The 142,911-nt window shown below is 44.9% G+C and overlaps 4 protein-coding genes and 1 pseudogene across 7 annotated transcripts; 2 read left to right on the top strand and 3 right to left on the bottom strand.

Moving 5' to 3' along the window:
* Positions 1-13,119: 13,119 nt before the first annotated feature.
* Positions 13,120-43,605, bottom strand: SESN2 (sestrin 2). 3 transcript variants are annotated; one of them, XM_060309091.1, is made up of 12 exons: positions 41,140-43,605; positions 40,811-40,942; positions 30,442-31,232; positions 23,675-23,734; positions 21,637-21,834; positions 21,069-21,251; positions 20,745-20,957; positions 20,012-20,162; positions 19,595-19,713; positions 19,048-19,238; positions 15,731-15,875; positions 13,120-14,949 (listed from the first exon to the last, which is right to left on the bottom strand). In XM_060309091.1, exons 3-12 carry the CDS (start codon positions 30,502-30,504, stop codon positions 14,863-14,865), a joined length of 1,410 nt encoding a protein of 469 aa, XP_060165074.1. In that variant the 5' UTR covers positions 30,505-31,232; positions 40,811-40,942; positions 41,140-43,605; the 3' UTR covers positions 13,120-14,862. The 3 variants fall into 3 exon arrangements, with proteins under 3 accessions (XP_060165074.1, XP_060165069.1, XP_030728357.1); XM_060309086.1 differs by having other exon boundaries at positions 23,675-23,737; XM_030872497.2 differs by having other exon boundaries at positions 23,675-23,740.
* Positions 43,606-43,745: 140 nt separating this feature from the next.
* ATP5IF1 (ATP synthase inhibitory factor subunit 1) lies at positions 43,746-45,843 on the bottom strand. The gene is made up of 3 exons (XM_030872542.2): positions 45,685-45,843; positions 45,499-45,590; positions 43,746-44,017 (listed from the first exon to the last, which is right to left on the bottom strand). Exons 1-3 carry the CDS (start codon positions 45,769-45,771, stop codon positions 43,873-43,875), a joined length of 324 nt encoding a protein of 107 aa, XP_030728402.1. The 5' UTR covers positions 45,772-45,843; the 3' UTR covers positions 43,746-43,872.
* A 929-nt stretch (positions 45,844-46,772) lies between these two features.
* DNAJC8 (DnaJ heat shock protein family (Hsp40) member C8) lies at positions 46,773-68,980 on the top strand. The gene is made up of 9 exons (XM_030872518.2): positions 46,773-46,887; positions 49,206-49,307; positions 58,404-58,460; positions 61,087-61,153; positions 61,672-61,766; positions 63,327-63,398; positions 66,078-66,169; positions 67,042-67,117; positions 68,160-68,980. The coding sequence occupies exons 1-9, from the start codon at positions 46,810-46,812 to the stop codon at positions 68,280-68,282; spliced, it is 762 nt and encodes a 253-aa protein (XP_030728378.1). The 5' UTR covers positions 46,773-46,809; the 3' UTR covers positions 68,283-68,980.
* Positions 68,981-74,015: 5,035 nt separating this feature from the next.
* PTAFR (platelet activating factor receptor) lies at positions 74,016-112,532 on the top strand. 2 transcript variants are annotated; one of them, XM_030872559.3, is made up of 2 exons: positions 74,016-74,107; positions 107,101-112,532. In XM_030872559.3, the coding sequence occupies exon 2, from the start codon at positions 107,117-107,119 to the stop codon at positions 108,173-108,175; it is 1,059 nt and encodes a 352-aa protein (XP_030728419.1). In that variant the 5' UTR covers positions 74,016-74,107; positions 107,101-107,116; the 3' UTR covers positions 108,176-112,532. The 2 variants fall into 2 exon arrangements, with proteins under 2 accessions (XP_030728419.1, XP_030728427.1); XM_030872567.3 differs by lacking the exon at positions 74,016-74,107 and adding an exon at positions 87,407-87,527.
* Positions 112,533-127,833: 15,301 nt separating this feature from the next.
* LOC115866966 (translationally-controlled tumor protein pseudogene) lies at positions 127,834-128,742 on the bottom strand (annotated as a pseudogene).
* Positions 128,743-142,911: the final 14,169 nt, after the last annotated feature.

A 142,911-nucleotide genomic window follows, 5' to 3' on the forward strand; every position in this document is an offset into this window, starting at 1 on the left:
TGTGCCCACGTCTGGAGATATAAAGGTGGGGTTGGGCCTACCAGAACTATACAGAATCAGAGTAGGATAAGTGAATCTCTAAAGCATAATAGGAGTGTGCAGTTTCCAAAAAGTATAAAGGAGGCTGGGTAGGTAAATGTGGACATCCTTTCCAGGATATTTAGCATGGTACTCAGTTTGTCCCCAACAGTGTGGCCATGGGGGCTGGTTACAACTCAGTATCCATGCTGATCAGCTGATGCCATGCACTTCCAGTTTTTAACTATTTTGAACATACCGCTGTCCATTTCCATCAAACAAGCAGTCTTGCCCCAATTTATTAATGTTCTCAGCCAGACCATCTGTTCCTGCTCCCAAAGGCACACATCCTGTGGCCCAACCCAGTAGTTATACATCTCAGGACCTCACTCTGAAGGAAGAGTCTGGCTGTCTACTTTTAAGCTTACTCATCTTCAAAGAACATCGACTCAGTTACCATTTCCTCCATGAAGTCTTCCTGATTGCCCCCACCTGGAATTGACCTCCGCCCTGCCCTACCCCACCTGAATGCTCTTTATTAGCACTTCTCTTATCGTCTCTTTGCTTGGAATTAGACTTTTACCTGTCTTTACCTCCCTATGAGACTCTAAGCTTCTTGAAGAAAAGGACTGCATCTTATTCCTCTTTCTATTTCCTGAAAGTCTGTCACAGCAATCCCCTGCCACTTAATCAGTCCTGAGACATTAGGAAAAGCCCTTCCCCTCTTTGAGCTTTGATTTATTCTTTTGTAAAATAGGGATGATGGTGGTCCTTACCTCACAGCTTTTTGTGAGACCTGAAATACTCTTACATAATTTACTGAACATATACTATGTGTGTCATGATGTGCCTTATGAAGTGCAAATACCTAGTGCTAGCAGATCTGGGACTCAAATGTGCTTTTCTAAATCGGCTATGCTCCTAACCACTATTCCAAACAGCGTCCCATACTGGAGAAAGACGGTGCCTGGCACACAGTAGGAATACAGTGAACATTGCTAAATGCTTGGCTGTGTTGAATTGAATCAAATTCTGCTTTGGCCCCGCTTTCCCCTGGACTGTGGTTTGCCCCTCTTCAGTTTATCCTACGTGTGTAATCAGACACGTGACACCTCCCTGGTGGGGGGTGCCCCACTTAATTTCTGCTGACCTGGAATGTGTCTTCCCAGCACTCCTGCAAACTGGGAGGAGCCCATGGGCTGTAAATTCTGGATCTGGGACATCCCAGAGGTCTTTGCACCAACCCAGACAGCAGCTGGAACTCCAACCGAGGGAGACGCTGCCTGGTGGGGGAGGGGAAACGTGTGCACCATCTCTTCCTTCCCCCCAGCAGAGGAGTCCAATGTCCAAGGCCTCCGGTGTCCTGTCTTGGACGTATTCCTCACCTTTTGGTTTCTGGGGAATTTGTGGAGATAACACCACTTCATCGTGAAACTCCTCACTTCGTAGCAACTTTGTGGCTAGATATTTGGGAAAAGGACCATGGGGAATCTGGATCTGCCAAGTTCATATTCCTGTTCCTGGAAACATATTTTCCCCAAAGTTATTTGTTTTTCATTTACTGAGCAGTTGATATGTGCCAAGTGTTGAATTGAACACGTTATGTACATTATTTAATTCAGGATTTCTCAATCATGGGACTATTGATTTTCTGGATTGGATAATTCTTTGTTGTAAAGGACTGTCCTGTGCCTTGTAGGGCAGCATCCCTGGCCTCTATCCACCAGATGCTAGTAGCACCTGCCCACTTGTGACAACTGAAACATGTCTCCAGACTTTGCCAGATGCCCGGGGGGTGGCGGGGGGAGCGGCAAAGTCATTCCAGGGTGAGAACCACTGATTTAATGGAACAGACTCCACAATATACTGCGGAGGGGGGAAACAGATTGTAAAACAGACTGTTTACTATGTTGCCATTTTGTTAGCATATTTCGACATAGAAGGAAGATCTAGAAGATAAATTCTACAAAAGAATAACAGTAGTACTCTCTAGGGGTGGATTTTTTAAAAATAAAATTATTTATTTATTTATTATTTTTGGCTGAGTTGGGTCTTCGTTGCTGGGTGCGGGCTTTCTCTAGTTGTGGCGAGCAGGGGCTACTGTTCATTGTGGTGCACGGGCTTCTCATTGCAGTGGCTTCCCTTGTTGCAGAGCACGGGCTCTAGGCACGCGGACTTCAGTACTTGTGGCACGTGGGCTCAGTAGTTGTGTCTCGTGGGCTCTAGAGCGCAGGCTCAGTAGTTGTGGTGCACGGGCTTCGTTGCTCTGCGACATGTGGGATCTTCCCCAACCAGGGCTCGAACCTGTGTGCCCTGCATTGGCAGGCGGATTCTTAACCACTGTGCCACCAGGGAAGCCCCAGAAATTTCTTATAAAATTAAATATACAGTGACTTCCCTGGTGGTGCAGTGGATAGGACTCCATGCTCCCAATGCAGGGGGCCTGGGTTCAATCCCTGGTCAGGGAAATAGGTCCCACGTGCATGCAGCAACTAAGAATTTCGCATGCCACAACTAGGGGCCCGCCTGCTGCAGCTAAGACATGGCGCAACCAAATAAATAAATATATTTTTTAAAAAGGCACTTCCATACTGTTCTCTATAGCGGCTATTACCATTAAAAATAAATGAATAAATAAATATACATTTACCACATGTCCCAACAATTTCATGCCTATGGTTTTACCTAAGAGAAATAAAAATCTATGGCCACACAAATAGTAGCTTTATTCATAATAGCCAAAACTACAAACAAATCAAATATCCATTAACTGGTGAATAGGTAAACAAATTGTGATGTATTCATGCAATAATATTGTATTTGGCAATAAAAAGGAATAAACTACTGATACACACAACAGCACGATGAATCTCAAAAGCATTATGCTAACTGAAAGAAGCCGGCCACAAAAGCTTACATCATGAATACTTCCTTTTATATGAAATTCTAGAAAAATCAAAAGTATAGTGGCAAAGCAAAACCAGTGGTTCTTAGGGGATGGGACTGGGGGAAGGGACTGATATTAAAAGAACTCAAGGAACTTTAGAGGGGAGATTAAAATATTCCATATCATGATGTTGGTGATGGTTAGGTGACTGTATACCTTGGTCAAAACTCAATGAGCTGTATATTTAAAATGGGTAAATTTTATTGTATGCAAACTCTACCTCAGTGTGGCTCACTGTAAAAGTTTTGATGCCATGACAGACCTATTAGAATGACTAAAATGAAAAAGACCAAATTATACCAAGTGTTAAAGTAGATGTGGAGCAACACGTGCTCTTGAACACTGTTGGTGAGAGTGTGAAACAGTACAAACTCTTTAGAAAACAGTTGGGCAGTTTTTTGTGAAGTTAAACATCCATTTGTCATACAACCCAGCAATTCCACTTCTAGGTATTTACCCAAGAGGAATGCAAATTTATGTCCACAAAAGGACTTATAACTGAATATTCATAGCAGATTAATATAAGTCGCTCCAAACTGAAAATAAGCCAAATGTTCAACTGATAAACAGAGGAACGGCCTGGGGTATATTCATACAATGAAATAGCACTCAGCTATAAAAAGGAATGACTTCCCAATATAGAAAACTCATGAATAAACTTTAAAAACATTAGGCTGAACAAAAGAAACCATACACAAAAATATATATACTCTATAATTCCACTTATATGAAATTATAGAACAGGTACAACTAATCTGTACTTGAATGCAAAACTTTTTAAAAGGAATGGCAAAATAGGTCCATCAAAGATGTTCAAGTAGGAGAATTACATATACAAGGCTAGGTTTGAGGAGATGACTTAACCCCTGTTTGATGTGATTAGAACAATGAGAAGACAATTTGGTTTTCTTTCTTATGTAATTTGCTGATTTTTCACATTTTAAAAACTAAAAATAAAGGTGGTGTGATGAATTGGGCGATTGGGATTGACATGTATACACTGATGTGTATAAAATTGAACCTGCTGTATAAAAAAATAAATAAAATAAAATTAAAAAAAGCTAAAAAAAGAAAAGAGAGTTGCTGTATTACTCAGTCATAAAAAACAATGAAATAATGCCATTATTCAGCAATATGGATGGACCTAGAGATTATCATACTAAGTGAACACAGTCAGAGAAAGACAAATACCATATGATATCACTTATATGCGGAATCTAAAATATGACGCAAATGAACTTATCTACGAAACAGAAACAGACCCTCAGACATAGAGAACAGACTTGAGGTTGCCAAGGGGGAGGTGGGAGCGAGAGGGATGGACCGGGAGTTTGGGGTTAACAGATGCAAACTACTATATATAGAATGGATAAACAACAAGGTCCTGGGACTTCTTTGGTGGCGCAGTGGTTAAGAATCTGCCTGCCAATGCAAGGCACAAGGGTTGGAGCCCTGGTCCGAGAAGATCCCACATGCCGCGGGGCAACTAAGCCCGTGCGTCACAACTACTGAGCCTGCGCTCCAGAGCCCACAAGCCACAACTACTGAGCCTGTGTGCCACGACTACTGAAGCCCGCACGCCTAGAGCCCGTGCTCTGCAACAAGAGAAGCCACCACAATGAGAAGCCCACGTACCGCAAGGAAGAGTAGCCCCCCTCTACAAGGAAGAGTAGGCCCTGCTCGCTGCAACTAGAGAAAGCCCGCGAGTAGCAACGAAGACCCAACGCAGCCATAAATAAATAAATAAATAAATAAATAAACTTATGGGAAAAAAAGAGGTCCTACTGTATAGCACAGGGAACTATATTCAATATCCTGTGATAAACCGTAAAGGAAAAGAATATGAAAAAGAATGTATACATACATATAGGTATTTATGTATAACTGAATCACTTTGCTGTACAGCAGAAATTAACACAATGTTTTACATCAACTATACTTCAATAAAATAAATATACAAAAGTAAAAAATAAAAAAAGAGTTGCTGCCAGTTATGTGGTCATCCCTCCTCTGAGCCCCAATGTTCTGGGAACACCACTTTTTGCCTTTTGTCCTCCTAATTGAGAGGTTGTAACTTCTTTCTACAGTTTTTAGTCTCTGGGTTACCTCAGCATCTTTCTTTTTTCACCTTTATTCTCTTTTAGGATATAACTATGTATCTAATTCCCTGTACTAAATCTTATTTTATTTTGTTTATTTATTTACCTATTTATTTATTTGGCTGTGCTGGGTGTCAGTTGCGGCATGTGGGATCTTTAGTTGTGGCATGCAGGATCATTTAGTTGCGGCATGTGGGATCTAGTTCCCCGACCAGGGATAGAACCTGGACCCCCTGCATTGGGAGCACGGAGTCTTAGCCACTGGACCACCAGGGAAGTCCCTTAAATCTTTTTTTTCCTCTAACTGTGTGGCCTCTCCTGTTGCGTAGCACAGGCTCCGGACGCGCAGGCCCAGCAGCCATGGCTCACGGGCCCAGCCACTCCACGGCATGTGGGATCTTCCCAGACCGGGGCACGAACCCGTGTCCCCTGCAACGGCAGGCGGACTCTCAACCACTGTGCCACCAGGGAAGCCCATTATTTTTTTAAAAAAGGAGTTGCTGTAATTTAGCCCAATAAAATGGGCCAGGTATTGTTTCATCATTAACTGTCTTAAATTTAGAGCAGACACTTCTCCTGATGATTTACTCTTTCTTTGATATAATGATTTTCTTCTTATTCAACAAGAAGAGACCCTGAAACAAAACTTTATCATTTCCCTCATTTCTTCCTTTTTAAAAAAATAAATTTATTTATTTATTTTTATTTTTGGCTGTGTTGGGTCTTTGCTGCTCCACGTGGGCTTTCTCTAGTTGCAGTGAGTGGGGGCTACTCTTCGCTGTAGTGCACGGGCTTCTCGTGCACTACAGCGAAGAGTCGCGGTGGCTTCTTTTTTTTGCAGAGCACAAGCTCCAGGCACGCGAGCTTCAGTAGTTGTGGCACCCGAGCTCAGTAGTTGTGGCTCATGGGCTTAGTTGCTCTGCGACATGTGGATCTTCCCGGACCACGGCTCAAAGCCGTGTACCCTGAATTGGCAGGCAGATTCTTACCACTGCACAACCAGGGAAGTCCAATTCTTTTTTTAAAAATGTCTTTTCTTTAAAAATACTTAAACTAAATTTAAAATATTGCCTTACATGTAAGCCATCATCTCTCAAGAAGCAATCAAATTATCCACGTACCTCTTGTAACTTTGTAGGTATAGTTTTTTTGTTTTTTTGTTTTTTGTTTTTTGTTTTGCTGTACGCGGGCCTCTCCCATTGTGGCCTCTCCTGTTGCGGAGCACAGGCTCCGGACGCGCAGGCTCAGCGGCCATGGTTCACGGGCCCAGCCGCTCCGCGGCATGTGGGATCTTCCCGGACCGGGGCACGAACCCGTGTCCCCTGCATCGGCAGGCGGACTCTCAACAACTGCGTCACCAGGGAAGCCCTATTACTAATTCTTTTCTCCAGTTAGTTATTGTCAAATTATCTAATGACTACTATATTCATTAGCAAATGCCTAGAATGAAATATTGTCCTAAGCCTAGTGAAGTAATACATTTTGTTGCATTTATGTTTTTGTTCTAATTTTTGAATGCAAAACTTCGTGATTTACTAATAAAGAAATGAGTGATTAAGAACAACAACGACAAACTAACCTGTAGTGACAGAAAGCAGAGAGTAGGTGTCTGGGCGACACAAGATAGGGGATTGGGGGACTCACTGCAAAGCACCACAAGGGAATTTGATTTGGGTGGCAGTTACGTAGGTGTATACTTTTGTCAGAACTCATGGAACTGTGTGCATTTAGAAAGTATGCATTTTATTGCATGCAACTTATACTTTAATGAGTTTTATTTGAAAGGAAAAATAGAACAGGGTAAAGAAATGCACATTAGAGGAGAATACCAACCTCGAAGGGAAGAAAGTAAAACCCAGAGAGCCTGGAGGGTCCTGCTTTTGTTGGTCTATGACTTTGGCTCTGAGCTTTGTTTCCCCCAAATCTTCCCCAAATCTTACCTATCTTTAAGTCCTAGCTGAAATGCTGCCACTTCTAGGAAAGTGTGGGCTTCCGCAGCCCACAATGATTTATCTTTGAAGTCAATATTGATTCTGCATATTAAAACAAAAATCCTCCGTAAATGAGTACAGTGCTTTCAGTTTAAATGCTTTCAGCCCACTATTTCAGCTGATTCTCACCTTAACCACCAGTCAGGACAAGGATTATTCTACCCATTTTAGAGTTGGGAAGACTAAGGCTTAGGAAGGGAAGTAACTCACCTAAATATTACAGCCTCCAATTCCTAGGCCTCCAATGCTCCTTCCCCATTGGAGGAGTGGGTAGAAAGAGCACGGGTCGAAGAGTCTAGAACTCCTGCTAATTTGCTTGGCAGATTCCTGGGCAATATTAATATTGCTAGACCTCAGCTTCCACGGCTGTAAAATGGGTGAAATCCCTGCCTGCCTATGTCCCAGGGTTGTGGTTAGGATTGCCAAAAACAGTCCCTGGTTGGTGAATAAGTGATCAATAAGTATTTAATGCAATCAACACACATAAATTGAGCACTTAACTCTAACACGATGGCAGACAGTGGGGGTACAACAGCTAACAAGGAGACAGGCAAGAAGCAATAAAGATTATGAAAGGTGCTGAAGAGAAAAGGGGTGGAATTAGGTTGAAAAACAGGGGTCAGGTCAGAACTCTGACGAGATGATATGGAGGGTGAGGACTGAAGGTTTAGAAAGAGCTAGGCCCCACACAGGCCTGGGAGAGGAGCAGTCTAGGTAGTGGGAATTCTATATTATCTTGCATTTCACAACACCCATTTCACATATGAGGAAATTGAGGCTATTCATCTGAAATAATAACATTGACCCAATCCCTGTCTTCCGTTGAAGGGCGGAAGTAAATTAACTAAACAGGTACTCTATGAACATTTTCTCATTTGATCTTGACACTAATAATTTTTGATGGTAATGTTCCCATTTTATAGATGAGGAAATTAAAGAAAGTTATCAAAGGTCATATAGGTACTTGGTTCTGTTTACTTACGCTCTGCCTCATTCCAGATGGACTTGCACTCAGATTTGAGCCTTGTCTGACTCGTTCCAAAGTCCAAGCTCTCTCCCCGACACCAGATTGACGCTGAGAGTCTGAGAGCTGGCTATGGAACAGACAACTAGCCAGAGCAGAGGCTGAGTCCAAAACACGGGGAGGCTGTTATTTCTGTAGCACTGTTGCCCATATCCAGCACTAGACCAGGCCTCCTGGTGGATACGAACATATATTTCACACCTATTTTATTTATTCAGCCCCTACCACATGCCAGGTCCTGCTCTGGGCTCTGGAGATAAAGCAGTGAACATGCTAGACAAAAATCCTCTGCCTTCTTGGGGCTTGCAGTCGAGTGGGGAGATGAGTGAGCCCCACAATGGTTATAATATTAGACATAAAAAACGCCTTCCTAAAACAGAGGCGCTAGGTAAGCTTAGGTCAAAGGAGGAAGATGTATACTCAGGGTGGATTTGGGGAACCAGAGAAACATTTTTGGTTGAGGGGATATTTTTCCTTTTTAATAAATTTCTTTCTTTCTTTCTTTTTGGCTGCATTGGGTCTTCATTGCTGCGTGCAGGCTTTCTCTAGTTGCAGAGAGTGGGAGCCACTCCCTGCCGTGGTGCGAGGGCCTCGCACCACGGTGGCCTCTCAGTGTGGGGTGGGGGCCTCAGCAGTTGTGGCACACGGGCTCAGTAGTTATGGCTCGCGGGCTCAGTAGTTGTGACTCGTGGGCTCTAGAGCGCAGGCTCAGTAGCCATGGCACACAGGCCCAACCACCCCATGGCACGTGGGATCCTCCCTGACCAGGGCTCCAACTGTGTTGCCTGCATTGGCAGGCGGATTCCCAACCACTACACCACCAGGGAAGTCCGGTTGAGGGGATTTTTAGTCTCCATTCCATCATGTCCATCTGTAAAAGGGAGACAATACTAGGCTCTATAGGGCTGTTGTGAGGATGAAATGATGTCATGCTTGTGAATTACTTAGTGGAGGACCTGGCATGTAGGCAGTCCTAAATTAGTCTTACTACTTTCTTCACTCCTTCTTCTAATAAATGCTATCTATTGCCTTAGTTTGGGCCGCTATAACAAAAATATCTTAGACTGAGTGGCATAAACAACATTTATTTCTCACAGTTCTGGAGGCTGGGAAGTCCAAGATCAAGGTACCAGCCAGTTGGGTTCCTGATGAGAGCCCTCATCCTCGTTGTGTCCTCACATAGTGGAGTGAAAGTGAGAGAGAAAACAAGCTCTCTCCTGTCTCTTCTTAAAAGGGCACTAATCCCATCATGAGGGGTACACACTCATTACCTAATTACCTCCCAAAGGCCCCATCTTCAAATAACATCACACTGAGGATTAGGATTTCAACATATGAATTTGAGAAGGACATGAACATTCAGTCCACAACATCTGTTTTGTAATAAATAAAATCTCCTTTGAAGACTTCCCATTGCTAATAGGGTAAAGTCCAGAATTCTTAATATGCCAGATCTGCCCTAGGCTTTCTTCTTACCTCACCCTTCCTCATATTCTCTCTGCTCCCTCTGCCCTGCCAGGCTGCCTTCCTGCTTCGAATTTTCTCCCATGCTGTTTCCTCTGCCAGAAATCTTTTTTGCTCTGCACGCCTTTCTCCCCTCCCATCCTTGCCCGGTCCTCTCTCAACCTTCATGTCCGAGGTATTTCTCTGGGAAGGGTTCCTCTGCCGCACGCTCTCATGGCTTCCTGTGCTGTTTTTTCCCCTGTCCAGGACTCATCACAAGTATTTGTATGATGTTTGTCTTTAACATTGGATTTTAAAGTCCATGAGGGCCAGGACTGTATCTGTCTTATTCATTGCTGAACTGCTGGCATCCGGCAGTGTCTGTGACAAAGTAAACACTTGATAATTTTGGCATGAGCCAAGAAAAGGGGTTCCTCCCTGGAATGTGAGTTTACAAACTCGGAATTGGGGCAGAAGCTCAAGGCTTCCCTGAAGAGGAACCAACATTCAGGTCAGAGGTGATTCAGACAGGAGGGGAAAGAAATTCTTCTGCTATAACCAGCTGAGACATGGTTTTTCTCAGAACCATGACACGGGCTGACTTAAGAGAAGGTAAAGCATTCAGGCAGTGAGTGTACTTAACCTTCTCCCCAGAGATGGCAAGTGACTTGCCCAAGGTCTCCAGCCATGGGAGTGACGATGGGAGTGAGGACCTTTTCTGGCCTTTTCAGCATTGCAGCTGTCGCCTCCAACCTCAGGAAGAGAAAGTTGTGACCAGAAGTTGTAGGCCTCTGACACAGGGTGGTGACAAACTATGACGAGGATCTGAAGTTTCAGGCTTGTGAGACCACAAGCAAGAAATTTCTCCTCTCGGGTCTTTATTTTCACCATCTGTAATAAGAGTGTCTTAGGATCCTTGGTGAGCAGACTCAGATGGAAATTTGCATACGGGAGGTTTAGTGGGGATCAGTATCATAGGACAGTGAGAAGCAGGACTGGGCAGAAGTTGGGCTGCAATGCAGCTGCAACATTGGCCTCAGCTGATCATGAAGGGAGCAGTACAGCTGGGACAATCCTTGAGTTGTTTTGAATGGAAGCAAAGGGGTCAGGTCTTTGCATACTCCTCTCCCATCAACGAGTCACTGGAGGCGGACCAGAGTGCCTGGAGGGGCATAACCGTGAGCTTGGCTGCTCCCTTCAACTGGGCAGTTCCCAGAGAGCCACTCAGCTGAGATCCTTCAGCAACCAACACTCCCAGTGGAGTGGGGGTGTGGGAAGGAATGCGTGCTACAGTCTGGGTTGCACACGACAGAATCTGTTACAGAGGAATGTAGATTAGCAGTTTTCTAACTGTTCCATGGAGGCTTCAGGTTCCAAGAAGGTGCTTCAGTGGGTGGGAAACTGCTCTTCTTCGATGCGTTTTGGTTTCTGCAGAAGCCCAACGTATTTCTTTGGAAGAAAAGCCTCTGATGATGCTACATTGTAAATACTCTGACAGCACCTCACGTCTCTCCTTTGAGGTGCTGATCACAATTATAATTGCAATAATTAGTTGTATAATGATCTAATGTCTGACTCCTTTACTAGATAATAAATCCCAAGAAGGCAGGAGCCATGCCTGTCATGTTCACTGTTCTGTATTCAGGGCATTTACATATTAGGAGCACAACATCTGGTGTTAAATGGAAGAATGACCTTGGCATCAGAACAGCAGGGAAGCTGTTGAAGTTGCACATTTCTGAGCTCTACTCCTAAACACGGGTCCTCTAGGAGATTCTAAAGCACAAAAAGTTTGTGAGCAACTTCTCCGTTCCACTTGTCCTAGGGCTCTGGTGAATGTTCGAAACCTGATGGAGGAGACTCACTCACCCAGCTCCTGTTTCTACCCACTCTCAGCAGCCCTCAATCCAAGCATGGCTTCAAATGTCAAACCAACCAAGAATCAAGTCACCAGAAACTTCTACTAACTCCAACCTGGGTAGACATGCCCAGGTCCTGGATTGCAGGTTGCAGAAGTCTAAAACAGATTCACTGGATCCAAACTGGAGCCAAGAGTTTTTCAATTCCACATGCAAATCAGCTTGAACATGATTTTTAGAAATACAGACTGAGGGCATAGGGAGTTTGGGGACAAGAGTAATGCTCTGGATGGGACTTCCCTGGCAGTCCAGCAGTTAAGACTCTGTGCTTCCACTGCAGGGGGCATGGGTTCAATCCCTGGTTGGAGAACTAAGATCCCGCATCCTGTGCGGCATGTCCAAAAAAAAAAAAAAGAGTAATGCTCTGGAGTCAGACTAACAAGGATTCAAATTCTATCTCACTTTCATGATGTTGGGCAGATGTCTGAATACCGAATGGCTCACTAGTTCAAGGTACCTGAACTGTGCGAGGTGCTTTTCATGCATTATTTAATCCACACAACTCTCCTGTGACCCTAAGTATTAATTCTGTTGCATAGATAAGGAAATTGAGGAAGGAGAATTGAAGTAACTTGCTTACGGTCAAACATTAAATGTCAAAGTTGGAATTTGAACCTGGGTCTGTCTGTTATGTTAGTGTTCCCTAGACTCTCACTTGAGGTTCCTTTTCCACATCTGTAAAATGGGACCAACACGCTTTTCTCACAGGGTTGCTGTGAAGATGGAGAGATTACTTTTGAAAACATCTGGCAACAGTCACTCAATGATGCTACCTGGAAAAGAAAATGTTTTGCCCTCGTTTTTATTTTTGGCAAACTTGAGACACAGTGAAATTAATCAACCCTCCCCCTCCCAGGGATAATAAATGACTAAGTCAGGACCAGAATCTAAGGGGAAGGGTACAGGAGAGTCAATCAGGGGAGGCTTCCTGGAGGAGACCCAGTTTTCATTTTATGACGGCAGTACTTAGAGGAAGTGGGAAGCCAGCAGGAGAGGTCTTAGCTCTTAGTCATGATGTGGTTTTTCTGATAAGCTTGCTAGAGTTCCTAGTGCCCAGAGAAGCTAAGAAGCTTGACCAAGGTCACACAGCTACTAAATGGTACTGGAACCAACTTGGAGTCACATCTAACTCCTTATGCCTGGATCTGTCTCCTTGGTGCTGGGGAGGGAAGGATGAGAAGCAAGTAAGAGTAATGTGATGAGGCAGGAGAAACAAATGGTCCCCCAGAAATTCTCAAACATCCTCCCTCTGCCACAGGCCAAGGCCTCAGGATCAAGTTGACCCCAGTTGTAATCCTGGTTCCACCATGGACCACTGATGTGGCCTCAGCAATGTCACTTGGCCTCTGAGTCTCAATTCCCTTACAGGATTTTGCTGCGGATTCAGAGAAATGACTCCAAGTACCCAGCCCGGGGCCAGGCATAATGAGAAAAATAAGATGGCCATTATTATTCCACAATGCCAGGCCAGCCACAGATGAGTGGCAGGGCTGGACACCCAAGGGACAAAAGTAGACCTTTAGTGCCAACCACTCCCAACCCTACGGTCGTGGGCACAAGTGCTTAGCAGGGTAAGGGCTGGCAGGTCAGGTCCATGATGCAATCACAGCTCCCTGCTTATGCCAAGAGGTGAACTATGACCCTTAGGAAATGGGAAAAACAGCCCATTAACAAGAAATACAAAACAAAACCTCAGTGAACTTTTATTTCTCATCATACAGAACTGGTAGCAAAGGCAAAGATTTCTGCACTTGAACACTGAATACTCCTCCCCACCCACCCGGGGACACGTACAGTCATCTTGTCCCCTCTGGAATCCAAACCCCAATGCTGGGGCCTCTTCTCTCCTGCCCAGCTTCATTGCAGGGAGGGCTTTGAGGCCTGAAGGGGGTGCCAGCTGCTTGCCCATGCCTGCACGGGTATGAAATGTGGCACAATGACCAGGCTCCTCTCCTGCCCCACCCCAGAGGGGAGGGTCAGAAGCAGCAGCAGCTTGGCCCTTGCCTTTCTTCAGTCACCTCCCAACTGGTCAGAGGGGAGGCACATACTGCCGGAAGAAGGGCAAGGGAAGTCGTAATTCACAGCTCGTTTGCTACAGAAAGTGCCTGGGATCAGTCCTCGGCTGCTTCTGCCTTCAAGCAATCCACCTAAAACCGAGGAGAAGGGACAGAAATTGGGATGGGGGTGGGGAGGTCCTTGGTAGGTAGCCCCGAGAGACTGACTACAAGAGAGGGGGGCTCCCCAGAAGCCCTCAAGACCCTGCAAGGATTGCAGTTGGCTGCTGGCCTCAGAATCTGAGTGAAGGCTCAAATATCTCAGAAACTACCCCTCAGTCTGCAACTGTGGAAATGGAGGTCACCTGGCCAGTGCCAGGGGCCACACAAGAACCCTGGGGTCTCCTGCCTCTCCCCCTGAGCCATGTACCACCTAAACCACCTAGAAAGGCTTGCTTTTTTGGCAATGTTTGTGGCAGAGCCATGGGAGATAGCAAAGTGGGATGCCAGCTTCTGCAGGGCAGGTGCAGCTCTGGGGAGGACAGATTTTTCCCTGTCCTTCTCTCAGACACTGACTATGGCTCTAGGGTTGAGGCCCTGAAGAACCTCACCCATAAAAAACCGAAATACAGAGAATGTATAATATAATACTCCCTCTTCTAAAGGCAAAGTGACCAACAGAGAGTCCAGACTCTCTAGAGATAATCTGCTTGTTTGATGTGCTTGGTCTCTCTCCTGGGGCCTCATACCACCAGGTGTGGGAGAAAAGGGTAAAAGGGCAAACAAAGGAGGTCAAAGGAACTGAACTAGGACTGGGGCAACCAGGGGACGAGAGGCCTGCAGGCTGCCTAACACAACAGGCTTTTGGGGAGCCAGACGCACAAACCAGCTGTGACCCTGACTTTCACATTGATGGATGAATGGCAGGTGGGAGGTAATGAAGTCTGAGAATGAGGAAGCAGGAGGAAAGGCAAAGCCGCTTGGAGTGTCAGTCCCTGGAGGTGTTTGCCCCTCTCCCTTGGGGGCCAGCCAGGGACTTCCCAGGCCAGGAAGGTCAAAGTACTTGTGCTGCCCGGGCCCCTGCCTGCTGGCACACAAGTCTGAGCTCAGCCCATTTTCCTTCCTGTGCCCTTGGCCTCTGGGGGTAGGGGCAGGAAGAAGGGCCTTGGCGCCTGGAGATTTGCTAGTCCTCTTCCAGCTCCCAGGGGCAGAGCTGAGATCCCAGAGTCAGTGCAATGATCCTGTCCATTCCAGTGAGAAGGAGGGTGTGGCTCAGGGGCTGCACATCACACACAGGCCCACCACCAGAATAGGGTGGGTGGGCGTGGGACAGGCAGGCTTAGGGTCTGTCTCCAGACAGAGAAGTCCTTGCAGGGAGAAGGATGCCTCCAGGGTCAGCTGCTCCAGGCCCAGGTCCTGCACACGAGTCAGGTCATGTAGCGGGTGATGGCACGGAGGGCATAGAGCAGGGCGGCTTGCATGCGGGCCTCCAGAAGCAGCAAGTTCACGTGGACCTGGGGCGCAGAACAAGGGCTTGTTGGCAACTGATGTCACTCCTCGCCAGCCCCTTCCCTCCCAGACTGCCACTATCCCTGACCACTCATCCTTCCCCATTCTTTTTTTTTTTTTTTTTTTGGCCATGCTGTGTGGCATGCAGGATCTTAGTTCCCTGACCAGGGATTGAACCTGTGCCCCCTGCCTTGGGAGCACAGAGTCTTAACCAACTGACTGTCACGGAAGTCCCTCATCCTCCCCTTTCCTACAGAGATGCCTTGACCTTTCCTAAGGCTCTAAGCAACTTGGTGCAAGGACTGTGTTAGAATTTCAAGCACATTTATCCCTATCACGGCTAATCTCCTCATCCCCCGAAACTAAAAACAATAGCTACCCCTGACATCTATTTGGGATCAGAGGTTTACATTCATTTTCTTATTTCATCCTCCCAGCAACCTTGAAAGGCAGGCAGTTTTTATTCCTATTGTAAAGAAAACAAGCTCAGAGAGGCAAAATGACCTGCCCAAGGTCACATGACTACCAGGTAACAGGGTTATGATTTGAACCCAGGTCCTTCTGGCTGCCACTGAGGACCCTGGGAAGCACACTCCTACTTTACAGGTGAGTAAATGGAGTCTGAAACCACACAGTGGAGTAGGACATGAACCCAGGACAATACACCCAGGTGCCCCATCTGGCAGAACAGACTTAGTCTGGGGCACCTCACTGGGTCCCGACCCCTTGCCTCCTCCATGGGCCAGGCTGTCTGCTTCCGTCCTGCTCCTACCCTGAGAGCCTCACCTTCTCTGAGTGGCGGAAGTGCCTCCAGAAGTGGTTGTACATTCTTCGGGTGGTCTTCTCTGGATAGCAGGCCACTGTCTTGATATAGACCTTGAGGTTCCGCTCCAGGAGCTGGTTCACCTCTCCGTAGTCATAGTCATCATATCTGGATGGAAAGGCCCCAGTAGCATCACTTACCCTCTGCTCCCACAAGTATCTCCTCTCCCCAGTCCCACCCTGCAGAAGGAGGAACAGAGAGTGGCGAGAAAAGGCAGAAGGTAGGAAGCAACTAGAAACTTCATTCCTCTTAGAAAAACAGCTGATGTCATATTATCACAGCCCACTGGACTCGTAGGGGAATGCACAGAGGGTGAGCATGCTGTACTGACCATGTGAACATGTATTCATGGCATCCTCAAAACTACTGTACACTACTGTATACAAAACTATTGTATACAATTTATTGTATTTCATCAGCCTCAATTTTACAGATGAAACTGAGGTTCAGAGAAGTGAAGTCACCTAGGTCACACATCTGGGAATGGGATTCAAACTCAGCTCTGCCTGACTCCAAGGTCATAGTCACTACTTTACAGCTGAGGCCATGCATGGAAGATGGGGCAGGAGATCAATGCAAATATTTACCCTGGAGAAGGAAGAGGGAAAGAGAAAAAGGAGCCGGTAGTCATTTTACAGATGGGCAAACTAAGGCCTGGGGAAGGCAATTAGCTTGTTCAAAGTCAAAGAGCAAGTTGGTGACAAGTCTAGAAGCCACTTTGTCACTCCCTAGTCCAGTGAGCCAGTGAGTCATCACAGATCAATGTGGATGAGGAAGACTGGTTTAATTTTTCTTTACTTTTTTTTAAATTAAAAAAAAAATTTTTTTTTTTTGGCCACGCCACGCGGCACGTGGGCCCTTAGTTCCCCGACCAGGGATCGAACCCGTGCCCCCCGCGGTAGAAGCACAGTTTTAACTACTGGACCGCCAGGGAAGTCCCAGAAGACCAGTTTTAGACTAGAGGACAGATTTGGTAGACAAAGGTTTAGGAGTGAGGGCCATGTTGGAGAGTGGAGGAGCCTGGACCTGGCAGCTGGGCAGGAACTAGCCTGTGCCGCACACACCCTAAGATGCCCGTCCATCCTTGGCCTTCGCTGACTTAGAAACCTGCCAAGGAGGTTGGCCAGAAGGAGGCTGGCCAATTAAGCACAGCTCAACCCACTCAGTGAAATATGATTTACAGCTAGTAATGCACAGAAATGCACATTTTTCTACAAGGAACATGTACCTTTTTAAAACTTTGGGGATTTTTTTTTTTGATGCTTGGAATAATAGCTAAACTAGAAAAGCAAGAAAAAAAAATCACGTGTTCTCTAAAATATGCTCTCACTTGATTAAACTGAGTAAAATAAATACAGTAGACAAGAAAGTCTTTATTTTTGTAAAATTATATGTGTTTTGGTCATTTGTGCATGGAAAAAAGACAGGAAAGAAATATTTGACAATAATAAGAGCAGGTGGGATTATGGATGATTTTTAGTTTCTTCTTTTTGTTATCTGTTTCCTAAATTTACTAAAAATCTGGCTCTTTACAGACATCAAGCATATCTTTTAAAAAACGAAATAACAATTATAATTTCAACTATACAAAAGCAACTACATAAGAAAGAAAAAAAGCAATGGAGGAAAACACCTCAGAATGTGGATGTGGTTGTGGAGCAGTAGAATTTTGGGAAATTGTTTCTTTCTTTAATTCTTTAAATTTACCACAACATTATCAGAGTGAGGTTTGTAAAAATAAAAAAATTGTTCTGTGTATATATATATATATATTTTTTGCAGTACGCGGGCCTCTCACTGTTGTGGCCTCTCCCGTTGCGGAGCACAGGCTCCGGACGCGCAGGCTCAGCGGCCATGGCTCACAGGCCCAGCCGCTCCACGGCATGTGGGATCTTCCCGGACCGGGGCACGAACCCGTGTCCCCTGCATCGGCAGGCGGACTGTCAACCACTGCGCCACCAGGGAAGCCCCTGTGTATATTTTTGACAAGTAATTTCACATCTAGGGTTTACCTACAAGGACTTAGGTATAGGGCTTCCCTGGTGGCACAGTGGTTAAGAATCCGCCTGCCAATGCAGGGGACATGGGTTCGAGCCCTGGTCCAGGAAGATCCCACATGCCACGGAGCAACTAAGCCCGTGCGTCACAACTACTGAGCTTGAGCTCTAGAGCCCGCGAGCCCCAACTACTTAGCCCACATGCCGCAATTACTGAGCCCGTGTTCCGCAACAAGAGAAGCCACCACAGTGAGAAGCCAGCACATCGCAACAAAGAATGGCTCCCACTCGCTGCAACTAGAGAAAGCCGACGTGCAGCAACGAAGACCCAACGCAGCCAAAATAAATAAATTAATTAATTTTTTTTAAAAAAAGGACTTAGGTATAAAACTAGTCATTGCACATGGTATTTGTAATAGTGAAAAACTGCAAACCACCTAAATATCCAACAATAGGGAAATGGTTGGATAGTTACACTTCATCCACAACAACACTATACAGTGGCTAAAAAGCATGCAAGATCTATTCACACCAACAAGGAAGGTGGTTCACAATAGATTATTAGGTAAAAAAAGCAAGTTGCAGAATATATCAAGTATGATTCCATCAATTAAAAAAAAAACTTACTAAAAAAAGATCAGAAAATACTTAGGTAACAGAATGAAAATGTAATTCATCATATACTATACAGAGACAGCCATTATCAAATAACATTTTACGGTACAGCCTTCCACACATTTTCCATGCATGTACACGCTTTTAGTTTAAAGAAAAAAAAAAAGGAACAAAAAGAAGATTCTGGTTGCTAGCCAGCTTTCTTTTCTTTCAATACATTTTGACCATTTTCCCATGGCAATATAAATAAGCCATTATTATAATTTTTAATAGCTGCATAATATTTCACTGAATGGATAGGTCATTATTTAAAATCCCCTACTGTTGGCATTTCTGTTGTTTTATTTATTATGAGAAGAAATGCTACTTGGAATGAAAATACAAATATAACTCTCTCTCTCTCTCTCTCTCTCTATATATATATACACACACATACACATACACACACACACATATATAAAATCTCCCTAGTTATCTCTGGGGGTCGGATTAAAGAGTTTCAAAAGGTGAGCATGGCTATTATCTTTTATAATCAGCAAAGAAATACATTTGCTTTGAAAAACAATATAGGCAGGAAGAAAGGGAAAGAAAAACAAACAGAAAAAGGAAGCAATTGTGAGCTCAGATTGAGGGCTTGCAGTACACTCATGCCCTGGTCTTGCACTCACCTGATGCCAAAGACGCAGTGGATGTAATTCCAGATGGCCCTGCGGAGCATGGAGGTATCTACTCCGCTGTGCATGGCAATGGTGTTGTAGGTGAGGCTATAGGCTGCCTGGAACTTCTCATCCAGCAGCTGCCCACCCTCGGGGTAGAGCCGCTGGATCAGTGAATAGCCATGGTCCTCCCAGGTATAATCCTGAGGAACGTGGGAAGGGGTCAGTGCTGAGAATGTTTGGGGCCCAAGGCTAGCCGGAGAGACGCCATCCTCTGGAGCACACCTTGGCTCTCCATAATGTGTCTCTCCACCCCACAGATCTAACCCGCTGCTTGGTCTGGACCCGAGAAGCTGAGGAGGATGCAGCTTGGTGGTGACTTCCTCCTTGTGATCAGGACCCCCTGAGCTTAGGGCACAGGTGGGTCCCTTCACATCCAGGGTCTCCCACTTCCCTCGTGCGATCCTGAGGGAGAGAAGGTACCCAAATCTCTAACTACACAAACCACCCACCCCTGCTTGTTTGCAAAGCAATAGTAAGACCAGTGGGGAGAGCCTACCTGGGCGCGGAAGGTGGGGGGCGCCTGAGTCCCCCGCCGGGTGAAGTCCTCGTATCCGAAAGTGGGGTCTTCCACAAAGCACAGCATGTCTGAGTTTGGAGAGGGCTCCAGGATGTCCGCTGAGGACGTCAGAAAGAGGTCATGGTGAGGCCAAGGCATGGAGCACAGTGGCCTCCACTCCTGGTTAATCACCATTAGGGGGCTGGGAAATGCAGAGTAGGGGGCCAGAGAAAGCCCCTCACCACATCGAGTGGGACCAGGACTTCGGCAGGAGCCAGGCCTGGGGGAGGAGGTAAATCAGGCCTGTGGTGGCTGGGACGTGGCTGCAGAGGTGCAGCGCATGGAGGTACCTGCTTCCCAGCAGAGATGATGTAAGGAGGGGGCGGCCCCTGAACCTGGACACCTGTGACCCTGTACCTGAGGGGGTCACCAGCAGGCTCTCTGACTTCTCCAGCTCAAAGCGGCTCTCCATCTCCTCCTGGGAGGCCCCCTCATCCCGCAGCAGGCTCTCCTGCAGCTGCCTCATGCGCTCCATCAAAGCTTCCACGTCGCGGGCAGCCTCAAAGCCCTGCAGGAGAGACCTGGTGGTGGCCATCTACTCTTCCTCCCTGGGCCCCAGAAACCCCACACGTCTTTCCCACATGCCGGGCCTTCCTGAACGACCGTAAAGGCCCCGTGCCTCCTCTGTGACAGCCACTGCACTGGACAGCTCACATGGCCTGTGCTTCCCAAAGTGATGTTTAAGAGCTAGAGAATAGACACGGCTTCTCTGAGCATCAACGTCCCTCACAGAAAGGGCTTTTTAAAGTATCTGTATTTTTAAAATACAAACAAATAAGCCACTTTATAGAATGAGAGGCAAACTTCGTATTTTTAAAGTTCTAAAAGTCAGTGACTTTAAGCCCACGGGGCTCCATGCTGAGGCCAGTCACATGGTTATTTCATCTCATCCTCACAACCCTTTATGAAGTGCGAGTCTTTATCCTCATTTCCCAGATGAGGAAACTGGGTTTCAAAATCAAATAACTTTTCTAAGGCCTCTCAGCGTGCGATAGGGAAGCAGCTTCAGATAGGGAGGCGCTGTCTTCTACCCAAGGACCAGGGGCCATGCCAGCTTCCTCTCCCACCAAGACTGAAGCCCGTGACTTACCCCAGAGTGGTTCAGTGGGTCCCTGCTGGGGGGTGTGCTCTGCTCACTGGGGGGTGAAGGGGCCTGGGGGGCGGGGCTTCCCTCGGGGTCCCCCTCAGGGAGGATGCCACAGCCGAACACGAAGGAGGCTAGCGAGTGGCAGTGGGTGAGGAGGACCAGGGCCTGGATGAGCTCGGCCAGGGACCAGCTGTGCTCGCCTGTCTTCAGCAAGGCCTGGAGAGAAAAGGAAAGGCCAGACCTGCTCAGTGCCTGCCCTGGGCTGCCTGCCATGCCCCAGCCCGGCCCCCGTGCTCCCTCGGGGACCCGCCTCTCTGCCCACCGCACCTGGATGTGCTCCTTGGTGATGAGCCACGGCCGATGAGCCAGCAGCTTGTTGATCTCGCTGAGCTTGCGCAGCTTCTCGGGGGCACGGTGGAGGCCAAGCAGCCACTCAGGGTCACCGCCAGTCTGCAGAAACTCAGCCATGTGGGAGCCCACCAGGTAGGAGCACTGGTGGCGGGCGGCGGCCTGGAGGTGGTGGACAGAGCCCAGGTCACCCGCTTCTTTCTGTGCCCTGCTCGGTGGGTACCCCATGGAGGGAACATCACGAGCCTCACTGTCGCCTGAGAGGCAGGAAACTTAGGTTCTAACCCCAGCTTTGCCCCTGGCTTGTTGTCCTCCCTTGGGCAGGTCACCTGACTCCTATGTGCCTCAGTTTCCCCATCTGCAAAGCAGGCATTAAATAGGCCTCTCTTCAAAATCTAAAATTCGATGGATGGTCAGATAAAGCCAGGGCTTTGCTTTATGCTGCCTCTCCTCCTTGTTTGTGGAATCAAGCCCCCAGCAGAGAGATCTGAGCACCGAATCCCCCAATGTGTCCACCCCTACAAAAGTCAGGCTCAGACAGGCTCACCATGATGGCGATGTAGTGGCGCCAGGAATTGGCCAAGGGCCCATCCGTGTGCAGCAGCAGGTAGTGCAGGCGCCAAAAGCTGGTAAAGTAGTCGGGGTGCAGGCCCATCACCACTGCCAGGTTGTCCACCCTCCCGGAGGACATCAGCGCCTCCAGCCCCAGGTGTTGCTCGAGGCTCTCGGCTCCCTCCCGAAGGACCTGCCAAGCAGAGGTGAGGAAGGGATGGCTTCCCCTCCTGCCCTCCCCACCAAAGAGACCAACAGGTTCATTGCATCCATTGGGATTTTAATAGCAAGGAACTGAAGACAACCGCCATGTCCAAAAAAAGGAGAACAGGGGAGGAAAAGATATTGCATTAAATGATTAAACAAATACTTATTAGACACTTTATATAATACTGGTTGATACTTATATAATGCTCGCTAAGTGCCAAGCACTGTTCAAACACTTTACATATATTAACTCATTTACTGCTCACAACTATGAAATTAGAGACCTGTTTTCTCCAATTTTAGATAGGAGGCACAGAGATTAAAGTACGGCTTCTCCTGCTTTCGTAGAGCTTCTATTCTTTTTTTGGCTGTGCCGGGTGGCTTGCGGGCTCTTAGTTCCCCAACCAGGGATTGAACCCAGGCCCTCAGCAATGAAAGCGCAGGATCCTAACCACTGGACTGCCAGGGAATTCCCCACAGAGCTTCTATTCTAATAGTGCAAATCCATGCAGTCATTGGAGGTGGGTACAAAATAGTTCACATTTCCTGAGTGATCTCTCCGTGCCAGGTCTGAGTTAGGAGCATTCCCCGCCTGCATTATCTCACTGATTCTTCCCAGTTACCCTGTGAGGTGAATACTATTATTTTCCCCCACTGACACATGAGGGAATCAAGACCCAGAGAGATTTCATTCTGTGCTCAAGGTTACAGACCTGGTAAATGACAGAACCAGGATTCAATTCCTGATTAAGCCCAAAGCCTATTTCTTTCCTTTACTACAGAAGAGGAGTGGTTATTTATAAATGAAAAAATAAAAGATAAGAACAATATTTGAGCTTAAAATTCTGGGCTACGTAAATAATCAGCGGGTGGTTGTGTGTTTTCCACTTACAAAGGGTGGAAGGAACTGAAGGGTTTAGGCGTTTGTTAACAGCTCATTAACTGCTTGGCCTACACATTAGGAGAACAAGGAGAACAAGGAAACATTTGTCTTTGTTCACTGAAGGCCAAAGAAAAAGAAGGAAACTATTATTTTTTAATTTGCCTGTTCATGGGTTTTGAAGTTTCCCCCACCACCAGGCACACACTGGAGTGTCAGTTCCACGATGGCAAGGATTTTTGTCTGTCTTGTTCTCTGCTGTATCCCCAGCACCTAGAACAGTGCCTGACACACATTAATCATTCAATAGATATCTGTTAAATAAATGAATGGATGACCTGACTCAGTAGATGAAAGGTGTCTCTGTTGCATTAAGTGAAAAAATAAAACACAACAACCAAAAAAAACCACACCAGAAACCCAAATAAACAACAACAACAGAACCATGTTATAAACTATGACCTTGGCTCCGTATGAAAAAAAGTCTGGAAAACAGTGGCAAATGGTTAACAGCGATTATCTCTGTGGGAGTGGGATTGTAAGAGACTAAAGCTTTCTGAAACGTTGGAAATTTAAAAATAATGAACACATATTACTTTTGAAGTCGAAAAAAACTTTAATACACGCACAGTCAAGGATGAGAAGATAAACATGCGTAGTTCTATCTTCTTAAGGAAATGCAAGTCCTGTTCTGGGAATCACAAGTTTGCTCATTACCTGGCTGTGTTATTGTCACTTTATCTCTTTGAGCATGTTTCTTCCCAGCAAGATGGGGTTGACATGCTTGCCTCAAAGAGCTGTTTTGTGGATTAAATGGGTCAAGAACCTGAAGGGGTAGTTTCAAACCTGCAATTTCAAGAGACCAGCAAAGCCCCACACACACTCAATGCCCCATGTCCTTTCTTCCCAGGGACCCACAACAATTCCTAACCCCTTCCAAGCTTACCTCCTCCACTGGAATGAAGGCGCTGGGCCCTCGAGGGCCTCGCCGAACCCGGCTCTCCCTCTGCTCCTCGAAGGAAGCACATCATGGTTAGATGGAGGTAAAAGCGAGGACTAAGAAGATAGTTCTCTCTCCAGTTTTCTCCTCCTATCCGAGGGGTCACACTAAGTTTTTTTTTTTTTAGGCTGCACCATGCGAAATCCAGGATCTTAGCTCCTCAACCAGGGATCGAACCCGGGCCCCCTGCATTGGGGGCGCAGAGTCTTCACCACTGGACCACCAGAGAAGTCCCCCACACTGAGCTTTTAAAATCACCTTTCTGGCTCACCTTGCATGAAGCAGTCAGGTGGAAATATATACCAGTTTGGTGGGTGAAGAAAGGGTAAAGCGACCAAGAGAGCTTACCCCACAGGCTGAGTTCTTCAGGAACTGGGAAGGGACACAGGAGCCCACTATAGAGCCCCAAGGGAAATATACAGCCACCGTGTTGCACATTTCCAGGAGGCCACCTTCTCGGCAGCCCTGGAGAACCTATAGAAGAAGCCCCCTTGTTCGTACCCTGAAGCCAGGTTACCAAGTCCCCTAGACTCCTACGATGCAGCTTCAGCCCCTCTCAAACCCACAGCCTCACCGATGGTCTCCCTGCCTCCACAGCCCCGCCCTCTCCTATCCATCCTCTACCAAGTTAACAGAACGAATGAATAAATAAAACATTCTCCCCCAACCCCACCTCTGGGACCAGGAGCAGATCTAGTGAGTACATGACACTGGTGGTTTCTAAAGAGGGCAAACTTGCTGTAGCCAGAGTGAACTTCCTCAAGTGCAAATCTCATTACTGGCTTAAAACCCTGCCTCTGCCTCCTGTAGCCTCCCAGACCATTAGTGGCTCAGGCCCGCCGTGCTCACACTGGTCACACCTTTTGCAGAGCTAGCTCTGTCTTCCAGGGTCTAAGAACCTTTCTTCTGATCCTCATCTGTGACCCCCCAATTCCCAACGCTTTTGCTTCTGAAAACGTTGCCTTCTAATTGTCTGAGATAGGTCTCCCTACTACCAGATCACATTCTGTGGAGAACGGTACCAGGTAATTCACTCTAGTCTGTGAATGAAGAAAACAGAGAAAGCAGAGAGGCGTGGAGGGCAGGGCGGTACAACGCTGATGGCAGCAGCTATTCTGACGTGGCTGTATTGGAGCCTCTATGGAAACCACCAGTTTTATTTATCCATTTGTTTTGCTACCTGGGAGGGGGCTCTCAGCACTGGCCTTAGAAACAGTTTATCCAAACCAGAGTCATACCCTCACTGGACAGAGACGGTGTCCTCCTAACTCTCCCCTCCTCATTCGAATTTAGACTTACTGCTAATCCTCAAGTGTCCAGGGACTAAAGATTATAATTGAACCTTCCTTTTCACATAGCCAAAAACCCCCTGAGGGAGGCAGAGCTCTGGGGCTCTGAAAGACCACAAAGGAAGGAACAAGGGTACAAAAGTCCCAGGCATGAGTACCAATTCTGCTGCCACTAACTTGCTGTGTGACTCTGAGAAAGTAACCTAAACTCTCTGGGCCTTAATCTTGGACAAAGAAGGTAGCTGGGCTGACTGCTTAGGCCCCTTTCAGCCCATACTTCTGGGATCTACCAGGCCAGCCTGGTCCAAGTCCAGCATAGAAACCACCACAGTCCCCAAGCACTCCCGTTTCACCTTCCCTCCTCCCTCACCAAAGAGAAAAAAAACCTAACAGCTCTGTCTGGGAGATAAGGATTGCTGACTCCACAAACTGGGCCTCCCCCTCAGGGGACCTAAGGACGATAGAAAACCACAGCCAGGTGTGGTGGGGAAAGGCAGGAAGGAACTGGGGGAGTTGGGGGGTGTGGGACAGGGAGGGCCCACCAGGGTACTAGCGAGGGACAGTGAACAGCTTTGGGAATCCCTTCCCACTCTAAAATCTGCCCCAGGAGCTGTCAAGGGAAGAAACTGATGCCTGTGGGTCTCTAAATGATAGGTCTGGATCTACCAACATTATCAGCCCTGATGAAGAAGATGATGATGATGATAGAATACTGTTAAAAGATAGGGGCTCTTGACACAAGCTGCCTGGGCTCAGATGACAACTCCACCACCTATCATCTGCTAGCTCTGTGAGCCTCAGTTTCCTCACCAGATTACGGGGTAATAGTACCTACTGTCACTGGGTAGTCATGAGGACGTAATGAGGTACTGCCTGTATAGGCCTTAGCTCAGTACACCTGTCACAGCAAGCGCTTAACAAGTCAGAGATCCTTAACCTCATTGTTATTATTTCAAACAAGGGCCTCTCAACCCAAGCTGCACATTTAGAATCCCTTTGAGAAGCTTTTTAAAAAATACCAATGCCAAGGCCCAGCAGTTCTAATTTAATTGGGTGCGGCCCAGCACAATTTGCCGGGGAGGGAGGGCCATTGTTTCACACCACTTATTGATCACTTTCTCAATTATAAGGCACTGTGTTAAGTGCTTTCCAGGCGAAACCAGAATTAATCTGTTCACTCAACAAATATTTTTGATGACTACATGGCAGGTAGCAAGAGTACAGGAGTGAAAAGACAAAATCTTAGCTTTCCCAGAATTTACGATCTAAAGGAGAAAGACAATCAAACAAATGATGAATAGGATGTCAAATCATAGATTATATGGATGGGTGGGGGAGTGTGTGCAATATTTCAGTCCTAGTAGACAGGCAAAGCCACTGAGGAGACAACCTTTAAGTTGATATCTAAATATCAAATATCTAAATGAGTTGATGGGCCTGTAAAGGGCCTGTAAAGATCTAGGGAACCAGCATTCCAGTCAGATGTAACAGAAAGTGCAAAGCCCTGAAGGCAAGATCAAGCAGATTCTACTCCAGAGCTCCAGTACCCTGACGGCCTCCCCAACCTAGACACCCAAAACTTGAGAGGAAGCAGACGGGGCAGGGGCCCACCACCAAGAGATGACACCTCCGAATCAGCCCTCCCCTACTTCCTGGGGTAGGAAGGCAATAATAATAATGGTGGGTAACAACACTGATTACCATTGGCGAAGCATTTATTTCATGTGCACTTTAAGGGAGTTCTACTACCAGAGCTCCCATTTTACAGATGGGGAATAAGGTTCAGAGAGGTCAAGTCACTTCCGGTCACTCAGCCAGGAAGGAGGTAGCAGAGTTAGGATACAAATCAGGTTTCCTCAACTGCAGAAACTTCCTATTCTCTAAACTTCTCAGGGTCTCAGAAGCCCCAAGGCTTTGCCTCTGAGGTTCACCAGGAATGAGAAGCTCCTTCTCCGTCTACATTCCCAGGGGATCCACTGCCCCAGTCACAGCCCTTGTCATCCTGCCTTGTTTCTTACCTTGAAAGCACACACTGGATCTAGTTCTCTGTTGTTATCCCAGAGTTTAGCACAGTGAGTCCAATAAAACTTTGTGCTATGATGAAATATTCTTTATCTGCGCTGTCCAATAAATATGGTAGCCCCTAGCCACAGTGGCTGAGCATTTGAAGTATGACTAGTGCAACTGAAAAACTGAATTTTTAATTTTAAAAAATCTGATTTATCTACATTTCAATAGCCACATGTGGCTAAGGGCTACCATATAGGACAGTGCAGGTTCAGCACACCTGATAAAGGCAAGATCCCCGCCCTGACTATGTGGATAAAGAAAGGAAAACCAGAGGGGGCGGGTGACCTACCCAAGGCAACACAGCTAGGATGGGGCAGAGGGAAAACCAATGAGTTCCAACTGAGGGGACCACACAGGGCAGCAGGAACACTGAGGTCAGACAGCCGTCTGGGTGGCCACTCAACTGCGAGGGCTTCAGGCAAGTTGTAAAGAGAGGATAATCACCTCAGAGCTCAGTGCCTGGCTCTTGATTTAAGCGCTCACTAAAAGTTACCTTTCATATCAGCTTCCATATTACGTTTCACTAGCACACTGGTTGCATCTAATCTTCATCAGTTTGGGGGTGGGGGTGGGGGTCTCTTCTGCACACAAGGAAAGATTAAGGTTCCAAAGGTTAAGCACCAGCTGACAAGAGGCCAACCTGAGATTTGAATTCAGCTCAGTCTGGCTTGCAAGGGTCCTGTCCACCACCCAGATCAGCCTCTTGGAGTAGCCCCAGCCTTTATTCTTGGTATCCTATCCAGAGCCTGCAACCTCCAGGACTCAGCTACGGAGACCTTCGAAGCCACTCTGCCAGCTGGGAAGGGGCAGAGACTCCCCTCCCCGTGGGCTGCTGAACTCAAGATTCTTGCCTGGGTTTACACCTGAGAGGGAGACAGAGCCCAAGCAACCTCTGATCTCCAGCCTTGCAGGGAGGGGTGTGGGAGTGGTGCATATAAACTCATATGCCCACCATGATCTGGCCGATTTCTCACAACCACCTGGAGGGAAATACGTCTTCTTATCCCTTTTTCAGAGACAGCTCACTGAGGTTCTTTTGGAGCTCAGATCTGACTTCAAAGCTTGCACAGTTCACAAGGGTCAGCTAAGCCAACAAGGGGCAAATAGTTACGAGCACCTATTAGGTACTAAGAACAGTGCTGGGGGTGGGACCTACAGAGTGTTTCTAGTCTAGCAAAGGAGACAGACAAGAAATTCCTGATTACACAACTGTTATACTGTAATTGGGATAATAGCTCCTGCAATGGAGAAGGGGAACAGGAAGCAGGTATGCAGAGGGGAATTATCTGGTGGGGAAGGAAAGACTTCCCTGAGGCAGTGATGTTTCAGGAAGTGATTCTAGAGCCCAAGAGGGCTCTGAGAACATACCACCAGTACTAGAGTGAAGCATCTGAAGGCCTTGACCCGGTGAAAGCATGTGTGGCGAAGTGATGGGAGTTGAGGGGACTGTATATTCCTTGTTCATACTTGTCCAACTTCCCTTGGGCCTTGGGCACCCAGCTCTGTAAGTTCAGCACCCTACTGTCTTCTAAACATCCTGCTTAAAACAGAATTTTCCCAAGGTCCTCTTTTCTTGAGAGAGAATCTGTAGAAAGGGGTCAGATATCACCAGCTTCCCCCCACCCCCGCCTGCTGTTGACAGCTGGCTTCCACCTAAAGGCCACACCCTCAGAGCCTTCCCAGTCCACCAGGGGCACACTCTTCTCCCCAGGTCACTTCCCAGACACTGTCCCAAAGAGGGATGGACCAATTCTCACCTCAGGCAGGAGGGGTGGGCTCGGACACCCCCTTGTGAGACACTCTGGGGAAAGGGAGATGTGTGCTGTGGCCACAATCTAAAAATAGCCAGCGTGTTTGACACAGGCCGTAGCTGCTATGCTCTAGGCACTGTGCGCTGGCCTTTGCATGGATTCTCAGTGAATTCTCCCAACAGTCCTTTGGAAATATGTCCAAATCTCCACAGGAGGAAGTTGCTGATCACAGAAGTGATCACTTGGCCAAGGTCACACAGCAAGTAAGTGGGAAGGCTGCCACATGAACCCGGAGCATGCCTGCTCTAGTGCCCAGGTGCTCCAATAAATAAAATTATTTCCATAAAGAAGGAAACAGACAGAATAAGGTAGCTTGGTCAAAGTCACGCAACTGAGAAGTGGCAGGAGCAGTATTCGTCCCTCCACTTCGGGCTCCTAAACCACGATAGGGAAAGGTGACAAGCTAACAGAAAACCGGGGACCCCCGGAAACCGTGCTGCTCAGAGAAGTGCAGCTGTTTTTCCCAGGGTCACAGTTCAGGACTAGCACTTGTCTGACTCCCAACCCCAGTAAGACACTTGCGCCAGGCTCCATGTCTGTAAACTCAAGAAACAAGCAAAACTCTCCGTTGTGTGAAGCACACTTGGAAATCCTAGAGACACCCGAGCCAAAGAATGAGCTATTCTGCTGGGTTAGTGAAGGAAGCCTCTCTATAGCCCCTCCTGGGCGTCAATTTTCTCATCCCGTAGATTGGGGCTACTATTAATGGTATAGCTCATATTTTGCTAGTTTAATCCTGAGGACTCAGCGAAAAGGCAAAGCCGGAGCCTGGCATCCAGTAGGTGCGTAATAAATAAGATGGCCATTGTCCGTGGCGGTGGTAATGGGGGAGGGGGTGTCAGATTGGGTCCAGCCGTATTCCCAGCCTCACTGCAAAGACAGTCCCTCCAAAACAAACTTCTGGGACGTCAGACCACTTAGTAGGGCACAGCCAAATCGGCGCTTGGCTTCTGGTGTCGCGGCCAGGGTTTTCCCCCTCTCCCCCGTGCTTTGGCCGCGGCGTACCCGGCAGCCCGCCAAGGCCCCGAAGCGCCCACGCCCCCAATCCAAATCGGGGGTGCGGGTGGGGGCGGGGGACGAGGTCGACCTCCGTTGGCCAGCCCCAAGTGCTCCAATCCCCGAGCGGGGGCACTGCAGCGGGTACATATCCTACCTAGAAACAGTTCCTCTAGCCCCAGCCTAGAGGAAAGGATCTGCGGAAGGGGGCGGGGAGGAGGAGTGGTCGGGCCGCTGCGCCGGGATTTGCCTGGACTTGAAGACTCCCTCGACTAGGGCCCAAACCCAAGATAACGTCGAGAAGGCTCCCCTCTCGTTGGCCAGGAGTCCAAAGGAGCCTTGGAGGGCTCTACAGCCCCGGGGGTAGGGGCAGGAGGCGGAGGGAGCCGAGGCTGCCAGTTGATGCAACCCCACTCCGGCTTGCGCGCTCCACTCCCCCTCCCCGAGCCGGGTGGGGGTTGGCTCACAGACTCAGCTCGCGACAGCCCAAAGCTCGGACGCGGCTCTGGGTTCAAGGGAAGAGTGGCGTCGCTCGACCGCTGCTTACCTCTCCGGCCCCGGGTAGGTAGCCCTTCAGCTCGGCGCGGCACTCGGAGTCCGCAACGATCATGGTGTGCGCCAGGACCCAGCCGCGGCTCGCCGACCGCCCGTGCACCCGAGGGGCTTTCGGACCGACGCGCGCAGGAAGCCGGGACTGCGGGCCGCTGGGGAGGTTCTAGAGCCCCGCGGTGTCTCTCGGGGTTCCAGAAGGCTCTGAAAGCCCAGGATCCGGGAACGGCCGCCGCTGCGCTGGACTCCCCGCTCGTCTGGCTTCTGGATGGTGAATGGCCTCGGGAGCCTGGGATTGGCCGCGGCGCAGGGGTTTTCACGGCCCGGAGCGCCTCGGAAGTCCGCAGTGGCCACGGCTGCTCGCAAACCCAGCGCTCCTCAGCATCCCCACCGCGGAACTGCCAGCGCTCTCCGGGCTCTGACACCAGCAGCTCCGCTCTGCCCGCCGCGGTCCCTGGGGAAGGGCGGGGACACAAAAGCCCCGCGCCGCAGCCAATCAGATGCCTGTTTCCTGGGGAGGCGGGGCGACACCTCCCTCTGGAGCCTACGGCTCAGCCAATCGGCACCGGGAAGCGCCCGGGAACTCTGGGAGCTGTAGTCCGCCCCGGACGAATGCTGCAAACTTTTGCAAGAGGGTTTGGTCAGATTGCTGGCAATACCAGACGAGAGTGACATTCCGGAGAGTCATTAAAGCTGCATGACGAAAGGGGACTTCACCGGGCTGGGCCAGAGAGCCGGGTGTGAAATCCCTCTCAAGTATGTTCTTCAGCTTTTCAGTTCCTGGAGGGACTGGTTCGGGTTAGGAGAGGTAGTGCTAATTACAGAGCTGACCGCCAGATCTTTGGAGATCAGAGCACATAGCCCGGTTCCTCTGGCCTCCGGGAAGGCTCCATCTTAAAATGTACCAGACACAGGGAATCCAGCTTATTTGTGGAGTCTCTGGAAAAGCCTTCATTCATTGAAAGGTCCATGGCAACCTCTGGTCTAACCTCAGTCCCTATTGCTGCAGTTTCCCCTCTTCTGCTCCCTTGGGGCCTCCCACCCTGTCTTCCATACCCCTCTTCTAAAAACTTTGTAACAAGGTATTCTACTGTTGTTTTTTTTTTTCTCACCTCTCTCTGGCCACTCCTTCTCTGACTCCTCTTTCTCCTCCCCACTCCTGGAACGTGGGTGTTCCCCTAGTTACTGTTTTCATCTTTCCTCTCTCCAGGCACACTCTCCCTCCCTGATCTCATCCATTTCCTGGCCTTCAACTCTCCATTTGGAAGTAAGTCGCTTCTACCAGCACCTCAGCACCTCAAAGCTGAATTCGTCTTCTTCTTTTCCCTTCCCACAGCCTCTTCACAGTTTTTCTTCAGAGCTCCACTTTTTGTTTCAGTTTTAAAGTTACTGTTTACTTGGGACAGAGAATCCCGACAGGAGCAAAAGTGGACTGGATGACCTCCGACATCGCCTCTGAGGCTTCCTGGGTCTAGGCTTAGGATTCCAAAGACGACCCTCTGACTTGGTCTCCTGCCTCCAGTCTCTTGGGGGAAGTAAATTAATCTCACCCTCTGCTGAGCTCAGGCACTTGGGCTGGGGTTCTTTTATAACACTTATCACAGTCTACCTTGGGTTGTATTATTCTGTGTACATGTCTTATCTGACCCTTTTGATTATAAGCTTCTTGAGGACAGGGTCCACACCTTAACATCTTTGTCTTCTGCCCTATGCCACCTAGCACAATGTCCTGCCAATAACATGTTCTTGTTGACTAAATCTTCCTTTGAATTGAATTCCCCTTGAAATCACCCCCCACCCCAATATGTCAGATTCAGCTTTTATTTTCAAAATCTACTCTGTAATGTCAATGTTTAGATCAGCTTTACTGGTATTTCATCAGCTACAGAATAAAGGTCAAACTTGTAGATTGACATTCAATATCTGCCAAGATCTGCCTCAATTTACCTTTCTAGCCCTATCACGGCCACCTTCATGTTCCTTGTTTGATCTTCAAGCCTTTCTCTGCAAAGCTCTGGCCACTGAACTCCAACCCAGCAATCAAAGCCTTTATTGGTAACTGTGGCCTGAATGAAGGCTTCAAAATTCTACTTCCTATAGACAGTATTGCTTCTTCAGCTCAGCTGAAAATAATCCCTCCCACTGTTCAACTCCTCAACACATTGTTTCTACCTTTTTGTACCACTGGCCTTCAAATTTGAAGCAGCATTGTTATGGGGTCTGAATGCCTTACCCCTTCTCTCCAACTAACAATGGAATATGTTATTGACCACTTTTGCAAAGTGAGGAAGCTCGAGTTCAGAAAAGTAAAACTTTGTATCAAGGTCATACAATGTCTTCTTTTGACTGCATCAGACTGTGTCAGAACTCCTTTAAGGCAGGAACTGTGTCTCTCTACCCCCACTGGCGTGTAGTAAGTCCTCAGGAAATACTTTTGAATTAATGAATATGAGTTGCTCTCCTTTGTAGAATGACCCTTTATAACCTTCAAGGAAGCGACTAAATCATTCCCAAGGCTTCACTTACAAAGTTAGTGAATTTGTGAAAAGCAAGAGATACTGATATTCTCAGTTGGATGAGATTTTGTGACCCAAACTCCTTGGAAAGAAAGCTCAGAAGGGACACAGATACTACCATTTACTGAGCTCCAACAACAGTCCAGGATACATCTGTTATCTCATGTAACTCTCACCACAATCTCATGAAGTAGGCATTATGGCCCATTTGACAGATGAGGTTACTGAAGCTAAAGAGGTGTGTTGACAAAGTTCAGACGGCTTAGTAATATGTTGAGTAAGGATTCAAACCTAGTTAGGGATGACTGCAAAGCAGAAATTCCACTGCACCACTGATGAGAGAAAGACCTGAATATGTAAGAAGCAGGCTGGCACAAGGAACTGATGCATAAAGCAGAATTCCAATATATTAATTGGGAGTGAGAAACATAATTGTCAAGTGGCCTATAATTGATGGGGCAGTACATCCCTCTTTATAGGACAGCCTCCATGAAAAGCCAAATTATCATCTGAAGGTGGCTAGGGCAGTTGGAATCTGAGCAAAAGGAGCCAGTGAAAAGATGAATCCCTGAACTAATTCCGCTCAGAGCAAAACTGCTGGTTAGGGCTCCGGCTTCTTCCCTCTCTCTTTCATTCACTAAACATTTATTGACCATCTAGTGTGTACCAGGCACTGTGCTGGGCTCTGGAAGTCCAGCGGGGAAGCTTTCAGCCCAGGAGGACATGGCCAGGTGACATTGCCTGGGTTTGTTCCTCCCCTCCTCCATGCCTTGTATTTTTGGCTCGGAAAGATCCACCTCCTGTTGCCATACTCTCCACTCTTGCATCAGCTGTGTTGAGGCCACTGATTGGCCAAAGCTCTTTTTATTCCTCAATCACATTCCAGTCCTGAAGATACATCTAGGTTGGATTTGAAATGTTTCTGAGGTTTCTTTAGCTTCAGACCCTCTCGCAGATTTTAACCCTAATGGGATTCTCATCTGTTCTGTATTTATTCTTCCTAAATTAATTTTCGAATCCCCAATTCTGGGATCACTTTACTATAGTAGAATATTCTTGTACCCTGACCAGATCTGGGGCTTTGATTTATCAGTCCAGATGTAATTTTCTGAGTTCTTATTGTTTTGCCACGCGCTCCCCTCCCATCACAGAATTTAATTTCTGCCTTGGGGGAATTTCAGGAAAGAAACCCAACTCCAGGTGGTTTATTTGATAAAACCAAAGCAGACTCAACCTCTGTGGCTCATTCATACATTCATTCATTTAATTACTCATTAAGCAGGCATTTTGCTAGGTGCTGAGGGAGGTCCTTCTGGCTGACAGGTCCTGAGCTGTCAAACTATACAACCAAAATTGAAACTGTACCCAGGAGTTGTGCATTAGGGGGCACAACAGCCACAGACTCTTGAAAACAGAGCCAACTCTCTCCTAAGAGCACTGCCCAGGAGTCAGGCAAGTAGGGTGCTAGGTTTTAGCTATGTGACCCAAAGTGAATTTTTTTTCATCTCTTGGAATCTTTTTCCTCATCCGGAAAACAAAGGAATTGAAATTAGCTCCAGAGCCACTGTGGAAAGAACTGATGTTGGGCAATACATATAATTCAGGTTCATCGATTGTATCCTGAGGACAGAAATCTTCAAAAAGGTTTCAAAAATTCACCCCTCTTAATAAATAAAACAAAAAACCCGACGAGCTCCAGTTTGGTTTTGTCGGCTGTGAGCCCTCAGCGCACCCTGCAGGCAGGACTCTGCTATAGCTCAGAACGGGCTGGGGAAAAAGGTGGATTTTTCAGTTCACAGAATCGTCAGGTCCTGAAAAGAGGTCAGGCAACAGCTAGGTAAAGATTGTGTGGTTGCTGAGGGTTCCCCTGCTGCCACCAGGAACCAGACTCCCCAAAGACCCCCAGCCCGAATACACATCCCCTTGTTTTGGCTTACTCTCATCTTACAGGCAGGAATCCTGGGGTCCAGAGAGAAGGCATTTGCCCAAGGTTCCCCAGGCAGTTGGCCACAGAGCAGTATTTAGAACCTTGGGGTCCGGGCCCCCAGTCCAGGGCCACCTGCGCCACAACAGACTGCGCCAGGAGTCTCGCATTTCCAGAAAGAAGTGTTCTTGCTCTGGTGTTTTGCTCACCCTCTTTCCCCCTCTCCTCCAGGCCTAGAGGCTCCAGATATCCCATTCTCAGACAATCACCCTGAAGCCTGTCACTGGAGCAATGCCCCAGGACCTTGTCATCAACCTGTTCCACCTCTTCCTACCCTGAAAAGCCTTTCGTTACCCGCCCCCCCCCAAAAAAAGTTGTACTTGGAAGCAGGATATCAGAGTTGAGGGTCCAATTCTTATACTTTATAGCTGTGTGAACCTAGGCAAGTCACTTCACCTCTCTGAACTTGCTTCCTGTTATGTAAAATGGGGCAATAACATTTACCTTCACAGGGACTATTGTGAGGATGAGAGTTGATACATACAAATCCCTTAACAAGGTTTGATGCAGGTTAAGTGTTCAGTAAACTGTAATTATCGTTTAAATTGTTACTGTTGTTCTTATTTTAAAGTACCTAGCTCAGTGACTGGTAGGTTGTTGGGTGTTCAAGAAAGGTGGTTATCACCATTAAATTAAAAAATTTGGATCAGGAAGCCTGGCATTTAGTGGGGACTGAATAAACGATGGTTAGTAATGTTGCTTTTTTGACCCAAGGGCGCCCAGTACGTTTGCAGCCTAAAAGTCTCTCCTTAGCAAAAGCAGCGGCACTTACTTCTTTTTGCTCAGCAACAGGCCCCTCTTATGAAAACCACGGCGGCCAATGAGCAGGAAGATGGGCGGGGTTATCTTGCAGCCAATAGCAGCCCGCAGCGGCACTCAGGCTAGGCCCAGGCTGGTTTCCAGGCTGGTTAGGGAAGCTAACCCCCCAGGCTGATTGCTGGGCGGGGGGTGTCTCCAAATTCTCCTGGCTCTGCTTATCAACCGGGCTCTGATTGGTAAGGACTGCGGCGGCCCGCCCCTCCCTCCGCCCGATACCGCCCCTGTGGGAGGGGGCGCGGACTACCCCATTCGCTTTCCATTTCTTTTTTTCCTCTTTCCTTTTCTTCTTTTAATGAACTTTTGGTTTTAGTTCATGTTTTTCCCTTCCAAATTATGTGACACACGTTATTGCAGAAGATTGGAAAATACAGAAAAGTATAAAGAAACAAAAGAAATAACCCGAGCGCTTCCCTGGTGGCGCAGTGGTTGAGAGTCCGCCTGCCGATGCAGGGTACACGGGTTCGTGCCCCGGTCGGGGAAGGTCCCCACATGCCGCGGAGCGGCTGGGCCCGTGGGCCATGGCCGCTGAGCCTGCGCGTCCGGAGCCTGTGCTCCGCAACGGGAGAGGCGACAACAGTGAGAGGCCCGCGTACCACAAACAAATAACCCGAAATTATATTCCTCCACCTCTCCTTTTTTTTTTTTTTTGTGGAACATAACGCAGCAAAGAAGCAGAAGGAGACAGCTCTACGTGCTCTGTTGTAGGTGCTCTACGTGTTCAATAGGTGCTCTACGTGAAATGAAAAGGTGTGCTGGATTTTATTTTTTTATAAATATGCTTAAAATTTTTTTTTCTATTTCTTTAATTAATTATTTTTTGGGGCTGTGTTGGGTCTTTGTTGCTGCACGCGGGCTTTCTCTAGTTGCGGCGGGCGAGCGGGGGCTACTCTTCATTGCGGTGCGCGGGCTTCTCACTGCGATGGCTTCTCTTGTTGTAGGAGCACGGGCTCTAGGGGCGCAGGCTTCAGTAGTTGCAGCACGCAGGCTCAGTAGTTGTGGCTTGTGGGCTCTAGAGCGCAGGCTCAGTAGTTGTGGCGCACGGGCTTATTTGCTCTGCAGCATGTGAGATCTTCCCGGACCAGGGAACTAACCCGTGTCCCCTGCACTGGCAGGCGGATTCTTAACCAGTGTTCCAGCAGGGAAGCCCAGGTGTGCTGGATTTAATGTTAGGTTAAAACAAAGAAACAAAAAACCAAGTTGCACAGTGATACATTTAGAATGATGTCATAGATATGTTCGTGATTACACAGAGGCAACAAAAGTCTGGAAGGATGTGCAGTTTGCAACAAACTGTTAGGGTCCAGTTACCTCTGAGATAAAGGGATAATAGAGAAATTATAAGACTTCATACACTACACTTGTTTAATAATTGTTTAAAAGCCAAGATGTATTACGTTTGTAACTTAAAAAAAAAAAGATCCTTTTGAAGAGCGGGGGGTGGTGGGGGAAATCCCTTCGAAATTCTAATCCTACTACCAAGAGAGAATCAATGTTAACATGTTGGCTTTTATTTTTTGCGTATATTTATTTATTATATATATGTAATATATTACTATTATATATTTATTCTTTAACCTATGCTTATATTTACGGTATATAAATTATGTATGGTTGTGTAGCCTGCTTTTTCCACTTACTACATTTCGTGATAATTTTCAAAATATTAAATATTCCTTAATTTTTAAAAAATTCATAATAACGTGATTTTACTGATAGGTCATGTTATTTTTAGTAATTTTTTAAAATAAATTTATTTATTTACTTACTTATCTTTGGCTGTTGGGTCTTTGTTGCTGCGCGCGGTCTTTCTTTAGTTTCGGCGAGCGGGGGCTACTTTTCGTTGCGGTGCAGCGGCTTCTCATTGTGGTGGCTTCTCTTGTTGCAGAGCACTGGCTCTAGGCACGCGGGCTTCAGTAGTTGTGGCTCACGGGCTCTAGAGTACAGGCTCAGTAGTTGTGGCGCACAGGCTTTGTTGCTCTGTGGCATGTGGGATCTTCCTGGACCAGGTCTCGAACCCGTGTCCCCTGCATTAGCAGGCGGATTCTCAACCACTGCACCACCAGGGAAGTCCTCTTTTTTTTTTTAATTGAGGTAAAATTGGTTTATAACATTATGTTTCATGCATACAACATTATAATTTGACTTCTGCATGTACCATAGCATTCTCACCACCAAAAGTGTAGTTTCCATCTGTCACCATACAGTTGACCCCCTTTACCCATTTGTCCCTTCCCCCACCCTCCTTCCCCTCTGGTAACCACCAATCTGTTCTCTATGTGTTTGTTTTGTTTGTTCATTTATTTCTGTTTTTTAATATTCCACATAGAAGTGAAATAATATGGTATTTGTCTTTCTCCATCTGACTTATTTCACTTAGCATAATGCCCTCAATGTCCACCCATGTTGTTGCAAGTAACAAGATTTCTCCTTTTTTTTTCTCCTTTTTTTATGGTATTCCATTGTATATTTATACAACATCTTTATCCATTCATCCATTGACGGGCACTGAGGTTGTTTCCATATCTTGGCTATTGTAAACAATGCTGCAATGAACATAGAGGTGCATATATCTTTTCAAATAAGTGTCCTTAAACATTTCTTTCTTTTTTTTTTGACCACATTGTGGGGCTTGCGGGATCTGTTTCCTGACCAGGAGTTGAACCCGGGCCATGGCAGTGAAAGTGCGAAGCCCTAGCCACTGGACTGCCAAGGAATTCCCCTTAAACATAATTTTTAATGGTTGCAGAATGTTCATGTGTCATATAATTTGTTCATTAATACCTATTGCTGGACATTTTTCACTGCTTTATATCAAAATGAGATAAAACTCTTACATACAAAATATTGCATTATATTCCTGATTAGTTCCCCAGGTTAAATTTCTAGAAGCAAATCCATGAGTCAAAGGCTATGAACAAATACATTTCTCTTGATGCTAATTGTAAAAACTTTTAGAAGTTTATTTCTGTGAATGTTATTGATGCCTTCCTTAGGCCGGGCTGCCATAACAAAATATCATAGACTGGGTAGCTTAAAAAACCGAAATTAATTTTGTCACAGTTCTGGAGCCTGGAAGTCCAAGATAAGGTGCCAGCATGTTCATGTACTGGGGAGAGCTCTCTTCCTGGCTTGCAAATGGCTGTCTTCTCCCTGTGTCCACAGATGGCAGAGAGTGAGCAAGCAAGCTCTCTGGTGTCTCTTCTTATAAAGGCACTAATCCCGTCATGAGGGTCCCACTCCTAGGACCTCATCTAAAATCACAGAATGGGAGAAAATTTTTGCTAATTATATATCTAGTATCCAGAGTATATAAGGAATTCTGGGGGCTTCCCTGGTGGCGCAGTGGTTAAGAATCCGCCTGCCAATGCAGGGGACACGGGTTTGAGCCTTGGTCCAGGAAGATCCCACATGCCACGGTTCAACTAAGCCTGTGTGCCACAACTACTGAGCCCACGCTCTAGAGCCCGTGAGCCACAACTACTGAAGCCCGTGTGCCACAACTACTGAAGGCTGCGTGCCTAGAGCCTGTACTCTGCAACAAGAGAAGCCACTGCAATGAGAAGCCCTCGCACCGCAACGAAGAGTAGCCCCCGCTCGCCGCAACTAGAGACAGCCCATGCACAGCAACGGAAGACCCAACACAGCCAATAAATAAATAAATAAGTAAAATCTATATAAAAAATAAATAAAATAAAGAATTCTGGAAACTGAACAAGAACACAATCCAATTCAAAATAGGCAAAGGACTTGAATGGGTGTTTATTCAAAGAAGATATACAAACAGCCTATTGGCCAATATCATTAGTCATCAGGAAAATGCAAATCAAAACCACAATGAGCTACCACTTTTTTTTTTTTTTTTTTGCTGTACGCGGGCCTCTCACTGTTGTGACCTCTCCCGTTGCGGAGCACAGGCTCCTGACACGCAGGCTCAGCGGCCATGGCTCACAGGCCTAGCCGCTCCACGGCATGTGGGATCTTCCCAGACCGGGGCACGAGCCTGTGTCCCCTGCATCGGCAGGCGGACTCTCAACCACTGCGCCACCAGGGAAGCCCAATGAGCTACCACTTTACACACACTAGGATAGCTAGAGTCAAAAAGTCAGATATAACAAGTGGTAGTAGAGATGTGGACAAACTGGAACTCTGTACATTGCTGGTGGAGATGCAAAATACCACTGTGGATAAACAATTTGGCAGTTCCTCACTAAGTTAAACATAGAATTACCCTATGACCCAGCAATTTCACTCCTAGATATGTATCCAAAAGAATTGAAAACAGGTGTCCAAACAAATACTCGTACAGGAATGTTTTTAGCAGCACTATTCACGATAGCCAAAAGGTGGAAACGAGCCAAATGTCTATCAATTGATGAATGGATAGTCAAAAGTGTGGTATATCCATACAATGGAATATTATTCTGCCATTTAAAAAATGGAGTGAAGGGGCTTCCCTGTGGCGCAGTGGTTGAGAGTCCGCCTGCCGATGCAGGGGACACGGGTTCGTGCTCCGGTCCGGGAAGATCCCACATGCCGCAGAGCTGCTGGGCCTGTGAGCCATGGCCGCTGAGCCTGCGCATCCGGAGCCTGTGCTCCGCAACGGGAGAGGCCACAACAGTGAGAGGCCCGCGTACCGCAAAAAAATAAAAAGAAATAAAAAATGGAGTGAAGTACTAAAACATGCTACATGGATGAACCTTGAAAACCTTATTCTAAGTGAAAGAAGCTAGACACAAAATGTCACACATTGTATGATTCTATTTGCATGTGACATTCAGAACAGGCAAGTCAAGTCTATGGAAACAGAAATCAGACTAGCGGTTGCCAGGGGCTGGGTGGAGGGGTAAATGGAGAGTGACAGCTTAATGGGTATGGAATTTCCTTTTGGGGTGATGAAAGTGTCTCCAACTAAATAGAGGCAATGTTTGCACAACACTGTGAATATACTAAATGCCACTGAATTTTACACTTTAAATGGATAATGATTCATTTTATGTTATGTGAATTTTACCTCAAGTTAATAAAAAGACTGATGAGCAAGGAGGTACCTGTGGCATCTGCTAATTGAGAGGTTGTGTCGGGTGGCACCAACATGTGAAGTGTTGGCGTACATCTCCTTGTACTTCTTTGTTCCTTTGCCTGCTCTGAAGCTTTTTGTTCCTTTCCAGTGTTTCCAATTCCTGCAAGTAGGATACAAGTGGTTTAGGAGTTTTCTGCTCTAATAAAGGACTGCACCTAAAAAGAAGAGGGAAAGGAGCAAAGGAGGGAGAGAGGCTGGAAAGAAGGAAGGAGGAAGGAAGGACTAAGAAGTAGGAAACGGTGACTGATTCAGCTTACAAATGGCCAACTCAGCCCTGGGAAGATTCATAGAACTCACCACACTTCCTCCTCCTCCCCCATTGCTCCCTCCAGGCTCCAGATAGAAAGGCTGAAGTATTGTCAGTTCCCCAGGAACCAAGGGTCTCTCTCAATGCCAGTCTTCTTCGGATGCTGTCACTCAGTCTTTTTTTTTTTTTTAATTAATTTATTTTTGGCTACATTGGGTCTCCGTTGCTGCGCACGGGCTTTCTCTAGTTGCAGCGAACGGGGGGTACTCTTCCTTGCGGTGCGCAGGCTTCTCACTGCAGTGGCTTCTCTTGTTGCAAAGCACAGGTTCTAGGCAAGCAGGCTTCAGTGGTTGTGGCATGCAGGCTCAGCAGTTGTGGCTCATGGGCTCCAGAGCTCAGGCTCAGTAGTTGTGGTGCACGGGCTTAGTTGCTGTGCGGCACGTGGGATCTTCCCGGACCAGGGATCGAACCCGTGTCCCCTGCATCGGCAGGCGGATTCTTAACCGCTGAGCCACCAGGGAAGTCCCCTAAATATAATTTTTAATGAATACGTTTCAGAAATCTGAAAATGGAATACATAGGGTATGCAGCAATGCATATTCAAGAATAGTGGAACAACCCAGGGTCGTCCCCAATTGTCCAGGCAAGTCCCACCACCCCCAACCTGTCCCACAGTGAGGAGGTAGTTAACAGGAAGCTGAACCGCTACACTGGAACTGCAACTCAAGACTGTGGGAGCAGGAGTTCTGAAGTAAAGTTCTTGCTCAGCACAAACCTGGTTGTGTGACCTTGAGAAAGTTATTCACTATTCCCTGCTTCTGTTACTTTGGTTATAAAATTAAGCTAATGGTATGAACCTATTTACCAGAAATATCATGAGATTTAATGAGCGTAGTTGTTGCTCACGGGCTCAGTAGTTGTGGTGCATGGGCTTAGTTGCTCCGCGGCATGTGGGCTCTTCCCGGACCAGGGATTGAACCCATGTCCCCTGCATGCAGGCAGATTCTTAACCACTGTGCCACCAGGAAGTCCCAGTTAAAAAAAAAAAAATTATTTAGGTTTTTGCCGGGTCTTAGTTGCAGCATGCGGGATGTTCGCTGTGGCATGCGGACTCTTAGTTGCGGGATGCATATGGGATGTGTTCCCCGAACAAGGATTGAACCCAGGCTCCTGCACTGCGAGTGCAGAGTCTTACCCACTGGACCACCAGGAAGTCCCATAAAGCTCAGGTAGTCTTAAATTAGGCTCCTCCAAAAATTCATTTAACCTTTTTAAGAATTCAAACTCACGATTCCTCATTTTCACGTTAAAGTTCCAACTTTTTGCTTCAATCATCATTAGACTGATTTTTATTTAAAATATAGGACAAGAGCAGATGGTACACTGCTATTGAGGAATCAACTCAGGAACATCATTCCCAATAAGGAAATTATTGATTGTAAGTCATGAAAACACTGTCATCTTCAAACTTAAGAGGTTGTTTTGTTTTGTTTTTGGCCACGTCGCTTGCGGGATCTTAGTTCCCCCATCAGGGATCGAACCTGGGCCCATGGCAGTGAAAGCAGGGAGTACTAACCACCAGACTGCCAGGGAATCGCCAAACTTAGGAGATTTTGTATGCCTTTCTTTGGTCACAAAAATGCGAAATGGAAGATATTACTTGTTCCTCAACCAATTTTTAAACTTTTCAAATTTTGTAGTGTTCTAAAATTTTAAAAACGGTATATGACTTAATATAATCATTTCTTGCACTTCATCTTTGAGGTCATTTTGTTGCTGGCCACTAGAATCTCAGCACTCATACCTCAAGAGTACCATAAATAAGCTTTTCATCAGTAGCATCATGGACAAGTTTTGGAAACAGCCATTGTTTCTGGTCTGCAAGGGCAGGGTCAATGACTTATCCAAGCTGTTATCACTCAGTGGCCCTAAAGGCTTTTGTGTAATAGGGTCTTACAACGAAAGACTCGTCACAATTCTGGGGCAAATGATCTACTGAACTGGAGAATTGAAAATGTCTTGCCAATGGCCCATAGGTCACTTGAAGTTTTGTTTTGTTTTTTGTCTGGACGAATTACACAAGTAGTTTGTATAATAATTTAGCTAAACAAGGCCTTAAAGTCTAATTTGAATCAAGAGCATACTCGGCAAAGCAAAATATAGCCTAAGAAATAATTCTGATTCTGTGCTGTTAACAGATTTGATTAGGAGTCAAAACACCTGGATGCCAAGGCAACACATGATTTCTAATTCCAGCCTTCTCAACCTGCGCAAGGATAATTAGAACAAGGATAACTAGTTCATATGAAGAGCTGTTTACTCCATTTTATAAATGCAAAATGGTGTGATTACTGATGGTGCCTTGAATTACACCTTTTTAAGCAATCACTCCTGTTTTCCAGGCTGCTCTTGACCTTACGCTTTGGATTGAGGTTTATTCCTTAAGAAGCTTTCTCTGAACACCTCTTGACTAGTGTCCGACAGGGAAAGGGGCCTTTCCATTCTCCATGTCACATTGGTCCCCCCATGTTGCACAGCACTTATCACACTGTGCTTTGTCTCCAAGTTCCCTACTGCTGGTACCCTGTCTGATTCATTTTAGTGGTTCAGTAGTGTATCCCCCTACCCCTCTTCAGATAGAAGGCATTAGACACAGTTCACTGATGACAATTTATTATAACTTGTTGGAAGCACACAGATAGATATTAATTAAACCAGAACTATGTCTGGTTTAGGAGAAGTGGGCAAGAACAGGTAGCCATGCTATAGGGAACTGTGTGCACTTAATCATCATCACGTTTTAGTTTCTTGATTGACTGCTTGTGCCGCTCAATTTCTTTCTGCAGGTGCTCAATCTCCTTCATGTGATGAGAGATCTCATTTTCATGGTGTTTCTTCAAGGCTGCCAGCTGTTCTTTAGCACGAGCTCTACAAGGACATAGTGGCTCTTGGTTTAATCCCAATCCTTCACCCCAAAGAGACCTCTAAGCATAATCTGAAATACCTAAGGCAAAGAACAGGAGTCCCAATCCCATGGGAGTCTGGCTGGTCATCCTTGTCTACCCTCTCAAGCCCCATATTAAGAATACTCCACCTTAAGGTGTATCATTTTTAGGAGATGACCAAAATGATTCCATCTTCCTGGTGCTAGTGCCTGAAATTCCACCGCTAATGATGGATTCCTTTCAGATTCAGTAGAAAACTCCAGAGAGGTATGACTTAAGTCCCTAACTGGGGGACTTATTAGAGGAACAACCCAGAGAACAGAATCCCTTTTGGGAGGAAAAAGAGCAAAAGGTGGGGGTGGGATATACGAAGGGGCATAGTTAAAGGACAAATATATGTGTCCTATCCCAGTTAATCTAGGGCTTTCTTTACCTGAGAACTGCAAGACCCACTGTAAAGGCCAAAATGAAGGCGGGGGCGGGGGGAAAGAAGCAGTCTCTCGCAGTACTTGGCAGTCCAAGTTTAGGTCTCAAGAAGGGATGATTCAAATGTTGGTTCGGCCACATACGGGCCTCTGTTTTCCATAACTGTACAACGCAGGAGGCCAATTAGATGATCTCTAAGGGCTGCACCTTGTCTCTCTGGTATGGCAGGTGCTATGGTGGTAATTCTTAAGAGTGAGCAAGAGAGGGTGGAAGAGAAAAGATAGGTCAAGGAGAAGCAGAAGCTAGATTAGTTCCACGCTGCTCCTCACTGTGGACAGAAGTCACTGTAAGATAACTCGAGGTTGGTAAACAGGATAGGTAGGCCCAGTCCACACCATACTCCTAAAAGCTGGGCTGGGTGGAGCAGGCCAAGTCTCTGAGGAGTGGGGGACGGGGTTCCAGCCATGAGCAGCTGCTACATGCTCTACGACCCACTCGCTCAGGCCAGTTGGAGAGGTGGGCGGGGGGGGGGGGGGAGGGTGTCTAGAAATGGCTGAGAGGGTCTGAGGAGTCAGGGAATCCATCCACGCCGGGCTAGCAAAGCTGAGGCCTGGGGTGATGGGTGGGTGAGGGCCGAGGGAGTCAGGCTCAGGGGGTCTGCATGTATTGGAACCGTCGGATCTAGACACTCTGGGAGGAATTTGGGGGGCGTTTGGCATGATGCGGGGTAAACTCCACGGGTGGGGATGGTAAAAGATTCAGGAACAGATGAGCGGTGGTTGGCGAGTTCTGAAGACCCGCAGGTGGAAACGGCTTGGGCGTGGAGGCCTTGGGATTCGGCAGCGCACGGGAAGGGCCCTACAGGTGGCGACAGTCGGGTCCTCAAGTGTTGGGTGTAACGGGTTCAGGGGCCGGGAGTTCTGCTGGGGGATGGGGCGCCCCAGGACGCCAGGGAGGGATGGGTGGGGCGACTGACAGTTGAAGGACTGGAAGGCCGTGAGAGATATAGGGCTGGATTCGGGGTCCCGTGGGCCTCACCGGAAGTATCGCTCCTCTTCGGCCTGCTCTTTTTTTCCGAAGGCTCCACCGGCGTCCCGGACCGCGCCCGCACTGGAGCCGAGATTGTCTGCCTGCGGAAAGCGACGGGGGTATTGGTAAAGGTGAGGGCGGCAGAGAGGGGATCTGCGCTCAGGGCTGGGGCAACAGGCACCGCCGGCGGCGTACCGATTCCGAGCCGAAGCCCCGGCCCTGCATGGCCCAGACGCTCCACACGCCGAACCGCGTCCGCGCCGCCAATGCCGTGGCTGCCATTGCTGTCAGTGCAGCACCCCTCCAGTGACCGGAGGTGCAAGCTTCTTCGCAGGAGCTAACGGCGCTGCAGGCCAGGCCGCCAATCGTTTCGCTGGAGAGGCGGGATGAACCTGGGAGTAGCGAATCACCAGAGGGAGAGGCGGGGTTCCTGTAGTTTGCAGCGAATCCTGGCCTAGAGGCGGGCCTATTCTTAGCCAACCCCTAGCAAGGGCTCCAGGGTCAAAGGACTGGAGAAAAATAATGGAGGAGATAGAAAAGCTGGAACAGAGGGGCAGAAGTCAAGAAATTGTAAACCTCCTACATCGCTGGTAGGAATGTAAAATTGTTCAGCCGCTGTGGAAAACAGCTTGGCAGTTGCTCAAAAGGTTAAATATAGAATTACCAAATTCCTTTCTAGGAAATTGTACCCCTCAAATAGAAAACTGGTACTCAACACATGTTCATAGCAGCACCAATTCACAGTAGCCAAAAGATGGAAACAACCCAAATGTCCATCAGCTGACGAATGAACAAACTGTGTTATACACATGTGATGGAATACTATTAAGCCATAAAAAATAATGAAATAATGATGTATGCTATGCCTTGAATGAACCTGGAAAACATTATGTTAAGCGAATGAAGCCAGACACAAAAGGTCACATGTTGTATGACTGCATTTATATGAAATGTCCAGAGTAAGTAAGTCCATAAGGACAATACACAGATTGGTTGTTGCCAGGGGTTGGGAAATATGCGTACGAAATGTTGATCAGGTGCCGGGTATCCTTTTGGGGCCATGCAACTGTTCTGTAACTAGATAGAGGTGATGGTTGCACAACACTGTGAATGTACTAAAGGCCACTGAATTGTTCACTTTAAAATGGTTAATTGTATGTCACGTGTATTTAACCTCGGTTTAAAGAAGAGTTTACTTAGATTGGAGGTGTCTGGCTGGGCTTCGAGCCCTTTAAGAGTCACAAGGGGGAGAGGCGGACCTGTAAGAAGACGTGAGGTGGCGCTTGCGCAGAAGAGTCACATGGTGGCTGGGCCGGGGAAATGGCGGCTCCAGGAGAGAGCGGGGCTTCGGGTGGCGGCGGTAGCACGGAGGAGGCATTTATGACCTTCTACAGTGAGGTGAACACAGAGTGAGGGATGGCGGCAACGGGGCGACCCCGCTGGAGCTACGCTCCCAGCCGGCGAAGGCAGTGGTCCTTCTGGCGTGGATCGTTGGGCAGCTCCTCCTCTCTGGCCTTTGGGGCGGTGGGGGCTTCGGGAGTGTGTGTGCATTTCTTCTTAATATTGCGGCGCGGAGATCCCCTGGAAGACAGAAAGGGGCGGGGGTCCGGCGTCTGCGGGGAGGCGGCGATCTTGGCCAACCAAGTGCTTGGGCGCGCGCAGAGTTCCCCAGGTCCGCGTAGTCGGGGGCTGGCAGCGGCTGGGAGGCTGGGCCTTCCTGGGGGCGACTTAACCGGGTTGGCCCCTGTTTTTATTCTCAACGGAAGCACTCTCTACTCTTAGTTATCTGTAGTGAGTTTTCCTGGTAGTTATTTCTGCCATTAGCGAACGCTAGGCACTGTGCATTTTGCCGTGTAGGCGTTATCTCCCTTTTACAGATGACAAACCTGAGGTTTAGGGAGGTGAAATAATTTGTGCTGGGTCTTAGAGCAGATGACAGCTCGGTATCATGTTGGGAGGGAGTGAGTTTGGTGTGAGCCTCGTTTACTATCACATCTCCAGCGCGTAGAACGTAGTAGTTGCTTAATAAATATTTGTTGAGTAAACGAATGAATGAATAAATGAAGAAAAGAATGGCTTTTGGAGTCAGAGGACCTCGGATTGGATTCGTGCAAGGCAGTTAACGTGACTGTGACAGAATTCTTTCAAGCCATTGATTTTGCAATCCTCAATTTCCACGTTTGTAGAACGAAAGTTAATATTAAAACAAGAGTTTTAATGAGGGTTAAAGGGTTTAATGTATAAGAAAGTTTCATGAAATATAAAGCAGAAGCATCTTTGTAAGAGTTAAAATAAGGCTGAAAGTGGACCTCTTTAGGTTGGCATGGATTTGAGGAATGGAGTTGCTCCCCACCTGGCTGTGAGTTACTGAGAGTAAAGCACCATGTCACATTTCATCTTTTATCTCTGGTAGTTGTAACAGGGCTTGTTACATAGTGGTTTCTCCAAAATATTAAGTTTAAAAACAAATTAATATGTCCATTTACAGTCTGCTTTCAGAATGTCTGATTCACTTGAAAGTGTTAATGCACTAGTACCAGTTTACTGGCTTCTCATGAGTACTCAGCAGTTATAGTGGAACTTGTTTTAATTACTCTTTCTTAGTTAAAAAAAAAAGCAATCCTGTTTTGTTTAATTTAATGAGAGAAAGTGTCTAAAGGAGGACCCTTTAATCATCATTAACTAATATTTATTGAGCACCTGATATGGTCTAGTGTATTGTTTAGGTCCTGGAGAAATGGTAGTGAACAACAGAGAGAAAAGTCCTGTCTTCATAGAGCTTTCATTCTATTGAGAAGGATAAATAATGAATAGATGTACAATATACTGTCAGGTAGTGATAAGTGCTATGAGGAAAAATGAGTGGGAAAAAGAGAGTGGGGGGAGGGGCGTGCTATTTTACAAAAGAGTGAAGAGGGAATATGCTGAAATGGATTAGCTTATTATGTTACTGAGATCCTTTCCAAATCCATTTTGGCCATAGAAATAAAGATGGTATATATAACATGCCAGAGATTCATTCCAACTAAAATTTCAGTTCTGACAGTGGCACCGAGGATGTTTTCCTGGGACTACCTGGTGCTTTTTCTCTTTAGCATTGTGTTCAGGTCAGGGATTTTTCTAGCTATTAGAGTTAGAAAGGCGGAGTTATTTGCTCCCTCCCACACACTTTTTTAGTGCTGCTTTGGGTGTATATTTCAGTGTAATTGTATTTTTCCTTTCTTAAAAAGTTGTAAATTAATGTGAACATTGACAAGTACATCGTTCATCATTAGAGGGGAAGCTCTTTGAAGGCAGTGGCTGTGACTTATTTATTTTTGAATCTTCTTGCTGCCTTGCTCTGGCATCAAACTGTTGGGCTTAAAATTCTGGTTTATAAATTGGGTGATTGGGAAAAAATCTGGTTTACAGTTTGGCTGGTTACGAGTCAGTTGACCTAACTCTCAGTTTTCTTATCTGCGAAATGGGGATAATAGTGGTACTTACCATATAGGATTGTTGAGAGGAATAAACACCTGTAAAGTTTTTACATTATATTAAAATTCAGTAAATGGTAGCTGTTGTAATTATTTCTCAAAGTGTTTAGCAAAATACCTTGAACGTGTAGACACGCACATAAATGTTTACTGAACATGTCTGTGAGTAACTTGTTAAGATGACAATTCAGAGTTCATTACTGAGCTTTACTAATGAGGTTTTTATCCCCTTTATTTTAGGTGAAACAAATAGAGAAGAGAGATTCAGTTCTAACGTCCAAAAATCAGATTGAAAGATTGACTCGTCCTGGTTCCTCCTACTTCAATTTGAACCCATTTGAGGTGAGGTATCTGATGTTGCTGTGGCCCTTGATAGGGAGCTTTACTGCAGGCAGGCTTACCTCGAAACACACACCTAATTTGTACTATGCATAGTTGGAGTTGAACTTGGGTGGTTTATTGTGAGCAGAGCTTGCTCTCATCTTTTAGTAACCCAAATATATATGGATTTATTTTCAAATGTGAAGGAATAGCTAGCCTTGGTAAATTTAGGGTCTTTGATTTAATTTGTTAGTTAGAACTTTTCTGTTTCACCACAATAAAAAAAACCTAACAACCCAAAAATGTTCACAAGATTATAGACAAGCAAATACAATTTTTAGCTTCCTTAGTTTTATAACTTTAAATATTTCCTGATTATAAAAGTAAATCATATTTCTAATAAAAATTAGAAATACAGAAAAAGCAAGAATAAAAATCATGTATAATCGTACCTAAGAAAACACCTGTTTATGCTCCAACTGTTTTTAGTTTTATTTAGAAACAAAGAGGGTCATGCAGTTCATGCTGTTTTATTTTATTTTATTTTTTAAAAATATAAATTATTTATTTATTTAAATTTTTGACTGTGTTGGGTCTTCATTGCTGCACGTGGGCTTTCTCTAGTTGCAGTGAGTTGGGGCTACTCTTTTTTTTTGGGGGGGGAGCTTCTCTTGTTGTGGTGCGCGGGCTCTAGATGTGCAGGCTTTAGTAGTTGTGGCTCACTGGCTCTAGAGTGCAGGCTCAGTAGTTGTGGCACACAGGCTTAGTTGCTCCGAGGCATGTGGGATCTTCCCAGACCAGGGCTCGAACTCCTGTTCCCTGAATTGGCAGGTGGATTCTAAACCACTGCACCACCCAGGAAGCCCCATGCTATTTTATTTTATTTATTTATTTTTTTGAATTTTATTTTATTTATTTATTTTTATACAGCAGGTTCTTATTAGTTATCTATTCCCATGCTATTTTAAATGCTGTATTGTTACATAAACTATTTTTATACACTTTTTAAAGTCTCAATTATTATTTCAACAATTCCTTTATTGTACAATAATTAAACTACTTTCTAATTGTCACAATTATAAACAACTTTGAAACGAATGTTGTTACATCTTATAAAAAACACTTATTGAGCACTTATTAAAAAAACCCTTTTCTCCACTTCATTTTATTGTGGTAAAGTATGCATAATGTAAAATTAACCATTTGAACCATTTCTAGGCATACAGTTAAGTGGCATTAAGTACATTCACAGTGTTGTGCAATCATCATCCCTGTCCATTTCTAGAAGTTTTTCATCATTCCAAACTGAAACTTCAAACCCATAAAATAATAACTCTCCAGTCCTCCTACCCCCAACCCCTGGTAAGCTCTCTTCTGCTTTTTGTCTATGAATGCCTATTCCAGGTGCCTAATACAATGTTTGTTTATGTCTGACTTATTTCACTTAGTATACTATTTTCAAGATTCACCAATTGGGAGCTTCCCTGGTGGCGCAGTGGTTGAGAGTCCACCTGCCGATGCAGGGGACACGGGTTCGTGCCCCGGACCGGGAAGATCTCACATGCCGCAGAGTGGCTGGGCCTGTGAGCCATGGCCGCTGAGCCTGCGCGTCCAGAGCCTGTGCTCCGCAACGGGAGAGGCCACAACAGTGAGAGGCCCGCGTACCACAAAAAAAAAAAAAAGATTCACCAATTGTTTCTGTTTTTTTGAAGAATATTTTTCATTTTAAAACGATCTCAGATTTGCAGAAAGGTTGCAAGTAAGTTGTCAATATGACACCCCATCTCCCTGAAATACTTTAGTGTATTTTCCAACGAACAACATTCTCCTACTGAACCACAATATCACAATCAAAACCAGGAAATAAAGGTTTTTTTTTAGGAAATAAATGTTGATGCTTTTATTTTACTATGTGATCCTCAGACCCCATTCAAACTAGCTAATTGTTTCAATGATGTCCTTTATAGCAAAAGGATCCAGTGTGGAATCTCTGTTACATTTAGTTGTCATGTCTCATTAGTCTCCCTCAATCTGGAACAGTTCCTCAGTCTTTCCTTGACTTTCATGACCTTGGCATTTCTGAAGATTACAGGCCAGTTATTTTGTAGCATCTTTCTCAACTTGAGTTTGTTTGATGTTTCTTCACATTAGATTCAGTTTATGCAATGTTGACAGGAATAGCATAGAAGTGGTACTGCATTTTTCTCTTTGTAACCTGTAAAGTGGTACATGATTTTGATTTATCCTGTTATTAATGATATTACTTGATCACTTAAAGAGGTGCCTACTAGGTTCCTTCATGAAGTTAACTTTTTTCCCCTTTGTAATTGATAAGTATTTTATGAGGAGGTACTTTGAGAATGTGTGAACATACTGTCCTTATCAAAGTTTCAGTTTATTCATTTGTCAGTATAGACTTGGGGTTTCCTATTTTATTCAGTGGGTTATAATTTGATATTACTTATTTCGATGCTCAAATGTCCCAAATTTGACCAGTAGGTTACTTTTAAGCCTTTCCTGTCTTTTTTGATATGTCTTCATCATTCTTTGATTACTAGGCACTCTTGTACTTTTCCTGACCCAGCCTGGAATTAACCATTTCTTTGAGGAGTTCTGATTTCTTTTAATGAAGAATGATATTTAGAAATCAAGATTTGGATGCTAGGTATACCCATTGCCATTGGGATGTCACTACTCCCAGACTCTATTGGTAGACAGAGCTAAGGAGTGTGTGTGTGTGTACATACACATACACGTATTACATAGAAGTTCAATCCAACATCACAGGGTTTATTCTAGGGTTTTTTTCCTTTCCATGTTCATAGTTCCCTTCTCTGAGAAATCTGGCTCCCACTGTCTTTAATATATATATTTACTTAATTGATCCTCCTGTATGACTCTGATCTCGATCTCCCATTGCCATTCCTTCCCTCATGTGAATGACCTCCTCACCCTGCTTCACTCTGACACCAACACCAGGTTGCCTCACTGTGCAAAAACCTTTCTCCCCACACCTGAACTCTAAACTCCAATGCCAGGTCACCCTTTGGTGTGGGTATGTTTCTCACCTGACTCTGCCTCCCTGTGCCTGCCCTCCACCCCCAAGAGCTCTCTTCGTCCCTCTTGGGCTCCAGCATCCTCCCCACCAAGCAGGCATGCTTCCTTCCTACCCTGCTCTGGTTTTGACACCCTGTGTCAGGCTACCTTCCTCTGGGAACACCCTCCTCATCTTTATTGGGTTCTGACTCCACACTCCAGGTCCCCCCCTGCATGGAGGTCCTCTTCACTCTGCTCATGTTCAACTGTCTGTGCCAGTTGTACTTGGGCTCCTACCCCTCAAGTTGGGCTGCCCTGTTATATTGGACGCTCTCCTACATGGGCACCCACCTCACCAGGCACAGGCTTCCACACCCCATGCTAGGCTTGGGCTTTGTGGAGATGTCCTTGCTTGGGCTCCTGCACCGTGTGCCCTCCCATATTGACAGTCTCACTCTGCTTAGGTTCTAACACCCTATGGCAGGCCACCTGTCCATGGAGGTGCCCTCCTCAACCCACTTTGGCACTCTTATGTCAAGTTACCCCTCTGTGGATGCTCTTCTTACCCTGTTGGGGCTCCAGCACCACATGACTAGCCGACACTCCTTGTGTGGTTACTGTCTTCTTTGTCCCAGATGGTCTCTGACACTCTGCTCTGGGCCATCTTGACTCCTCACCCAAAGTAGATGTCTACTTCGCCTGGCCCCACTTAACATATTTGAAAGGGAAGAGGAAGACGAAAAGCTTAAAGAGTATTTAGATATGATTTTGGGGAGGGCGTAGGGGGACATAATATGTTTGAAAGGTGATAAAGAATTTGATGGTATGTCCTTTCTGTTTAGTCATATATATATATATTTTTTAATATTTATTTATTTGGTTGCACTGGGTCTGTAGTTGAGGCACGCAGGCTCCTTAGTTGTGGCATGCAAACTCTTAGTTACAGCATGCATATGGGATCTAGTTCCCAGACCAGGGATCGAACCCTGGCCCCCTGCATTGGGAGCATGGAGTCTTATCCACTGCACCACCAGGGAAGTCCCTAGTCATATTTTTAAATTGAGATAGTATGTACTGTGAAAAGGGGACACATGATCATATAACTTACCCGTTTATTTAAGATAATTAGTGTTTCCTGTGGAGATCTGTTGATGAGGAGTAACAGATTGTTGGGACCAGTATGAATGCTAGGATTTTACTGTCCTACCAGTTAATGTGGTCTGGAACTTACTGTCCCATAGCTCCTGTCCTGATTATAGGAAGTGTGTTTGTTTTTAAATTTTATTTATTTTTTTCACCTCATGGCATGTGGGGTCTTAGTTCCCTGACCAGGCATTGAACCTGGGTGGTTGGCAGTGAGAGCTCGGAGTTCTAACCACTGGACCACCAGGGAATTTCCCGGAAGTGTGTTTGAATGTGTAAAGAATATGGTAAGGTTGACAAACTTGGGGAGGTGCCACATTGTGTTTGAGTGAGCAGGACTCCATCCATGACTGTCCGTTAGAACTTTTGTCTTTTCTCTTTCATACAGATCTGCTGGCCACTTTATAGGATGGGTGTCATTGTCTTTTTTTTAATTGAAGTATAGTTGGTATGCAATGTTGTGCTAGTTTCAGGTGTACAGCAAAGTGATTCAGTTATACTATATATACGTGTGTGTGTGTGTATTCTTTTTCAGATTCTTTTCCATTATAGGTTATTACAAGATATTGAATATAGTTCCTTGTGCCATATAGTAGGTACTTGTTGTTTATCTGTTTTATATATGGTAGTGTGTATCTGTTAATCCCAAACTCCTAATTTAGCCCCAAGCCCCCGCCAGTTGTCTTCTTACAAAGTTGGTTTTTGACCCTAAGTCAGGATTAGGTGTTCCTAGCAATTTAGGAAATAAGTAACTTCTGTTTTTTCATGCAACAACTACTGAGACATCTAAATGAATCAGGCTTTTCTCCAGAGGTAAGCAGACTGGTTTTTTCCTACTAAGGAGAAGTGATGCAGTAATAGCTGTCCTCTTGGCTATAAATTGAAATGCGAGTAGTTGTCCTATATACCATCTTCCTGAGCAGCAGATAGAAAAGGGACTCTGATGGGTCTTATTACAGGAATCCTAATCCAGGGGGCATTTTCCCCCGCTTCCTGCCATCACTGCACTATTTGGATGCATTTCTAACCTTCAGCCATTTTCTAAACATCTTTCTTATGCATTCTACAATTGTTCTTAGGTTAAGGGCCCTCCCCTACTTCCTTCCATAAGCTTAGATGAACCTGTGCGCCTGCTCAGCCCTGCCTTTTTCGTGTTGCTTTTTTCTGTTTAACTTTATTTTTTATAAAGATTTTATTTATTTATTTATTTAATTTATTTTTGCGGCAGGTGGGATGCGGCGCGAAGGCTTCTCTCTAGTTGTGGAGTGCAGGTTTTCTCTCTCTAGTTGTGGCGCGCAGGCTCCAGGGCACGTGGGCTCTGTAGTTTGCGGCACACGGGCTCTAGTTGAGGTGCGCGAGCTCAGTAGTTGTGGCGCGTGGGCTTAGTTGCCCTGCAGCATGTGGGATCTTATTTCCCTGACCTGGGATCGAACCTGTGTCCCCTGCATTGTAAGGTGGATCCTTTACCACTGGACCACCAGGGAAGTCCTTCTATTTAACTTTAAAGCCCCAGAAGGCAGCACCACAGACTTCGTTTTCTGTTTATCTTGTTTAGCACGTTGGAAAGAAAGGTGTTTATCTCACAGGATTCTGGAACTTGCACATTATTAACAGGTCAGAGAGTTCAGATGTGACCCAAGACTGGATTCCTCTTTCAAGCAGAAGATCCTAAAGGAGACTCTGGCGGTTTATTTGAGTGCAGGAACTTATATAAATGCCACAGTCAAGCGTTTTTGTTTCTGTGTGATGACTTATTAACTCTCTGAGGTCCAAGACCGTGGATTTTTCTTTGCAATATCCCCAAAGTCTGAGACACAGTGAGAGTTCAGAAAAATCTTCCAAGAATCTGAACAGACCTGTGAGCTTCCTTAGAGCCATATTGGTTATATGGTATTTATCATTTTGGTAAGAATTATTTGTGACTTGTCTGTCCTTTCCCTTGTGGACCTTAAATTCTATGAGGACAGTAGTGAGCGCAGGATCTAGCAATCCCAGGTGCTCCATAAGTTTGTACTGAATGTATAAAACTGGCTTCAAAGGGGTTTGGGCTGCAGGTATAGGCCCATTGTCTTCACTGTGTTTCATGGCCACACATGGCACCTCCAACTCTTAACGATAGAAGAGGAGTCGGATTAGCTAGCTTTGAAGGCACTCAGTGAATATATGTTGCTAGTGATCAGTACACATATGATATGACCCTTGGAAAAATAACTTTTGTTGTGTGTGTGTTTGTGTATATTTATACATACCCTCTTCATTTTTGCCAAATCATCTGAAAGTGAGCTGCAGACATTGATGCTTCATGCCTAAGTACTTTAGCATGCATCTCCTCAAAACAAGAACACATTTCCACATAACCACAACGCCATTGCCACACCTAGGAAAAACCACATTACTGCAGTTCAGCAACGTCATCTGGCATAAAGTCCACACTCGAATGACTCCAATTGTCCTAAAAAAAATCTCAATTATAGCTATTTTATTTTTTAACCTGGGAACCAGTCAAGGTTTATGAATTACATTTGGCATGATTAGTTCTAGGCTATAGCTTTATTGAGGCTTTTTTTTGTGTGTGAAGGTGGGATGATTTCCGTCCTTTCACATTCATTTTGAATACCTTGTTGGGTTTGTTGGACTTCGGTTTGCTCTAGTACATTCCTTTTCCCCAGAACCAAGGAAAGGTAGGGTTCTCCTCTGAATATTTGTGTGTGTACAGTTACCTCCCTTTGTCTGTAAATCGTAATGTGGCTGCATTTTTTCTTTTGAGTGACTTTTCCCTGGTTCCTTTCTCCCTTGGGAAGGTATGATGGGGCGCACTCACTCTTGAAAGTCTTTGTTTTAATGTTCTTCCTTTTCCCTCACCCCAGTTGTATGCCTGGCATTTGAGAATGGGTATGCTCTTGTAGTAACCTTCAAAAGTCTATTGAATGCAGGGGTGATTCAGCTTCATTGCCTACCAATAACTGCGGCTGTAGGTGGGCTGTTTGAATGTGTTGAAAGCTTGCTATAAATCTTGACATTATTTGTTGTCAAGTTTTTCTAAGACTCTAAACATCTGACTAAGCTTGGCAGATTACTTTTCAGTTTTAATTTCTCTGGTATGTAGTTTTCTTTTTTTTTTATAAATTTATTTTATTTTTGGCTGCGTTGGGTCTTTGTTGCTGCGCACGGGCTTTCTCTAGTTGTGGCAAGTGGGGGCTACTCTTTGTTGCAGTGCGCGGGTTTCTCATTGCGGTGGCTTCTCGTTGCGGAGCACAGGCTCTAGGGGCATGGGCTTCAGTAGTTGTGGCATGCAGCTCAGTAGTTCTGGCTTGCGGGTTTTAGAGCACAGGCTCAGCAGTTGTGGCGCATGGGCTTAGTTGCTCCGCGGCATGTGGGATCTTCCCGGACCAGGGTTCGAACCCATGTCCCCTGCACTGGCAGGCGTATTCTTAACCACTGTGCCACCAGGGAAGCCCCTGGTATGTATTTTTCAAGATTTCTTACTTTTTTTTTTTTCCTCTTTGCCCCCTTTAATAACTGATCATCAGTTCTATTAACTTCAAGTGCACTTATTTCGGACCTCTGTCATCATTTCTTACCAGTGCATCTCAAACTGTAATATGATTGAGATCACCTGGGGATCTTGTTGAAATGTTGATTCTGATTCAGTCACACTGAAGTGGGGCCTGCTCTTCTGAATTTCTAACAGACCTTCTTACCCTCTGCCCTTCAGCACCTTCTTCACACCTTGAATACTAAGTACATAAATGTTAGGTGCTATGTTGAATCCATGGACTACACTATGAAATCCTCTGGTTTAATTGTATGTCTTATAATAAAGCCTTCTTTGAAAAACTCTTATTATATGGTAATTTAAAAAAATGTTTCCCCTGCTTATTTACCTTTGCATTTCCAGTGTATAGCAGCATGTTCAGCAGGTAGTAGCTGCTATGTAAATGTTTGAATGAATGTGTGTTTTTGTGGTGAGGGAATCAGAATCCTTGATGACGAATGTCAACACCAGGATACCCAGGTTGGAGAAGAATGATAAAACTTATCTTTAAAACAGTGTTGCTCAAAAAATACAGACTTTGCTGTCATTTGACCGAACCCAATTCTACTAAGTTCTACTGAGCTGGAATCAGACTTTCCTGGAGTGAACCCCTGGCATGGCTCTCAGATTTCCACTCTGGGTTGAGAACTGTTGAGCCATGTAAATTATAACGTCGAGCCACGTGGACATTTCTCGATTGAGATGAAAATCAGCTGTGGGGGGGCTTTATTTGAAGATCTACAGTTCTCCCTCATTAAAAAAAAAAAAAAATCAGGTAGCCAGCCTAATTATTTCCATGTTGAGTTGCTGTACTTTCTCCACATTTGCAAAGGTAAGTAGAGGGTGGGTGCTTTTCTTAATGAATGAAGGAGAAAGGCAACATTTTTCTCATGGTCTGTAAACATGTCCCTAGGTGTAGGGTAATTTATTATTTTTCTGATGGAGTGAAAGAAACCACTGAATTAATTTGAGAACTCTGAAACACTATAGCTATTATTCTGTTATTGGTTTACTCATTTATATTTCTTGAACATTTTTTAGAACTGTATGTCAGGTACTGTTATAGAATGCTGAGTACCGTTCTAGATGCTGATTATAAAATGTATAATTATTGGGCATCTCTTAAATCTATAAATTCTTTTACTCTCTTTTACAGTTTTGATTTTGTTGTTGTTTGTTTGTTTTGCGGTACGTGGGCCTCTCACTGTTGTGGCCTCTCCCGTTGCGGAGCACAGGCTCCGGACGCGCAGGCTCAGCGGCCATGGCTCACGGGCCCAGCCGCTCCGCGGCATGTGGGATCCTCCCGGACCCGGGCACGAACCCATGTCCCCTGCAACGGCAGGTGGACTCTCAACCACTGCGCCACCAGGGAAGCCCTACAGTTTTGATTTTGATTCTTCCAGGTTCTTCAGATAGATCCTGAAGTGACAGATGAAGAAATAAAAAAGAGGTTTCGGCAGGTATGATACTATATTCCTGTAATAGGTGGAGTTTGAACCTTTTAAAAATGTATTGAGTGCATGATTCTCTTAGGACTTGAGGGTTATTATCAGGGCATTCTATTATGACTTTTGGGCCAAAATTTAATCTTTTTTTTTTTTTAAGGCTATGTAACTCGGAAAAAAATCTTACAGTGACATACAAATCTTAAATAATTTAATGACCATAGCTTACCTGTGAATAGGATGAATTTTACATCCAAATAGAATCTCTCCAGTTCCTTAATTAAGAGAGAGAAGTACAAGTTAGAGTAGTAGAGCTTACATGGAGTCATACTTATCAAATCCCCTGGCTTCTAGGAGATTCATAACAGTGTTTTATTTTTAAGTTCATTTAACAGTGTTAAATGATTTTATTTTTAAAGTTCTATTCCTCAGTAATTTTATCTTTTGCAAACTTATGTGAATACTCAAGATACTTGGTTTAATATAGAGTGCTTTCAGAAAGTTCTCTGGGAAAGGAGATCCACAACCTCTGATTCTTGCCCATTCTAATATTAAATAACTCAAGCTGTAGAGTTTTATAGTAGCCTTTTAAAACACCCTTCCAGTTTTGACAGCTGAGTAACCCCCCAGCCTTTTCTTCTATGAGTTGAATAATCATACTCCCTGTAATGTCTTTGCAAATTGGATTTTCTGTATATTTCATGTCTTTTTTTTTAACTTTCCTCAACTTATATCTTTTATATACTTCATATTTTAATAGGGCCTGACCAGTGCTCAATATAATTCTCAGCTCCTGCATGACAGAATTGTTAATATCCAGTGTTATGCTTGCTTTTTCAATAGTCATTGCCTCCACATTGCTGACTCATGATCATCTTCTGATCTACTGTTAAGCCATGGTGTTTTTATCTTTGCCTACTCAGTCATTTCCCATTATATAACTTCATAGCTTTTTTGCTTCCTGACTTCTTCTCTGCACTTACATTCAGCTTTTTCCCCTTCTTCTAAAATTTCAAGTTTTCTAATGTAATGCATTAGAAGTCTTTCCCAATTCAATAAGCAGTCATTCAAATTCATAGTCAAAACTTTTAGACTATTTATGTAGCTATATGAAGAACTCAATAAGAGTTCTTATTTAGTCATTAATAGAGCCTAATAGTTAAGAGTGTGGGTGCTGGAGCTGTATGACTCGAGTTTCTGTCTTGGCTGTACCTCTTACAAGCAGTGTGAGCTCTGGCAAGTTACTTTCAACCTTCCTGTGCCCTGTTACCTCATTTGTAAAATGCATGTAATGATGGTGGCTGCCCCTGGGGTTTTTATAAGGATTTGAAGGAGGCAACACACCTAAAGCACTTAGAGTAGGTCTTGGCCTATGGTATGTCCTCTTCATGTGCTAGCTGTTGCCATTGTGTGTTAGTATGCTAAGTTCTTTACTCATTATCTCATTTCATCCTTACAACAACCCAGTGAGATACAGGTATACAGTATTGTCCCACTTAGAGAGGAGGAAACTGAGGCGGAGATAGATCAAGTGAATTGCTCAAGGTCTCACAGCTAGCAGGTGATTGAAGTTGAAATTGGAGCCCAGGATTTTGGCTCCAGTAATGCTGGATTTAGCAGTAGATCCCTACTTGATGTCATCCCCGAGGACAGTCCCTCTGTTCAGACTGTTTCTGTCTGTCGGTGACAGTAGGTCAGTGGTTCTTAACCCTGGCTGTCGGTGACGGTAGGTCAGTGGTCCTTAGCCCTGGCTGTCGGTAATAGTAGGTCAGTGGTCCTTAACCCTGGCTGTCGGTGACAGTAGGTCAGTGGTCCTTAACCCTGGCTGTCTGAAAGGATCACCTATGGAGGTTTTTGCTTAACTTTTTGTTATAAGAAATTTTTGTTATATTTTAAAAAGAAAGAATAAAACAATGAAAGCCCATATATTCACCATCTATATGCAACAGTTCCCTTCGTTAACTATATATGTATTTTTGGCAGAACTGTAAATTACAGACACTATGATACTTCACCCCTAAGTACTTAAGCAGTTATCCCACCAAAGTAAAAAAAGGACATATTCTTGCAAAACTACTTGTCACACCTAACAAATTAACACTAATTCCTTACCATCATCTGATATCCAGTCTAGTAGAGGTTTGAAAAGTACAGATGCCAGAGACTGATTCAGAAGGTCTCAGGCTGGAAAGTAGACCTCTGTATTCCTAAAAATCTGCACAGGGTTGGAACGCAGCCAGAACTGAGAGCCACTGCTCGATATTAGAAGTTCTTTTAGGAAAGAGGTGATATCTCAGACCTGTTTAATCCTCTCTAGTGCTCCATGTAAGAAACATAAAAGGAACTTGGTACTTTTTGTTCTTTCCTTCCCCCTCCCAAATTATCACAACATCTTCATAATGCTAGGCTTACATTTGTTCTCAAATAAATGTTTTCCATCTGTGCAGTTACCTATTGGTACTTGAATTTTATTAAGGACTAACACTTCTGGGCATTTTATGATATTTATTAATTTTTTAAAAATGCTTCTGGCTGACAGTTTTTGCCCTAATAAGAGCTTTTGGTTGTAAAGAGGCACAGTGCAGGCGAAGAGTTACTAAACGTCCCTCTTATTGACAAAGCTTATCTTCTCTTATTATAGTTATCCATATTGGTGCATCCTGACAAAAATCAAGATGATGCTGACAGAGCACAAAAGGCTTTTGAAGGTATTTGTATATTTACCTGCTTCTGAGTAACATATTGTCAGTGCTCGGGACTAATTGTTCCTAGTCCTGGATCAAGAAAAGAATGTTACAGTTTTGTCTTCTGGTCATGAAGAAGCTGTGGTTTTCAGTAGAACGGTTGTCATTCAAAGCAGAATGTTGCTGTTTAGAAATAGACCTTAACTTTGGTTTGTTAAAACTTTTATGTGCCAACAAAGATTGTTACTGCATAGGATCATTTTTTTTCCTTTGAACATAAAAAATAATTGGAAGAATTTGATCACTGAGTTAAATCTAGATGTGGTGTATTTAACCTTGAGCATATATTTAATTTTTTTCCAAGGCTCTCAAGGAAAATCATTGCTGTAGTTGTATGTTTTTAAAGTAGTTTAACAACAGTAAATGATTTAACAAAGTAGGGAATGCGTTTAGACGGCACAAGTCCATTTACACTGCCTGAGTATAGTTCAGACTTTGAGAGGGTGTTTGCAGAAACAGTTAATTTCAATGTTTTGCATTAGCTGTGGACAAAGCTTACAAGTTGCTACTGGATCAGGAACAAAAGAAGAGGGCCCTGGATGTAATTCAGGCAGGAAAAGAATACGTGGAACACACCGTAAGTATTTATAGTGCTGCTGTGTTTACAGGAAGTATTAGTAAGCCTTGGGCGCCTTGCCTTGTAGGAGGGTAAATGTTAACATTAACATAGCAATGCCTGACTGGCCTGATGGGCCTGATTGCTCCTGTGGTCTCCACCACTTTGCTGTGGTGGTGAACAGTGCGTGCCTGAATCTGGCATTCACTCCTAGAGCTCAGGATAAGTGGCCAGGACGCTGCTCCTACCTCTTTCCCTAGCAGTCCCTTGTTGTGGAAAGAGGGTTTTTCTTGCTCTCTCATCGCAGTACCCCATTCTGAAAGTGGAACAGTGGAGCAGCCGTGGTGCTGCTTGACCCTGGACTTTTATGCTTGTCTCTGTGAAAGGGTTGAAACGAGGGCTTGAGAAAGGCTGGCAAGGGGATATGAGTAAATATTTTTTAAAAAAAATAGAACGAGATACATGTCTATATTAATAATAGGGTTGGGAAGGACTCAATTGAAATAAATTCAGTTTTAGCTGTCTTTATTTTTTTCCATTACCTAAATCTCCCGAGTGGTGGGAAATGTTAAGATAGCTTCCTTGAGGTAAGAAAGGTCTTTGTTGTATTTTTTTACTTGCTAGGGCAAGAATCTTGAGGCTGTTCTTTAAGAGCAGTTTCAATTGGGAGTGAATATGGATGTGACCTTTTCTTTGAAGAGCTTTGGAATCTGTAACAACTATATAACCAATAATAGTAACGAGGCCAATTTAGATGAGGGACATGAGTAAAAAGAAGAGACAGACTGCCATAACTGTGTCTTGCTGGTCATGTGTTGGAATTTGAGGGCCAAATTCCGGTAGAAACCAGAAAAGAACCTGACAATTTGTCCCTGAATTATTGTGATAGTTACCCTTCCTCTGTATTTTACCTGTAAAGGAGCCACCCTCAGGCTTTCTGACCACAGGGTGGCAGTAGGGCCTTTTTGAGCTTGGAAGGCACTTGGCTTTTTGCCGGACTGAATGGTAATTTAATGGAGTAATGTCATTCTTTTGTGAATGGATATATTTATTTTGGGGGGGAATCTCAATGGTGGCCAAAGTGATGAAAACATCAGTTAATGTGTTGTGAAGATCGTTGGTTTAAGGAGGTTTCACTGAAAAGTATCCAGAATGCCGTTGCAGAAATGCCAGAAAACAATCATATTGGATGCTGCAAATTCTGTAGCTTCTTTAAAACTTGACAAATGTACTTTTTTTTTTTTTGCTATAAACACATAACCACAAGCCATGAAAGATAAATGCATAATCTGTTCAATGTATCAGAGGCTCTTTGGATCTGGCCTAGGATCTGATAAGTTGGGGACAACTCCCCAGCCGGTCCCCTTGTGTTGGATTTTAGATGAGTTAGAGAAAGGACCCCTGGTTCCTAGTGTTCTTTGATTGCGTTGCTGTTTTGGAGGGGAGGGGAGTGGCTCATCTTTTCTCAATGCAAACTTTTTGTTATACCTGTAGAAAAATGCACATATTCTATGTGTGCAGCTTAATGGATATTCTCAAAGTATGAGCGCTCATTTTTTGATGGAAAAAAATTCTTTTTAGGTGAAAGAGCGAAAAAAGCAATTAAAGAAGGAAGGAAAGCCTACAAATGTGGAGGAGGATGATCCTGAGCTGGTAAGTTAAATATGGGAAAAACCACCTCATCTCGTGTGAATGGGTTCACTGATTGGTGGCTTAAAGAGAGGGAAGCTTAAGGAATGTTGCATACGTGCTAGAAACATTTTCACTTAAAATATTAAAATGTATATTCATTCTCCTTTTTGAAAAATCCACCTTTTTTTGGACATAGGGCTATGGCCTTTCCTTTGAGCGTTTGTCTGCTCATTGGAGTTCGCAGTAGACTTTATTTTATAAAACACACAGAGCATTATCCATAGTTTCTGCTTTTAATTTCTTTTGAAGAACATTGAAAACTTAGGTACCTGTGAAGCAGAGCAAGAGCAGAATCCTAGATTGTTTTTTCAGTCTTTTCCAGATGTCTCACCTGTACCTAATTCCACAGCGGTTATTTTTAGGGACCTGTGTTTGACTCTTTCTAAAGCATTCCACTTAGTTTTAAAAGAACCAACAAGCATTTATTTTTATAACCACACTCATCAATTTCTGTGATGTTTAAATCACATAAGTACAGTAGTAATTGCAACTGGGATAGACAGCTTTGGGAGCAACCACAAATGACTCTTGGTAAACAGCTGTCTACAGCCATGGGTACCCATTGTGCTGCAGGTAATAATGTGCTTCCAGGGAAATGGCAAGCATCTGTTTTTTTTTTTTTTAATTTTTATTTGGTTGCGCCAGGTCTTAGTTGCGGCTTGCGGCCCCCTTAGTTGTGGCATGCAAACTCTTAGTTGTGGCATGCATGTGGGATCTAGTTCCCTGACCAGGGATTGAACCTGGGCCCCCTGCGTTGGGAGTGCAGATTTTAACCACTGCACCACCAGGGAAGTCCCCGAGCATCTGTTAATCCTGTGGGTTCTTCAGTGGAGATTGGTTAAGAGAGAGATTCTATTTATGTATTTGTGTCTGATTGCCTCACTGGCCTGAAAAATTTTAAGTCCTCTTAATCTTGCCTCAAGTTAGGTCAGTAAATAACTTAATCCCCATGCTTATTTTAAAAGATTTATAGAGGAGCAGCTGTCTTACTGCTGCTGGAAACTGCTCACTGGAAACTTCCTATCAACTTCTTCCATCAGTGATTTTACTAACAGCAGCTGGTCCCCTCTTTGTTTGGTGACACTGCTTGAGAACTGTTAGGCCATCTTTTCCACTAGCCACTTGTTTGGGGTTTACTCCATTCCAGTATTGTAGTTTTTTTTTCTCCTCAGCCTTACTTTCCCTTCCCTTTAATTATCCTTTTTAGTCTTTTCTGAAGACCCTCTTATAAATATTCCTTGCTCCTCCTAAGTTGTTAAGAACCTTAACTTTTTTTAGTTGTCTTTTTTTCCTGCTTATAAAGGAACACATGCTAATGCTAGAAAATTTGGAAAAAGCAGAAAAATATAAAAAATTAAAATCACCAGAAACTGTTCATCCAGGAGCTTTTAAAAATATTGAAATATTCATTACAGATTCCTTCATCTCTTTGATGTTTGTCCTCATTAGGGGCTGGAGTTTGTCAGCATTGCTTTCATTGAGCAGTGCCTGGGAGGTAACAGTATTAAAGAGAAGTGACATTAATCTGGGGATTCCTTTACTTCCCCTTTTTTCATATGTCACTCTTGCTCCATTGTCTCTGATTTTCGGATATAAATCGTATGAAATCTGCATGATGGGTTATTTTTTATATTTCTTTGTATATTTAAAATATATTTGGGGGAAAAAGTTTTAAAGATAAGAGTTTTGTTTTCTATCTAATGCTGTGTTACCTGTTTCTGCCAACGTAAGAGTCAGAATATAAGCTCAGCTGCATACAACTGAGACCCCAGATGACAGTGGTTTGAACAAGTCAGTGACTTTTTTCTCTCCTGTGTAGTAAGTCTTTGGGAAAATGGCTGCTGGACTGCGTGTCACTCAAGGACTCAGTGTCCTCCTTTCTGTGGCTCTGCCAACAAGTGTGTTGCCTCCATTCTCACAGTCCGGGATGTGTCATCACCTCACCCATGTACAAACAGCAGGATAGAGGAATAGGGCGGGAGGGATAAGTGTGCTTCCTCTAAGAACACTCCAGAAAGTTGCTACATCACTTTTCCTTATAGCTCATTAGCTAACACAAGTTACATGGCCACGCCTAGCTACAGAGAAGCCTGAGAAATACAAGCTTTTGCGCTGGGTGGCCATGTGCTTTAAGATAAGGGAGTGTACAAGAAGGTAGAACACGTCATGGGGCGAGGATAGGGGACAACTAGTATCTCTGCCACAGTTGGGAGACTCCTGAGACTAGTCTGATAGCACCTGCATATCTCCAGTACCTCTCTTGGTGCCTAGCTCAGAGTAATTATAAAATATGCGTGAAAAGAAAGAATGAAAGTTATTTTTGGAAGTTCTTTGGAAGAAAGGACCCTCCAAAATTTCAATGGTTGTGATAAGTGGGTAAAATTTTTTTTTTCTCTTAATTGGTGCTTTTTACCAGAGCAAGGCTTCTCTGTATCATCTGAATGGTGAAAGTGGAAAGAGCTCATAGGAGGATGTGTTATTTATCTCCCAGGAGAGAGCCAGCATCCTGAAGTGGTTCTCTCTGGAGAGTCTTTTTTCCTTGCTGGTCTAATCTGCTTTTGTCCTGGGCTCCATCTAAAAATATTTGATTCAAATTGCTGGTAAAATATTTACTTTGTTTTCTTCTTAATTTTTTTGTAGTTCAAACAAGCAGTATACAAACAGACCATGAAACTCTTTGCTGAGCTGGAAATTAAAAGGAAAGAGAGAGAAGCCAAAGAGATGCATGAAAGGTATATATTAGTATATTCGTTTAAGCCATGTCTGAATACCTAGATTAACCAAGATGGTCTTCGGAGATTTTCCTGGTGAAGGAATTGTTACAGTACATCGTTTAAGAGACTGTCTAAAATAGTTATCTGAAACAGCCAAACTTTTGAATCACTAGGGTAAGGAATTCTCTCTGACTTTTGGGAAATACTGAATAGGCCTGTCCTTAGGGAGTTTATAATCAAGAGTGCTGTGTGTTTTCTTCCTGATTTCCTGGAGTGAAGTAGGCAGTTATTCAGGCCAGAGCCTTTTGTGTGACTAGTGGCTGCAGCTTTGGTGAGTTTGTAGTGTTGTACAGTGTAATCACTTACAATATATTTGTTGCCGGAAAGTATGATTTCCCTTTGCTCATCAGAAATCTTGGGTTAATTTAGTTGATGTATTTTGTATTGCTGATTGGTGTTTAGCAATAACTAGGTTTTGCTAGCTGGGGTTGTGTGAAATGGCCTTGTTTTAGTGTCGGGTTTTGTCCAGAGATCCTCTTGAACAAGAACCTCTGCTATTGTCATGGTCACTCTACTGAAGTAAGGTGGCCTGGGTTCTTGAGATGGCAGGGACTGGGCCTGGAACCTCCGATTATTGTTGGCTGGGCTTTGACGACCTTGTCTGTCTCTCTCTGTGACAGGGGTATCTGTATCTTGCCCCACAGTCTCATCTGCATGTTTTAGAATGACATTTGTGCAGTGCTTTGAGCCCTTTCCAGACAGCCGTCTTTGGAGAACTCTAGGGAATTGGTTTACCTTATACGCTTGCTTTTGTGGGGAAATGCCTAACTTGTATGGTTAACACAGTCTCCAGGTATCATGTAAATCCTATGGCCTGGTTTTCCTCCTAGGAAGCGACAAAGGGAAGAAGAGATTGAAGCTCAAGAAAAAGCCAAACGAGAAAGGGAGTGGCAGAAAAATTTTGAGGTAAGTTTCCAAGGTGGCCAGGGACTCTTATTCCAGAGTAAGAAAACTTCCCAGCATGGAAGCTTGATTCCTGGGCATTGCCAGGACTGACTGGGGTGGACGGTCGGGGAAATGGCTTATGTGGGGAAGAGCGGGGGCTTTGGGGACTGAGTCCTGGCTCAGCCACCTCTGCGCTCTGTAGCTTGGCAAGGGCATGATAGGCACAGCTGCAAGTGGGCTCAGGAACAGTGGTTGGCACCTCTAATTTAGGGGGTAAACGTGGAGTAGCGCCCTATTTAGAGGTCTGTTAGTAGAAACCGAGGTTCTTGTGACCCCGGTGTCCTGCCTGCAGAGAGACTTAAGGCGTGATTCCTCTTTGACATCCTGGTTATATCCTTCAGGAGCTCAACCAGTTTCCTGAATTGAGCACCATTTGGTCTTATCTTCTGTAAGATTTAGGACTCAGGGTAAGGATTGGCTAACCAACGATGATGGCTTTGTTTCTGTCCCACTGAGTGAATGCACAGAGAGAAGATGAGTAGGCCCCTCGGTGAGGGGGAGGGATCCCAGTGGCCCTCCCAGCACAGCTGGCCGGGCATTGTGCTGGCCTCACGCCTCCATCCAGATTTTAAGGGGCAGAAGGAAGGGGCGGGGGAAAGAGCGGCTGTACTGCTGGCAAGCCAGATGGCTTTGAGAAAAGGATGCAACCTCTGAGCCCTGGTGTCTTCGTTTGTGAAATACCAGTGGCACGACACACCGCAGCTTTTTGTGAGGGTTAGAAAGAGCGTGCAGTAAGTGTCTAGCCCAGAGGCTCCCAGCAAACGATGGCTTTGTTGTATTATTCGTCTCATCCTCCTTTCCAGCCTGTGGCTTATCTTGCCTTCTAGGGGTGGTATGACCCTTTCCTGGGCCCATGGAAGGGGCAGAAAAGCTCTTGCTCTGTTCTACTCTTGGATTATTCCAGAGGACTGGGCTGGGCCGAGCTGGGCTACAAGGGGGACGGCAGAGCAGGCCCTTCCTTTCCCTAACTGGTTTCCTCACCTCAAACCTCTTCTGTGCTTAGGAAAGTCGAGATGGTCGTGTGGACAGCTGGCGAAACTTCCAAGCAAATACAAAAGGAAAGAAAGAGAAGAAGAACAGGACCTTCCTGAGACCACCCAAAGTAAAAATGGAGCAGCGTGAGTGACCGCCTGGGGTCACAGCCACAGAACCTTCCCTCACCTGTCTCCCCTCCTGCTTTGAAGGACTCATTCTTTCCTCCCATTTTCACCCCAACATAGAGTAGTATTTGCTTTTTAGTCCATTTTGTTTTCAATACAATTTAATATCAATCAGAGTAATTCTTTTGTACATTGAAATGAGGGGCTCGGTTTAAAAAGAAACCTACCCCTACCCCTAGACCAACCGGGATCTGGAAGGTGCCACCATTGGTGCTGCCTTCTCTTCCCGCAGCCTGTAACTTAATGTTTTGTACTTCACTGAATTGTGATGGTTAGAAACCTCGTGTATAGTTTGTGGAAATCATCCAATTAAACATATTGCTTAAAATGGTGTTGCCATGACTTCAGAGACAAGCCTGGGCCACCTTAGGAAGCCCCTTTCCTTCAGTTGCTTGCTTCTGGGTGTGGCGTCCTTCGAAGCCCCAGATCAGATGGGAAGGCATTGGACACACAGAGCAGTCACTCGATGTCCTGACGTCCCGTGGTGTTTGGCATGTGCTTTCCCGTCTGACTGGCCAATCCGTGTGGCATGAGGCTCCAAGCCACCCAAACCTGTTCACTTTCCAAAGAGCTAGCCATCCTCCCTGCAGTACCACTGTGTCCCAGCCTGTCTGCGTTTGTTAGTGGTAATATTCTGTATGTGTAATAAATTTTTATACCCGAACCACTGGTGTACTGTTGCTCAGGTAGTTTTCCACGGGTGAGTCTCTTGTCGGGCTTGGCCCATCCGCACAATGCTTTGGAGTTGCATGGACCTGGCTTCTGACCCCTTACTTGCTGAACCTTAATTTCTTCATCTGCAAATGGGAATATAGATCACTGGCAGCTTTCAGGGAGGATTAGGTACAGCATATGTAAGGTAACTACCATAGTGCTCAGTGGGTGTTGCCAGGATTATTTCTGTGCAAAATGAAAATACTGATTATTTTGAGGATTAAATGAAATAACGTATGGAAGCATCCTGCTTACGGTATATACTCCAGTGTCGTGCTGGCTGTGAGAGACAGGACCAGCCCTTGGGAGGGACATAAGGTGAAAACTAGAAAGGTGACACCTAAAATGTGAAGACAGGAGAAGCTGGGTGACTTGAAGCCAGACTTTTGCATTGTTTTGTAGATGAGTAAAGATGTCCAGTAATCACAGAGGTACAATGTCTTGTATCAAGAGATCCTGCAACTTTGACTTGCTTTTCTATGGGAGGGGACAGAAGCTTGGGTGTCTTACTGTCCTTCCCAGTGCAGCTAAGCGAGTCCAAACTGCAGGTGATTAGACCACAGCGGGTGGGTGGGAGGGGTTCTAGCTAAAACCTGACCGAGGCAGAGAGAGGGAACTGTTTAGTCACCCGTGGCGGAATGACACCTGTCGTGAGGGAATGCTGATCGTCCTGGCCAGGGAGGTGCCGCCCACCTCCCTCCAGGGTGTGTGTGTACACACCCACCCCTTTCTTAGAGCTCTGCAAGCTCGTGAGGGCCAGGCCCTGTCTTTGTCCTCCAGGAGGTTGTACCAGTGATCAGCTACTGGTATGCTTAGGCACTCAACAAATACGCTGGCTTTGGGATAAAGTGGTGAACACCACGGGTCCCTGCTGCCGACCACATCCTACTGGGGCGTGTGGATGGTGAACCGGTGCAAAGATCATGAGAGGCGCGATGCGTCCACCGCTTCGAGGAGGGGGCCTTTGATCCTGTTCTTAGCGGCCAGGGAGTGTTTCCTGGAGGAGGTGACCTTTTCAAAGTCGGATGTTTTCAGCTGCAGGGAATAACTAGCGTAAACGATTTGGGCCTGTTTTCTCACATAAGTCTGGCGGCAGGCAGTTTCAGGTGTTGTTCATGACCTCAACGGTGACACCGAGGAACCAGGCTCTTACTCAGCTTCTCCCTCCTCTCAGGAGGGCTTGTCATCTTCCAGGTGTAGAGTCTCAGAAGGTGGTGCCTGCACCACACCCCATATCAATTGCCAAGCGAAAGGAGTCATCCATGAAGCAAGACTTTCCCCCAAAGGTGTCGTTGGCCCCAAAATGCGTGACGTGGCCACCTCTAACTGTAAATTTGGGAAAACAGCAAAGGTTAATGGGCAGGCCCTAGACCAGGACTTGCCCCTTGGGACTGGACACCAACTGTTTCCAGTAAAGTCTTGTTGGCAAGGAAGGAAGAAAGGGAGATTGCCCAGCATAGGTGAGTTAGGACTTGAGGGGAAGATGTTTCCATCAGAGGGAACAGTGTGTGCAAAGACCTGGAAGTAAGAGCATAGCACATTCTTGGAACTGAACGCCCTTTGTCACGCCTGGAGCAGAGAAGTGGGGTGAGGTGAGACCAGGGAGATGAGAAAGTCATAATAAGGAATTTGGGTTTCAGCCGTGACATCCCCTTTTCCCAGACGGCCTAACGCCTTCCCGTTTCCTTTCTGGCACACGATAGCCACAGACCGACTTGGAAAGTCAGCAGTGGTCCCAGCCCATTCCCATAACCCTGCTCAGAGCCATCTTTTCAGCGATGACCTGGCCTGCGAGAGAGGTGTGCGTTGGGCAATGTACATTGGGCATTGAACCAGCTGCGTTGCTCAAGATGACTCCACTGGTTCATCCCCTTCAAGGTTGTGGGGCTCCTTGGGCAGGGAAGGCTGGCTGGAGGAGCGCCAGGGCCCAGAAAGAGCGGAAGCCTGGATGAGACACTTCACTCCTCTTCCTGTGGTTTGCTGTGAATAATGGGGACGATCCCAGCACTCTCACACCTCCCAGAGGGCAGCTCATTGCTGCCTGTGGGCTACCGTGGGCTGAGCCAGATGGGTAGGGGTAGCAGCCGGGCATTTAGGCCTCAGCTTCCTCACGTGTCAAGTGGGAATTGTCCCTTTAAAACGAGGTATAATCACCAAACGCATCAGTCCAGACATCCCACCCCCGTGGCTGGCCTCTCAGTGTCAGTCTGGGACCACCACAGCTGGGCCCCCCCTTCCAGCCCTTCTCACAGGCCCCAGTGGAGGTTGGAGTGCGAGTGTGTGTGTGTGGTGGCGGGGGCGTGGTTGAGTCTGGGCCTGCACTGGCTGGAACCTCAGGGAAGCAGGGTTCGCCCTCTCTTTCCTTCTCCCTTTCTGCAGCCCCGCATTCATCCTAGCACATCTGTTTCATCTGTCCCCTTGCTGGAGGTCATCCACACTCCTCATTATTTGATTTAGGAATAGTGGGAACGTCCGGCGGCCCTGAGGAAAGAGCTCAGAAGGGCCTGGGAGTCACCTTGCCAAGCGCCTGCTCTGCCCCTGACTGGCTTTGTAATCCTGGCCAGTCATTTTGCCTCTGTGGGCTTTAGCTTCCTCTTCTTTAGCGAAATGAGGGTAAAAATAGCTCCTCTGTCCCTGTTCCGTGAACTCAAGTAAGATTCTGTCTATTGTAGAAAGAACAAACCTTGCAAGTGGAGGTGACAGGCCTGTGTTTGGTGTCAGGCAGACTGGAGTCTTGAAACTTCTCTGAGCCTCAGCTCCCATCATCTCTTAAATCTGTTGCCCTGAGGGTTAAGATTAGGGAACCCTCTGCCCAGCACAGCGGGGTGCACAGTGGGTACTCCTCTCCGTCCCCTCCTCCGGCAGGGTGGTCCCTGCTCCAAGATTGGGTGGAAGAGCAGAAAATGGAGGACGCCTGGGAAACTTGTTAAAAAACATTCTCGGGACTTCCCTGGTGGTCCAGTGGGGAAGACTCCGCGATCCCAGCGCAGGGGACCTGGGTTTGATCCCTGGTCGCAGAACTAGATCCCACATGCGTGCCGCAACTAAGAAGCCCGCGTGCCACAATGAAGTTTCCGCCATGCCACAACTAAGACCCGGCACAACCAAAATAAATAAATAAAATAAATAATAAATAAATATTTAAAAAAACCCACAAAAAAACATTCTCTGGTCTCCCTGAAGATTCTAATTCAGGATTCAGGCTGGAGGAGACAGACAGCTGGATCTTTAACGAGCTCCTGGGTTAACCCCACCAGCACTGGAACGTCAGGCAGGGACAGCCAGTCCACCGGGAGGTAGGGGGTGGGGAGAGCTTGGGTTCTGCTACAGATGCCAAAATCCTCGCCCTACACCTGTGGCTCACAGCAGGTAAGCATGGCTAGAAAGAGCTCTTAGGTAATGGGGCTCTCCTTGCCCAGTCCCTGGCTCCCTCCAAGCCTGCTCTGACGTCCTACCTTGGAATCACCTGGGTGCTTGTTAAAAATTCATTTCCTTGGCCCCATGACTAGCACTGCTGATTCAGAATCTCTCTTGAAGTAGAATCTGAGAACCTGCTTTTTTTTTTTCTTTTTCGGTACGCGGACCTCTCACTGTTGTGGCCTTTCCCGTTGCGGAGCACAGGCTCCGGACGCGCAGGCTCAGCGGCCATGGCTCACGGGCCCAGCCGCTCTGCGGCATGTGGGATCTTCCCGGACCGGGGCATGAACCCGTGTCCCCTGCATCGGCAGGTGGGCTCAACCACTGCGCCACAAGGGAAGCCACTGCTTTTGTTTTAAACCTTCATTTTTAACAAGTTCTCCGACTGAGTCTGATGTGGAGAAAGGATTTGACTTCCAGTTCTGGGACACCAGGCAGGAACTTGGGTAAATAAAGTGATTTTCACTTACCGAGTTCCTATTATGTGCCCAGGTGTCATGCCAGGTCTAACAGAGGGAATATGTGTGGCTGTTACTGACCCAGGACGCTGAGGCTCTGAGCGGGCTACAGCTGAAGACCAGAGGCAGCAGTCAAAGCCCGGTCTCGTAGATTCTTAGAGTTGGTGTTTGAGAATGTCCACCTATGCCAGGGTCCAGTTTGCTTCTCTCTGTGGCCTGACACCTCTGCTTCCTGCTAAGCCCAATCTGATATTTCAGGGAGATGGAGGTGGAGATAAGGAGTAGCTCTCAGTGCAGAATGCGCAGTCGGAGTCCCCGCACAGTCCTAGGCTTTGACAGAACTCTGGTGCTTTGCCATGGTCAGACTAGGTACTCCTCAGAGCAAGGATCTATCTTCCCTCTCAGACTGGGGGTCAGGAGAGCCGGGATGCTGCATCTCCCCTCACACGGGGCTGGCTTCAGGAGGCAGAATTTTCTCTTTCCTGACAGACTGGGCATCCCTGAGGGCAGGCCGTCTCCTCCTTGGCTGGGGGCACTTGTGGGCAGGTTGTCACACCCATTGGACCGTGGCTTCCTGTGGGCAAGACTGGCTGTGCGTCCTCTCAGACAGGGGTATCTTCTGAAAGCAGCTTTGGGCGTTTTCTAGCACCGTGGGGCTCGCTGGATTGGGGCAGCTCCCACTGAAGCTCGGGCTCCTGAAACAGGGCTGAGCCCTCCCTAGGTCAGGGCCCATCTCCCCCTCAGACCAGGAACCCCGTTCCTCCCTTCTCTACCAGCCCAGGCCCGGCCCTTCCTCCCAGAGGGGCTCTGCATTAGATGGACCAGCCCAGTGTTGCTGGCTGAGCTGATGTGCAGAGAGAGAGAGCGAGAGAGAGCGCGTGTCCCGGCTGGGTGTGAGTATTCTTGGTGACCTTGGAGTTGGGGCCCCACCCAAGGAGCTGGCTTCCTGGCCTTGTGCTCACCCAGCAGAGCCTACAGGCAGGGCTTCCCTAATCCTTCATCCGCCACTGCTAACCGGGGACGGGGACGGCAGCCTCAAGTGAGTCACGCACCTGGGTCTGGGCCCGCCTTCTGCCTCCTTCCTGTTCCTTCCTCGCTTCCTGAGCTCCCTGAGAAGCCAGCAGGAAACATGCTCTCGGCGGCCCCAACCTCCCCCTCGGCCTCTTGTCGCCTCCTAGACCACTGTCCCTGCAGTTCCTCAGGTAAGAGGCTGGTGGCCTGGGGGACAGGGTCGGGTTTGGCTACTTTGTCTGGCTGCTCTGCATAATCCTTGAGGCGGGTCAGGCTCCGGAGGGGTCCGCCCAGCTGGGTTATGTCAGACTCCCCCCCACCCCGCGCCGTCAGCACCCCTCATGGACACACAACCCCCTTTATCACTCACAGACACAGCACACATCCTTTCACCCCTCATAGACATTTAACACACACAATCACCAACAGACGTGGCATTCCCTCACACACTTCACAGAAAACACACCCTCATCACCCGCAGACACCGTTCATGGCCCCTCACAAATACACGTCATACAACAGACCCTTGACATCCACTGACCCCACCCACTACACACAATACACACAGTCACAATTGACAGAATAGTCCCTTGTAGGATGTATGTTGTAACTCACAGGATGAAATACACATCCTTATAGACATACAACATGTACAATAACACTGACGCACAGAACACATGAACCCTTGCAGGACACAAGAAGCCCAGACTTGAAAGACCCTCCACTCACTCACGGCAAACAAACCTCTCCACACACACACGCACACACACACACACACCCATGCGGTCACACATACATATCATAGAAACTCCTCACACCCCGAAACAGGTCCCCAAGATCCTTGGGTGGTACTGCTCAGCTGGGGCAGGGGCTGGGACCCAGCCAGCAGCATTATCCCCACTTCTCACCTCCCCCGCGTTGGACCCTGTTTGTGTACTGGGGGGCAGCCAGGAGCAGAGCTGGGGGTCTGGGTCACATCATGGAGCATGATGCAAGGGGCCGCCTTTCCCAGCGGTCTGAGTGCAGCTTCCTGATGGCCCTGGGACTCCACACAAGCTGATGATAAAAAAAAAAACCAGCTAGCATTTATCACATGCCTACTGTGAGTCAGACATACCGCTCACTGATTTGGCAAGTATTATTCTTATTTAATTATGTGATACCTTTATGAAGTAGATAGATACCATTATCCTCATTTTGCAGCTATGTTTCGATATAGGCTCAGAGAGGTTAAGAAACTTCCCCGATATGCCACAGCTAGGAGGCAGCAGCGGGATTTAGACATAAGTAAGTCTGACCTCAGACTCCACTTCTTTTTTCTTTTAAAATTAATTAATTATTGCTGTGTTGGATCGTTGTTGCTGCGCGCAGACTTTCTCTAGTTACGGCCAGTTACTCTTTGTTGGGGTGTGTGGGCTTCTCATTGCGGGGCTTCTCTTGTTGCAGCACACGGGCTCTAGGCGCATGGACTTCGGTAGTTGTGGCACATGGGCTCAGTAGTTGTGGCTCACAGGCTCTAGAGCGCAGGCTCAGTAGTTGTGGTGCACGGGCTTAGTTGCTCTGCGGTTCCCGGACCAGGGCTTGAATCCATGTCCCCTGAACTGGCAAGCGGATTCTTTTTTTTTTCTCCATTTGTTTATTTTTGTTTTTATTTCCTTTACTCTAGGAGGTAGATCAAAAAGATCTTGCTGTGATTTATGTCAAAGAGTGTTCTTCCTATGTTTTCCTCTAAGAGTTTTATAGTGTCCGGTCTTACATTTAGGTCTCAAATCCATTTTGAGTTTATTTTTGTGTATGGTGTTAGGGAGTGTTCTAATTTCATTCTTTTACATGTAGCTGTACAGTTTTCCCAGCACCACTTATTGAAGAGACTGTCTTTTCTCCATTGTATATCCTTGCCTCCTTTGTCATAGATTAGTTGACCATAGGTGTGTGGGTTTATCTCTGGGCTTTCTATCCTGTTCCCTTGATCTATATTTCTGTTTTTGTGCCAGTACCATATTGTCTTGATTACTGTAGCTTTGTACTATAGTCTGAAGTCAGGGAGTCTGATTCCTCCAGCTCCTTTCTTTTCCCTCAATATCGCCTTGGCTATTTGGGGTCTTTTATGTCTCCATACAAATTTTAAGATTTTTTTGTTCTAGTTCTGTAAAATATGCGATTGGTAATTTGATAGGGATTGCACTGAATCTGTATATTGCTTTGGGTAGTATAGTCATTTTCACAATGTTGATTCTTCCAATCCAAGATGTCTCTCCATCTGTTTGTATCATCTTTAATTTCTTTCATCAGTGTCTTGTAGTTTTCTGCATACAGGTCTTTTGTCTCCCTAGGTAGGTTTATTCCTAGGTATTTTATTCTTTTTTTTTTTTTTTTTTTGCTGTGGGTTTGTCATATATGGCCTTTATTATGTTGAAGTAGGTTCCCCCTATGCCCACTTTCTGGAGAGTTTTTATCATAAATGGGTGTTGAATTTTGTCAAAAGCTTTTTCTGCATCTAGTGAGATGATCATATGGTTTTTATTCTTCAATTTGTTAATATGGTGTATCACATTGATTGATTTGCATATATTGAAGAATCCTTGCATCCCTGGGATAAATTCCATTTGATCATGGTGTATGATCCTTTTAAGGTGTTGTTGGATTCTGTTTGCTAGTATTTTGTTGAGGATTTTTGCATCTATATTCATCAGTGAGATTGGTCTGCAATTTTCTTCTTTTGTAGTATCTTTGACTGGTTTTCCTTCCTTGTCTCTTGTAACATTCTTTATTTTAAAGTCTATTATATCTGATATGAGTATTGCTACTCCAGCTTTCTTTTGATTTCCATTTGCATGGAATATCTTTTTCCATCCCCTCACTTTCAGTCTGTAAGTGTCCTAGGTCTGTAGTGGGTCTCTTGTAGACATACCCATACATATATATGCGTCCTGTTTTTGTATCCATTCAGCAAGCCCATGTCTTTTGGTTGAAGCATTTAATCCATTCACGTTTAAGGTATTATTGATATGTATGTTCCTATTATCATTTTCTTAATTGTTTTGAGTTTGTTTTTGTAGGTCCTTTTCTTCTCTTGTGTTTCTCACTTAGAGAAGTTCCTTTAGCATTTGTTGTAGAGCTGGTTTGGTGGTGCTGAATTCTCTTAGCTTTTGCTTATCTGTAAAGTTTTTGATTTCTCCATTGAATCTGAATTAGATCCTTTTTGAGTAGAGTAATCTTGGTTGTAGGTTCTTTCCTTTCATCACTTTAAATATATTATGACACTCCCTTTTGGCTTGTAGCGATTCTGCTGAGAAATCAGCTGTTAACCTTATGGGAGTTCCCTTGTATGTTAGTTGTCATTTTTCCCTTGCTGTTTTCAATAATTTTTTTGTCTTTAATTTTTGTCAATTTGATTACTATGTGTCTCGGCGTGTTTCTCTTTGAGTTTATCCTGCCTGGGACTCTCTGCGCTTCCTGGACTTGGGTGGCTATTTCCTTTCCCATGTTAGGGAAGTTTTTGACTATAATCTCTTCCAATATTTTCTCGGGTCCTTTCTCTCTCTCTTCTCCTTCTGGGACCCCTATAATGCGAATATTGTTGTGTTTAATGTTGTCCCAAAAGTCTCTTAGGCTGTCTTCATTTCTTTTCATTCTTTTTTCTTTATTCTGTTCCGCGGCATTGAATTCCACCATTCTGTCTTCCAGGTCCCTTATCCGTTCTTCTGCCTCAGTTATTCTACTATTGATTCCTTCTAGTGTATTTTTCATTTCAGTTATTGTATTGTTCATCTCTGTTTGTTTGTTCTTTAATTCTTCTGGGTGTTTTTTCTTTAATTCTTCTAGGTCTTTGTTAAACGTTTCTTGCATCTTCTTGATCTTTGCCTGCATTATTTTTCCGAGGTCTTGTATCACCTTCACTATCATTATTCTGAATTTTTTTCTGGAAGGTTGCCTATCTCCACTTCATTTAGTTGTTTTTCTGGGGTTTTATCTTGTTCCTTCATCTGGTACATAGCCCTCTGTCTTTTCATCTTGTCTATCTTTCTGTGAATGTGGTTTTTGTTCCACAAGCTGCAGGATTGTAGTTCTTCTTGCTTCTGCTGTCTGCCCTCTGGGGCAGGCAGATTCTTAACTGCTGTGCCACCAGGGAAGTCCCTCCACTTCTTTATTATTTATTAAAAATAAAAAAAGTTTTTTTTAAAGAGGTAACAAATGAGCAAGTCAAAAGTTCAGTAGATAGAAAAGGACACACAGTGAAAAGACTCCCTCTGATCCTTGTTCTCAAAACACCCAATTTTGCTGTCTGGGGGAAACCCCCTGAGTTACCCCTTGGAGACCTCTCTTTTTTTTTTGCTGCCCTTGTGGCTTGTAGGATGTTTTTCCCCCGACCAGGGATTGTACGCATGTTCCTGGGGCCCCAGCCATGAAAGTGTGGAGTCCTAACCACTGGACTGCCAGGGAATTCCTGACCTCTCTTTTAACAACAGTTACAGGGCAGTCTAGCAGTAAGAGTTCCAAGTGCAGTGCCCAGACTCTGGGGGCTTCCTATGTCCTCCCCCTCCTCTATCTGCCGGGGTGAGGAGTGGGGCCAGAAGGTCTAAGGCTCCTTCCAACCTAAGACCTAAGTCCACTCCTGCCCTAAATCCTCAGGGAGACCCTTGCCTTTGATTCTGCTGGACCTGGATCTTCTCCCCCTTATCTCACCCCTGGGGGCCCTGCCACACCCCTGAGTCTTCCTTTCAGGATCCAGTGCAGGATGAGGTGACCCCTCTTACAAGCTGGTGGAGGGGAGCAGTTCTCACTGCTGTCAAAGGTGTGCCCAGTCTGAAGAGGGGGAGCAGGTGGGACTCAGCCCTGACCAGAGGAGGGAGAGGATGAGGGAGAAGAAGGGGGAGAGGAGGGAGGAGAATGAGGACTAGCTGCCTGGCACTGTCCTTTACAGACGTAATGCCATGATGAGGTTGGCGGTGTCATTCCTGCTTTACAAATGAAGAATCTGAGGCTCAGGGAGCCCAGTGGTTAAGAGGCAGAGTTTGAGGGAGGATGAGTAAATGAGAAAGAGAGAGAGAGAGTCAGAGAGAGAAACTGAGGTTATGATGAGGAGGAGTAAGAGGATTCAGGGCTGCCAAGCATCAGGGCTGGCCATCCCCGAGAGGGCTCTCATAGTGAACCTGCTGCCCAAGTGACTTATGGGTTCTGAGGCCTCTGGTTTTGTAGTAATCCCCCTCCTCCAGTGATTCTTTCTCTCTTCTGTTCATTTGCACTATTTGTCTATCTTTGTGCTTTTTTTCTGTCCGTGTGTGCATGGCTGACTTGCAGAATCTTAGTTCCCTGAGCAGGGATTGAACCTGGGCCCTCCGCAGTGAAAGTGCAGACTCCTAACCACCGGATCGCCAGGGAATTCCCCATCCTATCTTAATTACTTCAACTTTATAGTGAATCTTGATATACAATGTGGCATTTTCTTGGCTTATTCTCCAAATTATCTAGGCAAATCTCAGACTTAGGTTATATATATAAATACGTATTACAAATTCCTGTGCACCTACTGCTGAGTTAACTAGAATATTACAGATATAATAGGAATCTCCTGTGTATCCTCACTAAATCTGCTCCCTCCCTCTCTCCCCAGAGGTAATCATAACCTGAATATTTCTTTATATGTTGATGCATATGTAGTGTGTCCACTAATAATAATAATGTTTAAAGTCTTAGGAAATAGTATCATGCTGTATGCATCCTTCTGCAACTTGCTTTTCTAGTTAAGCATTATGTTTGTTGTCCAGGTTATTACATGTAAGCTCTGTTCATTTTTACATATGTATAGGATTACATTGAGAAACATACAAATATTAATATTTCCAGTATGTAACTAGGAATAATGTGCATTTTCAACTTTATTATGAAATTAATTTCCAAAATGGTGGTGCCATTTGTAGTTTCTTTTTATCAGTGTAATGAGGGTTTCTTTTTTTTTTTTTTTTGCGGTACGCTGGCCTCTCACTGTTGTGGTCTCTCCCGTTGCGGAGCACAGGCTCCGGACGCGCAGGCTCAGTGGCCATGGCTCACGGGCCCAGCCGCTCCGTGGCATGTGGGATCTTCCCGGACCGGGGCACGAAACCGTGTCCCCTGCATCAGCAGGCGGACTCTCAACCACTGCGCCACCAGGGAAGCCCAGGGTTTCTATTTTTTTTTTACATCCTTCCCAATACTTGGAATTGGCAGACTTTCATTTTTTCCAATCTGGTGGTTGGTTGTTTTAATTTGAACTCCTGATTTTTTGAAATGTTAACCATATTTTTATGGTTTCTTAGCCTTCAGACTTTTTCTTCTGTAAATTGCCTACTTCTTCTTTTACCCATTTTTCTATTGGGCTTGTCTTGTTTTTGATTTTTAGAAATTTATATTATGTTATGCCTGAAAATTCTTTGATATATATGATACAAATATCTTCTCCTGGTCTGTGACTTGTCTCTTTACTATTTTTATAGTATCTTTTGATATACACAGTTTTAAACTTTATATGGTCATATTTATCAAAGTTTTCTTTGTTATTTATAATTTCTATGTCTTAATTTAAGAAAATTTCCCAGACCCTTAGCTCATATTGTCCCCTATTTTCTCCCAAAGCTTTTTCTATTTTGCTTTTCATAGTTAGGTCTTTATGCCAGTTGGAATTTAATTCTGGATATAGTGCAAGGTAGGAATCTAATTTTATTATTTTTTTCCCCTAATGGATAGCCAATGATTTGCATCAATATCTACTCTTCTTTTATTGATCTGTAATGGCAACTCTGTCATATGTATCAAGGTTCCATATGTGTGATCTCTCTTTCTGGGATCTCTATTCTATTCCTTTGGTCTATCTGCTTGTCCCTTTGTTAGTACTTAATACTACCCTGTCTTACTACTATAACTTTATAATAAGACTTGATACATCATAGGGGAAATTCTATCATGTGTCCTTATTGTTTGCATGTTCTCATTGTACTTCAGAAATTTCTTGGCTCTTTGCTTTTTCACTTGGAGTTTTAGGATCAGCTTGTAAAGTTCCTTGCAGAACTCTACTGGGATTTTTTTTTTTGAGTGCTTTACATATGCTATTTTTTCCCCAGCTTTATTGAGGTATAATTGACAAATGCAATTGTAAGATATTTAAGGTGTACATCATAGTAAACCCTAACCCTAACCCTAACATTGTAAAAGGATTCCCACCATCTAGTTAATTAACATCTATCGGGATTTTGATTGAACTGGCACTGAATTTATTGATTAAATCGGGAAGAACTTCTATCTTTATGATACTGACAGTCCCATGCATGAATATTTTACACCTATCCATCCATCTAGTTCTTATTCAATAATTTTATAAGTTCCTCCATCAAGACCTTACACGTATCTTTGGCCAAGACAGTTTTCTTGGTATCATAAATTGTGTCTTGAAAATGACATTTTCTGTTTATTGCTTGTTTATAGGAACATGATTGATTTCGTTTGTTTGTTTGTTTGGCTGTGCCGTGCAGCTTGTGGAATTGAACCCGGGCTATGGCAGTGAAAACACCGAGTCCTAACCACTGGACTGCTAGGGAATTCCTGGAACATGATTGATTTTTATTATTGATTTTATATCCAGAAATCTTGCTGAAGTCTTTTGTTGATTCTAATAATTTGTCCATGGAATTGCTTTAATTTTTCTGTAAATCATATTGCATGTGAAAATGACAGTTTTGCTTTTCCTTTCCAATCTTCATAACTTTTTAAAAAATCAATTAATTTTTTTGGCTGTGTCAGGTCTTAGTTGCGGCAAGCGGCTCATTGTGGCACGAGGAATATTTTCGTTGGGGCGCTCGGGCTCTTCGTTGTGGCGCTTGGGCTTCTCTCTAGTTGTGGCACGCGGGCTCCAGGGCACGTGGGCTCTGTAGTTTGCTGCACATGGGCTCTCTAGTTGAGGCGTGAGAGCTCAGTAGTTGTGGCACGCGGGCTTAGTTGCCCTGCGGCATGTGGGATCTTAGTTCCCCGAGCAGGGATTGAACCAGTGCCCCCTGCATTGGAAGGTGGATTCTTTACCACTGGACCACCAGGGAAGTCCCAAGGCCACTCTTTAAATAAGCAATCCCTTATTTTCCTGATGATAAGATTCCCAAAATATATTTTTTTGGCTGCATGTCTTGTGGGATTTTAGTTCCCCGACCAGGGACTGAATCCGGGTCCTCGGCAGTGAGAACTTGGAGTCCTAACCACTGGCCTGCAGGGAATTCCGTCAAAAGGTTTTTTTAGGCCTACTTGAATATATAAACTCTTTAGAATGTAGATGATATAATCCTGAGTTTCTCAACCTCAGCACTATTAACATGTTGAGCCAAAGAAATGTTTTTGTTGTAGGGACTGTTCTGTACATTGTAGGTTGGTTGGCAGCCTTGCTGGTCTCTACCCACTAGATGTCAGCAGCACCCCAGTCCCCTCCTCCCCTGCCACTTGTGACAACCAAAAATGCGTCCAGACATTGACAAATGTCCTTGGAGGGCAAAGTAGCCCCTGGTGAGAATGACTGCTAGAGTCAAATGCCTGCTTATAATATTTAATTCATCCTTTTAAAAAATTATTTTATTTTATTTTTTAAATTGAAGTATAGTTGATTTACAATGTTGTGTTAGCTTCAGGTGTGCAGCAAAGTGATTCAGTTTAATTTATTCTTTTGGTTACTGACATAATCATTTTGGACAATAATTTACTATTTTATTATTTTGAGAGTGCTTCTTTACACTCTCAAGTTTCATGAGACTAATTTATTCACACTCAGTTTGTACATCATTGAAGTCAGCATCTTTATTGTTATTCTTTTCTTTCATTTAACAGAATTTTCCAGGTTACAATGTTTTTACTTCCATTTATGTTGTATGAGATACAGCACCTAACATCCTAATGAGACGCTATCATAAGAAAAGTCCATCCCAAGACACAATTATTCATTATATAGCATTGAGACAATTTTCTTTTTCACTGTTGTTCTCACCTCTAAAATCTAAACAAGCGTTGAATTATTTTAAAGAGCAAACAACAAAGAAACACTTTTCTTATAAAAAATTACAAATACATACAAGAGTGCACTTAATGGTATAATGGATCCCTACATACCATCAGCCAACTTCAACAATTATCAACCCATTTTTTTCAGTTGAGGTATGTCCCATTTTATTTTGAAGCAAATCCCAAATACATAATTTCATCGGTAAATATTTCATATGTTTCTCTAAAGGATAAGAATTCTTTTTAACATAACTGTGAAGTCATTAACCTAACCATCAACATTAATTCCTTAATATAATTGAATATCTGATGTGTTCAAATTTCTGATTGTCTCATAAGTTTCTCTTTCTTTGCCTCTCTCTCTCTCTCACTCTCTGTCTAGTTTGTTTGAATCAGAATCCCAAAAAGGCTCACACACAGCAATTTGGCTGCTATGCCTCTTAATTCTCATAATCTATAGGTTCTTCCATCATCTTTTTTCTCCCTTATAATTTATTTGTTGAAGAAACCATGTTGCTTGTTCTGTGCATTCACTGCTGTCTGAATTTGCTGAGGGTACCCTATGATCTGTTCCTCTTCTCTATTTCCTGTAAACTGGTGGTTGAACTTGCTGATTCTGTTTCTTTTTCCTTGGCAAGACTATTTCATAGGTAGTGTTGTGAATTGAGCACGCACAAACACAACTTTATTAGAAAAGTTTCCAAACACACAAGAAGAGAGGGAAGAGTATAATAAATCCCTGTGCGCCTGTATTAGTTTCCTACAGCTGCTGTAACAAATGACTGCAAGCTTGGCAGCTTAAAACAACACACATTTATTCTCTTACAATTCTGGAGGCCAGAACTCCAAAATCAGTTTCTTTTTTTTTTCTTTTTGGCGTTCTCTCCAGAGGCTCTAGAGCGGAGGCCATTCCTTGTCTCTTCCAGCTTCTGGTAGCTGCTGGTGTTCCTGGCTAGTGGCCATATCACTCTGCCTCTGTGGCCACATTGCCTTCTTTTCTGTCTGTATCAAGTTTTCCTCTCTTACTCAGGTGCTGGTGATTGCATTAAGGCTCAGTTGGATAATCTGGGATAATCTCCTCATTTCAAGAGCAGTAATTCAATTGTACATGCAAAATCTTTGCCACATAAGGTAACATGTACAGGTTCCAGAGATTAGGACCTGATATTTCTGAGGACCATTATTCAGCCTACAAAATACCCATTCTCTAGATTCAATATTTTGTCTCTCTCTCTCTTTTTCTTTCCTTCGTTCCTTTCATCCTTCCCTTCCCTCCCCTCCCCTCCTCTCTCTCTCTCCCCTTATTTTACTGTAATATTTTAAACCATTTCCCTGTAATTTCATCCCTAAATATTTCCATATATATGAACATTTTCTTATATAACCACACCACCATTATGCTCTAATAAAATTTTTTAAATCCCTTAGAACCATCTAAAATCCTGCCCATATGAAATGCTCCCTGATTTTCTCAAATGTGTCTGTCCTGGATATCTTCTGTTTTCCCCTCCAGATCCACTCTCCACCCATCTCCACCCAACTCTGTGCCCCCAGAGGCTGATCTGTATGGACAACATTATCCATCTCCTTTGCTTCTGGTTGGGCTCAGCCAATGGGAGGCACTGGTAAGAAACCAGAGGGTGGAAGAAGAGAGAGATTTGGGTATTTATGTCCTGGTTCCCCCTCTGCCTGGTCATTGACCACCAGCTACAACAGCCTACACAAGGTCACAACTCGTGTCAGGCAGCCTTTTCCAAATAGCTACCCTCTTTGTCTTCCAGCAACTGCCCCCTCTCCTCAGGATGAAAAGGGCATCCCACTCTTGGCAGCCTTGGACGACTACACTATTCCTTTTGGTTCTCTAGACCTGCCTGCATCTCTTTAAGTAATCCCTTCCTCCTCAGATTGCCCACGTTGAGTGTGCCATCTCTTTCCAGGACCCTAACTGATACATGTATCTTTTTACAGTTGACTTGACTGATCCGGGTTCCAAACAAGACCCACAGGTTGCATTTGATTTTTTTTTTTTTTTTTGTCTGCGCTGCACGGCATGCAGGATCTTAGTTCCCTGACCAGGGATGGAACCCGTGTCCCCTGCGGTGGAAGAATGGTCTTAACCACTGGATCGCCAGGGAAGTCCCTGCATTTGATTTTTATATCTCTTAAGTCTCTTTTAATCTAGGGATTCCTAGATTAAAAGCCCCCTCGCCATTCCTCCCCCCCGCCGTGGTTGTCGAAGGAACCGGGTCAGTTCTCCTGTAGATTGTCCTGGTCTCACATTCTGGATTTGGCAGATTGCTTCTCTGAAATGCCCTTTAATTTGTTCCTTTGTTGCCTGTAGTTCCTACAAACTGAAGTTTGGATCTAAAGGCTTTATTAGATTCAGATTTGGATATATTTTGAAGTAGAACTGACAGAATTGGTAACAGAATGACGTGGGTGTGAGAGAGAGGAGTCAACCTCGGTTTCCTCATCTGTAAAATGCGGATAATAACCTCTGCCTACCTGCCCTGATTATTGATAATCTCAAAGAGTGCTGAACTGCGATTGCTCCGTGCACATACATGAGGGACTATTGAAAACCAGGCGTGAGCCTGGAGTTGAGCCAGGTGTCCTTCAGTCTGTGGTCAAGGTTGATCCTGGAGGTCCCTCTGTGCCTCTGGAACGTGGTGGCTGGGGGATGGCTGAGAAGGTGAAGCCAGTTTGGGAGAAGAGGATCTGGGTTGGGGAGCAGAGCTAGGGCCTCAGCTCTGGTGGATAGTTTGTGTGAAGGTTGAACGTGATGAACAGACCACCACGTTCTCTCCTGTCTCAGGTGCTCAAGGCTCAAAATGCCTCCAAGGGAGATGAGAAGGGATGACCAAACTGGGCCTTTTCAAAGTCCCTCTCAGGAGGCCTGGGCCACATCTTAGGATCTGAGGAGAGTGTGTGAATGAGCACGAGGAAGGAGGTGACGCTGGGCAGTTGTGAGTGAGGGCATGACAGATGTGACACCTGAGCTTGTGAGTGTGCAGGTGAGTAGGGAGATGTAATTATGACTGGGTATCTCTGCATGATGGTGTGTACTGAGTGTACGTGAGCGTGCAAGGGTTGTGTGCTTAGGTGGTTTGAGTGTGTCCACCTGTGTGTGATGGGGGTGCAGCTGGGGGAGGGGGCAGATTTTGGCTCTAGTTCTTCACATGTTAAAGGTGGTTTGTCCTTTGAGGTCCATTTTTGGCTTTAATAAGGAGCAGCAGTGGGGTCCCAAAGAGCAGGAGGGGGCCAGTCCAGACACCCAGGGCAGAGCTGAGGCCGGACCCTGCATGGGGCGTCAGGAGCCCGTACTACCACCTCTGCTTTGCACCTGCCCGGCTGTGGGACCCCGGTCCTGTCTAGACCTGTTTCCCGCCCTGTGTGGGAGGCTTTTGGGTTGGCTCTCAGCTGAGGGGCTTGCTTCCTTAGACAGTGTCCTCTGCAGTGCCCGGTGCCTGCGGGGCTCAATAAACGTTTATTGGTTAAATGAATGCGTGGATAAATAGACTGGAAACTGAGGCAGGGAGCTTGGGCCCATCTCTCACCTCTGTTCACACAAAAAGCCTCCACCACCGGAATTTCACAGACACACACGCATGCACACTCACACGCACGCACGCACACTCACACACACACGCTCACACACATGCACGCACGCTCACACACATGCACACTCACACACGCACAGGCTCACTGACAGACTCACCTGCGTTCACCTGCTCAGTTGCCCACACCTACTCACCCTCACCTATTCCCTCCAACTCACTTGCTGCCAAACTCCTGCCCCGGGTCTTGAGAGCCCTCCTCCCCGGCAATCCCAGCCCCGCAGGGCTCTGTCCCCATCGGTTCCTTGGCCTTGGTGCTCCTTGGTCCCCAGGGGAGCCCAGCCGGGCCATGGCACTGACCACAGCAGCTGTCCTGAGTTCCTCCCTTCTCCTCATCCTCTTTATATTCCAGCTGCCTCTCCCTTTCCTCCTTCTCTCCCTTTCTTTTGTCTTTTCTCTCATGCTCATGCACGCACGCGCGCGCGCACACACACACACACACACACACACACACACACACAGGCGCTCTTACTGTCTCATCTTTTTCTCTGTAACTCCCTTGGTTTTTGTCCTCAAATCTCATTCCTCTCATGCTCTCTCTCTGTGTTTACGTTTGTCTCTCTGTGTGTGCCTGTCTCCTCCATCTCTCCTTTCCCCTGACTCTCTCTCTTATTCTGTTTTCTCGCTCATGTCTCCTCTCCCCTCTCCCTCATACTTGTGCTGTCTCGAATGCACGCTCTCACCCCTCTTGCTCTCTCCCTGTCTGCTTCTTCTCTGCCTCCTCCCCAGCTCCCGGCTCGGTGGCCGCTGCCCACACCCCACCCCGCCCCTTTCTCTGCGAGAAACCTCCGAGCAGCGCCCAGGGCCTGGGTGACCCAACTCTGAGGTTTCTGTGGAGGGGCCCTGGGGTCATGACGTTTCCTCCTGTGGGTGACTTGGCAGGGATGTGCTCTGTTTCCTCACTTCTGCGATTCTAGACAGCACAGAGGCCGGGGCTGCAGACAGATACTCAGACCTGACAGAGGCGGCCGCTGCCCCGGGACAGGTAAGAGGCGTCCCAGGCCTGGCCGGGCCAGGAGGAGGTGTGTTACAATGTCCTCAGGAGACCAAGGTCATGGCCCCTAGACTGTGTCTAAGCAAACAAGTGCTTCTGTTTTGGGGTTTATTTTTAATTTTTAAAATTAATTAATTAATTCATTTTTGGCTGCGTTGGGTCTTCCTTACTGCGCAAGGATTTCTCTAGTTGCGGTGAGCGGGGGCTACTCTTTGTTGCAGCCCACAGGCTCCTCACTGCGGTGGCTTCTCTTGTTGTGGAGCTTGGACTCTAGGCGCGTGGGTTTCAGTAGTTGTGGCACGCGGGCTCAGTAGCTGTGGCTCGCAGGCTCTAGAGCTCAGGCTCAGTAGTTGTGGCGCTCGGGCTTAGTTGCTCTGCGGCAACTGGGATCTTCCCGGACCAGGGCTTGAACCCTTGTCCCCTGCATTGACAGGCAGATTCTTAGCCACTGCACCACCAGGGAAGTCCCAGTGTTTCTGCTTTTAAGGGAATGTTTTGGCATCTTCTTCAGGCCCAGAGGCTCTTGCTTAAAAAGAATTCCTCGTGACCAAACTTTCCCAGGGAATTTACTTCCCTCTTTGGTTCTCTAAGGCCAAGGCAGTGCTGAAGTGACCTCAGAGACCTCACTTGGAAGTGGTGAAGGTGATGAGAGGGGGCTACCTAGATCTCAGGGGCTGGAAGCCATCTGCTTTACTAGCTGTGTGGCCTTGACCATGTCACATCCCCGCTCTGTGCCTCCGTTTCCCAAATTGTCAAATAAGGATAACGCTGTCTCCCCAGCCTGAAGATCAGGAGAGGTAAAGGGTCTGGTACGGCGCTGCGTACTTAGGAATTCACTGGTTGCTGGGTTTTTCCAGGGGGATGATGAAGAGGATAACCAGGTTGCTGGTACAAAGTGCCTGGCTCACAACCTGCTTCCCCAGCAGGTTCCAGGGGGTAGGGACAGAGCACAGGCTGGTAGCCCCTGTCCTTCACTGGCAGGTCCAGATGTGGGTGTGGTGAATGGAGGCTGCTGCCCAGACACTTGCTCATCTGTAGAGAATGAGGGGACCAGCGGAGTCTCTCCCCAAGCATTCAGGAAGTTCTGATTTAGCTCTTGACTGAATACACAGCTGTGTTCCAGGTGCTTAGAGTGTGTGTGTGTGTGTGCGTGTGTGTGTGTGTGTGAATGAGATGGTGGTGGGGGAGACTATGTGGGGGGAAGACCACCACTCGGCAGCCCCTCCCCCCTTCTTAATTCTACAGGAGGGGACCTTCAGGGTCTAAGTTTGGAGCTGAGCTCAGCTGGCTGATGGGAGAAGCATGTCAAAAATTTCTGCAGATCTCTTCAGTTTATAAAGTCCGTTTCAATTCCCCAAATGCCTTACTCTTGACCAAACCCTTTACCACACCCAACCATCTTCCTTTTCGCAATAGTGTTTGAGGTTTGGTTGGGGAGGGGTGTGTGCAGATGAAGATCCCAAGGCTTAGAACTGGGGAGAGACTCACTCTAGGTGGTGGGTGAGATCAGAGCCCAGATCCTCTGATCGTAATTCCTGATCGTAATTCGTATTTCTCTTCAGCCACCCTTGGTTGCTGCTTCCAAAGGAGGAGATATGTGGCTGCTTTGGTACATTGCTGATTTGTTTGCTCATTCATTCATTCAACAAACATTTTCTGAGGGGGAGGGAGGAGCTCACAGTTTTTGATCAATAACCTCGTGCATCAGTTGCTTCATTTTGCAGTTATAACTTACCCTATGAGGAAGGTTCTATTATCACCATTTTGCAAATGAAGAAAGAGAGGCTTCAAGGGCTGAAGATCAGCTAGGAAAGAGCAGAGCCAGGTGCAGATCTGAGTCTGTGTGACCGCAGGGCCTGTGTCCTGCAACCTACATTTTCCCTTGGGCCAGCCCCTGAAGATGTCAGAATGATTCCTGGTATAACAGAGGTGTGCCCTTGCTGGGGAAACCCAGAGGAAGAAGCACCTCCTTGGGTGCTTCCTCTTCCCTGCCCTGGCTGACTTCCAGGAGGCAAGAAGTGGGGGAGGGTGACTCACAGACAGATACTACCTGGGTATCTTGGACCCAGAAGGAGAGACTCAGGCCAGGCTCAGGGTCCCCCAACTCCACAGGGATGTCCTAGATCAGATGAGCAGAGACTGAGTCTCATCAATATAATATATAAACCTGGGATCAGGTGGGCCCCAAGTGAGAAAGAAAGTTGGGAAACTCTGATGCCCAGGCCATCCCCCATCTCTGGGGCCCTAGACCCTGTCCCTGACCTCTTCCCGGACAATGAGCTCCATTCATCCACCAATAAATGTACCTAGCGTGGTGCTAGCCTCCTTGTATTGGAAACCATGTAGAGCCTAGTGCAGAATTCCCCAGAGGTCAGGAAACTTGCTCCCTTTATTTGCCCCTCAAATCCTTCTGTTTCCTGGACAAATGGTAGTGAAACCACTCCATGAGGGGAATTTTTAGAGGATATGACCAGAAGCACAGAGGCATGGCCAAGCCAGGGCACAAATGTCAAGCATCAGGGGAGGCCAGAATAGGAGGTAACTCACTTATTGAGCATGTTAGAAGTTTACCTGCTTTCAACCTCAAAGCTATACTGTGAGGTCAATGTTCATATCATTTCTGTTTTATTGATGTGAAAACTAGGACTCACAGAAGGGAAATGATTAAACTATGGTGTTTTAAACCTTTATTTTATTTATTTATTTATTTATACTTTTTGGCCGCCGTATGGCATGCAGGATCCTAGTTCCCCGAGGATTGAACCCGTGCCCCCTGCAGTGGAAGCACGGAGTCCCAACCACTGGACCGTCAGGGAAGTCCCTGAACTATGGTGTGTTATTGGTCCCAGGGAATCTAAGGGCTGGGAGTGGCTGAAGCTGGTGTGAGAGGTTTGGAAGTGAAGGATGAGGGACAATGTGACTCTGTGTGTATGTGTGTGTGTGTGTGTGTGTGTGTGTGTGTGTGTGTGTGTGTAATGCCTGAGGACCTGTACCCAGGGAGTTCCCAGCCCAGAACGGAAAGAGAAATCAACAGCCATTATAATGCAGTGTGATTTGTTACGGGAACCAAAGGTGGCGCCTCTAACCCTTTCTGGGGCAGAGAAGTAAGACTAACAGTAGCTAGCATTCACTGAGCTCTTATTATAGATCAGGCATTTTCCATTTAATCCTTACAAAAATGCTATGATGTGGTGTTAGGATTCTTTTTTTTAAACAGATGAATGAACAGAGGCTTATGGAGGTGAAATTGTCTTGGGCGAGAATCGGCTGATAGCATTTTGCCAACTGTCTCTAGCTGCCATAAAAAGATGTGACTGGTTCCCAGAAGTTTTCAGGGTTAATGATATATCTGGAAGCTTGATATAGGTGGCTTCAAGCTGGGGTAAACTTGGGATGAGCTAGATGTGAACGGTTGCAATGACAGTGGTGCTATTTTGAGAAACGTTTGATCTGATCTAATCAGCTGATTGTCTGGATTCCCTGTAGATACAGCTTTTTAGAGCTGTTGCTCATGAATACCTGAAATTGTGTTACATTATTCATTGAATCTTCGCACCATGCTGGGAGCTATGTGCTTGAAATATTATCAGCTCCATTTACAGGGGAAGGACCTGAGGCTCAGGGAAGGATAAGCTTGACCATGGTCGTGAAGCCAGGACAGAGACAGGATTTGAACGGAGGTTTGTCTGACGCCAGAGTCTGTGATCTTAACCGCTGTCCTTTCCCAAATACTTTATATCCTTTATCTTGCTGGGTGCTCACAAAAAGCTCTATAGGGTAGATGTGTTATTGTCCTCATTTTATAGATGAGACCCAAAGAGGGGAAGCAGTTTTACCAAATGTCACACAACTATTAAATAAAAAAGCTGAGCCATATGATTCCGAGTTAAAATTATACAATGTATTTTCAAATCTGCCATCTCTGAGACCCGTTAAAAATTGTTTTTATTGTGGTAAAAAACATGTAAGAGGGATTCGCCCTCTTAACAATTTTAAAGTATTGTTAACTATATGCACATGTTATACCACAGATCTCTGGAACTTTTTCATCTTGCATGACTGAATCTCCGTACACATTGAACATCAACTCCCTGTTTCTCCCTCCCTCCAGCCCCTGGCAACCACCGTTCTATTTTCTGTTTCTGTGAGTTTGATTACTTTAGAAACCTCATATAAGTAGAATCATTCAGGATTTGTCTTTTTGTGATTGTTTTATTTCACTTATTAATATCCTCAAGTTTCATCCATGTTGTAGCATAGGACAGGATTTCCTTCCTTTTTAAGGCTGCATAGTATTCCATTATACCACATTTTGTTTATCCATTCATCTGTTGATGGACATTTAGGTTGCTTCTATCTCCTGGCTATTGTAACTAGTGCTACTGTGAACCTGGGTATACAAATACTTCTTCAAGATCCTGTTTTCACTTTTTTTTTGGAAATATACCCAGAAGTGAGATTTCTGGATCATTTGGGAGTTCTATTTTTAATTTTTTGTGGAACCTCCACACTGTTTTCCATAGTGGCTGCATCATTTTATATTCCCACCGACAGTGAGTGCATAAGTGTTCCAATTTCTCCACATCCTCACTAACACTTGTTATTTTCTACTTTTATGATTGAGGCCATCCTAATGGGTGATATCTTATTGTGGTTTTGATTTGCATTTCCCTGATGATTAGTGATGTTGAGCATCTTTTCATATGCTTTTTTTCCCCCCTGCCTCTTGGCAATTAAAAAAAAATTTAGTTTATTGAAGTATAGTTGATTTATAATGTTGTGTTGATTTCTGCTCTATAGCACAGTGATTTAGTTATACATATATATATATATACATTATTTTCCATATTATTTTCCATTATAGTTTATCACAGGATGTTGAATATAGTTCCCTGTGCTATATAGTAGGACCTTGTTGTTTATCCATTCTATATATAATAGTTTGCATCTGCTAATCCCAAACTCGCAATCCATCCCTCCCCATCTTTTCATATGCTTGTTGGCCGTTTGTATATCTTTGGAGAAATGTTTCTTCAAGTCCTTTGCCCATTTTAAAATTTTTTTGTTGTTATTGAGTTGTAAGAGTTCTTTATATATTCTGAATATTAATCCCTTATATTATTTGCAAATATTTTCTACAGTTTGGTAGGTTGGCTTTTACTCTGTTGATTGTTTCCTTTACTACACAGAAGTTTTTAAGTTTGATATAGTTCCAAATGTCTATTTTTCCTTTTGTTACCTGTGCTTTTGGTATCATACCCAAGTAATCATTGCCAATTCCAATGTCATGATGATTTCCCTCTAGGTTTTCCTCTAGGAATCTTATAGTTTCCAGTCTTATGTTTAGGTCTTTAATCCATTTTGAGTTAATTTTTGTATGTGGTTTAAGATAAGGGTCCATCTTCATGCTTTTGCATGTGGATATTCAGTTTTCCAAATACCATTTGTTGAAGAGACTATCCTTTCCTCATTGTGTAGTCTTGGCACCTTTGTCAAAGATCATTTGACCATATATGTAGGGATTCATTTCTGGGCTCTCTATTGTGTTCCGTTGGTCTTCATGTCTGTTTTTATGTCAATACCACACTCTTTTGATTATTGTACTTTGTAATATGTTTTGAAATCATTAAGTGTGAGGCCTCCAGCTTTGTTTTTCTTTCTCAAGATTGTTTTGACTCCCGGGGGTACTTTGAGATTCCTTATGAATTTTAGGATTATTTTTTCTATTTCTACAAAAAATGCCATTGGGATTTTAATAGGGTGTTGAATCTGTAGATCACTTTGGGTAGTATGGACATTTTAGCAATATTAAATCTTCCAATCCATGACCGCAGGATGTCTTTCCATTTATTTGTGTCTTCTTTAATTCCTTTCAGCAATATTTTGCAGTTTTCAGTGTACAACTTTTTTGCCTCCTTGGTTAAGTTTATTCCTAAGTATTTTATTCTTTTTGATGGTATCATAAATGGGATTACTTTCTTAATTTCCTTTTCTCTTAGGCTCATTTTTAAATCCTCATTTTACCAGTGAAGAGACAGAGACACAGAGTCATGGGGTGAGTTTAATGTTTGAACCAGGATTTGATTCCAGCTTCAACGCTGCCTGGCAGGAGTTAGATGAATGCAGAGCAGTCCCTCCCCTGCCTTTGCCCTGTTCAATTCCCCACTTTGGGGAGCAAAGGTAAAAGCAGGGCCCCAGGTCGAAGGCAACTCTTCCCGGGGCCTTGCAGCCTCTGAAGCGCCTGTTCTCAGGCAATAGGACAGGTCTGTGAGTGGATGAGTTGGCCAAGGAGTCGTTTGCTTCCACCAGGGGCCACAGCTCGGCCTGGGAGAGACAGGATGGGCCTTGGAGTTCAAAATCTCACTGGCCACTTCCCAGCTATGTGACTGTGGACAAGTCTGTTTCCTTCTCTGACATCATTTTTTTGCTGGAAAAATGGGCATTTTGTAAAACTCACCTTGCAAGGCTGATTTGAGGAGGAAATACGATCATGGGTAAGAGGTGTCTGTTCATTTAATCAGTGATTGATGCCCAGTGCCCTGAGCTTAGGTGGGCTGGCTCTGGCTCCCCTCCAGTCATGCCCTCCCCCACAGAGCTCGGAGTCCTTGGATCCTGGAGGGAGTGCCCACTTGGAGCCAGTGCCCCTCCCATGCTCCCAGGCTTGCCAGGCTGCGAGGAGCTGCTGATTCATGGAATGTGCATGAAGTTAGATATGACTGATTTATAGCTTATAAATATTTAGACATTTGTACTCTTGACCCCAAATGGCCCCACAAATGTTAGGGGCCAGTCTGACTGGTAAACCCAACGTCCCAACCCACAGTCCACACTGGGGAAGTAATCAGCACGTAATTCCTTCTGCCCAGATCTCAGTGGTCCCTCTGACTGTCCAGCTGAGGATGGGAGCCCTTTCTCTAGGTCCCCTAAGGGGCTGGGATTGTTTGCAGACAGTATGGGAATGGCAGTCAGTGGGGGTTGGGACTGAATACTCTGCAGGGCAGAGGGTGGGAGATACAGGTGGTAGAATTCTTCTTGTCTCCATAAATATTTATGCCCCCCTAGCCCACCCCCCAGCTAAATGCTGGGCCTGGGCCTGCTGCCCGGCCTTGATCCATCAGGGAGCCCTGCCCACGTGTTAAGTTGAGTGGTCTGAGTCTCCTCGTCCTTCTCCCTCCGAATGCTCCTTCCCTTCCTGAGGCGTTGAAAGCTTTGTTGGCATTAGCCCAACACCCTGTCCAGAGCTGGCAGGAAAGCCAGTATGTGGGTTAGAGTCCCTGGGGTCACTGGTGATCCACAGTCCCCTCCCCTGGCTCCAAGTGACTGGGCCAGTAGTGAGAGGAAGTCCTGGCCATTTGTGGCTACTTTGCATGCTTATCTTTGGAAACATTGTTTGGCTTATAAGATTTTGCAGATGAAGAAACTGAGGCTCAGAGAGGTGAAGTCACTTGCCCAAGGTCACACAGCAAGTAAATGGCAGAGCCAGTTAAGAAGCCAGGTCTTTCTGACTCCAGAGGCCTTTTCCCTACCCTGCCTTTTCCCCCCAGAGAGACTGGACACCTTTCCTTCATACTAGTTTCCTCTGAATAATTGTCAGGGCTTGGTCATTCATTCATTCAGTCTTTAATGTCTGACACTGAAGATAAAGAGATAAAAATGATCTAGTCTCTGCCCTCAAGAAGCTCTCAGCCTGGCGAGGAAGGGCACAGAAATCAATATTTACAACATACAGTGTCAGATGCTATGCTGAGGAATGTGCCCAGTACCATGGCAACCCAGAGAAGGAGGCAACTCATTCTGCCTGGGGCAAAGAGAGAAGGCGTCCCGGGGGAAGCACTCTTTAGATTAGGTCTTCAAAGATGAGTAAGATTTTGCTAGGTAAAGCAATAGGCAAAAGGCATTCTCAGTAGGGGCCACGGCATGTGCAAAGGCACAGAGGTTTGAGGAGAAATAGTTTTTAGAGAAGCAGCAAGAAGTTCATTGTGGCTGGAGTAGAGGGTGAGTGGTAGTAGAGGCTGGTGGGAGATGAGATGGGGAAGGAGCTTGCACTTGGTCCTGGGCAATGGGGAGCCATGGAAGGTGTTAGGACAGGCAAGTATGCGGCTGACAGCGTGTGGAGGCACAGCACTGCTCAACATTCAGTGTGCGCGTCAATCACCGGGGAATCTTGTTAAAATACAGATGCTGAAACAGCAGGCCTGAGGTAGAGTCAGGTTCTACATTTCTAACAAGCTCACAGGTGGTGTTGCTGCTGCTGGTGCAAGGACCACACTTTGAGTAAATGAGGTTGTAGAGGGCTCACTCTGCCTTGCCTGGAGGCTGCTCTGGGGAGCAGGCAGCCACTGGTGCTCTTTTGTCACTGGAGAGATCAGGCCTCTACCATCTTCTTGGGTCAGCCCTCTTGCAGCCCTCACAAAAGAGTCAATCTTGCTAGTTGCTAGATATTTGTTCACTAGACAAATGTTTGTTAAGCTCCTACTCTGGCCAAGCTTGTGCTGGGTGCTGGGGATGGAGAGAGGAATTGGAAATGCTACTTTCTGGTCCACGTCACCACCATCTCTTGCCTCTGACATAGTCTCTCTGCTTCCACTCTTGTCCCCTACCCTCTATTCTCTGCCCAGCAGCTGGAGAGAGAGATCCTGCTGCTCATGTGCTTGACATAGTCCAGGCCCTCTGATGTTTATAGAATAAAACCCAAACTCCTTACCATGGCGTAGGAGTGATTTGGGGTCTGTTGCCCTCAGATCTCATCTTACTCTTCCCATTTCTCTGGGGACAGTGACCTTTCAGTTCCCTGAATGTGACACATTTATTTTTAGCTCAGAATATGATGAACTTATTCCCACTGCAGGCCCTTTGCACGTGACACCCTGTGCCTGGAATATGCTTCTTCTAGATTTTCTCTTGACTTGTTCCTTTTCACGTTTTAGATTTTAGCCAGGGGAAGACACAGGTTTTGTAGGACTCTGAAGCTTATACAATATGTGGGCCCCTCTTTAAGAGACACAAAATTATAAATATACAATTAGGAACAAGGCCTAGGAAGGGGTCTTAAAGCTTAATTCCTTGGCTTCATGGTATATCTGCCTCTAGTTTCATTTATATGTCACCTCCTCTGAGAAGCCTTCCCTGGTCACTCTATTTTAAGTAGCCCTCTATCCAATCTTCATCATGTCACTATTTTTATTTCTTTTATTGAATTCATCACAATTTGAAATTACCTTGTTCATTTATCTCTGTACTTATTTTTGTCTGTTTTCCATGACTAGAGTATAAGCTCCTCAAGGGCCAGAATCTTGCCTGTTTTATTCCCACAGTGTCCCCAACACAGTGCTGGGCAGTCAGCAGGATGTCAGGTGAATGAATGGACATGGGCTCATTCCTCAAGAAGCTAAGGCCTAGTGGCAGAAGGACACACACAGGCAATTTCAGTGAGCTTTGGGAGCCCAGGGGATGGGCACTTAACCGGGTCTTGGGGGAGAGGCAGGATGTGAAAGAGTCGGAGAGGCTTAGGAAAAACTACCTGGAGGAAAGGAGGCCTGAACAGCTTTAAAGGATGATCAGTAGTCAGCTGGGCAGAGAGAGGGAGGGGAGCATGAATGAAGGCGTGGATGTATGAGCCCCCAGACCCAGAGGAGACTAGGCTGGTTACATTTTGGGTGATTTCAAGGGTTCTATTGGTGCAAAGGGATTATGTTTGGGATGAAGGCCAAGGGAGTGGGAGTCACCTGGGGACCTGTGACTGGAGAGAAGGCAGCAGAAGTAGGAAGGGCCTGGGTGGTGGGTATTGGAGGCGCCAAGGACGAGGCTACTGGCAAAGGCAGGGGTTCCGCCCAAGACGTCCACACTGATTCTGGTCCTGTATCTGGAAGGAAGAGGCCTACCTCTGCTGGGCCTCCTGTGAGGGCCGTGTGGACTGGGGAGGCTCTGGGTTCGGAAGGACCTGAGTACACATTGTCTCAGGTTGGGTTCCTGCTTCTCATTTGAGATTAGCACACTGGCATGTTTTTCCTGGAATATTTTAAAGCAAAACTGAGATACTGTGTAATCCTACCTATAAATTCCTCAATATGTGTGTATAATAGATAAGGAATTAAAAATCTAAAAGTATATAACCAATATATCACGATCACAGCCTCACAAAATTAGCATCAATTTCTTTTCTTTTTTTTCTGGCTGTGCCTTGCAGCTTGCGGGATCTTTGTTCCCCGACCAGTGCTGAGTCCTAACCACTGGACTGCCAGGGAATTCCCAGCATCGATTTCTTAATTCCATCTAATACTTTGTGTTTGAGTTCTCCCAGCTGTCTAACAAATATATATATATATATATATATATATATATTACAGTTAGTTTGTTTAAATCAAGATACATACAAGGTCCACACACAGCTTTTATTTGCTTAACTCAGCTTCTCAAACGAGAATTTGACATTCCACTTCCTTGCCTCTCATTCACTCCTGAACGCATACTTAGGAAACTACTGTCCGTCTGATCAGGGAGATAGATTTCTGAGTGGCCCTGTGCAATGTTTGCTTTCCTGTCTTCATTGTGCTGGATCTCGCTGAGGCTTTTCACACCATTGGCCACTTGCTGCCACACTCTTGAAACTTTCTTCTGTTGGGTCTTGCGTGGTGGTCCCCTGGTCCTCCTCCTTCATCTTGACCATCCTGTTCCTACCTGCAATGAACATGGTGGTACATGACTCTTTTTGAATTATGGTTTTCTCAGGGTATATGTCCAGTAGTAGGATTGCTGGGTTGTATGGTAGTTCTATTTTTAGATTTTTAAGGAACCTCCATACTGTTCTCCATAGTGGCTATATCAATTTACATTCCCACCAACAGTGGAAGAGGGTTCCCTTTTCTCCACACCCTCTCCAGCATTTATTGTTTGTAGATTTTTTGATGATGGTCATTCTGACCGGTGTGAGGTGATACCTCATTGTGTTTTGGTTTGCATTTCTCTAATGATTAGTGATGTTGAGCATTCTTTCATGTGTTTGTTGGCAATCTGTATATCTTCTTTGGAGAAATGTCTATTTAGGTCTTCTGCCCATTTTTGGATTGGATTGTTTGTTTTTTTGATACTGAGCTGCATGAGCTGCCTATAAATTTTGGAGATTAATCCTTTGTCAGTTGCTTCATTTGCAAATATTTTCTCCCATTCTGAGGATTGTCTTTTCATCTTGCTTATGGTTTCCTTTGCTGTGCAAAAGTTTTGAAGTTTCATTAGGTCCCGTTTGTTTATTTTTGTTTTTATTTTCATTTCTCAAGGAGGTGGGTCAAAAAGGATCTTGCTGTGATTTATGTCATAGAGTGTTCTGCCTATGTTTTCCTCTAAGAGTTTTATAGTGTCTGGCCTTACATTTAGGTCTTTAATCCATTTTGAGTTTATTTTTGTGTATGGTGTTAGGGAGTGTTCTAATTTCATTCTTTTACATGCAGCTGTCCAGTTTTCCCAGCACCACTTATTGAAGAGGCTGTCTTTTCTCCATTGTATATTCTTGCCTCCTTTAACAAAAATAAGGTGGCCATATGTGCGTGGGCTTATCTCTGGGCTTTCTATCCTGTTCCATTGATCTATATTTCTGTTTTTGTGCCAGTACCATATTGTCTTGATTACTGTAGCTTCGTAGTGTAGTCTGAAGTCAGGGAGCCTGATTCCTCCAGCTCCGTTTTTCTTTCTCAAGATTGTTTTGGCTATTCGGGGTCTTCTGTGTTTCCATACAAATTGTGAAATTTTTTGTTCTATTTCTGTGAAAAATGCCATTGGTAGTTTGTTAGGGATTGAATTGAATCTGTAGATTGCTTTGGGGAGTATAGTCATTTTCACAATGTTGATTCTTCCAAGAATTCAAGAACATGGTATATCTCTCCATCTGTTTGTATCATCTTTAATTTCTTTCATCAGTGTCTTATAGTTTTCTGCATACAGGTCTTTTGTCTCCTTAGGTAGGTTTATTCCTTGGTATTTTATTCTTTTTGTTGCAGTGGTAAATGAAAGTGTTTCCTTAATTTCTCTTTCAGATTTTTCATCATTAGTGTATAGGAATGCAAGAGATTTCTGTGCATTAATTTTGTATCTGGCTACTTTACCAAATTCATTGATAAGCTCTAGTAGTTTTCTGGTGGCATCTTTAAGAGTCTCTATGTATTGTGTCATGTCATCTGCAAACAGTGACAGTTTTACTTCTTCTTTTCTGATTTGGATTCCTTTTATTTCTTTTTCTTCTCTGATTGTCATGGCTAGGACTTCCAAAACTATGTTGAATAATAGTGGTGAGAGTGGACAACCTTGTCTTCTTCCTGATCTTAGAGGAAATGGTTTCAGTTTTTCACTATTGAGAATGATGTTGGCTGTGGGTTTGTCATATTTGGCCTGTATTATGTTGAGGTAGGTTCCCTCTATGCCTACTTTCTGGAGGGTTTTTATCATAAATGGGTGTTGAATTTTGTTGAAAGGGAAGTGCAGAGTCTTAACAATTGGACTGCCAGGGAAGTCCATTCTCTTCTAATGTTGGGCCTTCAGCGTTTAACCCTGGATCCTCCTGGGTGTTTCTCAGGCACTCCACCTGTGATATGGCCCCTACGAAGTTCATCCTCTATGCCCCACACTCTTCTTCCTCAGTGTCATCTCCGTGAAGACAGACGCCACCCAGCTCCATTCATCTGGGCCAGACAACCTGGCCATCCGTGTCTCCTCCCTTTCTCTCAACCACTATCCCGTGCATCTCTAAGTTCTGTCCATTCTATCTCCCAAATCATTCCATTTCCATCCTCTCTGCCATGTTCCAAGCTTCCCTTTGGTGCTCTGGACAGTTGCAGTTATCTCTTTGTTATCTCCCTGCCTCTGACCTGAGGCCCCTCCAATTCATTCTGTACACAACAGTCAAAGCCATATTCCATAAACCTGAAACTCCACATCCTTCAATGACTCCCCATTTCCAGCAGAATCAAATACAAACTCCTTTAGCCTAGTATGCAAGACTCTACTTCAGTTGACTGATGCTTGCTTTGTAGGTCCTGTCTCTCCTCACCACCACCCCACCCACCTTTTAAGTTTTAGCCAAACCAAACTTCTCAAGTTCCCTGAGAACAGGCACATCCTCTCCTGTTCTTCCAGACGTCTTCCTCTCTCCCAGCTGCATCTGGCTAACTCCTTGTCTTCCTTCAGCATAAGCAGGAGTCGTTCCTGACCGTCAAGTCTGGGTCACGGGCACACTCAGAATGACCCTGACATCTAGAACCTCCACCATCCTAACACTAAGCACCTATCTATTTCTGAATCTCTCTCTTGCAAAATGGCCTGTGAGCCACTGAAGGACAAAGACGAGGTCTGTTCTCAGAAGCCTCAGGACTCTGCCCAGGCCAGCAGCAGTGAGTTTGTCCAGAGAAGGCATGAATGAGTGACTGAATGGGTGAGCTGGGCTATTCTGTGTGTGCCCCATTCACATGGTGAGACTATTTTTTTTTAAATCAATTAATACCAAAAAAAAAAACCCCCAAACCCCTCGAAATCCATGATGAACAAAATACCAAAAGTTTAAATGAAGACAGGATCATAATAGTGCCAGGTAGGGCCGTATTAGAGCCTGGGGCAAAAGGAAGCATCAGTTATACTGATTTTGATTCTTCAAATGATGGCATCCAAATATTATTTATCTTGATTACTGAGGTTTTGGGCGCTCCCTTAAATTTTGTACCCAGGTGAGCACCTCATGAGCCTTATTCAAATCCTGATCCTCATGGGAAGACTTTCTCAACAAGCCTGGGCAGGGGTGGCATAAGGGGCAGGGACCAGGAGGATGTCCTGAGTGGAGTCCTTTGCCTGGAGAAGGATAGTTTCTGGAGGACAGTTGTCCCTACTCCACTGTGCTGGAGCCTAAACCCAAGAAGAGGACAGGACTTACTTAGGGGTGGGGATAGGGTGTTGGGGGTGGATAGGGATGTGACCTCCTCAAAGACGCAGAGTGAGCACCACACACCTCCCAGCTGTGGGCTGCTCCCCACCCCCGCCTCTCGGGCCCCAGGAACAGGGTCCCCTAAGGCACAAGGGTCCAGCAGGAAAAAGAAACAAGGCCAGTCCCAGATGAATGGGCGTCTTAGGCTCAAAGGAAATGGGGGGACGGGGCGGGGTGGTGAACTGAGACTGTGGAGCATTGATCTTCAAATTTTCTGGCCTCAGGATCTCTTTATATTCTTAAAAATTATTGAGGGCCCCAGAGAACTTTTGTTTACATGGGTATACCTACCAATATTTACCGTCTTCAAAATGAAAACTAAGACATTCTAAAAATTTTTGTTTTTAAATGTAAAAACCAATAATAAACTCGTTTCATGTTAACATAAATAATGTTTTTAGTGGAAAATAACTAAAGTTTTCAAAACATAAACAATTTAGGGAGAAGAGTAACATTGATTTACATCTTTTTTTTGCCCATGTCTTTAATGTTGGGTTTAATAGAAGACAGCTGGATTCTCGTATTCACTTCCACACTCAGTCTATTGTGATATGTTGTTTTGGTTAAAGTATATGAAGAAAATCTGCCCTCACACAGATGTGTGTGTATTTGTAAAGGGAGGAATATTTTAATGGCTTTTTCAGATAACTGGTGATACTCTTCTTTGATTCTACATCAGAACTCCACAAATGGTAGTTTCTTAAAAGTTAGTTGCAATGTATACTGAATCATATCAACAAACTTTTTGTCATCCGTGAACAAGGCAATGTATTGGTCTATCTTGCCCTTTGAATCTTTTACCTCTATGTAATTTTGAAACATCATGCTTTCCTCATTTGGAAAATATTGGTTCACTGAGATATACAGGTCTTCCAGATATTGACTTTTCATTATAAGATATCAAACAATTGTATTAATTAATGTCACTACCAATCTCATCAGAAAATTCTTTGGGTATTGGAAAGCTGTCAAGCTCATGCTGGCAGATACAGATTTTCCAAACATTTTAATCTTTTCTTGGAAGTTCAAATTTTAATCATGGCAGCAAAATCCCATCATAGGTTTTACTTGAAGTGACAGGATCGCTTTATTTCCATAGTGACTTTTTGAGAAAAAAGTCTGCCAGATACCCAAGTCTCTGAAAAGCCATAGTTTGTCAGTCATTTTTTCAAGTGATAATGATGATCCAAAAAACAGCTCAGCTCACAGCTCAAACAGTGGCATTGGTTCTTTTTCTGAAGACAACCACTCTACTCCAGTTTGCAGCAGAGATGTTTCATGTGTATTTCCCATTCCGATACACAGATTATTAAAAGGATGTGTACTGGGCTTCCCTGGTGGCGTAGCGGTTAAGAATCCGTCTGCCAATGCAGGGAACACGGGTTCGAGCCCTGGTCCGGGAAGAGCCCTCGAGCCGCAACTACTGAGCCCATGTGCTACAACTACTGAAGCCCGCGTGCCTAGAGCCCATGCTCCACAACAAGAGAAGCCACCGCAATGAGAAGCCCACTCACTGCAACAAAGAGTAGCCCCCGCTTGCCACAACTAGAGAAAGCCCGTGTCCAGCAACAAAGACTTAATGCAGCCAAAAATAATAAGAATTTTAAAATTTATTTAAAAAAATATAATAAAAAAATAAAGTGAAATTGGCTTTTTTTTTTTTTTACGCTGAATGAGTAGCTGTGAAAGATATGACTCCTATGATAGTTTGGCACCCCTGCCTTGACTGGTGCTAAGGAGCCAGCAGTTTTGCTCACCCTTTTGTAATGTCGGTGCAAATGTCAGTCAACTCAGTGAAGAAGACAAATAATGTCTTGGTATTATTATGATGATCATTTTGACCTCATGGATTCCCTGAAAGTTTTCAGAGATAGACCTCCTCTCTCATCCCTCATTTACATGGACCACCCTTTGAGAGTTACTGTCTTACACCTATGGGATCAGATGGCAGGGTCACCTTTAGGAGTGGAAAAGATCCCAGCTGAGTAGAAGCTAGCAATTTGCTGCTGAGGAAGCAGAATAAAAGTATGTAATTCAAATCAACTATGTAATTCACAATGCAACTTGAGGGTGAGTTTTTTGTTTTTAAAGGAATCGCAATGATTTCTTGGAATAATTGAACCTACATTTATTTAATTAACATAGACAAACCACTACCATATACTAAATAGAACAAAGAACAAAATTTTTCTCAATCAAGAGAAAAATTCTAATTACAGCCAGTCGTTTCTTTAAACTCACCTGTAAGTATCTATAGACTTCTTCAAGTGTTTCCACTGTTCTGGGGCTCCCTAAGGGGTGGGTGTAATTAACAAGGCTTATTACCCATTCCTTTTATTTATTGATTCATGGTGCTGGGAATAGTGTTGATTAGGCAGACAAGGTTCCTGATCTGCCAGTGCTCACAGTCAAGTGGGAGAGTGTGAAACGATCATACAAACATGAATACGATTACAATTGTGCTAAGATTTAAGAAGAAGTATAGGGAGCTTTGAGATGGGACTTGACCTGACCTGGAGGTCATTGAAGACCTCCCTGAAGAAGTGAAATTCAGCTAAGGTCTGAAACATGAGTTGGAGTTGGCCAGGTGGCAGTGGGGTGTGGATAGGGAAGCATGTTCAAGGCAGTGGCATGGTATGTGTGCAGGCTGAAGCAGGAGAGTTCTGGGTGAGTTTGAAGACCCACCTGGGAAGTCCATTTTGGCTGGAACCTGGTGAGAAGGTGGCATGAGATGAGGGTGGAGTGGCAGCCAGAGGTCAGGGCAAGGGCCATCAGGTGGCCTTTTTTCCAGTTCCTGGAACCTACCAATCTCTTTCCTGCCATAGTGCTAGACTCATGCAGATCCCTCTGCCTGGAACTCTCTTCCTAGGCTCTTCTTTCAGGCCTCAATGGAAATGTCACCTCCTTTCAAACTAGATATCTTGGGACTTCCCTGGTGGCGCAGTGGTTAAGAATCTGCCTGCCAATGCAGGGTACACGGGTTTGATCCCTGGTCGGGGAAGATCCCACATGCCACAAAGCAACTAAGCCCATGTGCCACAACTACTGACCCTGCGCTCGAGAGCCTGTGAGCCGCAATTACCGAGCCCATGTGCTGCAACTACTGAAGCCCATGTGCCTACAGCCCGTACTCCACAAGAGTAGCCACTGCAATGAGAAGCCCGCTCACTGCAAAGAAGAGTAGCCCCCGCTCGCCACAACTAGAGAAAGCCCGTGTGCAGCAACAAAGACCCAATGCAGCCAAAAATAAATAATAAATAAATAATTTATATTAAAAAAGTAGATCTCTGTTTTCTTCTCCCTGTCAGCACCCTATTTTCTTTGTATAGCAGCTATGTTTGTTTACACTGCTTTTGTCTATCGCCCCCACGAGACTCTAAGTTCCCTGAAGGCAGGGTCCTGTCGGTCATGTTCACCCTGCCTCTCCTGTGTTTGGCAGTGAGCCTGACACGCAGTTGGTGCTCAGAAATATTTTTGGTTGAATGTATGAATGAACATATGAAGACAGAGCTAGATTTGAGATCCTGGCTCCATCCCTTAATGCTGTGTGACCTTGGACAAGTCACATAACCACCCTATACTCCGTTTCCTATTCTGTAAAATGGGGATCTTACTTCCTATCTCAAAGGGCTTTCGCGAGACTCAAAGGTAGTGCGTGTGGAAGCACTGAGCAGGGTGCCTGGCTCCAAAAGAGATGCTCTTAAGTGTTAATTGTCTTCCTTGCTTCTCACTGCCTATTCCCTGCTCTTTTCACTCTACTAAGATATATGATGAGCCTTGGGCCTTGCTTAATCCCGAGTCTCTTGCCATCCCATCCCCCTCAGCTGCAATACAAACGTAAGAGGGGCTTCCAGGCTCACGTGATGGCAACATAGTGGGAGGGACAAGAGGGGAGGGAGGAACTGGTTTTTCTGGACAGTGGATGGGGACAAAGAACTGTTGAAAATGAACCAGACTTTGGGTAGTGCGATTATGGCTACTTTTAATCTTCTTTCATATATAGTTGAATCTTGAACAACACAGGAATTAGGGGCGCCACCCTCCCCGCAGTTGAAAATCTTCTTATAACTTTACAGTTGTCTCTCCTTCTGTGGGGTTCCGTATCTGTGGATTCATCCAACCATGCGTCGTGTAGTATTGTATTTTTGTATTGTATTGTATTGTATTAATCAAAAAAAAAATCCATGTATAAGTGGACCCACACAGTTCAAACCTGTGTTGTTCAAGGGTCAACTGTACTTAAAACAAACACCTTTTTGTTTTGAAATAATATTAGGCCTTCAAAAAAGTTGCAAAATAGTACAAAGAGTTCATTATATGCCCTTTACCCAACATTCTCAATTTATAAAACAATAGTACAATGATCAAAACCAGGAAATGAACATGTTTACAGTATTATCTAAATTATAGACCTTATTTGAACTTCACCAGTTTTCCCCTAACAATATTTCTGTTCCCGGGTACAATCCAGCATCCCACTTTGCACTTAGTTGTCCTATGTCTCCTTTATATCCTCTGATCTATGATAGTTCCTCAGTCTCCTTGTCTTTCGTGACCTTGACACTATTGATCAGTCATTTTGTAGAATGTTGCACAATTTGGCTTTGTCTGATGTTTTCTCATGGCTAAATTGAGATTATGCATTTTTGGCAAGAATACCACAGAAGTGGTGTTGTGTCGTTGTCAGTACATCGTACCAGGGGTACATGATGTTGACATGTCTTACTAATGATGATGCTACTCTTGTTTACTTGGTTAAAGTATTGTCTGTTGGGCTTCTCCATTGTATACTTTTCTTTTAAAATTATACTTAAAAATTTTTAATTACTAAAGCAATGCACACTCCTAAAAAGTTTAAACAAACAAAAAAAAATGTAAAGTAATTATACTTCCCACCAAGCCCACCTCACCTTTCCAGAGGTTTCACCACTGTCATCGCTTTGAGGGGTAACCTTCTAGATCATTTTCTATATCATATACAAGTACATAACGGGGTCATACCAACTTTTTTGTTTTGTTTTGTTTTACTGAACAATATTATCCAGGGACAACTTTACATGGCAGTACAATCAGATCTAACTCTTTCTAATATATAGCTACTATTTCATTCTCTGGGTGACTCTAATATACATCTGTGTACTTTCTAGATTGTGTATGGGCATGTGAATTATTTTTTAACATAAGGCATTTTACCATCAAAATTTTTATCTCAAATTTCATCACTAGACCAATATTCAAATTTTGTCAGAAATTAAAAACCATAGAATTTAAATTAAAAAAAAATTTAATTTCCATCTGTTTCATCACCAGGAATAGATTATCTAAAACTCTAAGTCAAAACAAGCTAAAGAATAAAAAAGTATATTTTTAAATGGAACAAGAGAAAAGAAACTGAACTGCCACTGATTTTATTGAATGTCAGAGGCCATTCATTTAAAAAACACACCATTATTTTATGTAGGAAGAAAAAAAATGCCAATTAATTGGAAAATGCCACCAATTTTAGAGTGTTTAAAATGTGCAAAATGAGAGTCTTGGAACTGAGTAAATCAGATAGTCCCTTGTTAGCCCTTCATTAACCGGAATCTCTGTGTGGTCTTCCAGGCACAGGTAGGATCCTATGACCAGCTGCCCACTCCAGCCCACCGTGATGGAGGCAAATGTTTCCTCTCATGTGGATTCTGAGTTCCGATACACCCTCTTCCCAATTTTTTACAGCATCATCTTTGTGTTGGGGGTCCTCGCCAACAGCTATGTGCTGTGGGTCTTTGCCCACCTGTACCCTTCCAAGAAATTCAACGAGATAAAGATCTTCATGGTGAACCTCACCATGGCTGACCTGCTCTTCCTGGTCACCCTGCCCCTGTGGATCCTCTACTACTACAACGAGGGCAACTGGATTCTTCCTGAATTCCTGTGCAACCTCGCTGGCTGCTTCTTCTTCATTAACACCTACTGCTCAGTGGCCTTTTTGGCCGTCATCACTTATAATCGCTTCCAGGCTGTAACACAGCCCATCAAGACCGTTCAGGTCACCACCCGCAAGCGTGGCATCCTTTTGTCCCTGATCATCTGGGTGGCCATTGTGGCCGCTGCATCCTACTACCTCATCCTGGACTCCACCAACACAGTGCCCAACAAGACGGGCTCAGGCAACATCACACGCTGCTTTGAGCACTACGAGAAGGGCAGTATCCCAGTCCTCATCATCCACATCTTCCTCGTGTTCAGCTTCTTCCTCGTCTTCCTCATCATCCTCTTTTGCAACCTGGTCATCATCGTCACGCTGCTCACGCAGCCGATGCAGATGCAGCGCAATGCAGAGATCAAGTGCCGGGCGCTCTGGATGGTCTGCACGGTGCTGGCTGTGTTCATCATCTGCTTTGTGCCCCACCACATTGTACAGCTGCCCTGGACCCTGGCTGAGCTGGACTTCCAGAAGAGCAACTCCCACCAGGCTATTAACGATGCACATCAGGTCACTCTCTGCCTCCTTAGTACCAACTGTGTCTTAGACCCCATCATCTACTGTTTCCTCACCAAGAAGTTCCGTAAGCACCTAACGGAGAAGTTTTACAGTATGCGCAGCAGCCGGAAATGCTCCCGGCTCACCACGGAGACAGGCACCGAAGTGGTCATGCCGCTCAAAGAGGTCCCTGTCAATTCCCTCAAAGATTAGGCCCAGATTGTTTGGAGCCCAGAGGCTTATCCTCCATGGACATCATGGAGGGACCTGGGGGAGGAAGGGGTGTCTGATGCGGTCCTGGCATCTGCTCCCTGGGCACTGGTGGCCCATTAGGTATGGAGGCTACCTCACCAAGGTGTCGATGCTGGGTAGAGCCAGACTGCTGGGAAATCCAGAACTTGAACGAGCCCTTTCAGCCACCTTTGGGCACATGCCATAATAACCTTGGTTGGTAACCTCATCCCGAGCGCCTGAGTCTGACAGCTCTGGAAGGAATGTCAGGGCCAGGGGCAGTCCTTGGGGGTTGACACTGAGCCACCCAGTTCATCCTACCAGGACAGCAGTCCCAAATGAGTAAGTTCTAAAGTTTTGGGCAACCACTCCCTTTATCACTAAAAAGTCAGAGAAGGGGTTTTGGAAAAGGGACGCTCCCCTCGCTGCGTGGCACCGTCTTTGGGATAGACTTTTAAGCTAGGATGGTGCTGCCCAGTCTCTACCTAAAGGCACAAGGTCTTTGTGGCACTCTCAGGGGAAGTGGCTTGGTGGAACCCTCTCCCGAGTCATGCAACAACCTGTATTGAGTGATGACCAGAGAAGATAAAACATGCATAGACCGAAAGCTAGGATGGGGAGCCTGTCTCCTGGGGCAGATGTGTGTTTCCGCACAGGCCTCACCTCAGGCCTGGGGCAGCTCTGGGGCAGCGGGAGAGACACAACACCCACATCCACCTTCTGTCTCAACAAGGGACCCTGAAGAAGTAACTCCTGCAGCACAGCCACCCACTGTGGGTGGGCAAAGTCCCCTCAAAGCCAAATTGGGGCCCTCCAGGCCACTGCGATGCCCAGAGGCTTCCGTGGGAAAGGGCAGTTAGGCTGAGAAGTACCTGCAGGAAGGCCTCCAGAGTGGGAGGAGTCTGTAGCTCCCCCCCCCCACCTCACCTTCTGAGAGGCCCCTCTGACTTAGCTGCCACGAGCTGAGAAGAGCAACTAGAATCCCAAGGGCAGGCAGGCACTTTGAGTTCTGGGTGCAGAAGAGAGGTGAAAACTTCTCTTGAGGAGTTCTAGATGCCCGAGCCTCCTCTCGCACCCTGAGCACCTGCAGTGTGAACCTGACAGCCTCAGACGCAGGGGCTAGGAGGAGCCTTCCCTGGTTTCCAGAAATCGTCTTCCCTTCCAGCCAGTGACCCCACAAAGCTGGGATCCTCGTTTCCCGCATACTGGGCTGATTTTGATAAATGCCTCCCAATGGGCCAGAGACCTGCTTGGGTCTGGGGTGGCAGTTGTGGGCTGGACTTAGCAGGTGGTGACTAGGTGGATAGTGCAGCGGACTTGAACTTCGGGGTCACACAGACCCAGGTTCAAGCTGTGGCTTTGTCACTTCCTGCCCAGGGCCTGTGAACTGAGTTTCCTACCTCATAGAGTTATGAGGAGCAGATACCTCTAGGTCAGGCTGACTGCTCATCGCAGATTCTCCCGTCTTCTGAGAATTTGTTCCCCCGACCCTCCGATAGGAGCTGAAGGGATGAGAGGTGAGCGTCTGTCTCTAGTGGGGCCAGTCAGGTTCTCGCTTGGGAATAAGCAGGAAGATTCAGGGATGCTCTTTCAGGCTCCGCAGGCCACTTACCGGAACACATTTAAACTCTGGAGCTGTGTGTGTGTGTGTCTGCGTGTGTGTGTGAGGTGTGTGTGTCTGCATGTCTGTGTGTGAGGTGTGTGTGTGTGTGTGAGGTGTGTGTGTCTGCGTGTGTGTGTGTGAGGTGTGTGTGTCTGCATGTCTGTGTGTGAGGTGTCTGTGTGTGTGTGTGAGGTGTGTGTGTCTGCATGTGTATGTGTGTGAGGTGTGTGTGTGTGTCTGCATGTATGTGTGAGTGTGTGTGAGGTGTGTGTCTGCATGTCTGTGTGTGAGGTGTGTGTGTGAGGTGTGTGTCTGCATGTTTGTGTGAGGTGTGTGTGCGTGTGTGTATGTGTGTGTGAGGTGTGTGCGCGCGTGTGTATGTGTGAGGTGTGTGTCTGCGTGTATGTGTGAGTGTGTGTGTGAGGTGTGTGTCTGCATGTTTGTGTGTGAGGTGTGTGTGCGCGTGTGTATGTGTGTGCGTGTGTGTTTGTGTGTGAGGTGTGTGTGCGCATGTGTATGTGTGAGGTGTGTGTCTGCGTGTATGTGTGAGTGTGTGTGTGTGAGAGGTGTGCGTGTGTGTGTGTGTGAGGTGTGTGAGTGTGGCCAGCGGGCCAGGGTTGAGGGAGGCACCTGCATGAATGTAGTAGAGAAAACGGCTCTGCTCAAAGAGAAGACAGAGGTGTGCAGAGCAAGGCAGAGACCGGGGGGACCGCAGGGGCCTGGAGAGAGGAGGCACCGTGCTTCCAGGGGCCTGCTGGCTCCCTTCCTCCAGGCCCAGCCCTTCTCGAAGCTCAACATCTGCGCTGCTTCCTTCGGGTCCTTGTGAAATTCCCTTTTAGGATACAGTCTCTTATTTTGCTTAAGCTGATTTGAGTGATTATCTATTACTTGCAACCGAAAGAGTTCTGAATGAGATAACTGCTTGTATGCTAAAGCACAGTGTTTCTTGAATTTCAGCCGTTTGTGTACTCCCCTCGTAAATTTTGCAATATCCATGTACCATCTGTATGTTTACTCAAGAAATATATTTCTCTAAATCGAGTCACTTTTTAAAACTTTCACCTGTTTAAAAGAATGCTTTAGAACTAAATTGTAAATGAAAACAAATGCCACCTGCCACACATAGAAGGTAAAAATAAACACAAAACACAAATATTAAAATCAAGGGACTTCCCTGGTGGCGCAGTGGTTAAGAATCTGCCTGCCAATGCAGGCGACACAGGTTCAAGCCCTGGTCCGGGAAGATCTCACATGCCGCAGAGCATGCGTCACAACTACTGAGCCTGCGCTCTAGAGCCCGCGTGCCACAACTACTGAGCCCGCAAGCCACAATTACTGAAGCCCGCGCACCTAGAACCCATGCTCTGCAACAAGTGAAGCCACTGCAATGAGAAGCCCGTGCACTGCAACAAAGAGTAACCTCCGCTCGCCGCAAGTAGAGAAAGCCCGCGTGCAGCAATGAAGACTCAACGCAGCCAAAAATAAATAAATAAAATAAAATACATAAATTTATTTTAAAAAAAAAAGAAAAAAAGAAAATCAAAATGCTCTTGGTGTCCTGTTTACAGTCACCTCATATGCCCCACAAGTTGCATAGCACACTTTAGGAAACATTGCTATGTATATAAAGTACACAGGGTCTGCATTCAGTAAGTGCTCAATAAAGAGACAGGCAGTTCCGAGATGGTATCTTGTGATTGCCCCCTTGCTTCTCTCAGAATGTTGCTCCAACACACAAGCCAGGGTCTCACTCCCATCCAGGCCCAGGGGAGGTGGTAATTTTAGGTTGTAGCTCATGCTATGGCTCTGATGATTGCCTCACTACTCTGAATACAACCACCTTTACTGCCCCTGTGACCTCTGCCTGGTTGTGACCTTCTCAGATGCTTTCTCTTCTTTTTGACCCAGCCCAGAACACCTCTTCGAGGCAGCCTTCCTGAATTCCTCTAGACAGGTTAATTGACCTAGCAGCATTTTAGGTCTGGGAGGGTGCAACTTTTTTATACCCTAATAACTATTCAAGTTTATCCATTTCAATGTATTCTTTCCTACCCTGGGGGCAGGAACTGAATCTTTCTTTGTTTTAATCGAAGTATAGTTGCAGGAACTGAATCATAATCAGTGTATCCACATTTCTCATGTGACGCCTAGAAATGAGCTGTCTCCAAAGCTTCCTGCTTCCCCAGGGTGCAGCATAAGCACACATTGACGTATACATGTACTTATTGTGAAAGGGTTTAAGAGGACTCTCTACAGACAGACAGGAAGGAATTTAATATATATTTTTCTGGAGTTCTACATCCATATTTAAAAAAAGATGTCAGGGATTTTCAGAGGATCAGAACCTTTTGAAGCTGGTAGGGTCCAGTTCCTCCATCTTACTAAGAGGAACATGGGGCTCAGAGGGGCCATGTGATTGCAGAAGTTACATAGCGTGGAATGCACTTGTGTCTCTCCCTTCTTGCAACGGTGACAGGATTACCGGAAAAGCTGAGTTATAATTCTTTTAATGAAACATCACCAATCAGGATTTCCAACCCATGTTGGACATCACGAAGTCCTCACCCTGCATTTTCCCCTGATCTCAGCCTTGACCCCAGGGAACCACCAGTGATCTCACTTAGAGAACATTCGCTCAGGCAAGACCTGGCCCCTTACCTCATCCAGATGAATCGTAGACACAAGAGTGGTAAGTGTAGGTCACAGCTGACTAGAACTGGGCACATTTATGCCTATTTTTACTCATCTATGCTATATCTGTGCTTAAGACCTGAGGCCACAAACAGATATAATAAAACCCTCTTGTTAAAACACCTGGTTTTTGTGCAGACTTGGTATTTCTGTAATGCAAATCATGTTTTCCCTATCAGCAAGCCATCCTCCCATCTACCCAGTCATCTATCCATCCATCCATCCATCCATCCATCCATCCATCCATCCATCCATCCACCTGTCCATCTAGGTATCCAACAAATACCTATGGAGTACCTGTTTTGGTCCAGTAACTATGCTAACTACAATTTTTGTCTACTGCCTCACTGTAACCTCACACCCTCCTTGAAAGTTAAGTGATTCAATCCCCACAGAAACGAATAAAATAAATAAGGACCTGAGCTGACTGAATAAGGCAGTGGATGACTCCCAGGTACTTGGTACAGAAGGAGAGGGCCTACTTTTTGGTGAGCCCCAGATATTTGCTTGCCACTTTCACAAATCTTATCTCACTGAGTCCTCACAACTACTGTACAGAAATGATATTTTTCATGCTCATTTTACAGATGGGGGAATTGAGGCTTAGAGGGCTTCAGTGATTTGTAAGTGTACATGAGCCAGCAAGCAGCAGAATAATATTCAAACCCAGATCTGCCTCAGTAAATATGGGTCCCTTCCCTTCTTTCCTCTCCCTGTTTGACTGTACCCTCACTCAAGCCCTTCTAGGTACTGTCCTAGCTTTGATGTGTGCTGGGGTAGGGGTCTCTTGAGGGGAATAGCAGTTGGTGAAGGGTCTGCCTTGCTGTCTGAGGGCTCCTGTGCTCCCCATGCAGGCCGAAGCCCCAGCAGCAATGACTTTTTTCCAGGCTGAGGCTTCTGTGGTCAGTTAGAGAGGGCACTCCTGCAGTAGATGGTATATGTGAACGCAGTGTTACAAAGAGCTTCTGAAGCCAGAGTGCCATTGTTACTGAAGCTAGAAGGTCACCTGGATCCTGACATTTCTGCAAGAGGAGGGGAAGGGGTGAGTGAATAGTCAACAGCTGCTAAGCACAGACCGTGTGGCAGGCACTGTGAAAGGAACGTCGTGTCCTTTCCTGTGGTTGGAACTGACTCTTTCCTCTGCCTGAATTACTCTTTCCCCCACATATCCCTACGACTCACTCCCTCGCCTCCAAGACCTTTCTCAAATGTCCCCTTCTCAGTGAGGCCTGAGACCACCTCATTTAAAACAGAAGCTGAGAGAGTAAAGTGCTTCCCCAAGGCCACACAGCAATCAGCTGGGTCATGTCCAAGGGCCATGCACTTTCCATTCTATCACATTGACTTCCTCGGCAGACATCCTTCATGACATAGGATGTGAAGGCTCATATCTTCCTATTTTCCAGATAAGAAAAACAAGTATCAAGGAGGGAAATGACTTATCCAAGGCCACATAGCAATAACTTGGTAGAACTGAGATGCGTAGATTCTTTTTTTACCTCCATTTTGCAGGACACTTCTCACATCCATTTTTCCATCTGAATGCATGTTATTTCCCTTCATCACCATTCTCCAGTCCCATCCTCCATGGTAGCTCTAGCATGTTCAATATCTTTGGCTTTTATGTACCCTTGGAAAATGTAGTGTTATTTTTCATGCATATTCATTTAAAATTTACATAAAAGGTATGATTTACGTAAATTGGGCTATGGACCTCATTCTGTTTCTCATTTTTTTTCCCACTCAGCATTGCTTTTACGATGTAACCATGTTAAAGTGTGTGCATCTGGTTCATTGATGTAAACATCTGTCTTGTCCTCCATCATGGGCATCTACATTTTACTTACATATTCCCCTGGCAATGGACACTTCGATTGCCTTCAACTCCCTCTTCTACAAATGATGCTGTGAGGAGAGCCTTCCAGATGTTCCCCTATGGACCAGTGTAAGAATTTCCCCGAATGTACACCCAGTGGTGACACTTATACTTAACTGGGTAAAGAGCTGCCGAATCTCTTCTGGAACGGCTGCACCAGGCTATGCTCCCACCCATAATGACATGAGAGTTTCTATTTCCCCGAATCTTCACCCACACTTGATGTTGTCCAACTTTCAAACTGCTGGTAAGTGTAAAGTGAAAACTTGTTTTCAGTTTGAATTTCTGTCAGATTACTAATGGGTTTGTAATCATGTTCTTGTTAGTCATTTGAGTTTGAATGCAGATTAATTCCGACTCCAAAGCCCACAAAGTGTCACACTGTGATCGGTAAAGTAGCCACTGGGTCTGCATGGCCAGGGTTCAATTTCTGGCTCCACCTAGTCTGTGATTTAACCTCTGTGGGCCTCTGTTTCTCCATCTGTAAAATGGGAATAATTTTACTGTCAACAAAATAGGGTGGTTTCGAGGATTTAAAATTGCTTAGAACAGTGCCTGGCACAGAATAAGTACTTAGTAAACGCTACATCCTGTCCTGACAGATTGTGTTGTTCTCCATGCAGCCTCCTTTTCCACTCTCCCCATCTCCTGCCACCTCCCTGACACCTTTTCATGAAGTTCATATTGCATATTCATATGAATTTTCCTTAGAATTGTGAAACCGTTAAAAAAAAGTGTTAAAAACAAGACAACAGACCCAAAATGGAGTAACTTATGTTAACCCCCAAGTCACCAAACCAAGACTTAATACCTAACTTGATTGCAGTTTCAACCTCTCCCAGGAATGGAATCTTAAACCAGTCAATCTGAAATTACCTAAACAGCACTAGTGAGGTCATCTGCCTGATACACCCTTGCCTTCCCTGGCCCCTAAAGGAAGGTGACCTTGCCACAAACAATCTGCTTTCTGTAGTAAAACTTCCTTGTCCCTGCTCCCTTCTGCCTATAAAAATCTTTCTTTTTGTACAGCTCCTTTCTGTCTGTTAGATGGGGTGCTGCCTGATTCATGAATCATTGAATAAAGCCAATAAGATCTTTATAATCTACTCAGTTAAATTTCGTTTTTTAACAAGAGGAACAGAGTGTGATTAGCCTGGCTTTCTTTCTTTCTTTTTTTTTTTGCGGTACGCGGGGCGGGGGGCCTCTCACTGTCGTGGCCTCTCCCGTTGCGGAGCACAGGCTCTGGACGTGCAGGCTCAGCGGCCATGGCTCACGGGCCCAGCTGCTCCGCGGCATGTGGGATCCTCCCGGACCGGGGCACGAACCCGTGTCCCCTGCATCGGCAGGTGGACTCTCAACCACTGCGCCACCAGGGAAGCCCAGCCTGGCTTTCTTTTTATTTAACTTCCCAGGTCATTCTAAAATACATTCAGAGAGCTTCTCTGGTGGTGCAGTAGTTATGAATCCACCTGCCAATGCAGGGGACGTGGGTTCGAGCTCGGGTCCGGGAAGATCCCACATGCTGTGGAGCAACTAAGTCTGTGCGCCACAACTACTGAGCCTGCGTTCTAGAGCCTGTGAGCCACAACTACTGAAGCCCACGTGCCTAGAACCTGTGCTCCACAACAAGAGAAGCCACCGCAGTAGCAAGCCAGTGCACTGCAACGAAGAGTAACCCCTGCTCACCACAACTAGAGAAAGCCCGCTCACAGCAATGAAGACCCAATGCAGCCAAAAATAAATAAATAAATAAACAAAAATAAAATAAAATAAAATACATTCAGAGAGTGTTTTAAGAAGACCTGCCACATGCGTGAGTCAGGGGATTTTGGCCTTGGGAAGGAAATGATGAACCAGTTCCTTAAAAGAAAGGATGGGGTATTAAAGGACACTATCAACAGTGTTAAAAGGCAACCCATTGAATGGGAGAAATTATTTGCAAATCATATATCTGATAAGAGATTTATATGCAGAATATAAAGAGCTCCTACAACTCAACAATAAAAAACAGACAAGTCATTTAAGAAATGGGTTAAAGGACTTGAATAGATATTTCTCCATAGAAGATATACAGATGGCTAACAAGCACATGAAAAAATGCTCATTATCACTGATCGCTAGGGAAATGCAAATCAAAACCATGATGAGATGAAAACAGAAGATAACAAGAGTTGGCAATGCTGTGGAGAAATGGAATCCTGTGCATTGCTGGTTGGAATGTAAAACAATGCAGCTGCTGTGGAAAACAGCACGTAGTTCCTCAAAAACGTAAACACAGAATTACCATATGACCCTGTAATTCCACTTCTGGTTATATATCCAAATGAACTGAAGGCAGGGACTTTAACACCACGGTTCATAGCAGCAATATTTAAAATAGCCAAAGATGGAAGCAACCCCAGTGTCCACTGAGGGATGAATGGGTAAACAAAATGTAGTGTATACACACCATGGGATATTATTCAGCCGTAAAAAGGAAGGAAATTCTTGGGCTTCCCCCGTGGCACAGTGGTTGGGAGTCTGCCTGCCAATGCAGGTGACATGGGTACGAGCCTTGGTCCGGGAGGATCCCACATGCCACAGAGCAGATGGGCCCATGTGCCACAGCTGCTGAGCCTGCGCTCTGGAGCCTGTGAACCACTACAGCTGAGCTCACGCGCCTAGAGCCCGTGCTCTGTGATGAGAGAGGCCACCACAATGAGAAGCCTGTGCACCACAATGAAGAGTGGCCCCCCTCGCCACGACTGGAGAGAGACCGCACGCAGTGATGAAGACCCAATGCAGCCAAAAATAAATAAATTTAAAAAATTAAAATTAAAAAAAAGAAAAAATTCCTTTAAAAAAAAAAGGAAAGAAATTCTTACACATGCTACAGTGTGGATGAACCTTGAGGACATTACAATAAGTGAAATAAGCCAGTCAAAAAAAATATACTTTATGATTCCACTTGTATGAGGTGCCTAGAGCAGTAAGTTCATAGAAACAGAAAGTAGAATGGTGGTTACAAAGGGTGGGGGAGAGGGGAATGGGGAATTAGTGTTTAATGGCTTTGGAGTTTCAGTTTGGGAAGATGAAAAAGTTTTAGAGATGGCTGGTGGTGATCGGTGCACAATAATCTGTAAGTGTCACTAAACTGTACACTTAAAAATGGCTACAGTAGGGCTTCCCTAGTGGCGCAGTGGTTAAGAATCTGCCTGCCAATGCGGGGGACACGGGTTCGAGCCCTGGTCCGGGAAGATCCCACATGCCGTGGAGCAACTAAGCCCATGCACCACAACTACTGAGCCTGCACTCTTCAGCCCATGTGTCGCAGCTACTGAAGCCCACACACGTAAAGCCCATAGTCTGCAACAAGAGAAACCACCACAATGAGAAGCCCATGCACCACAACGAAGAGTAGCCCCCTCTCGCTGCAACTAGAGAAAGCCCACGCACAGCAACAAAGACCAAACGCAACCAAAAATAAATAAATAAATAAATTTATTAAAGGAAAAAAAAGAAAAGTTATTTTTTTAAAAATGGCTGAGATTAGGAACCAAGATGGCAGAGTAGAAGGACGTGCTCTCACTCCCTCTTGTGAGAACACCAGAATCACAGCTAGCTGCTGGACAATCATCGACAGGAGGACACTGGAACTCACCAAAAAAGATACTCCACATCCAGAGACAAAGGAGAAGCTGCAATGAGATGGTACGAGGGGTGCAATCACAGTAAAAGCAAATTCCATAACTGCTGGGTGGGTGACTCACAAACTGGAGAACACTTATACCACAGAAGTCCACCCATTAGAGTGAAGGTTCTGAGCCCCACGTCAGGTTCCCAACCTGGGGGTCCGGCAACGGGAGGAAGAATCCCTAGAGAATCAGACTTTGAAGGCTAGTGGGATTTGATTGCAGGACTTCGACAGGACTGGGGGAAACAGAGACTCCACTCTTGGAGGGCACACACAAAGTAGTGTACGCATCAGGACCCAGGGGAAGGAGCAGTGACCCCAGGGGAGACTGAACCAGACCTACTTGCTAGTGTTGGAGGGTCTCCTGCAGAGGTGGGCAGTGGCTGTGGCTCACCGTGGGGACAAGGACACTGGCAGCAGAAGTTCTGGGAAGTACTCCTTGGCATTAGCCCTCGCAGAGTCTGCCATTAGGCCCAGCAAAGAGCCCAGGTAGGCTCCAGTGTTGGGTCGCCTCAGGCCAAACAACCAACAGAGAGGGAACCCAGCCCCACCCATCAGCAGACAACCAGATTAAAGTTTTACTGAACTCTGCCCACCAGTGCAACAGCCAGCTCTACCCAACACCAGTCCCTCCCATCAGGAAACTTGCATAAGCCTCTTAGATAGCCTCATCCACCAGAGGGAAGAAAGCAGAAGCAAGAACTACAATCCTGCAGCCTGTGGAACAAAAACCACATTCGCAGAAAGATAAACAAGATCAAAAGGCAGAGGGCTATGTACAAGATGAAGGAACAGGATAAAACCCCAGAAAAACAACTAAATGAAGTGGAGATAGGCAACCTTCCAGAAAAAGAATTCAGAAGAATGATAGTGAAGATGATACAGGACCTCGGAAAAAGGATGGAGGCAAAGATCAAGAAAATGCCAGAAATGTTTAACAAAGACCTAGAAGAATTAAAGAACAAACAAACAGAGATGAACAATGCAATAACTGAAATGAAAACTGCATTAGAAGGAATCAATAGTAGAATAACTGAGGCAGAAGAACGGATAAGTGACCTGGAAGACAGAATGGTGGAATTCACTGCCGCAGAACAGAATAAAGAAAAAAGAATGAAAAGAAATGAAGACAGCCTAAGAGACCTCTGGGACAACATTAAGCGCAACAACATTCGCATTATAGGGGTCCCAGAAGGAGAAGAGAGAGAGAAAGGACCCGAGAAAATATCTGAAGAGATTTTAGTCGAAAACTTCCCTAACATGGGAAAGGAAATGGCCACCCAAGTCCAGGAAGCACAGAGAGTCCCAGGCAGGATAAACCCAAAGAGAAACACGCCGAGACACATGGTAATCAAACTGGCAAAAAGTAAAGACAGAAAAAATTATTGAAAGAAGCAAGGGAAAAACAACAAATAACACACAAGGGAACTCCCATAAGGTTAACAGCTGATTTCACAGCAGAAACTTTGCAATCGAGAAGGGAGTGGCATGATATACTTAAAGTGATGAAAGGGAAGAACCTACCACCAAGATTACTCTACCTGGCAAGGATCTCATTCAGATTCGATGGAGAAATCAAAAGCTTTACAGACAAGCAAAAGCTAAGAGAATTCAGCACCACCAAACCAGCTCTACAACAAATGCTAAAGGAACTTCTCTAAGTGGGAAACACAACAGAAGAAAAGGACCTACAAAAACAAACCCAAAGCAATTAAGAAAATTGTTATAGGGACATACATATTGATAATTACCTTAAATGTGAATGGATTAAAGGCTCCAACCAAAAGACACAGGCTTGCTGAATGGATACAAAAACAAGACCCATCTATATGCTGTCTACAAGAGACCCACTTCAGACCTAGGGACACATACAGACTGAAAGTGAAGGGATGGAAAAAGATATTCCATGCAAATGGAAATCAAAAGAAAGCTGGAGTAGCAATACTCATATCAGATAAAATAGACTTTAAAATAAAGAATGTTACAAGAGACAAGGAAGGACACTACATAATGATCAAGGGATCAATCCAGGAAGAAGATAAAACAATTATAAATATATATGCACCCAACATAGGAGCACCTCAATACATAAGGCAACTGCTAAAAGCTATAAAAGAGGAAATCAACAGTAACACAATAATAGTGGGGGATATTAACACCTCACTTACACCAATGGACAGATCATCCAAAATGGAAATAAATAAGGAAACAGAAGCTTTAAAAGACACAATAGACCAGATAGATTTAATTGATATTTATAGGACATTCCATCCAAAAACAGCAGATTACACTTTCTTCTCAAGTTTGCATGGAACATTCTCCAGGAGAGATCACATCTTGGGTCACAAATCAAGCCACAGTAAATTTAAGAAAATTGAAATCATATCAAGCATCTTTTCGGACCACAACACTATGAGATTAGAAATGAATTACAGGGAAAAAAAGTAAAAAACACAAACACAAGGAGGCTAAATAATATGTTACTAATAACCAAGAGATCACTGAAGAAACCAAAGAGGAAATCAAAAGATACCTAGAGACAAATGACAATGAAAACACAACGATCCAAAACCTATAGGATGCAGAAAAAGCAGTTCTAAGAGGGAAGTTTATAGCTATACAAGCTTACCTCAAGAAATAAGAAAAATCTCAAATAAACAATCTAACCTTACACCTAAAGGAATTAGAGTAAAAAGAACAAAGCCCAAAGTTAGCAGAAGGAAAGAAATCATAAAGATCAGAGCAGAAATAAATGAAATAGAAACAAAGAAAACAATAGCAAAAATCAATAAAACTAAAAGTTGGTTCTTTGAGAAGATACGCAAAATTGATAAACCATTAGCCAGACTCATCAAGAAAAAGAGGGAGAGGACTCAAATCAATAAAATTAGAAATGAAAAAGGAGAAATTACGACACCGAAGAAATACAAAGCATCCTAAGAGACTACTACAAGCAACTCTAGCCAATAAAATGGGCAACCTGGAAGAAATGGACAAATTCTTAGAAAGGTATAACGTTCCAAGACTGAACCAGGAAGAAATAGAAAATATGAACAGACAAATCACAAGTAATTTAATTGAAACTTTGATTAAAAATCTTCCAACCAAAAAATGTCCAGGACCAGATAGCTTCACAGGTGAATTTTTTTTTTTTTTTTTGTGGTACGCGAGCCTCCCACTGCTGTGGCCCCTCCCGTTGTGGAGCACAGGCTCTGGACGCGCAGGCTCAGCGGCCATGGCTCACGGGGCCAGCTGCTCCACGGCATGTGCGATCTTACCGGACCGGGGCACGAACCCGTGTCCCCTGCATCAGCAGGTGGACTCTCAACCACTGTGCCACCAAGGAAGCCCTCACAGGTGAATTTTATCAAACATTTAGAGAAGAGCTAACACTCATCCTTCTCAAACTCTTCCAAAAAATTGCAGAGGAAGGAACACTCTCAAACTCATTCTATGAGGCCATTATCACCCTGATACAAAAACCAGTCAAAGATACTACAAAAAGAGAAAATTACAGACCAATATCACTGATGATCATAGATACAAAAATCCTCAACAAAATACTGGCAAACAGAATCCAACAACACATTAAAAGGTTCATACACCATGATCAGGTGGAATTTATCCCAGTGATGCAAGGATTCTTCAATATACGCAAATCGATCAAGGTGATAAACCTTATTAACAGACTGAAGAATAAAAACCATATGATCGTCTCAAGAGATGCAGAAAAAGCTTTTGACAAAATTCAACACCCATTTATGATAAAAACTCTCCAGAAAGTGGGCATAGAGGGAATCTACCTCTACATAATAAAGGCCATATATGAGAAACCCACAGCCAACATCATTCTCAATTGTGAAAAACTGAAAGCATTTCCTCTAAGATCAGGGATAAGACAAGGACGTCCACTCTTGCCACTATTATTCAACATAGTTTTGGAAGTCCTAGCCATGGCAATCAGAGAAGAAAAAGAAATAAAAGGAATCCAAATTGGAAAAGAACAAGTAAAACTGTCACTGTTTGCAGCTGACACTATACATACAGAATCCTAAAGATGCCACCAGAAAACTACTAGAGCTAATCAATGAATTTGGTAAAGTTGCAGGATACAAAATTAATGCACAGAAATCTCTTGCATTCCTATACACTAATGATGAAAAATCTGGAAGAGAAATTAAGGAACCACTCCCATTTACCATTGCAACAATAAGAATAAAATACCTAGGAATAAACCTACCTAGGGAGACAAAAGACCTGTATGCAGAAAACTACAAGACACTGCTGAAAGAAATTTAAAATGATACCAACAGATGGAGAGGTATACCATGTTCTTGGATTGGAAGAATCAATATTGTGAAAATGACTATACTACCCAAAGCAATCTACAGATTCATTGCAATCCCTATCAAATTACCAATGGCATTTTTAACGGAACTAGAACCAAAAATCTTAAAATTTGTATGGAAACAAAAAAGACCCCAAATAGTCAAAGCAGTCTTGAGGGGAAAAAACGGAGGTGGAGGAATCAGACTCCCTGACTTCAGACTATAGTACAAAGCTACAGTAATCAAGACAACATGGTACTGGCACAAAAACAGAAACATAGATCAATGGAACAAGATAGAAAGCCCAGAGATAAACCCACACACCTATGGTCAACTAATCTATGACAAAGGAGGCAAGGATATACAATGGAGAAAAGACAGTCTGTTCAATAAGTGGTGCTGGGAAAACTGGACAGCTACATGTAAAAGAATGAAATTAGAACACTCCCTAACACCGTACACAAAAATAAACTCAAAATGGATTAGAGACCTAAATGTAAGACCGGACACTATAAAACTCTTAGAGGAAAACACAGGAAGAACACTCTTTGACATAAATCACAGCAAGATCTTTTTTGATCCACCTCCTAGAGTAACGGAAATAAAAACAAAAATAAACAAATGAGACCTAATGAAACTTCTAAGCTTTTGCACAGCAAAGGAAACCATAAACAAGACAAAAAGACAACCCTCAGAATGGGAGAAAGTAATTGCAAACAAATCAATGGACAAAGGATTAATCTCCAAAATATATCAACAGCTCATGCAGCTCAATATTAAAAAAACAAACAACGCAGTCCAAAAATGGGCAGAAGACCTAAATGAACATTTCTCCAAAGAAGACATACAGATGGCAAAGAAGCACATGAAAAGCTGCTCAACATCACTAATTATTAGAGAAATGCAAATCAAAACTACAATGAGGTATCACCTCACACCAGTTAGAATGGGCATCATCAGAAGAGCTATAAACAACAAATGCTGGAGAGGGTGTGGAGAAAAGGGAGCCTTCTTGCACTGTTGCTGGGAATGTAAATTGATACAGCCACTATGGAGAACAGTATGGAGGTTCCTTAAAAAACTAAAAATAGAATTACCATATGACCCAGCAATCCCACTACTGGGCATATACCCAGAGAAAACCATAATTCAAAAAGATATATACACCCCAATGTTCATTGCAGCACTATTTACAATATCCAGGTCATGGAAGCACCCAGATGCCCATTGACAGACGAATGGATAAAGAAGATGTGGTACATTATATACAATGGAATATTACTCAGCCACAAAAAGGAACAAAATTGGGTCATTTGTAGAAACGTGTATGGATCTAGAGACTGTCATTCAGAGTGAAGTAAGTCAGAAAGAGAAAAATAAATATCGTATATTAACGCATGTATGTGGAACCTAGAAAAATGAACCTGTTTGCAGGGCAGAAATTGAGACACAGATATAGACAACAAACATATGGACACCAAGGATGTAAAGTGGCGGTGGGGGAGGGGTTGGTGTGATGAATTGGGTGATTGGGATTGACATGTATACACTGATGTGTATGAAACTGATGACTAATAAGGACCTGCTGTATAAAAAAATAAATAAAATAAAATTTAAAAAAAAGAATTGGATAAAGTGTCAAAGGGAGAATTGTTTTAGAATTCAATGTCAGGACTTCAATTTCCTTTGAATAGACCCCTTATTGAGTTCAAAGAAATCAGAATAATGCCAGAGGATTATTACAAGAGCAGGTCATTTTCCTCTGGGAGTGAGAAGAAGAGCTATCTAAAATAATTTAAAAGTCTAAAACGTCCGAGCAGCAAAACAGCAGGAAATAAAGTGAAGGATTGAGTAAACTAATATTAATAATTTTAAAAGTATTAAAAATTATAATAGATTCTAGGTATGAAGATCAAGATTAAATTTCCATAAAAAGCAATAAAATTCCTTTGCAAAACTTAATAAATCAAATTACAAAATGACCCAAAAAAATGGCTACAATAGTCAATTTTATGTTAACACACACACACAAAAGTTGGAAAAAAGTGGGGGGAGGATGGGGTAGGAAGAAGTGAGGTAAGGGGAGAGAAATTCAGACTTCCAAAGGAGCTGTTCTTACAGTGGGTCCAGCATGTTCAAGGTGGGGTTGCCTGCCATGGAGTCAACAAACTCTGCCTGAGTTACTGTGTGTGAAAGAGCTTAGTCAGTAAAATTCTATACTTATGTAATATTTTTGGTACATGTGGCTGTCTGAGGCAGCATGGCCTCATGAAAAGAAAATGGGTGTGGGCATATATATATGTATATACACAATGGAATAGTACTCAGCCACAAAAAAGCATGAAATGATGCCATCTGCAGCCACATGGATAGACCTAGAGATTGTCAGACTGAGTGAAGTAAGTCAGAGAAAGATAAATATCATATGATACCATTTATATGTGGAATCTAAAAAAATGCCACAAATGAACCTATTTACAAAACAGAAGTAGGGTCACAGATGTAGAAAACAAACTTATGGTTACCAAGTGGGGGAAGGGGGGTGGGAGGGATAAATTGGGAGATTGGGTTTGATATATACAGGCTACTATAAATAAAATAGATAACTAATGAGAACCTACTGTATAGCACAGGGAACTCTACTCAGTACTCTGTAATGACTTATATGGGACTAGAATCTAAAAAAGAGTGGATATATGTATATGGATAACTGATTCACTTTGCTGCACAGCAGAAACTAACACCACAGTGTAAATCAACTATACTCCAATAAAAATTAGTTTTAAAAAAAGAGAATGGGTTTCCTTCTTTCATTTCCCAATGTTTAATGATTGCCCATCATAGGTAGCACTCTGCCATGTGCTGTGGGGACAGAAAAAGATAAAGTCTCTGCCTTCACACTCCAGCAAGTGGCAGATGTGTTAAAAATGCAATAGTATGTTATGTCTGCTATTCAGTGGTGCTAGAGCTGGGTCATCCTGGCTTGTGAGGGTCTACTGTGAGCATCTCTTCCCAACTCTGTGTTCAGAGATGTCATGTTGGTAGCTTGACTGAGTATTTACACCACAGAAATTAGCAAATGCTACAAATCTTTTGAATCTCAGCTCCGTCACTGGCTGTGCAATCCTGGGTGAATCACTTCACCTCCCCAGCCTTGGTTTCCTTATTTGTAAAATGGATATAGTAAATGTTGGTTCTTTTCTCTTTCCTAGGGAGAGGATGATTTGACACTTGGAATGCAAATCGGTTGTTCTTGGATGACAGGAAGCCCATTTCTCCTCAGATTATCTGCTGATACCCCTACCGTATCTCCTCAGCCGGCACTGATGTTGCCCCAGGCTGGGCATTGTCCAGGGAGGGCAGTAACTTATAGTGCCCTGGCTTATTATGTACCCTGTGGGCACTAGGGAGAGGGAGGGGGAGACTAGAAACGGAGGAGATGGTCATTGCTCTCTGCAGTTCATTGTTTCATTGTTTATAGCAATACTTGATCTCACGGCCTGCAACATCATGGATGTTTCACAACGAATGAATTCTAATTACAGCAGCAGCCAAAAATTGTTCAGGAAGGCAAGATGGGGAATGCGGAAGAACCCTGGCCTTGGAGTTAGATCTAGATTTGTCTCCCACTTCTGTCATCACTAGTTGTTTGGCCTTAGGTAACTGAATGCCTATCTCTGAGCCTCATTTTCTCCAATTGTAAAAATGGGGGTGATGACAACTACTGCAGCGATGTGTTAGAAGGTGAGGGGGAGGCAATGGAGACAAAACCATTTTGTAACCTGTCAAGGACCATTACATGGGCCATCGAATGTGAGCAGTTAATTGCGGCAATATTGCCGGTTACCTAATATCTATTCTCTCCCTACTCCAAAACAGAACCCCTATTTTTAAAAAGTAAATTTATTTATTTTTGGCTGCATTGGGTCTTCGGTGCCGTGCATGCTTTCTCTAGTTGTGGCGAGCAGGGGCTACTCTTCGTTGCGGTGTGGTGGCTCTAGGCGCACGGGCTTCAGTAGTTGTGGCACGTGGGCTCAGTGGTGTGGCGCGCGGGCTTTGGAGCGCAGGCTCAGTAGTGGTGGAGCACGGGCTTAGTTGCTCTGCTGCATGTGGGATCTTCCCGGACCAGGGCTCGAACGCGTGTCCCCTGCATTGGCAGACAGATTCTTAACCACTGTACCACCAGGGAAGTCCCAGAACCCTTATGTTATTGGCAGTAACAATGCATCCAGCTTAAAGACTATACTTCCTTACAGCCTCGGGGAGCCAGCCTTGTGACTAAGTTCCAGCTAATGAGATGTAAGTAAAAGGTTTTTATGGAGTGTACTTGCTTTACAATGTTGTGTCAGTTTCTGCCGTATAGCAAAGTGAGTCAGTTATACATATACATATATCCACTGTTTTTTAGATTTCCTTCCCATTTAGGTCACTACAGAGTGTTGAGTAGACTTCCCTGTGCAGTATACACAGTATTCTATACAGTAGGTTCTCATTAGTTATCTATGTTATATATAGTACTGTGTATATGTCAGTCTCAGTCTCCCAGTTCATCGCACCCCTCCTTCCCCCCTTGGTAACCATAAGTTTGTTTTCTACATCTGTGACTCTATTTCTGCTTTGCAAATAAGTTCATCTGTACCATTTTTCTAGATTCCACATATAAGTAATATTATACGATACTTGTCTTTCTCTTTCTGACTTACTTTAGAGATGTAAGTGAAAGAGCTGATAGGACTTCTGGAAATGTTACTTCAAGGGAGTTGACTCAGCTAAGTGAGCCTCTTCTGCCTGTGCCTCCTTTCTCTTCTCACCTGGAATTTGGTACTCCAACGGCTGTCTTTGGCCTTGAAGTGACCTTGAAAATGGAAGTTCTTTGCCGTGATGGTAGAAGAGAATGATACAAGGAGCCTGGGCCCGTGATACTGGTGGCGTACCATCCCCGCCCTCTGTTGCCTACTTCTGGGCCACTTCTATTTGAGAGAGAAACAAAATTCTCTCTTGTTTAAGTCTCTGCTGTTTTGGATTTCCTGTTACATGCAGCTAAATCTAACCTATATGAATATTTCTGCATGGAGCTGTAGGAGACTAGAGGGGAGAGGAACCACCTCTGGGAGCACTTGCCCTGGGCTCAAATGGTTTACACGTTTATGAGGTTTCAGTGTTTCCACTTCTCAGCAGCATTTGACTCTGTTAACCATTCCTTTCTTCTTAAAACTCTTATCACCTGGCTTCTGTGACCTCACATCTCCTGGTGTTTGTGGGGTCTCTTTTATTGTTTGTTTTTTGTTTAGTTTAAATGCATTTCGTGTTTTAGACAACCTACATGACATGTTTTGTGGTTTTCTTCCTCAAAAACAATGCCTCTACTCCAAATAAAACAATGTCAAAATAAATGAAGAGTTCAAGGTGACATCAGTCCCATTTGTCTAAGTCCTGGTGTTGTGTGGATGAAAGGCAGCAGCCAGCCAGTTATGACGATAGGTGATAGATCTGAAGTAACAGCCAAATCTGTTCACATTTTTCCATCCCTAAGCCTTCCCTAAAGAAAATCATACATGGGGTCACACCATCCTCACGGTAGTCCAGCAGAGCAGCCATGCCATCTGGACTTACGTTTTCACCAGTAAAGAACTGATCGTTTTTGAAATTAGCAAGGATGTGTTTGATTTGTTCTGCAGCCCCTGTCGTAAAGGTTTTACTCTTTCTGATCTCTGTTCTTCAAGTTTTCCTTTGATTGACTTCATATAATTTTGATGTACATTTTTTTAAAAAAATAAATTTATTAATTTATTTTTGGCTGCATTGGGTCTTCGTTGCTGTGCGTGGGCTTTCTCTAGTTGAGGCGAGCGGGGGCTACTCTTCGTTGTGTTGCGTGGGCTTCTCATTGCGGTGGCCTCTCTTGTTGTGGAGCACGGGCTCTAGGTGCGCGGGCTTCAGTAGTTGTGGCTTGTGGGCTCTAGAGTGCAGGCTCAGTAGTTGTGGCGCACGGGCTTAGTTGCTCAGTGGCATGTGGGATCTTCCCGGTCCAGTGCTCGAACCCCTGTCCCTAGCATCGGCAGGTGGATTCTTAACCACTGACCCACCAGGGAAGTCCCTGATGTACTTTTTGTAGGCTTCTCTTGTGAAGCTGGTTTCCTGCAAGTGACGGTTCATAACAATACCCACACCAGTGATTACTGTGCTTTCGGTACCTTCGCCCTCCCGGCCTTCAGCGGAGGCATTTCCACCAATGAGCAAGTCATCAGTGTTACCCTCTGTCCTACTATCTTCCCCTCCACCTGCAGATACAGCCCCCCACCCCACCCCCGTGACCTCCCGGATCTTGTAGATATCAGAGATCATCTCATCATGGTTGATGAGGTCCCGGTAGATGATCATGATGGGAAGGAGAGGGAGGCGCTAGCTTAGTAGGAGCCCAGAGCTCAGGGCAGCAGCGCACGGCAGGGAGTGGAGAGCGGTTGGAAAAGTGTGGCGTCTCTTTGGGTTATCAAGTGACAGAAACCTTGACTTCTACTGGTTTCAACAACACCATCAAAAGAACATATTGTCTCAGTAACTCCAGAATAGTCCAGGAGTAGATGTTTGGACCCAGTTGAATAGAGGGGTTCAAACCATAGTATGAGTACTGGAATGACATTGAAAATATTTAACAACTGGCCTTGCTTTGTCATTGACCCTCAGAACAGTAAGAGGGAGTGTCCTGGAAGTCCCCTGCTGGTTCTGACATTAATTCTTCAGTTACCGGATCATGGGGAAGTTCAGGGATTGCAGAAGGGTGGCTAGGAGGAAGTGGCAAAGTCACTCCTATTCCCAGGGGGGTCTGGGCAGCATTTACTTACCGACAGAAATATTTCAACAATAATCAGCCATTCCAGTGCGTACCAGGTGAACAGCAGCCCTGTGTTAGGATCCGGTTACTCTTTTTCTTCCCTCTCTCAGCCGTACTATTCCATATGGACTCGGTTCTCAGACAGTCTCTCTCCCCTGGTTGTGAGATGGCTGCCAGTGGCTCCCAGGGCTGCGTGCTTCCTCCTTCACATTCAGCAAAGAGGGGTGAGGCCCTTTCCCCCAGCAGCCCTAGCGTAAATCCCGAGATTTGCTCTGATGGGGCTGGCTGAGATCATATGCCTGATTGATCAGTGTGGCTGGCGGGGGAGGGGGTGGGATGGGAGACTGGCTTAGGCTATGTCACCTACCCCACCATTGGAGCCCCAGCTTAGAGTTAGCTTCTTTGGAGTATATAGGCTTAGAATTGAGCTGCTTTCCCCAAAGCAAAATTGGGGTACTGTTGTCAAAAGAAGAGGGGTCATGTATTGATTTCCTGCTGTATGTAACAAGTTACCACAAACGCAGTGGCTTCACACAACACAATTTATTCTCTTATAGTTCTGGAGGTCAGAAGTCTGAAATGGGTCTCATGGGGCTAAAACCAAGGTGTTGGCAGGTTGTGTTCCTAGGGGAGAATCCCTCCCCTTCCTTTTTCTAGCTCCTTGGCTTATGGCCACATCACTCCAGCTCCTGGTTCTGTTGTTAAGTTTCTTTCTCTGGCTCTGACCCTCTTTCCTCCCTTATATAAGGAGCCTTGTGATTTCATTGGGTCCACCTGGATAATCCAGGGTAATCTCCCTATTCAAAAATCCTTAATTTAAGCATATCTGTGCAGCTCCTTTCACCATGTAGGGTAACATATTCACAGAGTCCAGGAATTCGAACATGGACATCTTTGGGCCAGGGAAATGGGGTAAGGGGGAGACTTTATTCTGCCTACCATGGAGTGCATGCTGGAAGGCAAAGGCAGTAAGTATCTATTCTCTCTGCTTTGTCCACCATCTGTCTGGCTACTCTTTTGTATCTTTTGCAGATTCAGCCTTCTTTACCTGACTTTACTTATGTATTTTTCTTGGCTTTTCTTTTCTTCTTTCTTTCTTTCTTTTTTTTTGGCTACGCAAGCAGCATGTAGGTTCCTAGTTCCCTGACCAGGGATTGAACCTGCACCCCTGCAGTGGAAGCATGAAGTATTAACCACTGGACCTCCAGGAAAGTCCCATGGCTTTTCTTTCTTTCTTTTTCTCTCTCTCTCTTTCTTTCTTTCTTTCTTTCTTTCTTCCTTCCTTCCTTCCTTCCTTTCTTTCTTTCTTTCATTTTATTGAAGTATAGTTGGTTTGCAATGTTGTGTTAATTTCTGCTGTACAGAAAAGTGATTCAGTTACACAAATACATATTCTTTTTCATATTCTTTTCCATTATGGTTTATTATAGGATATCAAATATAGTTCCCTGTGCTATACAGTAGGACCTCATTGTTTATCCATCCTATATACACTAGCTTGCATTTGCTAATCCCAAACTCCCAATCCTTCCCTCCCCCACCCCTCTCTGCTTTACTTGACTTTAAATATTGTTTCTCAAGTTTCAGCTCTAGACTTCTTCTGTCCTCACTCTATATTCTCTCCCCAGGCAAGCCCACTGAGTCCAAGGCATAATTACTAACTATGGTTACCTATCCACATCTCTAGCCCAAACACCTCTGAGTCCAGACCAATTTATCTAAATGCCCACTTGACATCTCCACTTGGCTATCTTGATGGCCCTCCAAATTCAAGATGTCTCAAAGCTTCTCTCCAAACCAGGCCCGAAGTCAGTAAATGGCCCCACCATCCCTCCAGTTACGGCAGCCAGAAACCTGGACAATCATCCTTAATGTCCATCCTCTCCCTCCCCTCAATCCAATCTTTGACTGAGTCTTTTCTTTTTTCTATTTATTTGATGGAATTTTATTTGTAGCAACAACAATCATTAAAACCAAGCAACAAACAAAAACAAAAATACCCTCCACTGAATGGGAATGGTACCTATTATTTGTCAAAACCCTTTCAGTGGAGTTTGACTGAGTTTTTCCATTTTACTTTCTTGATCTTAAATTCATCGATTTCTCTCAGTCTTCTCATCTTCCACTCCAAGCCGCCACCTCTGTCTAAACTGTTAACTCTTCTTGGCTGGACTTCTGCATTGGCCACCTAAACCAGTCTCTTGGGTCCATTATGACCTATCTCCAGTTTGTTCTCCATACCATTGCCAGGGTTATTTTTCCAAAATGCAAATCTGATCATTTAACTCACCCACTCAGAACACTTCACTGGCTTTCCATTGCTCTTAGGAGAGAGACCAAAACCCTTCCCATGGTAGCTAAGGCTTTGTGGGGTCTGCTCCCTGTCTATTTCTCTAGTCCTGCCTCCCTTCAAGAATCTATTGGTCTTTTACTTCTTTTTGTTCCTCAAACTTGCCATGTTATTTCTCATCATTTAACCAGGGCATACTCTGTGCAGTCTGCCAGACCTCTAACTCATCTTTTATATTTCCCACAGACCCTATTCAACCTCCTGGACTAGATCGAATTCTCCCATTATAAACTGTCAGTGAATTCCATTATAGACTCTGCATTTCACCTAGGTAGTGCTAACACAATTCCAATTTTCCGTTTACTTGTCTATTCATTTGATTAATACTTGTTGTCCCCAACACAACCACTATTAGTCTGTAAGCTCCAGGGGAGCAAGGGCTTTGTCTGTATCTGTTCACCATTAAATCCCTGCACCTTGTTCTGTAGGCACTTTACGTCTCTTAAAACCACAGACGCACATGCTCATTTTTGAATCAGAATACTGAGGTTTGTTCCAAGGTCATACAACCAGCAGGGAGATAAATTCCAAATCTGACTCCAAAACCTGCTCTTTCTTGCTTTCACTCTGCTGTCCTCTGAGATGGGGGAAGTGTTGGGATTGTGCCATTTCTGGGTGTGCAGTTCTAGAAACCTCAACTGCTTCCTTTGGAAGCCTTTGGAAATGGATCTGAAAAGGCTGACAGTTTGCCTGAACTTATAGATGTGGGGGGGAAGTTTTCTTTTTCCTTTTCTTCCTTTTACATCTGTCTTTCCTTCTTACCTCCCTCTCTCTGTTTTCCTCCTTCCTTTCCTTTCTTCCTTCCTCTTTTCCAAAAAATGCACAAAGTTCCTGCTCATTGCCAGACTCTGTTCTGGGAGATGGTGACATAAAGATGAATCAAAGAGCTCTGTCCTCAAAGAGCTCAAAATCTAGTCTGTTAGAAGTCTAGGTCAAGTAAACAAATTCCAAGCCAGTGTCATTTCCTCCTCTGTAAAATGGGCATCATCCTTACTACACCAGAGTTTTTGGATGCAAGTAACTGAAACTGACTTAGGAATGAAATTTATTGGAAGGGCATTGGATGGGTCCCAGAGCTGAAAGAAAAGCCGGAGAACCAGACCCAGGAAACAGGAGGGTGGGCAGCTCATGGAGCCAAGTCCATGCTCTAGGAACTAGCTTGTGAGGACAATGCCACCGGCACTGTCCCCACTGTGACTGTTCCAGCTGTTCCCTTGTCTTTGAGACTGTCCCCCAAGATTCAAAGACCCAGGTGGGAGCATCCCATGAAGCAAGCATGGGTCAGTCACCTAGTCAGACTCCAGCTGCCTAGATGTCGGGAGAGGAGATAATTGCTCCCTTCCACTGCAGAATGGGGGTTGGCACTCAGAGCCCCTGACACTGCTGCTCTCATTTCCCTGTGGTTCTTGGGTGACACCAGGGCTAAATGATCTCTTGAGAGGTCACCTATTCGTCGAGTCCCTGCACAATGATTGCTGCTAATTAGTAGGACTGGGACTTGAATTTGGGTCTAGCTGGCAGAGTAGCAGTTAGAGTTCTTGGCTACAAGCAACAGACACCACCTCTGTCAATTTTCAGCAAAAGAGAATTTATTGGAGGGATGTGGGCAAGGCTCAAAGAATTTATGGGGAGCTGTAGAAGCAAGTCTGGGGACAGACAGGAAGCAAAGGAGAGATGGAGGGTCCAGGATCATGTTGGAGACATATTTACACTTGAGTGCTGCCACCACCAGCATGATGAATGACCTCCAGCGAGATCTCCTATTTTGGCTGTACTGCCTCCAAATTCAAATTCTCAGGACATAAGGTGTTTGATGGGGTTAGTTTCCATCATGGCCCTGTCCTCCAGGGTGAGGATAGGAAAATGGCTTTTTTAGTGGGATGGGTCATTTGGAGTTACCTTTCCATCAAGGCCACAGAGGAAATTAATACAGTGTTAGGGGGTGTTTATCGGTTATCTATCGCCGAAATAATAGTACATAGCAAACAATCACATGCTTCCAAAGCATGTAACAATCAGCTCATACATCTGGTGGTCAGTTAGGCAGCTCTGCTGATTTTGGTTGGACTTGCTCACATGTCTGGAGATTGGCTGGTTTTTGGCTGATCTAGTCTAACCTTGGCTGGGAAGACTAGGCCCTCTGGTTCTGCTCCTCCAGTGGGTTACTTCTGGCATGTTGTCCTGGGTAATGGCAGAGGCAGAAGAGGGGGCAAACCCTATCACACAAGTGCTTTTTAAGGCCCAACTTGCATCACATCTGCTGATACCCTATTGTTCAAAGCAAGTCACATGACCAAGGCCAGCATCAGAGTGAGAGAGCACTGTGAAATATCACAGCAAAGGGTGTGGATACAGTTGGCCCTCCCTCCATATCTGCAGGTTCCACATCCACCGATTCAACCGACCATGGATCAAACATATTCGAAAAAAACAATTCCAGGAGGTTCCAAAAAGAAAAACTAGTTACATAGCATTTACATTGTATTTACAATTATTTAAATAGCATTTACAGTGTGTTAGATATTATAAGTAATCTAGAGATGATTTAAAGTATACCAGAGGATGCGCATAGGTTACATGCAAATACTTTGCAGATTTTGGTATTTGAGTTGCAGGGGTGGGGTGGTGGTTGTCCTAGAACCAAATCCCCAGCAGATAACAAGGGAAGACTGTACAGGGAAAGGTGAAGAATTGGTTTCATGTTTGCAGTCCCTGGGGAAATGTCTAGAAGGAGTCAATGTCTGTGACAGATGTCAAATTCCAAGTTCTTTCCATGTTCCACACCACCTGGGGCAGCAACCAAAGGAGCTTTTCTCCAAGACAGGCCTCTGTTCTTATTCAGTTGTATCACTTTGAATGTCAGGTTCATGAGAACAGGGACTTTTGTCTGTTTTACTCACCATGTAACCCCATTGTCTAGAACAGTGCTGGATACATAACAGGTGCTTAACAAATAGTGATTGAGTGAAAATTCCCTTGTGAACTTACCTTATGCATCTAACCAAGATTTTTCACTTTTGTGGGGAGGTTGTATGCTGTGGAGGAAAGGACTTAAATTTGGACACAAATCAACCTGGGCTCGAATCTGAGCTTCATCCTTTGCTACCAGTGACCTTGGGCAAATTATCCAGTCTTCCTGAGTCTCATTTTCCTATAGTGGAAAACTTTTGGGTGATCTCTCAGTGCAACCTCCCCATTTTCTGGTAATTGTCCCTTCCATCTCCACATATTTCCTGTGATGGGGCTTCTGTATTACGTGACCCTGTCCCCATCCCCCAACCCTGTCTCAACTGATTGGACCAGGGGTATGGATCTGAACCATAATGGGCCAATCAGAGTCTCTTCTCCAGAAATTTGGAATTCCAGTCTTAGTCTGATTGGCCTCTTAAATGGAGGAGCTAGGAAATCAGGAGCTGGCTATGGTCATTTTCCACCAGAGAGAGCTGGTCTACAGCCAGAGAGAAGAATAAAGCCCTCATTCCAGATTAGTTCTTAGGCCCAGTCAGCTATCAGACAGCTAGCTAGGCAGCTAGGTAACCACTGGTGTAATGGTTAAGGGCATAGTCTCTGGTTCCCGATTACCTTGGTTCAGATTCTGGCCCTATCATTTACTAGCTGAGTTATTTAACTTCTCTGTGCCCTCATTCTCATCTGTAAAGTGGGAATGACATTAATACCTACTTCATGGGGTTGCCATAATGATTAAATAAAAGTGCATAGAACTATATCTAATGCATGGTGAGTACTAATCCATGTGTTTCCAGGCCATAGTCTCCGATCCTTAAAATTAATACCCCTTTTTCACCCCACCCACCCCCTTTCCGGAAACACTCACTTCAGTGGATTGTTGATTCCAGTGCAAAGAATCTGAACTAATACCATTTTCACCTGTGAAATGGGGAAAGTTAAGAATCTTGAGTTCTTGGAGTAGCAGCAAGGATGAAATGAGATGCGTACAGCTCGTGGCACACCGTAGGTACTCAATATTTACGTGCTTCTCATCCTTCCTACCCTGCCTTCCTCAGACTCCAACTGGGGCCAAGCATGGGAGACGGTGCTTCTGGTGTGGACGGTCTTGGCCACAGCTTGGTTTGGCTCCTTTCTAAGGTGAGTCTGATCTGTTCTTACAAGGTTCTTAGAACCACACGTCTCAATACTTCATTCTGCACTCAGGGGAGTGACTCATTGATCCTGAGGTGCCTTCCCCCCCGAGAAGACTTCATCTCCAAGGCACTCTAGATTTTCTCATTACTGGGGAAGTAACCCAGGGCACAGCAGCTCTTGGTGGGGGCAGGGGTGGTGTGGGCAACAGGGGTAAGAGAGCTAAACCTTACCCCTTCCTTATTTGTCCCCTGCTGGTACAGTCCTTTTCCTGGTCCTTGAGAGCTATATAGGAAAGGAGAAAACTGGGCCACTGGCTTAAGAGAACAGGGGCAAGAGGCTTGGAGATGTGGACAGAGCTTCTTGATTCATGTGATAATATTCGGGGGTGAATAAGTCCATGACAGGGAGGTTTTCTTCCTCTTGACCAGCTTCCTCAGCCCTCCTAGCTCCTCCCTTTGAGGCCCCTACTCTATGACCACCCAGCTCAGCCCCCGGGCCAAGCCCAGCAAGGGCAGGGCGTGTGGGTAAGTGGGCTGGGAGGTTCTAGGAACATTTTTTTTTTAATTGAAGCATAGTTGATGTACAATATTATGTTAGTTTTTGGTCAAGAAAATAGTAATCCAACAATTAAATCCACTACAAAATGATCACCGCAAGTCCAGTAACCATCTGTTACCATGCAAAATTACAACAATATTATTGACTATGTTCCTTATGCTGTGTATTACCTCCCCATGGCTTGTTTATTCTATAACTGGAGGTTTGTATCTCTTAATCCCCTTCACCTCTTTTGCCCAACCCCCCACTCCTTCCTGGTAACCACCAGTTTGCTCTCTGTATCTACAACTCTGTTTCTATTTTACTGTGTTTGTTACTGTATAAGTGAGATCATACAGTACTTGTCTTTCTCTGTCTGACTTATTTCACTTAGCATAGTACCCTCTAGGTCCACCAATGTTGTTGTTAATGGTACAATTTCATTCTTTTTTATGGCTGAGTAATATTCCATTGCATATATATATACCACATCTTTTATTATCCATTCTTCTATTGATGGACATTTAGGTTGCTTCCACATCTTGGCTATTGTAAATAATGTTGCAATGAACCTAGGGGTGCATACATCTTTTTGGATTACTGTTTTTGTTTTCTTTGGGTAAACACCCAGGAGTAGAATCACTGGACCATATGGTAGATCCATTTTTAATTTTTTGAGGCAACTCCATACTGTTTTCCATAGTGGCTGCACCAATTTACATTCCCACCAACAGTGCATAAAGTTGTCTTCTGTATTCGTTTGCCTCTGGGTTGTGGGGGCAGGCAGGAGGGTGATTTCCCTGAGATGAGTCAGCTGTTTTCATTGTCCCTTTCCCCTTCTGTCTTGTGGGGAAAAAAGTTGTGAACTGGAAAAGGCCATAAAGTTGGCAGATGCTTCGGGGGACCCATAGACCCATGGTGCTGCAGGCTTCTCCTTCTGCCGTGTTGACCCCAGTCCTTGACTGGGATTCTGCCTCTGTTTCCCTATGTAGTTCTCCACTTGCACAAGAACGTAGCTTCAGACTTTGCATATGACCTTCTTCTTAGTTGCACTAGTCAAGCATCTGCCAAGGTCTGGGATCCGAGGAGGGACCCATTGGATCCCAGACCTGGGACTGCCTAACTTCCTGTCCTGGATCTGCTACTGGAGCTGGGTCAGTGTCCCCTAGACCTATCTACCAAACATCCTCCCCGCCTGCACCAGCCCAACATTCCCCATGCCGAGTCCACTACAGTAATTATATTTTGAGTCTCTGTCAAAGAGACAGCCGGGAGAAGGAGGGTGGGTTCTACAATCAGACACCCTGGGCTAGGATTCTGGATCCATTATCACTTTCTTGCTGTGTGACCTTGAGCTGGTCACTGCCCTTCTCTGAGCCTCAGTTTCCACACCTGTCAAAGAGCCTAATGATCCCCTGCAATGGAGCTGGGAGGCTCTAATGAGATTACCTATCTACAGACCCCAGCACCTTTTGGAGGCTCCAGAAATGGCTGCTCACTGCCCCTTCTCCACACAGCTCTGAAGAAGGGAAAGGAGCTCTGTATCATTATCACTCCTCAACTACCTGTCATCCCTTGCGGAAGCTTTTCATGAGCCTCTTATCAGATCAAGATATCAGCATCGGTCTGGGAACAGGAAACTGCAGTGAAGCAAAGGGTCACTAAAGACAGAGACCTGGCAGAGGCAGCAAAATGCAGTGGTGAAGCATGTGACTCTGGAGGCAGATGGCTTGGGTGCCAACCCCAGCTTTAACTTTGTTGAGGTCTGGCCAAACCACAGTATTTCCTGTAGCTTCAGTTTCCCCATTTGGTATGTGAAGGGTAAAATAGCATATGCTGCCTAGAATTTTTTTGAGAACTAAATGAGATCATCTGTGTCTTGTGTATAACACGAGTTTGTTCCAAAGTGAGCACTCAAAACACCTTTGATACGTAAGTTGTTTTCAAGTTTTTGCTACTTTAGTTTTTGTCTCTTTAGATGATTTTATTAGGATAAAGTTCCAGGGGAGGAATTACCGCCTCCTAAAATAGATTGCCAAATTGCTTTTAAAAGGGCCCAGCTCTCTTAAAAGGGCACCCGCGCTCTATTTGGTGATCCTGGGGGTGGGGGGAGGTGAGGGGAAATGGGAGGTTGGGGGAGCGGGGGAGTGGGGGCGTACTGGGAGGGAGGGAACAGGAGGCGAGAGGAAACGCGCAGCGGGGCTCAGTTGAGCAAAGCGGCTGCTCTCATCAGCGCAATGGCCACCTCAGTTGGGGACACGTGGGGCGCCATGTCGTCCTCTCGGAACAGCAGGACTGGTGCGAGGTGTCTGGGCGGTGATGCAACTTGGGGCGGTGATGCAGCTTAGCGCTGCCGCTGCCGCAGGCCGCCATGGACCGCACAGACCCAGAGGGTCGCGAAGCACAAAGAGCGCTGTCTCTAGAAAACTCCAATGCTAACTCAACAGGGAAGACCCCACGGGTGGCTTTCAGCCATGCAAATGAATCTTCCAACCGCGTTATGAAACCATCAACGACTCCAGTTTCCTCAGTCTCAAAGAATGGGACAGTCACCACCGGTGAAACCCATAGTAACATCTAAAATGACAACAGGGGTCTCAACAGATATAACTTCCACCACCTTAGAGTCTACACCCAAAATAACAAGTGTTTCGAAAAACATCCCGGATGTCAATCAACACCCACAATGACTACAACCCACAGTAGTTATGTGACATTTGTTTCTTCATCGGTAACAATTACAGCAACTCTAAAGAAAATAAAAGATCAAAATTTGATACTGGCAGCTTTGTTGGTAGTATTATATTAAATTATGGAATTTAATCTATGCTTTACATTGGATGCAAAATGTACTATTCAAGAAGAGGCATTTGTTATAGACCCATCTGTGAACATGATGCCATCATTTAAGGAAATCCAAGAACCAACAGAAAGAAGAAAGATTGATGCAGCCCAGTCAATTAACTTTGTTTTATTGTTAGTTTAAAACAATATTCTCTTCTTGAAAATAGTATTAACGAGCCAGTGCATATAATGTACAATGTATTATATGAATGTGTAAAGCTTCCTCACGATTACTAAAGGCAAAAAGGATTTGGATTTTTTGTGTGTGTGGGTGCTTTTTGGTTTTTTTTGCCACGCGACATGCAGGATCCCAGTGCCCTGACCAGGGATGGAACCCGTGCCCCCTGCAGTGGAAGCGCAGAGTCTTAACCACTGGACTGACAAGAAAGTCCCTGGTTTGACTTTTTTTTTTGTCTGTGTTGGGCCTTCGTTGCTGTGAGCGGGCTTCCTCTAGTTGCGGTGAGTGGGGGCTACTCTTCGTTGCGGTGCGCAGGTTTCTCATTGTGGTGGCTTCTCTTGTTGCGGAGCATGGGCTCTAGGCACGCAGGCTTCAGTAGTTGTGGCATGTGGGCTCAGTAGTTGTGGCGCATGGGCTCTAGAGCTCAGGCTCAGTAGTTGTGGTGCATGGGCTTAGTTGCTTCGTGGCATGTGGGATCTTCCCAGACCAGGGCTTGAACCCGTGTCCCCTGCATTGGCAGGTGGATTCTTAACCACTGTGCCAACAGGGAAGCCCCAAACCAGGTTTTAAGCATAATTTTAGTTTCAATGTCTCTTCAGAATGCATCAGTATTTTATATGTTTTAAAGCTTAGTACTTGATTTGTGTGTGTGTGTGTGTGTGTGTGTGTGTGTGTGTGTGTTTGCCACGAGGCTTGTGGGATCTTAGTTCCCTGACCAGGATGGAACCCGTGTCCCTTGCAGTGGAAGTGCAGAGTCCTAACCACCACTGGACCACCAGGTAATTCCCAAAACTTAGTACTTGGTTTAGAAACAAAACACATATCAAAAACAAAAACAAAAACCCCAGAAAAAAACCAGATAAACCCAGAAAAAATACCTGGGCTTAACTCTGTTAGAGAGCTGTTGGAGAGGCTGTATTTTTATTAATAACTTCTTTTGAGCATTCCATGACAGTTGATATAATTTCAGTGAATTGCAATGTTTAACATGCTAATGTTTTAAAGACTTAGTTGTCAGTATTAAATAATAAGTTGGATTATTTGGTACCATGAGAATATTCTCACCACTGCACACTGCTTCATTTCATACTTAGCTGTTAATTTCATATTTGGTGAATATTTTTAAGAGCTGTAGAGCTTCTTTCTATATCTGGAAATGTTTGGTGTAATGGAAACACACTTAAATTAAACGAAAAAAAAAAAGCCCATCATATGATTTCCAAAACAACACTTAGAATTCTGAGCTACTGATGAATGCTGTGTTTATCAAGCCAGGGATTATGGGGCTGCTTCACTGTCCATTTTACTCAAAGATTTGGGGAGACAGCATTTTTTTTTTTTTTTTTTTTTTGCGGTACGCGTGCCTCTCACTGTCGCGGCCTCTCCCGCTGCGGAGCACAGGCTCCGGACGCGCAGGCCCAGCAGCCATGACTCACGGGCCCAGCCGCTCCGCGGCACGTGGGATCTTCCCGGACCGGGTCACGAACCCGTGTCCCCTGAATCGGCAGGCGGACTCTCAACCACTGCGCCACCAGGGAAGCCCTAAAACCACTTTTTAAGTACTGAATGTCGTTATTTGCCTATAAAGTTTCCTATGCTTTGGGTTTGAAATAATTTAGTTATCTCTTTCCTCTGCATGTAAGTTGTATAATTTGTTACTTTCAAATACCAGCACTTCAACGCAGCCATTTTTTTTTTTTTTTTTTTGGTTATCTGCAAAAATTGAGGAAAACAGTGATGCAAACCAGAATTTCACTTTGGAGAACATTTCCTCAACATCACTTTATCTTCCTAATTATGTTTATTTAAGCAAATGTTCAATTTTGTTTGCATTCTTTGAGAATGTGTTTACTTGAGGATAAAATCAATCTACGTATATGTCTAAATATTAGGCAGAATCCAATCTATGATTTTAAAATGTCCTTGGATAATCTATAAAATGAATAATTCAAATACAGATAAATGAGAGTTGGCAGTATATTATAGTGATAATTTTGTATTTTTCAGGAAAAAAATTAAAGCAAATTCCTGTTACCTTTTTTATTATAATGACCAGCTTTTGGTATTTCATTGTTACTGAGATCTATTTTTAGAATAAAATTGTGCTCTCCATCTTAAAAAAAAAAATGCTTTTAAAAGGGCTATGTCAGTTACAATGTCACCAGCAAATTGTGTAAATACTGGTTTTGTCACATCTTTGCCAGCACTGACCATTATAATTATTCTAAGTGTCTCATAGTTGACTTAGTTTTTGTTCCTTTCACAGCATAGGTGAACAGGGTGTGCCAATAAGTAAAAGTTCATCAGGACTGAGGAGGGATCGTTTCTTTGAAGAGGGAACTTAGAAAGAAAAACACATACACACACTTTGTAAATATCCTGAAAATTGAGGATGTTGTTCTTCCTGTCCACTGCAGCTACTTCTCTTTTCTGAGACATCGATTTCTATATAACTTGTTCAGTTCCCTTGGCTTTGACACTTGTAGATCTGGAATGTGGAAGTACCCTGAATGATGATGATGATTTAACAGCTTGAGATAAACATTTGATGAACTTTCAGATCAATTTCTATGTCTCTTTGAATATGCATTTTCTCATGAAAACTTTCCAAATCAGAGGAGAAGCTGAAATTTCTCTAGAAAATTATTGAAGATGATGAGACTCAGTTTCTCCATCTGTAAAATGGGAGAGGGAGGTTGGGATGAGATAATGTCCAAAGAGAAGCTTCATGGGTTTGCAAAGACCTGCAAGGACTTGGTTGGCAAAACATGTCTTGAGACGAGGAGGATTTAATCCAAGAACAAACAGCATCGTGATTCTTGATGTCCTGCTTGTTCATCCCAGGAAATTATCAAATGACAAGGAGTTAAGTAACCAAGAGAAGGGAAGTGGAGCTAGAGTAGGCCAGAAGCCATAGATCCACTGTCCTCCATGCCCCATCACATCGTTAGAGATATTGGGAGGGACTCGTGAGTCGCCCACTCTCCAGGATCTGGGAGTTCAAGCCAATTTTACTTAACTTCCCAAGAATTACTGTTTGCTCCATCTCAGCAGCCCCTTGCTTTTTTCACTTCATTGAATCTATCATTTACATGATTTTGCATTCTTCTTTGGCATTTTTACTGGCTACTACCTTTCTCCCTTACTAGAGTATAAACTCTCTGAAGTTAGGGAATACATCTGTCTCATTCATTGTTGTATCTCTAGTTTCTGGAAGATGCTAGATGTTCAAGGAATATTAATGCAGTGACAGGTGACCCTAGGGGGCTGGAGATGTGGGGGACATCCAGGCTGCCAAGTCACGGGTTACATACATTCATTTCCTTTCTAAAAATGGTCCTCTACCATATGTAACTGGAAGAGATGGGATTTGAAAATAGGCAGGCTGACTCCAGAACCCATGTGCTTAGCCATGAGGGCTTGCAGCTGTGCAAAGGAAGACCATGTGGCCATTAAATCCATGTGGCAGAAGAATATTTATTGACATGGGAAAATATTCACAATATGTTGGTGAGTGAGAGCATCACATTTCAAAATACAGCACTAACCATCCAGGGTTGTTGGGAGGATTAAATGAGTTAATACAGGGAAAGCACAGAAAACAGTTCCTAGCACATGGAAAGTTCTTGATAAGTGTTGCCCAAGTAGTTGGTGAGGCATCTCTCATCTTCAGGGTTTCTTAGGGAGAAGTCAGGCCCCAGGCCA

Source organism: Globicephala melas, chromosome 1, assembly GCF_963455315.2.
Source record: "Globicephala melas chromosome 1, mGloMel1.2, whole genome shotgun sequence".
NCBI lineage: Eukaryota > Metazoa > Chordata > Mammalia > Artiodactyla > Delphinidae > Globicephala > Globicephala melas.

Bases quoted from the DNA above. Each gene is read 5' to 3' on its own strand.
- SESN2 (XM_030872497.2), bottom strand. From the start codon at position 30,504: ATGATCGTTGCGGACTCCGAGTGCCGCGCCGAGCTGAAGGGCTACCTA. The intron at 21,835-23,674 runs GTAAGCTTGGAA...TCTGCTTGGCAG, and splicing joins CCTTCATTCCAGTGGAGGAG to GTCCTTCGGGAGGGAGCCGA. The intron at 21,252-21,636 runs GTGAGCCTGTCT...CACCACCTCCAG, and splicing joins GCCACTACATCGCCATCATG to GCCGCCGCCCGCCACCAGTG.
- ATP5IF1 (XM_030872542.2), bottom strand. From the start codon at position 45,771: ATGGCAGCCACGGCATTGGCGGCGCGGACGCGGTTCGGCGTGTGGAGC. The intron at 45,591-45,684 runs GTACGCCGCCGG...CGCTTTCCGCAG, and splicing joins GGGGCTTCGGCTCGGAATCG to GCAGACAATCTCGGCTCCAG. The intron at 44,018-45,498 runs GTGAGGCCCACG...ATGTCCTTGTAG, and splicing joins GAAGAGGAGCGATACTTCCG to AGCTCGTGCTAAAGAACAGC.
- DNAJC8 (XM_030872518.2), top strand. From the start codon at position 46,810: ATGGCGGCTCCAGGAGAGAGCGGGGCTTCGGGTGGCGGCGGTAGCACG. The intron at 49,308-58,403 runs GTGAGGTATCTG...TGATTCTTCCAG, and splicing joins TCAATTTGAACCCATTTGAG to GTTCTTCAGATAGATCCTGA. The intron at 61,767-63,326 runs GTAAGTATTTAT...AATTCTTTTTAG, and splicing joins AAGAATACGTGGAACACACC to GTGAAAGAGCGAAAAAAGCA.
- PTAFR (XM_030872559.3), top strand. From the start codon at position 107,117: ATGACCAGCTGCCCACTCCAGCCCACCGTGATGGAGGCAAATGTTTCC.